General features: G+C 44.7%; 1 protein-coding gene across 1 annotated transcript; it reads right to left on the bottom strand.

Moving 5' to 3' along the window:
- Window positions 1-85,370: 85,370 nt before the first annotated feature.
- ISX (intestine specific homeobox) lies at window positions 85,371-111,975 on the bottom strand. Its single transcript, XM_032996717.2, has 5 exons — window positions 111,804-111,975; window positions 103,754-103,996; window positions 90,994-91,145; window positions 86,285-86,401; window positions 85,371-85,607 (listed from the first exon to the last, which is right to left on the bottom strand). The coding sequence occupies exons 1-5, from the start codon at window positions 111,973-111,975 to the stop codon at window positions 85,371-85,373; spliced, it is 921 nt and encodes a 306-aa protein (XP_032852608.2).
- Between the last annotated feature and the right edge of the window lie 32,204 nt (window positions 111,976-144,179).

Raw genomic sequence — 144,179 nt, 5'->3', positions numbered from 1 at the left:
CTTAATTCTTATTCCTACAGGTGTCCCTATTACAATTTGGTGGTTGAAAGAATCTCCAAAATTGGTGATATTCCACCCATTTTTAAGGCCTTTTTACATGGCCAGAGTTGTGGAAAGGTAGTAAGTAGGAAAGGAGACAAGTTTATGTATTTGCACACCCAGACACTCACACATTTAGGGCTGCAGACTTTCACTTCCTCATTCTCCCTCCTACTTAACTTTCTCCGTGCTGTGCTCCAGCAGGAATTGAAAGTTTGAAATAGACTTAAAGCAAAAATACATGCTCTCTTTTATTATGAGCATATTTCAAGGGGAAAATGGATTATACTTTTATTGGACTGAATGCGTTCAATTGCAGCAACTTTTATTATTTTGAAACAAAGTTCTGTTATTCAAACAAAAGGCTAAGTGTTACCCACCATGCCAACTCTAAGCATTTTCCTATAGCTCATTTTTAAAATAGCCTTTAGGATTTACTTGACTAAATCAAACCTCAGGAAGGAGAAGCTTGTGGAGGGAAAATCACTGCATTAGAGGTGATAAAATGAGAAATGAGAGAGACAAACATCAGTGCAAACTCATCAGCATCAGAATAAACTCAGAAATAGACATTCTACATTTCCATAATGCTGTCAGCTGCCACTACAGAGACAGGGATCTATTACCTCTGTTTATACTGCTGCTAACTTAATTTATAGCAATTTATTCTATGAAAGTAGACAGTAACTTGACTGGCTGGGAAAAAAAATCCCTTTTGTACTGAAAATAAAAATGATAATGCACATAATAGATTTCTGAAAGTAATTTGAATGGCCAGTTAAAACGCAAGGTGAGTTAGATGTATTTTTAGTAAATCTCAGCACGAATTACCTACTTTCATATGCGCATTTGTAGATGGATCGATAAAGGGCAGATATGGGACATTTACTTAGTAAGATTGGATGGGCCCAGGTTAGCTCACCATTTGCAGGCTTCTTTATTTTGCTGGGGTTACATGAGAGGAGGAGGCGAGAGCAGAAGTGGGCACAATGCCCTGAGGGCTGAAATCAGGTGCCTTTTCATGATCAGCATTGTGAGAAAATGATCTGATACAACTTTGTCCCGGCAAAAATGAGCAGCTCATGTCATTTCTGTCCAGATGGCGGAGAAGATAAGAAGCACCAAGCTTTCCACAGCTTTCAGTCTAAGGTGTCCGTGAGATATTTTGCAGGCAGACATCAGTATGTTCTGCTTTTGCTCCAAACCAGCTGACACAAGCCCTAAACTGGGGGTGTGTGCTAATGCCCATCCCTCGGTGCGGTATCTTAGCTCAGTCTCAGCCCTGTGCTCACCACCACTGCTCCATGTTGGCTCTGAAGCTGATTGCATCCTGTTAGATTGGCTCCAGAACAAGTTAGCATTGGTTGGCAAGACACTATGAAGACATAGCTGGAGACGCTGGGATCTCAGCCCTTTGGGTGAGATTGCATCCCAGCTTGTTAAAGCCCATGGCCTGGTTCAATCAGACCTGTTCTGCTCTCAGGCAGTTGTCCTCGCTCTCTTCATTCCCCGAGCAGCAGTCTGGGCCTTCTCCATAGCAAACAAGCCTCTTGGTGACAAGCTTGCTCTCCTTAAGTACCTTTCAGGCCCCTTAGAAGTAGTACATGAGCCTCCAGGGGCCCATAAACCAGAGGCAGAAAAGCATGGCTCTGGAAAGTCTGAAGGATATAATCATCAGCCTACAGGTAAACATGTGCTTAAATGCTTTGCTGATCAGAGATGGACTGCTGAACTGGGGCCTTGGGAGCTGCTGTGTGACCACAGTTATTCCCTTTACAACAAGAAGTTGATCTTCAAATTGAGGTGGAACATTTTTCTGTTGCAACATAACTTGCTTTTGCAGGGGAAAGGAAAAGGAGGAAAGGACAGGCAATAGTTTGTGGCAATCTCTGCTTGGGATTAAAATAGCTGTGAGCAGAGCAAAATTAGAAGTACTGTCGGTGCTGTGTGGGTACCACCAGGTTTGAATGAAGCAGGGGATGAGGTAGCTGAGAACTGAGCTGGATGGACCACGCCAGAAAAGGAGAAGTGTAACATAGAAACAGCAAGGTCTGCCGTATCTGATAGTGACTCTGCATGGAGAGAGGCATAAGAAGTTTGCACAATCCCTGTCCACCAGCTTTCTGGCTCCAGAGAGAAGAATCTCACACCTCCTGACAATTCCGTAAGCAAAAAGAAGCCCCTGTCCCATTTTGCACCACGGTGATCCCGCTGGCTCAGTGGCATCCCTGGTGTTTCCTGGGTGGTTGGGGGAGGTTGCTCTCATGTGGACCATCACTTCAGAACTGTGAGGACTCCCATGATAGCCCATGTTTCTCAGCCCAGCTTTGCCCGTGCCTCCCACCACTTGGAGGCCCCCAATGGCTTTCCCCGAGCAGGTTGTCACCACACCCTTACCTCCCATGGCTGTGGAAATCGCTGAGGTCTACGCTGTTGTGCAGGAGCAGCTCGGGGGAGGACTGACAGCACCCTCAGGCCCACAGGCAGCCTCTGCACGTTCCCCCTGTGGCATGGTAACCTACCAGGCGTACACAGAGCACCCACGCGAGTCCCATCTGAAGGCTCACAGTGTGGATAGTGGGAAAGGCCAATCCTGAGGGCAAGCTCACGGGCTGACATCTCTGAGATGCATCCCCGGCTTTGCCTGTGTCAGTGCCTTGGGATCAAACCAGTGGTTGGACTACTTCGTTGATGCCTGTGCTGCTTCAGATGTGAGCTTAGTAAAAATCGTTGCTGATAAAACAAAGATGGACTGTTCAAAAGCTAAACTAATTCTGCTTCGGGCCCAAAATATAGTCCCATATTTGCTACTATGAAGAAAATTTACTCTATCCAAACCATATCAGCCAAAACCAGCACAACCCCTTACTTTACTGCTATTGGGGGCTTATCCAGCTGCTAGCCACAGTCTTCCTGCTGAGGGACTGTGCTGTGTAATATTCCTGCTCTACTCGGGAAAAGAGGAGACAAGGGAAGAGTTGAATTTAGAAGGACTTTTGATTCAATATTTCAAATCTTTACAAAAGATGCTTGCAGGGGTCTGTGTAGACTCCTCATTCTAACTGAGAGTTTAGATTAAGAAAAGCAAGCTGTTGATTCATTGGCTCAGATCTTCAGTTGTGCAAAACAGCTGGGCATTGATTTGTAATAGGTGAGAGTCTAGGACAGTGTCTGGTAGTCCACATTATGAGTAAGCATGCAAAAGGCTTTATAAGAGTGCAAAAGAATAGTGGTTCTGGTCCATGTTGGTTTTTAGCTGTTTAAATACCACCCATTTCAGTGGGTGTCAGAGGATTAATAACTTTGAGGATCTACCATCTTGCACATCATTTAAAACCTCCTAATGGAGTAAGAGAGCACAGACAAGTTTTATGAGGTTCTGTGTACCTCAGTGCCCGTGACAGTCGTTCCAAATTCATACAGTCAGGCAGACAAAACTGGCATGTGCAACAATGTTGTGGGAAGGAAGGGAAATCTCATTGTGCGTGGTAAGAGATGACAGGTCTAAGCCATAGTGCCTTATGAAACAGGACACCAAACTGGCTGTGGAAAACAAAAACCAAGACTAGGCAGGATAAGGAGTGATGCTGAAGTAGTGAGTGTTGAAATGTGAAGGAGCAACATGCATGGCAGGTTGAAGACTTCTCAGTGTATAGTATGTACCAAAAAATCATTGTCTATGATTTCAAGCCTAATTGCTGCTTCTTGAGGGCCTCAGTATAACAGTTTATTATCAGTGTGAAAGCAAGGGCTTGCTATGAACCACGGTTAAATAAAGTTTTAAACTTTAAAAGCTTTGATCGTAGGTCTGATTTGTGTCTGCTTCAGCCCACTTACTTAATGTATACAATAGCTTGGGACAGCATTTTTGATTGTAATCATATATAAAGCTGGATTTTACTTCATTTGACCATCCATCACTGAGAAACTAAGAGTCAGTTAGCCATGCAATGTAAGGCATTCAAACATACCACGCTAGTCAGCCACGTGGCAGGTTACAGACAACAGCACACATTGCATTCAAATAGCTGCATTGTCAGGTCTGTGGAACTCCACAAGGTTTGCCTTCAAGTGCTGTTCTGCTCTGAATAGCAGGCTCTAAAAAACTCACTGTGTGGTTCCATGTTTATTGCATTGCTCTAGTCCTTATCAGATCACAGTGCTTAGAAGAAGATGCTTTCTTCCTTCTATATGCCAGCTGAAGGTGGGTTCAGAGAAGAAAGATGGATTGTTCTTCCATGTCAACTCAAAGAGGTTAAGTGATACATGAATGATTTCATCCCATTATCCTTTCCACTATGCTTGGGCAGCCCTCATTGCCTCACCCAATAACACTGCTGCTGGAACATTTGCCACAATATTTGCTTTTTATAGAAGCCAGCTTTGCCTTCCCTGCCCAGTGTCATTTAGGTTAAGACAATTAGCCCTGAAATGAATGGCTGCAGTGCTGTAAGCTGTGTTTCAAGGTAAGGCAGCTTGCAGGTCAGTTGGTCAGCTAAGAAGCTGTGGAATGGCCTCCTTCTTTTGATGTCTGTTCTCAAAGGTCTCTCCAGCCTCAGAGTCCCATGGCTGGGTGAAAAACACCAGAAGACACCAAAGGGTGCGCATCTGCTCGTGCTTGCATGAATCAAAATCCCTTGCTAACAGATGAGAGGAGAGACAAATGAAGTGAGACATTGGGTATTGAACACATCTGTCAGAAACATCTGTGAGAAAAGCTGAGTACAGTTTCACTGCAGTGTGATACGATCCTTTTTCCTTTTCAGTAGCTGCCAACTGGGCCTTCTGGGTCTCATCTAGTTTTCCTAAGTAGCTGCCTCCTATCCTTCCTCTTCTCCTTTCTCTCTCCTTCTTTTATGCAGTTTTTTGTCTTGGTTCATCAGGGTGGCGTGGATGGACGTGTGCTGAGATTTTGTCCCTGTGCTCAGAAAAGGGGTCTCCACAAGGCAGGGACAGAAGGGAGCAGGCAGGAGGAAAGGCTCCATGAGGTGCGAGCACTAACACAGCACGGTGTCCTTGGGGTTTGTGCTTTATAGAGTGGTAAGTTCCACCTCAAGGTCTTATGGTTGGGGTGTCCTCAGGTTTCTTCTTCCTTATGGATCCTTTCATCTCTGTGTGATCTAAGCTCAGTCCTGAAAGCTGTTTTTCAGCTGTGCTATTCAAGAATCTCTCCACCACTCAGACAGCTTTTGTTCACTGACTTGTTGGGACATAACAGTCCCTGACCCTCTTTGTCCAACCTGACTGGTATCACAGTCAGCCTGTTCAGAAGTCACTCGTGTGAAGGCAGGGGGACTGGAACTTGATGGTTTTATTAGCCTTTTTTATTATCCTTGTTTCCATGGGAAAGCAAGGTAATAAGTGCAGACCCAATGAGTTTTCCACCAACTAAGGAGATGGCTTATAACACTGGTGCATTTGGTTTCTTCTGACATGCCTGTGGGTCTCTTGATATACTCTGTAGACAGTCTGCTAGGAAATACTGGTAGTGAGCAATCTTTGCTTTTCCCAAGTGGTCTTCCCAACTGCTTGCTTGTTTTCTTCCTAATACACCTTGCAGCGAGGCCATGATCTCATGTGGGGTCCTGTCTACACTATATTAACGGAAACAATTACACTTCCTGCTTTAATTAACAGTGAGCTGGGCCCTCCCTTCCAAAACTGGAGGATGAATTTCTCTCAGCTGTAGCTGCACAGCTCTCGCTGACTTAAAGGTCAGACAGGTGCGTGATAGGAAGCACCCAGCTTCCTTCAGGGTTCCCACATATACCATCATGGGGAAAGAATCTTGCTCGTTTTCTTTTGAGAATGGACTGCTCAAATCCCTCCATAACATCTAAGGGAGAGGAATTAACTCAGAAATAAACACTGCCCTCAGATACAAGCTGCTTATCTGAGTGCTGAGCAGGGGCTTTGTACAGGAACCCCTTAGGAGGTACTCCATCACACGCTTCCCTTCCAAAGCAAGCAGTCAAGTGGTTGAACCCTCCAGCAAGAGACAGTGATACAACTTAAACTAACCTACTTAGCCACCCCAGTAGCCTTAAGCAGGTTTCCCTGGCTGTGGGCACTGCTCTGACACAGAGATTCCCTGCGTTCGCTCTGTTGCCTCACATCTACAACCTTGATGGTCAGGTGGGGTTCAAGGACTGCTGCTTTTGCCAGCATTGCCTGCTGTGTGTGCTCAAGTTTTGGTGGTGATGCTCCCCTGCGCCCGTGCTGGCTGTGCAGTCCATCAATGGCCCTTGATGATCTCCTCTGTCCTTCAGCCTTGACAAGGTCTTGTCCTTGTGAGTGGCAGTGGATTAGCAGATTAGTAGTAACCTAGTAAGAGGCAAGTCACCTGTGAGGTAGTAGTCACAAAGAAAATAATTATCCTCTCCCTTACGGGCAGTTTAGAGGAAGATGGGAGGGAGGGATAGTTTCGTCCTTTTATATAATTACAAAACAGGGAAAACAGAGCCTCCTCTCTGCCTAGGCAGCCAGAGGGGCAAGTGGATGTGGTGGGGCAGAAGTGCCAATTCTCTCCTTCCCCGTCCCCATTCCCTGTTAAGGACAGAAAAGAGGGAGAGGAGTCAGCGCCCAGAGAGGACACTGCTTATGGCCCGAGAGGTAGTGAAAACTTGCTGAGAGTCTGTAAGAGACACAAGAGGAAAGGAGTGAGTAGCCGATCACAAGTGGAACTAATGAGGCCTGGTTTCAATACATTTTTGTCTCACGGTCGATTGTCAGTCCAATTGAAACTTTTCATGTGGTTGGGGCGCTCATAAGGCTTCTCATCCGTGCAGGCTGTCTTGAGTCTAATAAGCTGTGAGTTCAGCCTGCAGACTTTCCATCATTTGGGACATAGGGACTCTGTCCTCTACCCAGACAGCTCCCTTTTTTTAATGAAAACCTTTTATTTATGCCTGTCGTGCCAGTGAAATTCAGCTAAAATTGTACAGTGAGCTCAAGGAAGCGAGAGAAGGAAAGGCAGACAACTGAACGGACAGGCACATGTGCATTAATGCCTCTGCACAAAAAGCATAGTTGTGTGAATCCCATTTCCTTAGAAAATCTGGATCAAAATGTCTGATCTTTCAGCAAGTGAAAAATGGACTAAAACATCCTGAGAGCCTTGGGGAAGTGAAGGACCATGCAAATGGGATGCTTGGGTTTTATTGTCCAACTTCCATCATTGTTCTAGAGAAGGAGAAATGCCACACATGTTGCCTGAAATCTCCTGCCGGCATCTACCTCCAGCTTCTCCCCTGCAATTATCTTTTAAATGGAAGAAAATTGTTTTCTGCTCTCAATCTCTCACTACTGTTTTCTTCTTCATCTTCTCCTTTTTTTTCATAAACATCATGAAATCATCACTCAAAAAGAGGGAGAGAGGGAGAGATTAATTAAGAAGCTTGTATTCCAGTTTGAGGCTTTCACTGATAATCAGAAACTGCTTGAGTTGTGCTTTCAGGGGTTTGTAATACGAACAGAATCTCTGTATAGGGAGACAGGCTGTAATTAATTTCTCTCTCCAGGATGATTACAGATATAAATAGTAAAACAAAGACGGGCAAATATTAGCAGAGGTGCCCACATTGCATGTACTCCATCATAATGTTGCTCAATAGCAGATTATTTTCTGCTCAAGGTCAGTGGTTCTCACAATGAAAAGGATATAACACTGGATTTCCATGAGGTCACTGTTCCTGGCCTTTGCCAGCACAACACCTGATAATCATCACTTTCAGCCACTTTTCTGAGTGTCAGGCATAGCAAAGAAACTTTCTCTTCCCATTCCCTCCCTGGTCTATGAGACACCTGTCCAGTGGAGGGCTGGCAGCAGAAACTAGTTAAGCTGGGTTAGTTTGAGTGTTAGTGCGGTAGTATTTTGGGAAGCAGGAAGCTTTAGCAAGGAGATGAAAGGGAAGGATTGGCAGAAGCCTCTAGCTGCTTTTCAGCATCTCAGGCTTCATGGAAAAACAATAAATGCCTGGCTGCCAGGGCTCTGCAGCAAATTTCAAAAGAAAGAGCAAGTCTAGTGTTTCAGTACTGAGCAAGTTTGCAGACAGCCTGCAAAAGCAACTGTGGTATATGAGTGAGATGATTTTGTTTCAGTAGGTGCCATCTCCACCGCCAGCGCTGACACTTTCATTGTCTTCAACGTGAAATGTTCTGTTGCTGAAAGAAGCCTGAGGGGAAGAGGGAGAAGACTGGGCTTACAAAGGTTCATGTGTTCTTCTCAGACAGACCAATGGCCTGGACAATGCTTTGGGCTACATGCTGTGAGATAGAAGGGGGTAGGGCTGGGGAGAGAACATGTTCTTGCTTTCAAGTCCCATGATGATGGGGAGATGTAATGTTCTGGAAATGTGGCTCTTCTGTATGCCCCTCGATCCAAAGCTAAGGGAAAGCCAGTGAGATAACAGCCAGATCTTCCCTAGAGCTCTTTGTTAGCAGCTATCAATGTTTTTTTCAAAGCAGGTCAACAGCATCATTGACTATTTTATAGAGAGGGACAGTGAGGCATGAGAATAAACAGAGCAATGCACTCACAATCTCTGCTAGCAACAGATACTCTGTTTTCTATGACCCATATTGTGCCTGACCAAAAACTACAGCTTCCTTTGAGGGCAAATAGGCTCAAAAGAGTGAAACTGTGAGCAGTTTCCAAAGCAAGTTGATGCCATAGCAATGAAAACTGCTGCCGTTGCTCTCTCCAGGCTTGTCAACAGCAATATCAGGTTCCAGCTCTGCATGTTTGTTAGTAGTAGGAATGAGGGGATAACTCACTTTGAAAGCTTTCTTCTGGGGTTTATGTAGCGATTTTATCAACATGTTCTCACACTGACAATCTGCCTGAAATAAAGGACTTTGAAAACAGGGAATCCAATGTCTACTTTTAAATAAGCAAAAAGTAAGCAGTAGTCAGAGATTGGCTGAATAATGCATCAGGCTCCCTTTCAGAGGAGGACAGGAAGGATCAAGATGATGGTGGGTCAGAAATCGTTGTTTGTCAGGTGAAGAAAAATGTAGGCAATATTGAAAGGTCCAGAGAAGGTCAATGAAGATAGAAGTGTCATCGAATTTATAGATGATGAGAGATCACAGGGACTCTTTAGCCAGAAATGATGACTAGTTATAGGGATGCTTGTCTGAGACATTCACAATGATTAAAGATGGAACGTGAAATTGATTGCTCCTTCCTTTCTTTCCTTTCTTTTTTTTTAAAAAACTCTGTCCTGCAACATAGGAACAAGGGGTCACTCACTGAAATTAAAGGGCAGCAGCTTTAGAGCTGATAAAAAGAAATCTCTCTTCTTTTAAAAATGCTGCATGTAGTTTATCCGTGGAATTTATTGTCCCTCTCCCTGAGGTCATGAAGGCAAAGGCTGTGGGCAGATTTTAAAGAGGCCAGACTAATTTCACAGCCCTTTACAATATTTGTGGCTATCTCAGGCAAGGCAAAAAGGGAAGGTATTGAATCACATGCTTTGGGGCAAAACCTCAAAAATCCTGCTCCTGAGGCATGGCGGACGCCTTGTCAGAACACAGCAGGCAGCTGGAGTGAGTTTAAACAAGGCCACCCCTGCCCATCACTCTTTTGCGAGGGGTTTCTGCCTTGCTGTGGAGACATTTGAAGGGAACACGAGACTCAACTCAGATTCTCATTCCTGGGATGGGATCTTAACAAAAACTCACCTTCACGGCTGCCCTAAGACATGAATTGTTGCACCCCGTGCCTCAGGGTTGTCAGCTCCAGCTGAGGGGTGAGGGGGATGGCAAGGGACAGCCCTTCTTTTAACCTGATACAACTCCACTAGGCAGAGCTTATTTGTCAGAGTCCACAGTTATCTTGGGTGCTATTATTTATCCGGTGACTTTCTTCTGATGCAGCAGGGACAGGGTGTTACAATAACAATAGAGCCACCAGCCTCACGCTGCAGTGTGCTTCCAGAGCAGAAGATGGCTGCAGAGGCAGTGGAGCTGCGTTTCTGTCAGCCAAGGAGTCAGTCAGGGTGGAAGTGTGGGTGCAGGATGGGAAACACCGCTAAGCTTGGATTGGAACAATGTTAATGATGTACATGCTGGTTTGCAAAGCACTTGTGAGAATCAATTGTTGTCAGACTGACAAGATGAACCCTCTGTCAAAGAAATAAATACATGCCAAGCCCAGCACATGGCTATTGAGTGCTCTCCACAGCAACTGGGATCTGGGTTCAGAGCTGAAAAATGGATTCAGCTCTCACATTTATCTTAACCTTGTCTTTTCTTAAGCAAGGTAGCAACCATCATGTTTTGTTCTTTGGAAAGAGATAGTTTCATTATTCATTGTCCATGAAACTCCATCTGCTTGGGAAAGGAGTGAACAAAGGACAGGTAAAGCTGCCAATCTGCTGTGATGTGAGTCCCAGGGTGAATCTGCCAAGGATGAACTCGCCATTTTGACAGCTGGGCCCTAAAGATAAAATTACAGCCTTCTCATGCACCATAAATACTTCATGCAGAATGAAACGTGGGCTGGGCTTTCACCTTTTGGGGCTGGGATTCAGTTTTGTTTTCAATTCTGTCTTCAAAGGAAGATGGTGATGGGATGTGTATGGTTGTTTGAAAGAGAGCTTGTCCTCTGGAAGAAGATGAATTAGAGGAGTTTATTAGCACTGGAGTCTTCAGTGAAAACACCAGTGGTCACATCCCTGTATCCTGGAGAGCCATTAGCCATTTCCAGTGTTAAAGAGAAACACAGGGCTCTTAATGCTCTTTCCCAGTGTCTTCCGAAGTAGGGATTACGTGTCAGTGCCCCTAACATTTCTTTTCATGCCAATGGTCTTCTCTGGACTTTTTTTTTTGCCAACAGCCATGACTAATAGCTGAAGTTCTTTATTGCTCTGATTTGCCACCAGACATAAGTTTTCCCACCTCACTAGTGAGAAATCATGGGAAAATGTCATCCTATTGACAATGCAGTCAGCTCACTAAAATGCTGCTTGATGTCCTCCCAGTGACCACTTTGGCTGGGAAAGGCTGTTATCTGTCTGGTTTCCTGCAGACTAAAATCACCATTCAACAGCACAATCTTCACATAATGATCTTACCAGGATAGCTTCCTGATAAGTGCCATTTAAATGTGTAACCCTTATTCTCTTCCCTGTTACCTCAACCTTCAACCGTATTGTGCATGGCCAGCTGGAGAGGATGCTTCAGCTAGTGGTGGACTGTTCCTCAAACTGACATAGCAGGGAAGACATCTTGTGAATTTTTCCCAAATCCCCAGACAGTGCCCTCCACTGAGATTGCTGTTGATCAGGTGGAGCTCTTTTCCATCTGGACTACGAATGTACACATACACACATAGAAAGGATTATTAATAATGCAACAGCGACTGTGATGAACCATGATAGGTGGTGACAGAAAGTGGGGGATGAATACATTAAAATCAGCATGCTTGGCAGGTATATGAAATATTATCGTGTTAGAGATGGGACCTTTAGCACTATAATGCTGATACCCCAGGCGAGAGATCCAGCACTGATGCTGTCAGTCAGATTTGATTTTCTCTAGGTTCCTCTCACCCATCACTATGATGTAGGAGCACCTTTTATCAAGCAGTATCACTGGTGTCTCTCACAGGTGTTTCCTTCCTCTTTCCTCCTTTTCTGGCTCCAGGAGAAAGAGAGCAAAATTAAAGCAGGCAAATAGAGAGTGAGAGAGTGGGTACATCTCTGGGAGCTGTGTTACAAAGGGGACTGCACAAAACTGCAGGCCATTTAATAGCTCTACCCAGACCCTGAGTGTTAAAGCAATCAGTAGATGTGAAAGGCAGGGAGAAAGAGATACTCATCACAAAGAGAATCACCCTTATGTATTCAAGTATGATTATTTTTTGAGACTGTGAGGAGAAAATGGGAGGCAAAGTTTTCCAAACAGCCCATTGACCAGGCTTATGCCTTTCTTGATCCATTAGTTAGGAAGGGATGAAAATATTTCTAACTTTGAACCCTTCCTTCCCAGTCTGAGGGCATTTTCTCATGGAAAAGCAAAATGTCCCGTGATCTTTTATGCTTGTCTTCTCCTCTAATCCTTCTTCCTGGGAACGGTTCCCCTTTTTCAGCCTGGAGAAATCAAGGCTGAAGAGAGAGGTGTGGTTGACAGGTCTCTTGGCAGTCTGTGAATGTTGAGCTCTTGAATGAAGTTCACAGCAAATGATTAGTGGATGATCCACGTGCAGTTAAACATGTTTGCACAAAACGCTCATCAAATAATTTTGAATAATGAGTGCAGGTGCTAAAATCTTGATGTGTTTGCAGGCATTTCATGATCAGAAGCAAGAGGTTAAAATTTGCCAGCTTAAGTTATTCCTGACAGAATAATCAGCATGCTCTGCTGTGCCCTGTGGTTGCACCCTCTGTTCTGTGCCTGAATTACGGATACAGGAGATGCACAGTGCAATTACCCCTCCCCATCTGGGAGATTTAACAAGTCATTTTTCTCATTCTGCCAAACAAAAAAATCTCAAAAACAGACTTACTGCAAGACAGGTTGGGTTTGGGGAGTTAAGAATGAAAATGCAAACACTCTCATGGCTCAGATTCAGAGCTTGGTCACTTGAGGTGACCAAGTGCCAGTTGCAGTGATTGGTAAATTTTTCTGAAACGAGACTGTTGTGATGGTAGTCACGCTGGTCAGCCCTTGGGTCCTTGTTTCCTGATTTTACACACAACATTCATGCTACACCCAGCTCTGTTCTGAGAAGAGGTGACTTGGCCTGGGCTGGCTTTATGTGAACCAGTGAGCTGTGCAGGTTCAAATCCCCAAAGGCTGCATCTGAATGTGTGCAAAGGAGGAACCAGTGACCCAAAGTGGGGCCAGCACTGCTGCTCGTCAGTCTGGGCTACATGAAGACAGCCACAGCAAAAAAACCCTGCAATCCACGACCCTGTGTGTTTGGGAATCTGTGCTTTGTGGACTCTTTAGTCATGAAAAGAAACGCTAGCATCTCATGTATGAGCAGTTTGGGCACTTTGGCCAAGAGCTAGGCAGGACTAGTGACCGGGCAGCTCCCTTGCCTCCAAGGGACCTTCTTTAGGAATACTTCCGACCACTTAATACTACCTATGGTATATATCTTTGGCAGCTTTCGTGACCCTACAAATCCATGTTGACATCTTTCTCTGGTCAAGAGTCAGCAGACGACATGTACTTCCTATATCCAAGCCTGAGAGAAATGCTAGGAGAGGTTTACAGGGAGAGACTGACAAATCCTGACCAGGAATCCCGTTTCTCCACAGTGAGAGGGGACTGGTCTATCTGAGGCGTGAAGATGGGGCCATGGTGGTTTAATCCACTTCCCATCACAGATGGGGATGTGGATTACCTGCAGATCCTGCACCGATATGCCTCTTTTGTGGGATAGATCCTGCATTTGATCTGCACTTGAATTGCTTGTGAGTCTTGGCTCAAGAATCAGAGGCTGGTTGCTCCTAATTACAGACCAGAGGTGGTAAAATACAGACATGGGGATAAACATCTTTGCTCAGACTACTCCAGCACCTGTACCAGTGCTGGTCAGTAACTATACAACAATCTAGAGTAGCTGCATCTTTGATGGATTGGATGAGACTCCCTAAGAGGACAGCATCTGTTCCCTGAATTGAATCTGTTTTGTTTAAAAACAGAAGACTGTGGTCTTTAAGGCTGTTGGCTTGGCATATTATGGGGGTCCTATACGCAAATGTAATTATACATATGAAAAACCCCTGAGAAAAATCCAAATAATTCTTAAATTGGCACAAAGACTATACTGCTATTCAGTTTGAGATGGTCAGCCTGCTGGCCATTGCATTTCAATTACCTTTATATTAATTTGGTGCCAATGGAGTGAAGTAATTTTCACTGATTAATGCCAAGAACCAACAGATAAATTCTTCCCTTTTGTTTTCTCCTTTTCAAAATTGAATTTAGTGCTGGTATGCAGTGCCAAAATGACAGCTCTGCAGCCTGCAGTGTTTTATTCAGCCAGGGAACTAGTCCTACCACAATACGAGCAAGGAATGCTTTGCTCAGGAATGGAGGCACTGAGGGAGCAGGAATCAGTCAGTTGCACCTCCTCCTTTAGCAGTGTGGTGCATAGTCCCAATACTGTGGATAGAGAGGCAACTCTGTAAATTTTCACAGCCCTATCTCAGTTACGAGGCACATTTTGACTTTTCTGGTGAAAAGCATAGTTTTTGGACTAGAGGGAGTAGGTGGAAGGGGATCCCACACTTGTGCAGTGTTCAGACACTGTTATCTTGTGCCTGACAGTGGGAATGGGGTGTACATACACTGTGCAGTGGAATGAAGAGAGTCTCTTTTCTTCTCTCAGAGCCAACATTTATTTGAGCTCCCTACATCCATGTAGCACAAGGTGTCTCCAGGGGTTTAGGTCATGGAAAAGTGGTGCAGCCAAGCTAGCAAGGATTTGTGCCTGCCTGCATAAGGGCTGCTCCTTGTGCTTCTGGCTGTATTGCAGATTCACAGAATTTTTTAGGTTGGAAAAGAGCCTTAAGATCATCCAGTTCAGTCATTAACATAACACTACCAAGTCCACCAGTAAACCACGTCCCTATTGCTTTGATGGGAATTGCTGGTGCTGATATCTCCTTGGTGTAATCTCATGGACCATGTAGACGAGCCCTCTTGTGTCCCCTGGCCATGGGACTGGCAGAAATCAGGTTGCACAAAGCACAAACCATCTGGCAGGGTTAACGGTGATCTCCATCCAACTGTCATGGACTTGGGCACACTGATGATGCACAGGACAAGGCTGTGGTCCCTGGTGTACCCCTGAAGGCAGGGGAAAACAGTGACTTCAAGTCTGGACTGGGCTTCTTGGCTCACTTAAAGCACAACTGAGCAATGTGCTGAATGTAGGGTCTTCAGGACAGGCCAAATGGTCCCACGGGGAAAAATGAGTGAACTCCTAATGCTTTTGTACAACAGCACTTCCCATTTCCATGAAGCTGCTCAACACATACTAATGAATGACAAGGGCCAGTTACACCAGTCACCAGGGGCATTGCAAACAGCCTCGCTCCTTGCATCTCAATCCTTTCTCCCCACCCTGCCACCTCTCTTCCTGAAGCCCTAAGAAGGAAGAGGAGGAAGGTGTATATTTACGAGCGCATCAGGGCGATAAAAGAGAAACAAGTAGCAGGTGTGCTAGAAAGCCATTAGAAGACATGATTTTCTTGTGATATTTTGTTATCATAATTATTATTTCAGATGCTTTTGGAGTATAATCAACAGTTGTCTCCCCATGAATGTGCTTAGTAAAAATGTCTCAAATGCACGAGAGAATCCACTTATTGCTCCTGAGTTGCAGGAAGCTGAAATTACTGCTTAAATAACCTCTCAGTTCAAGTGAGGGTAAATCAATGCTGACCACAGCGAACAAACAGTGCAGATTTTACTCTTGTGACCCAAAGCTGCACACCATTGCAATTTATCTGATCTTCTGATATTGTCAAATGAAAATGGAGGTGAATTTCCTCTTTCCAGCTGGTATTCTTATGGTGTGGACAGGAGCTGCATTATTATAGTAGTTTAAGGATTTTTTTTTCTCTTCGATTGCTTGCTTGTACATTAAAAAGGGAGTAAGAAAACCCAAGATGCTGTCCTGTTTATTGTGCTTGTATATATTGTCTCTTGCTTAAGGTTTCCTCCAATCAGTCATTTAAAATCTTACTAAGCATCTGCTTTGTCTGTTAAATATCTCACGTGCTTACGGACTGAATATTGCTTTCAGCTTTGCCTAAGGTGTCTTCCTAAGGGTCATGTGGTGGTAAATGAGGTCAAGCACTCATCTTCTGAGTTTTCATTGTGGTATATTCAACATGTGTGTGTAGCTGGATTTCCCACCAACTGCTTTGGCTTGCTCTAACCCTGACAGAAGCAGGGTAAATATATCATTGCTTGTACTGCAGCTTTATGGCCAACAGAGTGCCGGTGTCTATTCAGATTCATTTTGACAGAGGTGGCAGAAATTGGTCTGGGATGTTGTGTCTTCCGAGTACCACTTTTCTACAGTCACACTGATCTGAGATTTAACATCTCATGCTCTTTGAGGTCCCTGGATTTTACTTACTTTTTGAACCACTTGACCAGCCATGCAGCTTGGCAAATATTAGCCATGAATTTCACTGTTAAGGCTGGAACTGTCAAGAAAGATTTTTCCCCTTTCTGAAAATATCATGAGTAATTGTAAGTTATATCATTCTTGTGTGTTGGACTTTCACCTTGGTTATTTTGCCAGTTTGACTCCTACAGCAGGTCCAGAGGGATGGTGAAGAGCACAATGTAGAGGTCAAGACTTGTGTAGACAAGATGCCTACGTGTTCCAGGGATATTCCAGCACCCTGGGGTTGTCTGTGAATAAATCTAGCTTCCAGCTCTTTGCTCTAGCTTCATAAGGTTTCCAGACCTTCATAAGATCATTCAAAATGCTAAAGAGTCCTTGAAGTTGTTAATGAGATGATCAGCGGAGGAAGCTCATAGTCTTCCAGACAAGACCCTTTTCTAGAAGAGGTATTTTAATCCTATTGTATATTGGTGCGAGAAGTGGAGGGTGAAATTTATGGTCTGCCGTGTGAGATTAGTGAATCTTAATGGCCGCTTTCTCTGGTTTTAAATTCAATTTTCCTTTTATTTTTTGATGAAAGTTGGATTGGAATGATTTTAGTACTCACCTAAGCAAGGAGTTGAAAATGTGGGTTATGATCAGGTGGAGATGGTCTTGGGAAAAGCCCTGGAAAAGCTGTTAAATCAGCAAAAATTTCCTCAATGTGATCTAGATGCTTGGAGCTCACTTGTTTTTGATCAAAGAAGAGCTTACAGAGAGGGTTCCCACTGCTTGTCTTCTGGAACATAGTTTCTTTGGTCACCACCGCTCTGACAGCAGAGCTACAGGCAGAGGAAAATTTACAGGACAGAGAGAACTTTTAACCTCCTCCAATTTAATTTAAAGAAAAATATCAGTCTCCGTGGTTACCATCTACATACTTAGACCCCTCCATGAATCTTGAATTAGTAAAACCTGTCTCCAGGCTGTTGGATGATCTTAATTAAACTAAATTAATTATTTATTCAAATAAAATAAGACATGCCAAGACTCTCCAGGGAGTCTGCAAGGATAATAATGACTCTTAGTAGAAAAACGTGTCAATACCTCACACAAACTGGGGCTATTTTATTTGTATGGGATTCTGTTTTCTTAAAATAATTAGTTTTCTTTTGCATATGGTAGGAGCCTTCCTCCCCTCTGTTACCATCAGCCTTGTGCTGTTTTGTGTTGTGGAACTGCAAATACTTGGCAGACATCTCTATTCCTAAGAAGCTTCTGCCAGTCTTTATCTGAACTTTTAAGATCATTTATACAGACTGGAAACTAGCAATGCCAAGAAGATATTTCTTTTCCATGACACATTGTGAGTGATTCTTGCATGAAATTGTCAAGCACTTGACAAAGTCATAATCACTAACTAATTATCCACAATGCAATTGCTGTAATTAGTAGCATTATTGATATTACCTTACTAGAGTAATTGGACTAACTTAACCTTTGTTTGTAGCAAGAGAAATTGGGATATTGATGCTGACAAGGACTGGCATAAAGTGGGCGATAAACAGTCTGTACAGGAGTTAATTGATAACATACCTGCAGCTTGGTCTGCTACTCCCCACAGCTATGTGGGTGGTTTGGAGCTGCAAGAATTTGGAGCAGTGGAGGCTTGAGTCTGCTCAGACCTGTCAAGCCTGTGCCTTGACTGAAAGGTTAAGCATGCTCCAGGTCCTGTAGCTTAAGCCCAGTGTGTCCATATTCTTCATAGGAAGAGTCAGCTGGAGGTATCTGCTGGTGGGCAGAGCTGGGGTGTGCTTGGTCCTCTCCAGGGCAATGAGTGGGGCAATGAATCCCCGCAGTGGCCTGGACCTAGAGGCACATCTTCAGGGGATGATGGAGTGCTCCCCAAGCTGTCCCATCTTCGGGGATGGCAAAAGCTGGGGAGCCCTGTGGTGAGGCGTGTTTTTTTTTTTTTCCCCCAGCAAGGAACTGGACTGAGACCAACCCCCCGGAGATGGCAACAGCTCTAGCTGCTAAGAGGCTGGGCTGGATTCAGCATGTTGTCATGGAGGAGAAGGCTGGCTCAGATTTCATTGTGAAACCGGCAGCCAGAAAGAGCGGTTTGCTCACACAGGTGTCCTCCAGCGAGGGGGTGAAATGCCAGATGATAGATGATGGCCGTGTGGCATAAGGTTCAAGCTACTTTGGGCTGAAGTCCTGTAGTAAAGCCTTTGGGGAAATCAACATCTTCATTTTTAATGACTGTGACATATTATATTGTCTTCCCTCTATTTGTTTAAACAGGAAATATCTGCCAAATGTGTTCACCTGTGCACAGGCTGTGTGCCTGTAAGCAGTGTCTCTCCTGTCCTCTCTGAAGGCCGGTGACGAGGACAACCACCACCTCTGTTCCCACTGCTCATCGCAGGCATGCTGGATAATCACGATGTTCCTCTTGGCTTTGTGACGTTACACTTCATGGCTTAAAGAAGAATAATAAGAAGAATAAGATCTGGAGAAGGAAACCATGGCTGGATGGAGCTCTTACCTTCCTGCTGAAGCCCCGCTTTGAAGGGTGCAGTGGGGAGAAGGGGCAGAAGTGCTGAGAGCGGTTGCTGTGCAGAGCTGCCTTTCACCTTAGCAAAGCCATCCCTCCCACCAGCTCACCCCAGGGCACGCCAAGGAGCCTCCCAGGCTGCACAGCTGTGTCCAGTCTCTTGGAGCCTCAGCAGGGCTGGGTGAGGGCCAGCCTGACAGCTCTGTCTTCCTCGTTGGGCCAGCTACCTTGGTACCATTCCAAAGCTATCTCCTAATTAACCTTTGGCATAAGCCTTGGCTTTCCAAAAGCCTGCTGGACATCTGAAAAATTCACTTTTTTCTTTGAAGAGGTGCATTCAGATGCGTTTCAGTTTATTGGGGCCAACAAACAATTTCAGTTCCCTTAAGTGCACAGATGGATGCTTAACTGGACTTGTCCTCTTCATCATGGGGAAAACCTGCTACATGCTAAAAAAAAATAATTTGCTGATCTTTATAAAATCTATTTATAACAAAATCTACAAAGGGGAGATCAGATTGAAAACTGACTCCAGACACCACTTAGTAAGAATTATTTCATGCCAGTATGTGTTAAATTCAATATCTATTCCATTCATGCAGTGTAGTTTATTAAAATGAACAGCATCTCAAATATGCATTTCTGCATTTAGTTACGTCAGCCTATTCTTGATGGATCTATTACTGATGAAGGATACAGATTTCTGCCGACTGCAAGAGAGTTCATGGCCATTTGATGGTGAAAAAAAAAAAAAACCAACAAAGAAAAAGGGAAAAGTTGAAGGCATAAAGTGCCTCAGCCTAAAAATAGCAGTGAGAACTAACCAGCAGGAGACCCACATCAGAGCAATATATAGGCTGTCTGTGGCCTTTCCTGTGACAGAGCCTGACTGCCACATCACCACTAACAGATGGTTTATTGTGACAGGGAGGCATTTTTCCGGGGCTATCTGAGGAGATGCTGGAGTTGGGGTGCTCTCATCAGCCTTCAAAAACGCCCCAAATCATGAGGGTTTGGTTTTGTTTGAGCCAACAGATGAGGCTCCTCCCCAAACCCGACCACATCTTTATGCCACCAGCCCCGTACCAGCTCTGCCCCGCAGACCCCCCCACCAGCAGGCGCCTCTCTGCCCCCATCCCTGACAGCATCTCTGGCCAGGTCTGCTCCCTCTCCTCCCAAAACGAAGCTGCCCCCACTTTGCCCTCCCGCAACCAGACCTCCAGGCGCCTGTCCAGCTGCGCACCCAGATTTTTGTTTCCCACACCATCCGGCTGCTTAAAGTGTCTCTGTCCCAGGGACTAAGTGGAGTGTGTAACGGACTCCAAAGGGGAAGCCATTGTAAAAGCTGCAGCAGTAAACACAGTCCAAATTTGGAGTATGAGAAAGCAAACAGAATAACGAGGTGTGTTGGCTGATTTAAATGGGCCGTCTTGGCTTCTCTGTCTGCGCACATTTTCACTTTTCTAAATTTCTTGCCTCCACCTCTGATGTTTTGCTATATTTAGCTTGATAACTAACTGCATTTCCAGTAACCTTGCAAAACATTTTGAGACAAATGAATATGGAAGATCCTACCAGAAATAGTATGATGTTATTTTGTGTTACATGTAGGCTTATTTTTCTGCCATTTTCCCTACCAGAGTGAAAAAGCTTAAAACACACATGTGCCTGGTGGTTTTAGAGTGCTGTCCAAGTGCTAATTACTTGTGTACTTCCATTAGCTTTAAAAAGAGGGGAAAGATGAGACTGATGGAGGAAGAGACTTGCTAAAAAAGTCAGAAGAGAGTCCATGGCCGAGCAAAGGTTGAAACCACAGATGCTGATGTGTGTTAAGCCTCGTAAATCAAAGCTCGCATTAGTACTATATGCCTGCACTGACTTACTTGATTAGAGATTTTGCATCCATCCCTTTCTGGTGCATGCCAAACCCCTGACTTCAGAAAATTAAGTGCTTCTCCATGGGTAATAAAAATGAATGTACTCCAAACCATTAACCATTGTTGGAAAAGTAGGGCAGGGACTGTGCGGGGGTGTGCTGTTTGCAGCGGGGTTGCGATACCTGACATCTGTTTGCTGGTCAGCAACAGCCAGAGATGCGCTGTACGCTGGACCACACCTTTGCGGATTAACTCACTGAGACAGCTGAAGTTTTAGCCCTGTAAATTAGGTCTTCCACAAAACTCTGGGTAAGGAAATAAATCAGTGGGTCAGTCCAGCACCAGAGATGTCTTTAAAAGGCATCTGATTTTATCAGGGTTAAATCTTCCCAATCAGAGGCCTCCCTTTGAAGCCTGGCTTTGTCATACAAGACTAATTGACAAACCCCTGTACTATAATATTATCCCTGTCACCCCACTGAAATGCAATAGTAATGCTGGCTTCTATAAATCAACCCGATCTTAAAAAGGAGAGTTAAATGAGCATCGCATTATAAACCACAAAGCACATTCATCATTCTTCTACAAACCATAAATGTGACAAGTACATCCATCAACTCAGCACCTTTCTTTCAAGTCTGCGTACATGGATGTTAGTAACTTAATGGCTCCAGGAAGCTTTCCCTTCTTAAATACACTGTGGAGTCTGGTCTTCCATTTACTGTGGTTACCAGAAGTGGAGCTTAGGCTTCTACAGCCATGTTCCTTTGCCAAGAGCTCCTGCAAGGTAAAAAAACACTTTTTCAGAGGGCATACCCAGAACCCTTTTGGAAAGGGTTACTCTCGCGCTGCTGCTCCACTGCTAGTGTTTTGACTGTACAAACTGTGGCAACCATAGGATGTCTGTCTACTCTAGACACTGAGCTATGCAAACTAGAAAACAGTCTAGCTGAAAAGGGATAAACAGATCTAAAGATAAGTTTTCAATGATTTGCTGTCAGATGGTAAAGATTTATTGAGTGGGTACTCTGGGTCTCCTGTAATACCATGTTTTTATTACTAACTTGGTGGATGGGCTAGGGAATTATTAAATCTGCAGAGAAGGGTGAGCTGGAAAGGGTTCTACACACATCCAGAAGGCAGGATTTGAAAAGCCTAATGGCAAAAGTGACCCTGGAAAATAGTATATGGTTCAAGAAGAACAACCACCAGTCAGAAGACTTCTAGGTCCTCTTTTGGACATAGTATCACCACACTTCAGGAGAGGTCTAAGACAACTGGTGACAGTCATAGAGAGAGCAGAGAGGGTGGAAAACACAACAGGTGAGGAAAGAGTGAAAGAACTGGGCTTGACGCAGAGAGGAGGTGACTGAAGGCTGACATGACAATGATCTCTAAACACACAAAAAGCCACAATAAGGAGAACAGGAGCACACTTTTTTCCACCTGCCTGTTGTGGTGAGGGAAAGAAATAATGGTCTTAAGTTGTAGAAAGAGAGCTTTAGGTTTGGCATTAGGACAAAACTTCCCGATAGTAATGGCAGATAAAGCAGTGGAGCAGGTTGCCTGGGAAGGCAGTGACATCTCCATAGTGGGAAGCTTTGAAGAGCTGACTAGGTAAACAGTAGACAGTGCTTTGTGGAAATGGGGTGGACAAGATGTTGTTTGAACCCTTCCAGACCTGTTTTCAATAATTCTGTGTTTGTCTAGAGCCAGGGCTGTTAGCCACGTTAGTCCTACAGGACATAACAATCCATATTCTGCCTGCCCAATTTCCCCACATGCAGTTAGATTTTGGATGAAGCATACCTAGCAGTTTCCCACTTGCATCTTTCCTACCTCCTGCTGAAGAACAGGTCCAGACAAACCATTGCACCTTCCCTCATTTCTCTTGATCCTTTGGGGTGAAGAGCCCAGCCCAGCCCTACTATGCTGAGAGGAACAGATGGACTTCAGAAACAGCACATGTGCAAACTCTCATGGAGGCATTGCCACCAGAGCGCTGTGCGCCCCCAGAAACAGCTTTTAAAAGTCAAATTCCAGGCACTGCTTTTAGATAGAGCAGCTGACAACATAAAGACTGGCTGTAAAATATCTAATCCTTCAAAGAGAGTTGCAGTAAAGCTAACAAATGCTATGCTAAGCCCAGTGGACAAGGATCCTGCCATGGCTAGCACTCTGGGGGAAGGGACTGGTGGTTTGGAGTGGATGGAAGGACCACTAGAAGAGGCTTTGGGAGAAAATGTCAGGATTTCATATCTTGTACTTGCTGCCTGTGGTTGTGAGGGTCTGTGCCTGATGCTGTGGGGCTGATGATGTTCCTCCAGCTCATCAGGGCTGAGATCCTATGACACTAGTGCTGTCCCCCAGCTCCCCTCTTCCTATCTGGAGGAGATATTGCTGCCCTTCCATCCCAGCAGCCCCCTCCCACAGGCACCCAGCCATGGTGGCACAGAGCATCAGTGCAGCCGCAGCTCCCCACGCCATGGTGTCAACTGTCCTGTGTCCTGGCATGGATGGGAGCAAGACAGCACCTTTATGGGCCTGCCTGGGAAGGGGAGAAGTGTGGGGTCAACACTGCCTGCCTATGCAACATCCCCTGCTGGCTGGCCCTGCAGCCAGTGGGACATTTTGGTGGGTCTTTTTCTACCTCCCCCATAAAATACCTTTTGTAGTCATCAGGAAATGTGTCAGCCTGAAAAACAAAACAAAACAAAAAGCAGCAGCTTTTCTTTGTGCCCTGCAACAAACCACGGCCATAAGCAGATGCCTGGGGAAGAATAATAACAGGGCAAGTGTGTATGCTGCTTCTTCAAATAAAATTCCCTTGTTAAATAATTTTGGTCAAGTCAATACACAGAAATCACAGCAATGGAATTAAGTGGGTGCTGAAAAAGCTGTAGGTTTATTCTGTTTCATTCAGTGTTGCACCTGAAGCCCAGGTAAATTCATTAGGGAAAATCACAGGTGATGATGCCTATCCAGGTAGTGGGTAGTGCTGCAGATAAGGAGTTGGTGATCACCTGAAGTGGAGCTGACTCCAGGGACAGACAGCACCTCTCCATTGACCTGTTATGTCCTTTAGGTTGCAGGGTGGGTTTGGGTGGGTCTGGAACCTGTGAAAAAGTTGCTATTGGGATATTCATGCTTGTATCCTGTCCCTTTAGCATCCCCTAAGACTACTAGCTATGAAAGTACTTCTGGTGCATGTGTTTCACTTGCATGTGTGCAGCCTTAAAGCAGGTCAGCTCATGCATGGACTCTAGACTACCAAGAGCTTCAGGGATGGTGGACTTGCCTAATAAGATCTCTGTCCCTCTATAAAACAAAGCATACCAAAAATACATTTAGCATGTTAAGACAAACACCCCAAATGCTGAATATATAAGAATTAAAGATCTCCCTCCAAGCTTAATCTTGACCCTTCATGCCGGTTCATTATGATGCACTCATTAATTATGGGATCACATGCTATTTTTTTCAGATGCCCCCGTGCATCATTTCTCATGACTAAGTTTAGTAACCAGCCTCTAGCAAGTTCTACAGAGGAAAAAACAGATGGGAAAGGCTGATATTGGACCGGTTTTAGTAGGCCAAATTTGAGCAGATGCAACTGGAAATAGCAAATGCTGCTGCTTGAACTCCCCTCCTGCAACATTTCCAGGCTGTGATGTACAGCACAGATGTGAAGAAGTTCCTGCAAACCCCAAAGAGGCTTTTTAACAGTGGAGAGAGATGGGAAATTTAAATAAGGAGATTGTAGGGATACGTAGATGAAATGGCTACACAGATTTGGGGAAAGGGAGTGTTGTGCAGCTACTGTTCTTTCCTGTGACCAGGAGTAGCATGTTGCATCAGGCAGTACTTAAAGAGGAAGAAAGAGGCTAAATCATTCCCAGAGATGTAAGATTTTACATTAGACTCAAGCTGAAATCCTTGGCTCAAAACAAATCTGAACACAAGAGAATTTAACCACTAGAATCGAACTTTACAGCTAGCACACAGCTTGGGTTAATAATGATACCAAAGCGTATTATTTTCCTTTTAAGTAAGGTCTAAATAATTATGGAGGCCTGTCTTTGAGAAAAATTGACCAAGTTTAGCATATCTTAATTAGCTTCCATCTTCCCAAAGGGAAAAATTGAAAGAGGTAGTATACTCCTTAACTGACCTTGCCAGAAAGGATCAGCTTTGAATGCCTGAGCTGTTACAGATGTGTCATTTTTTAACATAGCTCAGCCTGGTTTAACATGTCTTGACAAGATATAATAATCTGGTGCAATATGTTAAATAGACATAGTGTTCCTTTTGGACTGGGCTTTAGATCCAATAATGTTGATATAGAAAACATACTGGGGGGAAAATAAAAAGAAACCCTTAGAAGTTGATTGTAGAAATGAGGTGTATTAGATCAGATATTTGTCAGGTGATATAATCTGATGGTCCCAATGGTCAATGATGTGTTTTTCAGTAGGGGTGAAACTTCTGTCAGTCTTCAGTCCTTGCTTTTCCTGAAGTGTGAGAAGTTAGGATGCTTGAATAATTAAACTAGACAAAATTTAGAAACTTTTGTAAGTCTACACAACTAATTCTTTGCTTTTTGCTGGTGCAGTACGCATTTCATAGTGATTATAAAATTATCACATTTTTGGATGGCTACAAAGTTGTGGAAATAACAGTCACGCCAGAGGTCTCAGCTTGATTCAGCCATCTAAAGGTTGCGCGTGTGGTATTTGGTGATTGATGTGGATCAGGTTAGCAGTCTCAGTCCAAGCTACAGTGGTGGCCAAGTGTCCACAGCAGAACAATGAAGGCTTGGAGGAGCACTGAATTTGGGGTGTCCTGTGTCAAGGTTTTGGCTGCAGATCTTCCTGAGCTGGCAGTGAGTAAGCTTGGAAGTCACCTGCACTGCTTTCATGGCCTGCAAAGCCCTGCATCACTCCTGCACATCTCATAGCGGACTGTGACCTGATGGGGATGAAAAAACCCAGTCTCACTGCTAGAAACAGCCCCAGGAGGTGCCTGGGGGGGCTGGGGCAGGCATAGTGGGAGGGCTCCCTCAGACGCTGCTTTCCCTGGGTTTCTTTTCAAGACTCAGCAGAGGGATTGAGTTCTTCAATCGATGCCAACTAGACACGGTCCTCCAGCCTCAGCTGGACTGGAAATATTTTTAGAATTTTTATTGTTCCCTGGAGGAAAATAACGACATGATTTCTTTGGCCTTCTATGGCCCAAATCTTATTGCTACTCGGAGGCCTTCATAATTTCACCTTCATCACGATGCCATGAAATAGGCAGTTTATAACTGGAGGATCTCAGGCAGAAGGCAAGTCAGGTGGCATGGCCAAGGGTCCCTGGGAAGCTGGCGGTGGGATTTGAAGGTGAGGAGGCCGTCCTCACAGCCCGTGCAAAGCAGATAAAGGCCTGTTAGTCATTAACTGGAGCTTATCGCAGCTGACGGCACTGCTCCATCTTCTTCACCGGGAGCCCGCTGCAAAGCCTAGCGGTGCAGCTGGAAAAGCTCCTGCTTGCACGGTGGGCTTTTGGCCAGTTCTTTGTGCTCTGCCGCCAAACGTTAGTTTGCAAATGCAGTTTACGATTGCCTCTCTCTTCACTTACCCTCATCCAGGGCTCGGCTGAATACAGCAATAAGGAAGCAAGGAGGGTCAAGTTTATAAACGACTGTGGGAAGTTTGGTTTCCATGGCTGCCAGCAATTACTGTGCAGAGTCAGATGAGTGGAGATTACAGCCCAGGGCTGCTATTTTGTGCGCTGGCAAGACACAATAACAAATGACAAACTTAATTCACTGCTGCAGCAGGGAGAAGGCATCTCACTCTGTGAACCTGGGGCTTATCTTACAGGAGAAGCAGCTCTAAGTGGATTTCTCCTTTTTCTAGCTGTGCTGATGCCAGCTAATGCATATTCTTCAGTCACTAGCATCATCTCACCTTGGAGATCTTAAGTCTATTAGTCACCCACTCTTTCTATTTCTGGACCTGGGAAATGTTAAGCAAATAAGAAAATCCAGCCCCCAGAGTGGCCTTAGAGGTCAGCCTTAGTTTTATTTTTCTTGCCCAAAGGATCTGATGAACTCTTTACTAATTGAAATACAAAATAAATAGTTGCTTGGCTAAGATGCAGGGTGGCAGCTTGCATTCCACAGGGGCTGGGAGCTCACCTCTCTCCAAAACATTTCCACATGCTGCCTACTGTCAATGCAGATGCCAGGGACTTTATTTATAAGATTACAAGTCCACACTATGGAGCCATTTATTACTGTTTGCAATCAATTAATAATGTACAGCCATCTCTACTAGCTCAACTTGGTATCATGGCTTAAACCAGAGTAAAGGGTATGCACTTAGGCAGTGCATCGTGCACATTAGTATTCCCAGCAGGAAAGTTTTGTGAGAGCATCTCCAGCTATCTCAAGCCCTTCCTGGTGCCTCTGAGGCAAAAGAAGACATTTGGGGCAAAAGGGAAACTTTGCAGTCTCCTCAGTGCTGAGCAGACACGATAATAAAATATATAACTATATAGTGAGTTGGCACTGAGGCAGTGCTTTTCAACTGTTATCTTAGTTGTTGTTACAATGTCCTGACACAGCAGACAAGTAAATGTTCCTTTGCAACAGACACAGGAGATAAATACTGAGAGTAGAGTTATGCATCAAGGGCCAGCTTCAGAGTCAGGTATCACTCATCAAGTAGCTACTCCTCAAATTAACGATGCTTTTCCTATGATGCCTTCTTCTCTGTTGGATGCCAAAAGATGGTGGTCAGATCAGCCACACAGCCATCACTCTGGTAAACCGAGCAGTATTGTTCTTGGAGTCGTGCCTTGGAAAGCAGGTCTGCAAATCTCAGGACCGTTGTTCTGGATCTTCTCTGGAGCATCTCCAACTCATCAAACTGTTTCTTGGTCTGAGCAGTCTGGGTTCCTGGTGTGGTTGCACCAGTTTCAAAAAAAAAAAAAAAAAAAAATTATATCCTTACTGCCCTCAGAGGCGCCCCAATCGGGTGTTTTATCAGATGTTTTGGTGACAGTATCACACTGGACATTTGTGCTTGACTAATTGGGGACCATAACTCATTTTTAAAGACATTCCTGCCTGTTCCCCATCCTGCAGGTATCACCTACATTGTCTGTTCTTAGATATGTTTACTTTACATGTGACTGAACTGAAACACATATAGTTCTGCCATACTTGTTACTGCTAAATTCACCAAGAAATTACAAAGTTGTATCAGTGAGCTCTCCTTACAATTTTCTGCCCTTCCAAGCTTAGTATGACAGATTTCAGGAACAGATTTTAGTAGATCACAGGTATTAATGTGAAATACCATCATGCCACTCACCTAACCTTGTGGGACCCAACCCGTAAGACAACTGCAGGACGACAGCTTTCTGTGTTCAGTCATATTTTCAGAGTCATCAGTCACTTTAATCCATTTACTACGTACTCTGTTGGTTTTGTATTGTTCTAGGACTTAAATCTAGCTGGTGTGTGGTACCAGGTTGAATGCTTTGGAAAATCTTATTGTTTTTTTTCATCAACACCACTGACTTCATCAACTAAACTTGTAATCAAGGCAAAGAAAGATATTAAGTTCATTTGACAGAGTCTGTTTTCCATAAACCCCTGCTGATGGGCATGAATTATATTCCCTCTATTAGCTGCTCCATTTTTTTACCTGGGATCGATGTCAGCCTGACAGGCCTATAATTACCTGGGTCGTCTCCTTTACCCTTTTAAAATATTAGCTCAACACAAGCTTTCTGTCAGTCTTGTGGAAATTCCACGCTGCTCCATGAGTTATGGAAAATTAACGTTCATAGTCCAGAAAGCTATAGCCAAAGCAGCACAGGGCAGAACAAGTCTGTCTTCTCTTGCTCCTCATCACCCGCCATACTCAGAAGGTGTCCCCCAGCATCCTTGGTATCATTAGACGTAGTCAGGAAGGTTGGACTTTGTCCACTTGCCCTGTTTCCATCAGCGCAGTTCCCCCCTTTCCTCCCAGCACCACTACACGATGCCTTTCTTCTCCTCCATACCACGGTCCTGGCTTCCACAGGGTGGGCTTTTGGGACCAGAGCTGGGGTCTCTAGTGGAGCCATGTCCCCTGGGGAGCACATCCCAGCTGTGGGTGGCAGAAGCTAAGGACTTCCCCACTGCAGTGCCTGGGCTGCTGGAGCACTGGGCTGCTGGGACCCCAGAGGTGATGCTGTGTCTGGCAGCTCTGCCTCCTGCCTGGGCAGCAACGCTGAACAAGTAGTTCCCCTTTTGATGCCGAGTCTCCTGGTAGGCAAACCAGAGGTGACTGGTTCTTGACAGGGAGCACTGTGGTCTGTACAGGAGAGGAGGTAAATGTTAATATATTCTTTGTCTCCTTTTTTCTTTCTGTTTGCCCTTCTTCCCACCCCCACTTCCCCACAATCTTTTCTTTGCTTTTGCCTGCTTCTTAACCCTTGCCTTGGGGCTTCTGCTGCTGTTATCATACCCAGGCAAGGTCTGATTAAAACAAATGCATATGCACATAGGCACGAGAATGTTGGACCACAAGATGAGTGCTGTGGCTTTCATGCTCTGGAGCTGTTCTCATATGTGTAGTCTGTGATTTTAACTGATGTCAAGGTCTCCCGGGTGAGAGACAGACATCTTTTAATATATAACTAAAAACTGGCTTGAATAGCTATAACTTCTGTAAGGAGGCAAGCAGACTTACATACAGGAAGGAGTTCATAATCAATAATATCAGTAACATCATAGAGCAATTACACAAGATTCTGGTCTCCCCATTCATGTAAGCACAAACAAGAGTCAGCACACACACACAGAGCATAAGGGTACTGAAAAGGAGTCACCATGTCAAGCCAGGTTAGATGTAATCTATAGTTTAAGAGCTGATTCTTTTTTAGGTGTGTATTTCAGCATCTTCTTTTGGTCTATGCCCTCGGGTGCACTGCACCATTTAATCCCAAAGCCAATAAATTTTTATTGCAAGGTTCTACGTACGCTGATGTCCTTCAACCTTTCTGGCCTTCTGAGAAAAAAGAGATCTGTCATTTTGAGGAAAAATCTCAAAGGGCTACTGGCCTTTGCTTCCAAAAGTGGTCCGAGTTAGCCAGGTAGAAAGGGTGAAAAAAAATATTATAGACCAAGAAATTAGGAAGAAAATATGTCAACGTAGAATTTTTCCTCATGGGCTATTGACAAGGGGCACAGCTAGCACGGTAGCAGGAAGTGATCATCTTGTCAGGTCAATGAGATGGAAGAGACACGGAGAACTCACTGGAATTTATGAGAACCCACATACGATGCTAAGCACGGCTTGCATTTGGATATTAGTTTGCAGGCAAGTGGTGTTTCTCTTCCCAACACAGGCCCCATCATAGAATAGTAATAAGGGAATGTTAAGGACTGGAACCAACTCAGGGTTATTTTATTAGTGTATGTGGTTATCAGGCAAAGCCTAGCACTGGGGATCCTGTTACACACCACTGCTTCCAAGTCATTACTCCAAGCTTATGAGAGGAGCACATTTCCCTCCTGGGGGACTCCAGATAATTGTTGACTTGGAGACTGAAGATGAATGGCAATGCTGAACTGCACACACACACACACGCACGAAATGTCAGACTTCACTCCCCATGTTTTAACATAGATGCTTCAAGAAGAGGCTGAGTCATTGATTTCCCTCTCTGGGATGAACCCTAAAGAATAGGTGGGCACTGACACAGTTTCTCTGTCTTTTTGATAGCAAATAAATGAAGTGGCACTGAGAGTAGCACTGAAGCCACTCATGGACCATAAAGCACCCACCCTAGCATGCAGTGCAGAGCGTTGGGATAATGACACAGTGCACCCTGGGGAAGGTGGTATGGTAGCATTAACTCTTGCTTCCTCAGAGGAAAACAAGCCTGAGCTGAAACTGGACTCAGTAGCTTAACTCCCAGCCTGAGCTGAGGGTGCTGGTATTTACGTGGAGACACTGGCAAGCAGCAAAGTCTTAAAACCTGTCCCTCCTAGCATTGTTTAGAGAGGAAGGAGTCACATTGAAATCTCAACCAAAAACCTGTTGAGCGTCAGACTCCATAAAAAGTTTCCATAGGTGCAGAACTGGTATGAAAAGGCTGAAATCCTTTATATGTGCAGACTCCAGGGGCACAGACAAGTGAATTCGTGTAGCTCAAGTGGATTTATGGAGGTCATCTGAGACAAGAAATTTTATTTCCCTTCTGGACTGAGCCAGGAACACCTGAACTCGGTCAGTTACAGCAGCTTGATCATTGAGCGGTAATTCCATTTCTGGTGGCCACTCTGCCACAGATGTACTGCTCATCCCAGCACTGCTTCAAAGGAGAGGGAATCAGGACATGCAAATGACAGAAGGGAAGAAAAAGCATTTGTTGGTGGCCACAATCCCTGCGGGTGGTGGTGTGCTGGCTCGTCGGTGGGTTTTCACTGGGAGAGGAAGCATCTTCTTCCTTCTCAGATTAGATGAGTACTGCTCAGTCCGAAGAAAATTAGCTGATTCTAAGAAATTTGGAGAAGTAAGCCATTTCCTCCTATGACATTGCTCCATCCCCTGTATTTAATCTCAATTTATGGGCATCAAAGCAGCAATGGCCTTTTTCTGTCACTAGCACACCCCAGCATGTCCAGGGAACTACTTTGGCCCTCAATGAAAGTGAAGTCAGCTGTAAGTACACTCCAGGCAGGCCCCAGGAAACTCACATGTTGCCAAGGCTACACAGCTACTGGTGTCCAAAATAGTCGAAGTCTGTCTGCTAGGTGGTGGTGCCTGCAGCAGAGACATCTCCAGAAGGATAGAGCCCATCTTGCCCACGGAAATTTTATGGCAGGGACTTCTTTAGGTCAGGGTTAACTCCTGTTGGAGTAATATTCACATACGCTGCAGTACCTGCATGCATCACTGTGTGTGACCCGAATCGTACGAGTGGTTCTTGTAAAATGAACTGACGAGGGCCAGTCCTCTGTTTCTCAGGTCTAGACAGGCCATTTGACACTTGCAGAGTGTGTTGAAAGGACAAAGTCCAGCAGGATATTCACTTCTACCACCATGGCCGACAAGGTAGCCCTGCGTGTTGAGGTGTGCAGAGCCCTGGCAGGTCTCGCTGACCTCAGTGTGGGAGAGCAGGGGTGATTCTCACTGGTCCATCACAGCTGGTGCCTCTTTAGTGAATCAGTGGTGATAGGGCAAGGAGGGAGGAAGGATTTCTCACTGCCCTAATACAAACAGCAAAGAAAAACCGAAAAATTGTGAAAAATCCTTTGCCAGCTTGTCTTTAATTACAGAGCATCAGCCCTGTGCATTGACCTGAACTGAGCAGGGTGGTCCCTCTGGGTACCAATGTCTCTTGCTCTCCGTGCTGTTTGTCCAGGAGCTGGGAGGGATGCCAGTAAGTCATCAGGAAATACCATGTTCTCACAGACCCAGAGGTGCTTTAATTTCCATAATAATGTTGTTTTCTTCTCTTAATTATTGATAGTTTTCCTAGATGAATATAGTCTTTAAAAATGTATTAAGCAGAGCTGTTCTACCCTGAAAGAAAGAATAATAGTAAAACTTTGTCTTGTAGCTGCCTGGAGGCTTTATCCCACAGCTGGATGCTTGAAGGAGAAAGAATAACCTAACAAATAAGGTATTGGATAGAGACTTCAGGTGTCTCACTTCTGTTCTTGACTGTGCCATAGGTGTCCACTGTTACCTCTACTCCCTCACTGCCTAACTGTTGTGCAGAACAAGATTTATTTCCCTGGTGTGTGCTCTCTTTTGAGGCTTTAATTTTCTTTCTTCTTCCTCTGCAGAGGAGACAGTGGTCCAGGGGATTGGTCTCACATGTGGTGAATTTAACTGCTGTTGAAATACATATAGTAATGTAGAGAGAGTTGATGCTGATTAGGAGAGGGTCTGGGAAACAGATATAGCTGCATTGTGGGGGTTTTCTAGCCTTTTTTCAAGTGATGCTAGCTGTCACCAGTCTCTAAGGCAATGTTTCAATGCTGTCATAAAAATGAAACCCTAGATCTAAAGGTAAAAAAATCAGTAACTCTTAGCTGTGGTCTCAGACCTGCTCAGGTATGCCCTGAGAGAGAGAGTACCTGAAGGCAGCCTTCTCCCTCGCTATCCTCTACAAGTCCTGTAGTGCCAAGATCCAGGTGAGGTATCAGAGAGCAAGCACAAAGAATATCCTTAAGGGAATTCTGTACCACTAACCTGGTAGTTAGCTCACAGACTCCCCCCAGAACATTATCTGCATGGTTCAGGTAGGGAAAGCGAGGCAAAGAGCGTAAGCAATTTATCCCCGAAAGCACACGGGCCAGGAGCAGAGCAGGAGCATCTCTCAGATGGACCCGTGTGCGTGCACTCCTCTGTGCCCGCTGTTTAGCAGCGCAGTTTGTCCCCTTAAGTAGAGCAGAATCCCCCGCTAGGATTGTTTAAACTTACTTTGAGAAACTCATCTATTCCAAATGACTACCCAAAGTAATAATTTACATGCAACCGAGTACTGTCTCAGATGTAATTTACTGCTGATTACTTTTATAATGTGCATGCTAGTCGTATGCAGCTGCACGGCATTACATGATAATCAGCCCTACACTTTGGAGGGGAAAACTAACTGGCCCAACACAAGCCAGACCGGCAAGAAAATAATATGATTATTCCATAAGATCATCATTCATCCTCTGCAGAAAGCTCGGATCTCCCGTTACACCCAAGGACATCCATCCTCCCAGCTCGCGTGGAGCAGGCCACTAGATGGAAGTGTTGGCTGAGCAAGCTCAGGAGATGACAAGTTAAGTAAAAGAGTAGAAAGTCCTGGGTTCCTGGCTTGCTTCCCCTTCAGGGACGTCTGTGCTAGCAGTCTGGACTCAGACTCAGTCTGTTTGTGGAAGGCACCATTGGAGAAGGCGCTCCACCATTTTGCTGGTGCATAACTTTACAACTTGATGTTGATTAAAATAAATAGAGAAATTACAACTTAAATTGAGGTGGGTAAGCACCTCATTGAGGCAGCCCCATAGTAAGGAAGCCAATTCCAAGAAACGCTGGCAACTGCAGAGTTCCTGCTGAGCTCAGCGGTTCTGAAAAATACTGCTGTTCGTTCAAGTGCCTTAAAATATGTCAAAACAACCAACCCAATCCCCTTGGCTTTAGAGACAAGCCTGGGACAATCCTGGCCTGCTGTATTGCCCTGCTACCTCCTTATGCTCTGTTTTGCTGCAAGTCAAAAATTGCGGGGAAAATGAGCTTTTGCCCAATGATCAGACAGTTTGGGCTGGAGAAGAGCTGGCACAGAGATCGGGAGAGCTGCAGGTGCGCAGTGCCATCCTGACCCACCCCCAGCCTTGCTGGGATGAAGGGGGTGGCTGGGGGGGGGTGTGGGTGCACGCTGCCTTCCGCAGCATGAAGAAGATGGATCGCAACAGGGAGGCTGAGCACCGCAGCGGCAGCCTGCCCATCCCATGGGAGCGATGGGGGCTTGTCGCACGCAGAGACGGGAGCTCGTAGGCACTGGGCAGCTTGGCTGCTCCCCCCTCAGGTACTGGAGAGTGCCACTAAACCTGCGTGCCGTGAAGATTTCCTCCCCAGGATGATGCGGAGGAGTCTGGCTTCTCTTAAAGCGTGAAGGAGGCGGGCAGCAGGAGTTTCTTTGCATCCAGAGCGGGCAGATTTACCAGTGGAGGGAGGTGTTCCTGCATGGGAAGCTGCTGCTTTACTTCTGTATTTACTCTCCCAACAGTTCCCACTTAATTAAAGCGCTCCAGCAACAATAAATACTTTGGTGCAGTCTCGCTCATTAGCTGCCTTACATAGCGGGGTTCACAGGGCTGCTACATTTCTGTGCTCTGCGGTGGCTGCGTGGCACTCACCGTACCCACCGCTTTTCTTTACTGCCTCTTTAGCCTGCCTGAGCATGATGAGTTTGCACCTAAAGGGGGCATAAGTGACTCTCGAAAGGGTGGGGGATTAGTTTGGAGAACGCGGCACATCTCAGCCTGCACAGGTGTGGACACTGCAGTGTGATAGCGGTAAATCCCCCCATGCAACTCAGCCAAGGTGGAGGACTAGATGCTGAGAGTTAAACATTAGTTTTCTGGCCAGAGCACCTCATTGCATGCTTGAGAGAAGATGGGGATGATGAAAATAAGTGAATGCCTTTTAATAGTGCTCTTCTTGGAGCTGTAAGGAGGGACTGTGAGTTAAGGGGACAACTATACAGACTCAGTCATATAAATCTTAGGAAGACTTATGCAAGTACGAGTTTACCAGGTTCCCCTGTAGCAGACAGTGACAACCCCACTGCTTTTATTGCCTTAAGTGTTGTTGTCTTTTGGGGAGCTCTTTCAAGAGGGCCTTTCATGGGACTGGCTGGCCCTGTCACTGTGATGTTCCAGCCTCACAGGCACTGAAGCTAAGCCAGTAGGTCAGAGCAGCCAGTTTTAGGAGATTGCAGCCTCTGTGCTGCTTCTCAAAGCAAATGAATTGTGCTATTTCAAACAGCAGAGAGGTGATGGGTTGGGATGCAGCTAGCCAGCTAATAGTGACACCGCCATGTAGCATTTTGGAGTAGAGCTTTTTTTTTCCTACAAGCTGTGCAACTGTAGGTTAGTGCCTTCAGTATACACATTAGGAGGCACTCATTGTTACATACTAATATATCCCTTTCCAAAAATTTATTTTCCCCACGCCCTTTACATTTTCATAGCATGGTCCTTGGTGGATCTCATAATATATTAATTAATTCTTAGGGGCCATACATAGTAGTCAAAGGGAAATTGCTGGAGAGTACACTAAAGAAATGCCTGTCTCTCCACACTTTCTTCTGTGCTTCTCCATACACTGTCTGTTGAAGCAGAAGTGTCAGGTACCAGACCTACCACTTTCCTTGCATGTTGCAAGATGTTGCTCCTGTGGCTGTGATGATCAGGTTCGTGATGACAGAGAAAAATACCTCTTTTTTTTTCACACTCTGTGTGTCTAGTCCCTAGAAAGAAAGTTGCTGGTGCACCAGAATTGGTGGCCTGCAATACAACCCTAGTGTTGGTTTAATTTTACATGGTGCTGTAGTCACTGAAAAAGTGATAGTTGCTACCAGCAGAGCAGCAACGCTTGTACTGCTGGTCCACTTGTAAGTGGGGAACAGCTTCAGAGCACAATGAAAGACCATCAACTCTCAGACCCCCTGTCTTTCCTTTGCTGTACTGAGAAGTGCCCTGTTTTGACAAATATGCCACTGTGTGAGCAGAGCTAGTGAAAGATTTGCAATGATGAGAGCACGTATCCCTGAGTCTGGACACCCAAACTACGCTTGTGATGCCTCAGACTTCTGCAGAGAAAATGAAATCCCAGATACTGCAATCATTAGGTTAGAGGCTGAGACAATATATTCACATAACATCTATGGAGGTGTAGAAATCCTGGAAGATGGAAGGTACAGAGGCTAAGGTATCCCAACACTTTACATACTAAATAATATAACAGACCATCATGGTAGCAAATAGGTCCTGCTCCTGCATTACCTTCATTAGGGCCTCATCACTGAGGGCCTTGTGAATATAACTATGGTTCAAGAGGAGGGCAAGTCTTCTGTCAAAGGTGTGAAGGTGGCCCAGACAGAGAGCTTGCACTGATTTATTCCAGCTGAAGATGCACCCCAAATGCATGTGTTTGTTTAGTGTGCCTTTTCTTCTCTTCAAAAGTAAATTCCCTTGTTGTCTGAAACAGCAAGATTAATACTTAGCACTTGCTAACCACTTTACATGTTCAGTGTACTATACAAATATTAACTAATGAATCTCATCATGACATAATTAAATCTTATTTTACAGTGATTGAATGTTATCTTACGCTTTGTACAATATTGTAATTATGAAGATAGAAAAAAAAAGCCAAATAAATTAAATGATAGATCTAACAGTGAGAATGATTGACAGTTTTATGGTTTCTTGTTTTCCCCTTCCTTATATCCAAAATGACTGGAGAATCCAGTACAGTTTTCTGAAGTCCAAGGCTTGTGAGCAAATTAGTTCAGAAGATGATCAGATCCAAAACCCAGCGGTGGTCGTTTTTCTGAGAGGGTCCTTTCAATGCTGGCCTTTTTCCATGCACCTGAAACATAAACACCAGTCTCAGCCCATTCCAGCCTGGCTCTCCCATTGGTCTCTGAAGGAGCCAAAACTAAATGCAGACAGCAAAGGGTATGCCTTCCCCTGCGGACAGGGGTTTGCTGAGTAATACCAAGGTGAGCACAGATCCACGCCAGCATACAGACTCCTTGGCTCCCTGTTCATGTTTCTATGCATCAGACAGCCCACCACCCTCCCTCCGGGGCCCCCCCCCGTGGGGTACGCACCTCCACAGCGCCCAGCCCCGCGAGGTGCTGCGTGTGGGGTGGGCTGAGAGCGACCCCGTGCAGTACCCACCCCCGCGAGGTGGCTGAAGCAGTGTGTGTTTGCAGACACCCTCCTGCTTGCTGCTCCCCAGGCTGGGGCAACGAGCAAGCTGTGAGAGAAGGAGTGAAGACGGTGCATGACAGGAAAGGAAGGACTGTTATTTTAACACAGGATCACCCTCCTACGGCCTCTTTCGTGTTATCTGCCGTCATAAAGAGAGAAACATTTGACTCTGAGGGGTTATTTATATGAAACTGCTTTCCAAGGGGAATGCCTTCCTCCCTTATCTCTCCTGTCTTGTTTGCCGGGGATAAAGCTCTTCTGAAGCTCCCCTCAGGACACAAGGATTGCTCTGTTGGCACAGAGCAGGTGGGGCCAAATTGCTGTTACCGGGGCAGGGTATTTGCTCTGAGGTGCCCTGCATTTAAAAAATGGGGATGGGCTGCAAGCTCGTTTCAACAGGGCAGCAAAAATGGGGGCTCTTTGCAAATAAAGCAGTTCCATGACGCCAGTGGGGCCAGGCTCTGTTGAGCGCAGGACGTGAGGACCTGTCTCCAGGCCACCATCTGGATAGCCAGAAAGCTGCTCTGCCGTGCCCACAGTGTCCAGCGCTCCCAGGAGAACCACGGGTTTCTGGGGTGCTGAGGGGTGATGCGATTTCTACTAGGCAGAGCTTTTAGTAACGTGAGACTCTGTGTTGGCAGCTGTTTTGTGGTGGGCAGAAAGGTACAGCAGCAAATCAGGCTGGCAGGTAGGCAGTGTTAGCCACAAAGGTGAGAGAAGGACACAGGCGCTTGTAGAAGGGCAACAAGACTAATTCGACCTATGTCAGGAATGTTGGTAGAGGAAAAGCTCCAGGATGGAAGATGAGGAGGATGCTGGGGGTGATCAAACAGGAGTAGAAGCAACAAAGTAGTGAGGAGCTGACCCAAAAATTTGCTCATGCAAAACCCAATCTAAGATTTCACTGGGAAACAGGTGACAAGTAGCATTCGGGAGAAGCGGGCAGACAAGCGCTGGATGGCTTTCTGCTTCATGGGGGCCCAGCCCTGCTCTGCAGGGTGTACAGACAGCTGTGGTGAGCATGGTCAGCCTTGGTCCCTGGGATATTCCATGCATGGCTGGTGCAGGCAGCAGGACAGAGTGCCCAGTGGATCTGGACCAAAAATGGAAAAGGTCCAGCTGCAACCCAGCATCACCTTTGGAGAAACAGAGGGTGAGCAGCTCAACAAAGAGCCTATGCCAGTGCAGCCTGTTCTGCAGTGTATTAGTTCTGGCAAAGCTTTTGTTATCCCTAGCAGGTTGTTTTTTTGTTGTTTTGTTTTGGTTTTGTTTGTTTGTTTGTTTTTTGTTTGGTTGGTTGGTTGTTTTTTTCATTTGTTTGGTTTGTTTTTGTTTTTGTTTTTGTTTTTTAATTTTTGCTTAACCATTAATATCTGAGTTATATTCATCAATATCTCAGTTGGCTTTTATGTGACTTCCTTTCCAAATGCAAGCCTCTCACACCTCCTGGAGCCCTGGAATTGCTCCCGTTACTTTATAGGAGGTGGTGTGGTCACCAGGGACAGTGGGTGCCCCTCACCAAGTGACCACTCTTTAGCAAAGGCGACAGCAGAGAACAAACCGGCTGGGGTTGTCAGGGAGAGCAGCTGCAGACTATGCCCTGTGAGTTCAGGTGAATTCTTACCCTGGCTTTTTGAAACAGATTATATGCATAAACAATAAAATATCTTGCTCTGGGCAAATGAATGCTGAGGTGCTCCATCAGGCAAAGCGTGGGCACCCCTGAGGAATACAGAAATCTTGAATGATCCTGGCTGGTTTCACAGGAGAGTTTAAAAGGCTGAGTCACACTCAGAGTCACCCATACGTCTCCTGAAAGGATGATAGTTGGAGAAAAGGATGAAGAGCAAAGTGCTGCTCTTCTCCGAAGGGCTGGTGCTGGCTAGTAATCCGCTAGACTGGCTTCTGTGGGCCCCTTCTCTCCTCTCATTTCTCAGGCTTCAGTTTCTAAAGGACTGGCTTCCAGTTGGCAAAAGGGAGCTTTAAGCAACTTTGGTTTCATTCATGGTCTCCCAGGAGGGCTAAAGGGATCTTGTGATGCCGCCACGGCTGCCAACTGCATGGCTGCCCTCTCCCCTGAGCGCAGGGGCTGCCTCTGCCCCCCGGCTTTGCTTCTTTTGGTCTGGGTCCATGCTGGGGTCCTGCTACTGGTGTAAGAGGGCTGCCCAGTGGGGACTGTCCCCATGACCCACGGTGACCTTGCTCTGCACGCTTCTCTCAAGTGGAGGTCAGCAGACAGCCTTTAGGCAAGGTCCAGCTGTCCAGGAGGCAACTGAAACGGCGAGGTCCCTTTCTGCCAGTTTTTAAACCCCACTGGACCACAGTGCTGTAACTGAGAAAGTGTCCTTCTCTTCTGGACCAGGCTGCCCGTGCTGCTCTGATGGTTGTTCCTGCAGCTTGCAGGGCTTCCCCGGGTATGGCCGGGCTGTGCTTTAGCCCCTGCCCCTGCCCTGTCAGGCACATCAGACGTTGTTCCTGGCACGCAGTGGGCTGAGGGGGATGCCATCAGGGCATTTCTGCTCCTGCTCCCCATGGGCGGGTGGGCAGCTGAGGCAAACCCCGTGGCAGGACATTTTCCAGAGGAGGGGTGCACTGGGTATTGTTTGCCTGAACTCTTCAACGGGGACCCAACTGGGAGCCACTGGGGGGGAGGTCTGAGGGCACTGGGCTCTGCAGCAGGCCCCCGAGCTCACAGCGCAGCCTCTGCAGGCCACACAAGGGTAGGTCTGGGCTCCTTGCTGTCCAGCCCAGCGGCAGAGACCTGTGCTCAGCCCTTCCCCTGCACAGCCTGGGTGCCACTGCCTCGCTCTCCTCTCCTCTCCTGCCCACCCAGCCTCCTCACGCGAGCCTCCAGGGGCTCTGCTAACGCCTCTGCGTGTTTTCCTCTTAACCCACACCGTTGCTCGGTGTGGGAGGGAGGGTGTCTGAGCTCAGGCAGCCTCCAGCTACGCGTGGGGCTGTGCTCGCAGGCCGGGCGTGAGCAGTTAAACCGCATGCAACAGTGGCCTGGAGGTGGGCCTCCAGGTGTACCGTAGGCACAGCTGGAGCATCAGCTGGGTAAGCAACCCGTGGTGCAGGCAGAAAGCATGCAAGTCGTGAACTTGTTGCACTTCAGACAATTTAAGTCCATCCCTAATGCTGCAGCACAAGCACAGCGGTTCATACTAATCTCTTGTTAGGAGGTGAATTTCTGTTGTTGCCCTCAGATAATGGGGAAATAATGTTTGTATGGAGAAGAGATGCCACGTAAGTCTGCAGGTATAAGGACATAAAGAAGAGGACTATGTCCTCTGTCTCACCTGGGCTGTGGGCTAACTCCCTAGGTCCCTCTTCCCTCCTCAACAAAAGCTCTTCATGATAATGAAACTGTGACAGCAGACAAAAAGCCCTGACAGAGAGAAGCGTAGTGCGCAGCCACATATTATTGCAATTAATCACTTGCAGTTTTTCTCTGGTGAGAATCTGTGGCTATTAAATAGGGTTAAAAATTGCCACTTCGGTTAGGACTGGCATTGGCTCCCTATTCAGGATCATCCTGTAACGCCTAATGAAGGACATGGCAGTAGCTCCAGCACAGATTAGCTGCAACCCCCTCTGTTAACCTGTGCTATCCCACCGAGATGATACTGCAATAAATAATCAAGCACATCAGTGCATAAACATGCTGCCTGCGCTCTCCCCAGGTCTTATTCCAGCGGAGCGAGCATTGTGTATTCCACACCAGGCTAATCATGGGGAGGAAATTTGCTGCGGACTGGAATCTCATCAAAGCAAACAACAGCAATCTCAATGAATTGCAGCGACCCAAGTGTCTGCTTTAATCACTCACTCATGTGTTTCCTTTAGTAAAATAAAAGAAAACACAACACATGTAAACTTGATTGCTCTTAAATGAACATTTTAATCCTGGCAGGGCTGTTGCTTGTCTACAGAAGGAAGGGGATTGTCTTTACAGACAGCCTTCCAGATGCTGCGGCACTGAAGTGCGTGTTGCATGGTAGAGGGTAAAAAGATAATAAGCAAGGGAGGGCAGTGATGCTAGGTAAAAATCTGCTGAAAGGGAGCTAAAAAAAATGTCATACTGTAAGTAGGATGTACTATACAAGTGCTCTGGAAATCAGGGAGTGTGTTACTGGTGCCACAGTGGATGAGCTCAATGGCTGGAAGCAATTGCAGGCCTGGGTAATGTTGAGGGATCACCAAACTTTTCCTTCTGGAAGGAACTGTTAAGGCTGTTATGGAGAGAGATATTTAGAGACAACAGAAGGGGATGCTCAAGACAACCTTTCACATATGAGTTATCTCCTCAGGCCAAAGACAGGCTGCATCAGAAGTATTTTAAGCTAGCTAGACTTTGAAACCTGCTCCTTCTACTACTGGGGTGAATTGGAGGATTTCTGATGAAACACAGGAGAGTTTAAAAGGCTGGGTCACACTCAGGGTGTGTTGAAACAGAACTTACATTTTTTTGCCCCATGGAGCTTTAGTTGTATTACATGCACTCACGGTGGTGTTGTACTTCAGTTCATTTCAGGAATAAATGAACAGATCCATTCCATCGCCCTCGCCCCTGCCCCCAGCAAAATTCCAGAGCATCTCCATTTTAAGCAAGTGGAAGCCGGACTTTTTCTTTCAACAGTCTGTAATAGACCCCTACATTATTTCATTTGTTATTTTGTCCCACTTAACCATCATTCCTCACTTTCCACAACCCTGAAAATTACTGGGTTTGATTCAGGATTGTGTTAATAGATCTACCCCAGGGCACTGGCACTGACTCCAGTGGTATAATACCTGATTTATGTCCTGTGTGAAATCAGAACCAAGCATGCCACCTCTAACCCTAAATCATTTTCTCACTTTCATATTGTAATATTGATCTGTCCATTTCAAAGCAGTCCAGGCATTCATCTTGTTATCAGATTCTCACTGGGAGCACAAGGCTGTGTTCTGTCAATGATTTCTCAATAAATGCTCTATTTTTAAACAAAAAAAACAAAAAAAAAAAAAACAAAGCAGACAAACAAAAAGAGTCATCCTTAGATTTCACCACAAAACAAAGCTAAGTGAATGAACTGCAAAATAGAGTGGAGCAACGGGGCTAGATTTCCCTATATTCATGTTGTTTTTAATTAGTGATTTACCCTGGGATAAAGCCCCTGAACTCAGCAGAGCTTGCTGCTAAATAAGATGTTATTGAGCAATAAAGAGGCCTGACTTCCCACCGTGAAGCTCTCAGTGCAGATGAGCATACATGTCCCTTGGCTGCTTATATTAAGGAATGAGGAATGTGGATTTAGAGGAGTGAGTGGTATGTCGGTCCATCCAAAGGAATACTCTCCTTTTAAACCTGGAGCCCTCAGGATTCTACTAGCTTCAAAGATCATTAGTCCAGGGCTCCCTCCAAGTAGGGGTCTCTTTCTCCAGAAACTCCAAGTAGCTGAAGCAGCCCGGTGCAGGTGCTGAGAGTCATGTTATAGGCAGCTGGCTGGAAGGAAGGAGCCAAATGGGGTGTGTAGAGACACCCGACACAATGCACCCAGAGAAGTTTGCCACTGACTTCAGGTGGACCGAGATTTCTCCTCCCCCCTGGTGCTCAGCATCCCTTGTGCTATTGGGCAATTTACGTTGAAACATGGGAATGCAGCACCCTCCACCCAACTGTATAATGATTGATGCAGCAATGCCTAGTACACGTCAGGTTTAACGTACTGGTAGGTTCTCTTTCCTCACTTCTGGATTTTCTTGTGTATTTGATCATGCATTATTTCATCTCAGACACACTCCATTATTTTTTTTAAATGTTAATCCTTGCAGGTCTAGCATTCCTCGTAACAGGTGGTGAATTGGCTTGTTTATTGCCAAAGCTTTGTGAGAAGGCAGAAGTATCAGTAAGGATATTTGTGAGGAAATATGGTTTTAGTAGGGTGGGACAGCGTGGCAACATTTACAGTAGTAAACCAAACAGTGCCCAGGAACACTCTTGGATATGAAAATATTATTGTCTATCCTGTTAGAGACTTCTCAGGCACACTGCTGGCCTGCACCAGTTCACATTTGCCTATGGGATTGCTGGGCACGGTTTGGGGACTGGATCATTTCACAGACCATTCCCCAGAGGTGGTTTGTAGACGGTTGGATGTGGGCAGAGCATTAGGCTTGTCATGGTGCTTGGCATAGGGATATTCCCAAACCCTCATTTGCTAGTATAATTGTATCCAGTGACCCTTTCACTCTCCTGGTCTCCCTGTCTCCCTTCTGTTTGGACCGTTGTAGGAAAGCACCATGTTTGTGAGGAGTCTTATTCCAGCCCTGAAAAAAGAGCGGCTTATGTTTCCAACACAACACTTGCCCCTGAGGGCATGGCTCGCTGTAGTCAGGTCATTCACTGACACTGGGCTTGCCTGGGCTCAAATGCCATGAAGGTTAACCTGAACACCAGCATCAGAGAAGAGTTACTACCAGGTTCAACAGAAACAGCAAGAAGAGCCCAGGCAGCTGGTGCACGGTCATTATGTTGGGGAGGAGCTGTTGATACTAGAAGGAAGTACTGCAAGATCATAATTAATATCCTGACCTCACAGACACTAACTCCCATCCAAAAGGCAGCATCTTCCATTAGACAGCACCCTTTAAGAGAGCAGGCAACACTGTGGTGGTGTCTCCAGGGCAGGAATGCATCAGACAATAAAGGACTGTGTGATCCATCAGCCGTAAGTGATACAACAGGCAAGGAAGAGTGTTAAGAAACAAATCTTGGCTATGGCGAAAGGTTGTTATTGCACACCAAGGCACTGATTATTACTTCTTCTCAGCCAGCCCATGCTTGTCCCTCCTGAACTACCAGTCCTGCTCCACCCATGTCACTGTTGAGATGTGCAACTTCCATGACACCATGTTGGTAGCACCTACACAGCTGATAGAAGTACAAACCTAACCCTGAACTGCCGGTTGCACACAGAGCTTCCAGCATAAAGAAACTTGGCTGCCCACAACTATTCATCATGTCTTTTTTCTCAGGAACCCAGGAAGTCCACTAGAGCAGTAAAGAAATGTGCAGAAAGACAAGCAGATTTTTATAAATAACTTAAGAAAATGATCTCATTTGGGTGGTTTAAATTTCATTGAAGTTTGTATGCTACTCACAGGGGAGAGTTAGGTACCTCTGAAGACCTCTAAGAAATTATTCCTTGGGCTTAAATAAAGTGTGGAGTGAGACCATAGTCAGAGCCAGCCAACATGAAGCACTAACCGCAAGGAAGCATGTATCATTTAAGCCATCTGCCTATGGCCCAGCCACCAACTCACACCCTGTCCCAGAGCTCTCAGCTCCACGCCGAGCTCTGAGATGGCCAAGGCAGACACAGCAAGTTATTTAGCATGGGATGCAACACATCCCCTTCTCAAGCAAAAAGGCTGAATGAACACAGAGACCTTCCTTGCACCAGCCTCTGTGTGTCAACACTCATAGCTCATCAAGGCATCATGCAAATCTCAGAGCCAAAACCTGCCTAGAAACGCAGGGACTGTCATTTGCATTGTTTCAGTCTGAGGGAGACCGATTTCATGCCGCATTACCTTTTTACATGATGCAGATGTAATTTTAAATATCTGTGCTATTCATTCTGTGCTACATGCTACACACGTGTTGGGAAGTAGGCTATTTTGCCGGCAGTTTTGAGAACACTATGTTTACAACAATGCTCCCATCTGAGTATCACCTAGTGAATAGGGTACAATATACGATCAAACAGCCTTAGCAATCCCTTTTCATTAGTGGGAGTAAACGCTTGGCACTGCATCAATCTTCTTCTCCCTCTCTTCTTCCTCTAGGAGTGCCAAGTAATTTTAAAGACACATTAAATTGCCAGAAGACTCCCAAACAAAGCCAGTCAGCCTGCTGCTCGTTTGGATAAAGTTAATTACAGCGAAGATTAAAATCTGCGGTGCTTGATTGGTGTTGTTGAGACTTACAGAATCACACTGTCCTCGGGGAGCTGCTTGCCAGCTCTTCTCCCTCCTTCTTTCTGTGTGTGTGCCTTTTCTTTGTTGTTCTCCGTAACTGTTTTATCGCCTTCCTCGCGGTGTGTCCAGCAAGGCTCCCAGGACCAGGGGCTTGAGCTGCCCGGGGTGTGATGTGCTGCTGCCTCGCACTGCTGGCCGCGAGCGGCTGGGGGGTGCCCAGCCTTCGTCACCATTGGCATCGTGTCTTGTCCCGGGTGCTGCCTTGGATCGGGACAGGGGGATTTTCCAAGCATAGAATGTCCTGGCACTGATGGTAGTGCATGGAAGGGGGAGGAAGGGCAGCCTGCATAGCCATCTAGTTCTGCCTGTGAGGTCCTCTTGAGTGGGTGGCTTCTGGCCAGTCCCATGACCGCTCTTGAAGAGTGGTGTAGCTACGGCCTTTAGGGTACTTCTTGTCTTTTTTGTTTACTATGGTACCTAGCACCTGCATTCCCCCAGACAAGGTTTCGCTTCATAAGAACAAAATCAATAACAAAAATAACGGGTAATAAGAAGGATTTGTGATGCTAAATTATGCTAAGGTCTGTTACATGGGCTAGGAGTGTGTGCTCTGTCACTGGATTTTTTGCACCCCTCCTGGGTGGATTTGAAGCATTTTTGGAAAATGCTTGGTGGGGAAGAGAGAGAAGAAGCTTGCCCTGTGCTGATGTGTCATGCTCAACCCTTTCCTGGACTGCTGAGGCCAGGGTGCTTGGCATCAGGGTGCTTTTGGAGATGGCTGGTGGAAGAGGTGTCAGAAAGGTGAAAGTGATAACAGCGCTGCAGAGAGAGATGAAGGGCTCTACATTTGTGTCTAATACTGGACCTTAGTAGTGTCCAGATAGGCCACAGAAAATAACATTCCTCTGTTTTAAAAGAGAAGTAATGCAATACCTCCATAAAAGATCACAAAAAGATGAGTGTTTATCAAGTGGAGAATACTAGAACACAGTGACAAATGCATTTTGGCTTAGTTGGGTAAAAGAGGATTAATTACAGTTTTTGATTGAACAACAAGAATATTTGATTAAAACAAAACAAAACAAAACAAAACAAAACAAAACAAAACCAACCAAACAACAAAACATAAAATATTCAAAACATTTGATCAAAGTTTTCTGGAAAATGAATAACTGGGCATGTCCCTTGAAACCCCTGACCAGAGTTGTTTGGCTTAGAAGCATATGGGATTTGGCATCCCATCTATGAAGTGTAGGATACTGGGTCATAAGGATGCAACATGGATAAGTGTGCTGGCACATATGTTACGTATCTGGTGGCTTTACATATTCTGTGAAAGTTAATTTAAAGTATATTCTTTCCTTAATACAGCCATTGTCCAGAAGTGCTGTTCTTATTTAAGGATATTGCGTCGAGCTTCCATGCACAAATTAGCTGCCTGCAAGCTCGTTATCTCTGCATTTCCCTCAGCCATATTTAAATTGTGACTCCTATGAGGTGACTCCATGCCATGAAGACAAAGTTTGTGCCTCGGTGTGCAGGTGTATGAGTGGAGCTGCTCGGGGTCCAGGCGGTAAGAAGGGGAGAAGGAGGAAACAATACAAAATGCAGAATCAATTTCATGCTGCCTAAAGGCATGCTTGTTCTTTGATGGATAAGAACTCATCGGGGGATACAAGGGGTTTATTTGGCATGTATCTCCAACCAGTAGATAAAGGAAGAGCTGTTCAGGATCACTGTCTTGCAGGTTTTCAAAAGGAAAAGCAATGTCTAAAAGTGCAGGGAGAGAGAGCAACGCAAGATTTCTTTAAAGGGGACTTAAAGAAACCAGCATGAAAGCAAGTACTTAGGCGAAAAGCAGTTTCCTCTGCCAACTGGCTTTCTCTTTTCTCCTTGAAATTCCATTTAGAGACTTAAAAGTTGCCGCTGATATTTCGCAGGACATCTCCACTCCCTTTCTCTCCCGCCCTGGCCCTCCCTTGTGGATTTAAGCATTAAACTGTCACAAAAAAATAGCACCTTGAGCAGTTTCCAGGCGCTTGAGGTGCTGTATCCTGACGTAGTGACTTTAAGCTGTGTGTACCGGAGGGAGGAAACAATGAGGCAGTGATGGAAAGCATTGAAGTAGGGGGTGATTGCTGACTCAGAAATGATTTTGTGCATGCAGTGACAGAGGTGACAGGCAGAAATGCTACACGGGCTCGGCTGAGTGGTCAGTCCACAAAGAGGGTGTTTTTGCTGTTTCTGTCTATCCTCATTCTTGGTATTTGCCTTCAGGCACCTAATTCTATAGGGACTCATACGCTGCTTACTCTAACTGGAAGTCTTGCTGGAATAGAGCCATTTAATGAGCCTCTACCCTGGCTGCTTTGTTCCTTTCTCTCAGAAAATGTCTTCACTGGGCTCACGCCCTGACTGGACCAAGACTGAGCAGCTATCCACTTCACCAAGTCCCTCTGAGAGGCAGTGTATCCTCTGAGGGCAGCATGAGTTACCTTGCTCCTGCTTTGATGGAGCTGACCCAGTATCTGCCCACAGAAGTGATGTAGACTCTCTCTCATCTTCTCCAGGTAGGATAACCCACCTAGGCAGCACTGTGCTGGGCTTTTGGTAAGCCCAGAGTCAAGAGAGTCCTGGGTACCTACAGCTTCCCCTTCATTTCAAGTGTGGACTTAGGGGCTTTAAAATCATCCCGGGCTTATAAAATTGGGGACTCAAAAGAAGCTGTTCCCCAGCCAATGAAGCTAGCTTGTAAATGGGGGCCTTTCACTCTGTGCTTCCTCTCTCCCTGTGCTAGAAGTGAAGATGATAATAAAATGTGAACATCAAACGTTGTTCCGTGGAGTTCTTTGATCCACAGATGGAAGGTTATATAAATGCAAAGCGCTATCGTTATTTATAAGGAACACACAGTCTACAGCTCCTTGCAATCTGGCGCGGTGGAAATAAACAGGAAGGCACAAATTTAGCATGATGACTTCACTGCCGGATCTAACAAGATGCAAAGACAGGCTGGGAAGACATGAGTTTGTTTGAACACATGATGCTGTTTTACCGGTAATTGCCAAATACAGGAATAATTATGAAAAAATTAATGAAGAAAAAATCTGATGTGCTGGATTCACAGGTGATGAAAACTGATCTGATGCCTCTTAGTGCAGCAATCTCTGGGAATTTGCATCACTTTAATTTCCCTTACTATCAAAGCCTTACTTCCAAAGAAATGTATGTTTCAGAAGTTGACTGCTTTCCTTCCAGGTATAAATTAATGTAGCTAAAATGACTCCCTTAAACCAGTGTTGGGCATTTTTTGCAGTTGAAGTGGGAATGCATTTTAAACTGATAGCAGGCTGACAGCCTCAGAAACAGAAATCCAAGAGTTATGCTTAAGAGAAATAGGTGGGAAGACAGCTGCTCCTCTTCTGCTAAAAATGAAAGAGCAAATTCCCTCTCTTCTGCCTGGCTTTAGGGAGCAGCTTTCCCCCTCCTGTCTGGCTGGTGCCGTGGGATCCCTCTTTTCCCTGTTTTGACCTTTTTTTTGTTCCCAGTGAGTAGGTGCAGTATGGGAAGGGAAATACAAGCTCTCTGGCAATGTGGCTCAGCTTTTCCCTGGGGAGATCCCGAGCTGGTGGAGGAGGGGGAGCTTGCCAAAGGCTTGCTTGCCTCTTGGTTCCCCTGGGAATGAGATGCTGCTGAGATTTCTCACACCTGGGGATCGGTAACTCGGTGCAGACACTGAAGGGTGAGGGCTGTGGGCCCCCTCACTGGCTTTGCCTTGGATGCTGCGGGGTCCCTGCCATGCGACAGGGAAGATGCTGGTCCCCACGATTCTCTGCACCCCCCCTTCTCCCCCCAGCTCACCAATCCGGACAGAACCACTCCCAGAAATGCAACCCAGTCCTCTCCAGTCACCTGCCCCAGGGAGGCACCGGCTGAGGGATCCCTCTCCCTGCAGCACTCTTTCTGAGCCCCAAATCAGCTGAGAACATAACCCTGTTTGCTCAGCACTGGTGGGTGGTAGGGAGCTGCGTGGGCTGGGTTTGGAGCTGCAGGTGATTTTTGGTGGCCGCTGCGAGTTGACCTGGTTATGGGGCTGGTTTACAGCGCAATCACACCAAGCCCGTTCGGATCCACCCAGAGAGGTGAGGCGGAACAGAAGCAGGCGTGCTCATGGTGTGGCAGTATTTCACCACCTGGCTCCAGCCCCGCTGCAGAGCCCACCCAGGGATTTTAGGCAACAGTTCAAAGTTCAGGGGGCTAAGGGTCCATGGAGCATGGGCTCGGTTTTCAAAACACCTTTGATTAGGATTGGGAGACAGGTGAAGGGCCTTGGGTAAGAGAGACCCGCTTAGGCTTACTGATTACACAGGCAGGCAGATGAACATTTTTCTATTTAAAAATCTCGTTCCCTCGTGCGGAACTCTGTTTGCCCTCTGGACGTTAGGCAAAGCCCTGCTGTCTGCAGGCTTTTCTGAGTGGCTGCGTTCCTCTGCCAGCACGGGGATTTGCTGATACTGAGCTCCACGGGGCCAGGATGCTGGTGGCACTCACCGCAGCCTCTCTGGGGGCTCTGGCTGGAGCTCAGCCGGGGAGGAGGAGATGTCCCCCCCCCCGCGCCCCATCCACCTCTCCAAATGGAGGTGCAGTTTTCATGCTGGGCTCTCACAGGTGGAAGAAGGAGTAGGAAGTTCAGCGGAATCTGTAACTTTGCCTGCTGTTATCAACACAGGGTACACTAAGATAGGGGATGTGTCCAGAGATAGGCTGAACATTGGATTTGCCCCAGGAATGACATAGATATAGAATGAGACATTTCCCAGACCCTGAGGAGCACTTGGCCTCAGAGTGTTGAATGACTTCTGACCAGTCCCATATGTCTTCTGGATACATACCATGGCCAGTCATGTAGGGGCTATGAAGTGCTATGCTTGATTAATGCTTTTGGACTATGCTTGAGCTGGATGGATACTGTAGGTTTAATGAAGAAATGCTCTTGTCTTTCACAGAAGTGTATGTTCTCTAGATCTTGTGTTGTGCTCTGGAGGGATGAATCTGTCATATATCTGGAGAAGAGATACTTTGCCAAGTGCTTTGATGCACAGTGTTTTGGGGATATATTATATGGAAAAAAAACATAATCTGATCTTTTGATGCTCATTCTTTCTCCCTCTGTGCCTCCTGTTCACTGAATAAGTACTAATACTTTTCCTGAGTATGGGACTAGCTGCTAGTATTCCTCAGAGTCTCTTATACATTATGTGCTTTGTACTGTACCTATGCTGTATTTCCTGTGAAGGTGTTCTTACTTCTTATAGCCCTTTGGATAGATAGATAGATCCAATAATTTCAGTGAAACATGTGCTCTTGCCTCTTATGGCCTTCTGGATGGCTTCCAAAGTTATGGCTGTTCACAGACATTGCTCTGGTTAACTTCTCCACTTTCCTCAGCAGTGAACGGTGCCACAGTGCTTGGGCTGGGAAAGGACATTGCCAGCTACAACAACCTAGAGATGTCTCTGTGAAACAGGAGAGGTCTGCCAAAAGGTCCTTCTGTATCCAGAGCTGGATGTCTGCAGTGGCAGAAACCAGAGCAGGGTGCTGGATGCCTGCTGTGGGTGAGGGATAACCTGGACTCTACCCGTTATATATTGGCCCCAGTATCCATAATCCCCTGTTTCCAGCTCAGTGTTCTCAAACAACCACATGCTTTTTCAAAAGGAGAGAGGATATATAACTCAGTGGGCAAAATCACAAATATCACTTCTGTTCTGTGGGAGCTGTGATATGACTAGAAAGCATGAACGAAGTGAGTATCACAACCCTCTCCTGCTGTTATGTTTTTGTTTGCTGTTCAGCTGGACTGAAATCTGTGAGCATCACCAAGCAGAGGTGGGCGGAGGCATCACAGAAGTGACTTCCACACCCCACTGGGCATCAGCTCGTGGAGAAGCACCTGTAGGTAGTGGTATCCAGCATGCCTTTGCCTGCTTGCTCTTGCCAACAAGCAGCAAGCTGAAATGAGCAGTAGCTGCAGCCTGAATCGCTGCTCATTGCCAGTAAGCAGGCCCAACAATAGAGAGGACTGGGAAAAAATGCAATACATCTCCATGTTCTCTGGCCGATACAACAGTTGAATATGCAGCAGGGTAAGCAAATCCACGGAACAGCATTTGTATTGTTGTTCTTAAACCTGGGAAAACTACTTTATCATATGCTAAGAGCAGGTTCATAGATGTACAGCATCAGCCATAGCACCTTGCACCAGGGCTAGCTAACCCAAGATGCCACGTGCTCCTCCTGAAACATTCTGGGCCATTTCCCCTGGAGTCCAGGAGTCTCAACAAGCCATTTCTGCAGTAGGCTGATAACTGGAAGGTTGCTAGTACTGGCACAGTCAGAAAAGGGATGCATTTTACTGCTGCTACATTATGTTGCTGCCTTCATCATGTAGGCTGAATCCCAGTTCTGGCGATCATGTCAAACCAGAGGCGGAACAACCCTCTTCCTCTGCTGAGAGGTTGCATCCCTGTTTATAGGTGGTGTGGGCAGGGAAGCAAGGCAGCCTGCCCCGACCTGATGGGGATTACAGCGACACATCTGTGTGTCAGGCAGGACCAGCGGTTGCCTTCTCTGGCTTCATAGACATCTCTGGTGGAGATTCTCACTCGGGGTCATTCCCAGACTCCTACTACTAATGCAAGCCTTTTGGTCAGGCAGTGATGCCCCTTCCCCTCCCCAAAAACCTTCCTCTCTACCCGCCCAGATCCCTCTTTGTTGACTACATCCTTCCAGCCTTTTTCAGTTATCTGCTAATCTCCCCATAGTCACTGTTGAGCCAAGCTAAACGTATGGTCTTTTATTTTCCCCTTGTAAATCAACTCCTCTGCCCCTTTCATCATGTTTTACTGCTCTCCTCTGAACTCCGTGCGCTTTGGGCACATGTTTCTGGCTGTTAGATGCTAAAAGTAGAATATAACTCCTCAGCTCTGGGTGTTGCCTGGCTGGAAAGGGCTATTGCCACCTGCAGCACCTCAGAGACAGGAAGAAAGTGACCTATTGCTGCAGGAGCTGTAAACTGCTGCTCCTCAGCTCTGGCTGTGGCAAACCAGGCAGCTACCTTCATCCTCCTGGGCTAGCCGGTGCTCTCATCCTACGCAGTCTCCTTTCACCAGATGAGACAGTTCTGCCACAGACAGAGCAAAACTGCCTCGCCCACTGCTGCTGCACCAGGATTCACCACGGCCTGTCCCAGCCCCGGGGCTCAGCCCCGTCCCGCGGCCGGCGCTGGCGAGGGGGGCTGGAGGAGGGAGAGGACGAGACCGCATTTGCTACCAGTGGCTCATTGCCTTTGCAACAGCCACGACCCGGCTGCGGAGGCAAAGTTCCTCCGGCTTTTGGTCACATCGCGTTTCATGGCCTGCTTGCATATGAATTTATTATCCATCACTGGCAAGCCTCTTTCAGTTTCACTATTTTCCGATTTTTTTCCTTCCTTCCTTTGCATATCTGTTGCAGATCACCATTTTTTTTTTCCCCCTCCACATCTCCTTTGCATTTTTAATCTGAGAAGGAATTAATTTCTTTTTAATTCCAGATCACAGTCTCTTCATGTCCGCTGTTTTTGATTCTCTCTCCCACCTTTCTGCTACTTGCAGCAGCTGTGACTTCAGGACCTAAAGGGCAGAAACATAAGTAAGGGAGAATCCCCAGGACAGCAGTAAGACACGGCCGAAGTAATGAAGCTAAAAGGTTGGCTTTGTTGTATACCGGGCAGCATTAGCACAGTGCGCAGCCTTGGCTCCTGAGGTACCATCACAGTCTGTTGATGATGTAATTGTAATGATGTCTTTTTCTGTGGGGCTGCTCAGCTGTAACTTGTCTGCTTAACCTCTGTGAAATGTTTTTCTTCATAAAATAAATGTTTCTAGTTAAAGGCCATTGTGAAAGGACATACAAAGTCTGCAAGGTCAGGCCTACAGCTGCAGAGTTTGAACCATATCTTTAGAGAAACCCAGCCGCAGAAGCTGGAGATGCTGGGCAGCTCTTTGAAAGCTTAGTTTTCTGACTAAATGCTGCTGATGTTCTGAGAGCTTTCAAAATAAGATGGCATTTGCAAATATCCATGTCTCTTAATCCAAAAGCTTTATGGATGGCTGTATCTCAAGGAAATATTCCCTGCAGGTTATGGTTGCAAATGGTTGTTGATTTGTGAAACTCATGCCCCTGATAAAAAGTGTTGGGTGGGTGGGGCTCTTTCGAATCTTTTTCCCTGGCAATTTGAAATGATTCATTCTGTCGTCCAAACGTTTGTCCTTGAGCCCTCCGCTAAGCTTCCAATCTCGCATTCCAGCTGCATTCCTGCTCGTACCAGCAACCTCCTCCTAGTGCCTCCTGGGCCCAAGGTCTCCCAGCCAACCTGAAGAACATCATGCCCGCTGCCCGAGAGGGTTTCGGTTGCACTGCCTGGCAGGTGACACCGTGCCTGAGACACAGTGGGTGACTGTCCCCAGGAGAGGGGACAGTACAGCCACCTCTGCAACCAGAACGTCTCCAAGCCAGCACCATGGTCAACAGAGTGGTGAAATAAAAAGTGAACAGTGCCTAAAAAGACCAGTGGTATAATGGGGAAAGCAGGAAAAGCTGCTTATTGACTGTTGCAGTGGTTGTCACGTGTCGTACACAGGACTGAGCTGCATGGACCAGGATACTGTTGAAGTAAGGTGAGGTGGTTTATCCTTCTAACTGGCCTCTTCTTGTGGGGCTCTCAATCCCCTGATGGGCTCTCACTGGCACTGTAAATGCACACGTGTGGACAGATATGCACGCATGCAAAATTACACATGTGCAAAATTATGAGCTGTATACGCTCACATGTGAGGCAGGCTGACTAATCAGTTTGTTCATGGAAAGTAGAGGTCTCTGTTCCTCTATTTCCACAATACAGCAAAGAGGTGTCTGAAATACTTGGGTGGCCTGATACTCCTCTGTGACCTCAAGGATTCGTGTCACGTAAGTCACTTGCCTCAGTGAGTGACAGAGTGCAGGGCAGGCTTTGTGGGAAGACAGATCTGGGCTGCAGAGCCTGTGCATGATGACATATGTTGCAGCTTCTGGTGGTCCAAGTTTTTGGTGCATATTTAAAAAGATTAAATGAGACTTTAAGATTTAATCAAAGCAATTATTAGTGCTTTATAAAGAATCAAGACAAAGGCACATTCGATGTTTTGCGGGTATACACAAATTATTTGCTATTTATTTGCAATGCTGGCTGTAGTCATGTTTGCTATTGTCCCAGGTATTCTTCAGACAGCATCAAAGATGGGATCCAGCCATCGAAACACCAGCACATCCTTAAAATGGCCCTGAGGATTCTCCCATTTCTCTGATAATGCTTTTGCATATTAGATTATGTGCTGTACCTACAGTCCTGTTAGCAGAATGGGGCTGAATTTGTTTCTTTTTGCAATAAATCAGAGTTACCTTAAGAGCGCCAGAGTTAATGCTAAGTTAATGCTAAATTCTCCCCTCTGCCTGTGACAGAGCACCCTGTTGCCAATGAGTTTCCAGACAAAGATGAAAAAGAAGGGGAGGGAAAAAAGAAAAGACCAAGAGAATAGGAAATGTAGCTCGTATTACTGCATGACAGTTCAGATCACTGCACTTGGAAAAATAAATCTAGCTGCTACAAAAATGTGCAATCCCCTGAGAAATGCAGGGGGGAGGGTGGGGGGGTGAGTGTTGTGTGGCTCCACATTCCTGGGTTGCTTTGAGAGATTTCTCTTTAGCAGCAGTGCTTAGCACAGGTTGGTAGCAGGTTAGGCATGTCCTTTACTTTCAGAACTGGAGCTGTCTGGGGAAGACTGAATGGAAGAATTGATTTTTTTTATCAGACAGAATAATTGAGGAATAATGGAAAAGGAGAGCCCAGAGGAAGAAGGGCCTGGGAATTGTGGTAATACAAAGGGGAAGAATCCCTTGAGGGCAGATCATATCAACTGAAGTGGAAGGAATATATAGACTTTTCTGTCCTTCTGGCCTCTTGTAATACTGAAATGAAGAAGAGAGCAGGAAATACGGAGGGAAGAATGAAGCCAGCTTCTGCTTTCATTCACTCCACTTTCAGATTAACCCTCTGCTGTCTTGTGTAACGGAGTAAAATGGGATGTCCTTCCTCTCTTCCTCTAATTTATGGGCCAGAAAACTGTAATGCTGCTGAATAAAAGAGCAGTTCAGCAGGAGCAAGGCTGATGGTGAAGAGGCAGGCCTAGGGGGGCTGGGTTTGGGGTCTGGAAGAAGCCACTTGCATCATGGCTGACAAAATAAGCTCACGCCTCCTTCTCAGAAGCCTTTGAAGAAAGTGTGGATGGTCTGTGTCAAGCAAAAACCCACAAACCTAGAGAAATGTCTGCAAAACCTCAAGAAAACTTAGCAAAAGCAACTGTCATTTTCCCTACTATCTGTTCCCTACAGAACATTTTTGGTGGTTTCTGGCACCTTTCAATATCCCAGGTGACAAAGATGCACTGCCTTCCCATGGGGAAACCTATTACACAAAGTAACACCCTAACATTGCCTAGTAAACTTTTCTGAGACTTTAGAAATTAATTTATTTCTTTATCCCTTGTTATACTTCTCTTCCTTCCAGTCTGCCTACTTGTCAGCAATTATCCTACTTATTTTTAATCATTGCATAGTGAACTGATACAAACTTTGCCCTTTCCACCTCTTCTTGTAATTAGATGTCTCTATTCTGGTAATCAGTGTATCTTGTTCTGTCAATAGCTTTTGGGTATTGAAGTGCCCAGATGAGAGAAAAGAAAAAACAGTTTAGGTGTGGCATCTGTAGAGAAAGAAGAGCAGGGCTTGCTGCTGCATAATGTATACAGTGCTTCTGTGCACGGACAATGATGTTTCATTGCCTTACCAAAGTCATATGCAATTTGCTCTCTATTATAACCCTTAGTGTTGCAGTGTTGCAGCTCTCTTTCCCATTAAGCACCTGTGGTTTGGGTTATTTTCATCTTCCCTCGCTGAACTCTTCAGATATGTTTTTTTTTGCCAAGATTAATGTTTCATTTGGATAATTTATTCTTCCTGTTGTTTCAATTTCTCCAGCTCCCCATTTGTTATTTCTCCTCCTTGGCTGCCTTTGAAAGCAGGCTCTCACATCCTCTTTCTCATTCCTCCAAACTGGTCCAGATCTTTAATGAGGATATTAATGAAACCAGAATAAACAGTGGAACAATAACAGGCTTGCTGCAACACCCCTCCCGACACTCCCCTTACTGAGCACGTACTACCAGTCATGGACTGCAGCCAGCATCCATGCTCTATCATGCCCACATCTATGCCCTCGTGAATTTGTTTTGCCACTGTAAGAATCCACAAGTTTCTCTACAAAATGCCCTCCTTACCAGGTGGGCAGAACTGCATCTGCTACATTTCCTTTCTCCATCATCATCATTTTAACAAGGGTGTCAGGAAAGCAAGCCAGCGTGCCCTGATGTGCTTAAACGTTTCCCGTCGCTCCTAACTACAGTGCTCCTCTGTATTCCTTCCTTGGCAGCCCAGCTGCTTTGCCTGTGCTCCTCAGCTTCTCTTCGCAGCACTGATCTCCAAAACCTTTCCCAATTCTCCACGCACCAATATACAACCTTAACCTGTGGTGTAGGCAACCCTTCCAGGATCCCCTCCAAACTCCCTGCAATTTATAGGACCAGAGCCTCAGCTGCTATAAATTGTCATACCTCCACAGAAATCAACTGAGCTATGCGATTTGTTCACCAGCTGGGCATCTGGCTTGGATTTTATGAAATACCATTTGCCTGGACTGCAAATAAGACACTAAACATCCCTAGGGCCAAGTGAGTTTGGGGAATGAAGGAGAAGAAATAAATAAGTAAATAAATAAAGATATTGCAGAATAAGCCAGATCAACAGCCAAAGGACCTGGAGGAGGGCCAGACAAGACTAGAGAAAACTGTCAGCATGGACTTCTGTACTCTGAAGATGCCACTAATGCCCTCCCTGTGGAGGTCTCTACTTCTTATTCTGATAGTCCACCTAGTCCTTACACAAGCTCTTTTTCTTAGTATTGGGTCAGATCCCATTAATTTGTATTACAGCAGTATCTCTGTTCAGGTAGCAAGACTCTTACTGTGCAAGGTACTGTACATGCACAAAAAGACCAAAAAATTATCCTAGAGACCTGCACACCACTTGCCACAGGTGGATGTAGGCTGGGAGCGGAATACTGTCAAAAAAGAGCATCAGCAGCTTCATAGGCTGTGATCCCGGCCCCTAAATGCTGGGAAACTTGCCTCTGTGGGCTCCTCCTTCCTCTACCTCCTTCCCTCCCTTCCTCAGGTCCCGTATTTTCATGCTGCCCCTTTTCTTTTAGTGAATCTTATCCTGAAAACAGCAAATCTGCTGGGATTTATCATTCAGAATGATACGGTAAAAATAATAGTGTGATGCTCATCTGACATCTGCTGACACTACCTTGTTGCCTGTCTCTGTGTGTGTTCCTCCTGACTTGCCATGCCCTTCGCCTGTCTGCTCTGCTGGGATCTGTAGGCAGAATTGGTACCTACAGAGGCTCTGGGTGAACCATGTGCAGCATGAATTATCTGCTGCTTTGGATTTGTACAGCACCTACCAAGAGAGCAACTCACTTCTCAACTGTCTCAGAGGTGCTGCTGGAATATATATAAGCCATAATTAAACAAGCCCCAAACTGAATAAGCAAGTAAAAAGGAGTGGGCATATTTTAACACCTCTGGAAGGCAAGGCTGTGTGGCAATGGCACTCTTCCATGATTTGTCATCACCTTTAATCGAGGTGTTTCCAAAGGGCTGACCAGACTTCATTTATTCTTTTGAGTTTAGTTACCACAAAGGAAGACGGCAGCAAGCCTGCTTTGTGTCTGCGGCTATCCCTTTGTGTCCTCTTTTTTGGGGGGAGGAAAATGGGAAGCAGGAAAGCACACCAAAGGGAAAATACTCTGAGAAGATGTTGGGACTCCCTGGTGGGTAACCTAGCTGCTGTTTGTGAAATCCCATGGCCACTCTCCTAGAGATCCAGGAATGATGCAGTTTGTCCTGGCTGAGCCGCAGTAACTTGCTGCAGGCCTTCCCTCAGCTCGAGACAAAGTGCCCTTGCTGAGCCCTTGCACACAGAGGTCTGAGCAGAGCTCGCTGCTCTCTGGCTTGCCACCAGCCTCGTGCACCGACGGGCAGCTGCTAGTGACCCTGAGCAGAAGCTCTTGCCCTGGGAAGGGGCCTTTGCTGCTCACCTCTAAGAGATAGTTTGGACTTGAGATGGAGAAAAGCTGAGGCTGCTAGCAATCATTAGGAAAGCACTGAGGCATATAAGCTGTTGGGTTGTTGGTCATTTGGGCAGTCCCCAAGAGGCATTTGTGTGGATGGGAGGGTGAGAAATGTGCCTTACACAACACATGTAAATGGCAAACAATTTTTTTTTTTTTTTTTTTTTTTTCCTGAGTGCAAAAGGCCTATAAAACAATTAGAGCTTAAAATTGGACTCCTGGCAGAGAATGAGAGAGGGAGTTTATGCCTTGTTAAGTGTAATCAGTCTGGTGATAAGGGGACAATTTCAGCTGTGTGAGATGTAATTACATCATAAACTCCACATTACAAACAGGGCAAGCAGAGGTGAAAAGGTAAAGAGGGAATAAATGATGACGCCCTTTGGGGGACGTGGCAGAGGAGACTTTTCTGTACTCCATTTCCCAGAGAAACTTCTCCAGCTGGAATGGGAGCTGTGAGCGTGCAGGAAAGGCGTGCTGGCACCACAGTGCTAGCAAGTGTCCTCCCTTCTGCTGGGAGGCTGGACGGGGTGCCTTGCCACGGCCACACCTGAGGTCTCACATCTGCCAGCTGGAGTGGGATGTTACTTTGGGCAAGTTAAACATGAATCATGTTTCAGAAAATAGACAAACATTGCGTTGCGGCCTGAAGCTGGAGGAGAGTGTCTGCATCCGTGCTGCCAGCTGAACGTGGGATGACAGCCAGCCGCAAAGGAAAAGGAGGCACAAATAACCCTCCCGGTTGGTAGTGGCACACCTAGGGCTGAGGACTCACAGCTTGTCTGCAGGGACAGGGGCTGCAACGTAGCCCAACACCCCACTGCAGAGGACATGCCTGCCTGAGAACTGGTGGGCACGCTGGTCTGGAGCCAGCTGCACACTGGTCCTAAACCTCAAACAGGAACCTCAGGATGTCCCACCAAAGGGGTGGTGGTGCAGAGCTAAGCACCAGCTTGTCCCTCTCCCAGGCTACCTGTGGCAGCAGTGAGAAAGGGTCGGTCTCCTTCCTCCATGCAGGACACCCCACCAGGCACAGGGAAGGGGCCAGGCACGTGCGTGGGGCTGGCTTGCCCTGGGGACCGGCTCTGGCTGGCCCCATCTGGGGACACATCTCAGAAAAGCTGCTTAGAGCACACATGGCTGCTTGGGCCTTACCAGGAAAAATGAGAAACAAGTATCTGGGGGGGTTTAACTTTTGCTACTTTAGGTAAATATTTTTATATGTGATGTTTTGAAATGAGGAGTAAAAGAGAAGCAGCACACTGGGGGGGACATGGGTTTATTTGAGAACAGTTTTTGGAAATCCAAGATTTCTCAGCTCAGGAACTTGAATTATTGACAGATTAAAATCATTTTATGAAATTATTTTTTTTATAGTTTTCTGTCTCAAAAATAGATGGGCATTTTTTAAACAGCTGTTTCAGAAACTCTGGTTCCCATTTCTGGTTTTGCTGCTAAAGACCTGCCTTATAGACTAGAGAACTGTGTCTGGTTCTCGGATCAAGAGTTCTAGTCTTTTCTTGCCACTGACTTGCTGCATGGTATTAGATAAATCATTTAACCTTTCTGTGACATACTTTCCCATCTGTAAAATGAGGTTGATAATCATATTTGCTTACTTCACAAAAGTGTTAGAAGAATGAATTATCACTGTTTTTATAACCATTTATATCTCTCTCTGGGGCAAAGACTGCTTTTTTTCTTCTATGCTCATGCAACAGCACAGGAGTCCTGCTCTGTAATGGATGTTCTTAAGTGCTATTATGATACAGAACGATAAAAATTAAATATAGCTTTTGACAATGCAGCAAACACAGTTTGCAAGTATAGCAAATACAGTGGATTAGATTAAAAGAGCAGGGACTCCTTTTTTTCTTTGGTGCTGAAGAAATGATCAATTAAGTATAGTGATAGCATCCTGAAATATAACCCTACCTCAGAGTGGGCAGTGTAACCCTCCTCTGGCAGCCACTCTTCTGTAAAGGACAGAGAAAAATGATCAATGTTTATACAGCTCCGTGAATAGATTATTATTATTATTACTTAGAGTGCTTGAAGGCTTTGGGCAAGATTAAGTTGCGTTAAGAGCTTTACAAGGCTGAAGCTGGAGATAGTCCTCACTCTAAAGATCTTGAGGTTAAAAGAGACAAAACATGAAGTTGAGGTTGAAAGGGACAAACCATGTCAAGGGAAGTAGAGACACATATGTCCAAGGACACACAACAGGTCACTGACAGAAATGGGGATTCCCAGTGTGACATTATTTAAAGTCATTCATGTCACTGCCTCCGCACGACTACTGTTCATGTGCTGTTCTTGTACTGCAGGTCCCCTTCATTCACACAGGCTTGGTGTTTTGCTGGGAACAGGATGAAAATGCAGACCGGACAATCTGGAGGCTTAGTGACCACGCAGGCAATGGAGGGAAGAAGGAATCAGTGAGGCTCAAACTGGCTTGTGGAGTGGGGACCATCACCGGCAATAGTCAGTGCAGCCTCAGGTAGTGCCTGATGCTGCTCTCATGGGAGACACTTCCATGCATCTCTCAGGACCAATTCAGTCATGAGTAAGGAGCTCAGCTCTCAGCAACATGTTACATTTAAAAAGACTAATTAGTCCCTGGCACTCTCTACAAGAAAAGACTTAAGCTGCAAGTAACTTAACACAGTTTCACAGGATGGCAATGAAGCAGCCTGGACTGAACCCTGCTGTGAATCATTACTACCACAACTGCAGCATCATATAGAACTGATCACAAATACTCTGTGTGAAGTCTGGGGCTGACATCATTAGGCCTATCCCTTATGGCTGGCTCAGTCCTTCAATACTTAGGCATGTCTTTTTGGTCTAGCACAGAGGGAGGGAGCAAGGGTCCCTAATTTATGGACAGAGAACTGCAGCAGGGGGTAGCTTAAGCCTATGTCTGTGCTTTGGGACTCAGAAATGCTTCCCAGCTTCTAGCTTTAATTTGGGGTGAGACCCTAAATGTATATATAGCTTCCCCACTGCAGTTGGTTTCCAGTCATGGGGAGCCCTGGACCGGAGAGGAGCCCTGGTGTGCTTTGGTATGGCTTCTGACTGGACACCTTCAGGGCCATGGCTCTAAGGAAGAGCACCCACCCCCACATCTGAATGTGACCTTAGTGGCTTCCCCAAACACATACCGGGAACACCCAGCTGTGCCAAGAGGAGAACTTGCACAGATTTGATGCTCTCACGTCTAGGCCACCTTCTCACCCTCCCTTGCCTTAGGGAGGATAGTTTTTTTTCAGTTTCCTGAAAGGGCAGGGCCATGGTTTTCAGGAGCTTTAGGGACTCTTTTCAGTTTGGCTTTCCAGAGTGTTTAAGGAAGATTCACACCTTGCCTTCCCTGCCAAAGTCACCAGGGGTGATAGGGGAGGGATGGAGGTGAACAGCAGGGGTTGTGAGGAGAAACACTAACCAGGCAGGAACTCAGGGAGCACTGGCTTGTCCAGTCTGAATGCGATCACCTCTGGACTGTGAGCCGTAATGAGACCTGTAGGAAAATCCTTGGTGCTTTCTTGATAGACAGCCAAAGCCCCATCAGCCAGCCTCACAGTAATATGCTGCGTACCATCAGCATTTCACGGCTAGAGAAATCAAAGCAGAGAGGAGGCTCAGAGGGCAATAACCAGCACCATTAGGGCTGCCTGGTGTGGGATGCATGGTCTGTGAAGGAGAGCGGGCAGTCCTCAGCATCACAGTCACATCCCCCCCCCGCCTCAGCCCCCGACGCAGCCTGCGGGATCTTCTCCTCGATGGGGTCACTGCGATGGGGTCACCTGGTGACCGCAGGAGGATGTGGCCTCGACGGGAGCATGATGAACCCGGTCCATGTCTTTCACTGTCAGCAGGAGGGCGTGGGGGTGAAAGCGAAGCACGAGGCTGCGAAGGGGAGAAGTGGAGATGGTGAGCAGCAATTGTGCAGGTTCCCCGCAGTGCTGCCTGACCCTGAGGCAGGCTCCAGCTGCCAGACGAGGAGGAGTGGGTGCTGCAGGACTGCCCAGGCTCTTCAGTCGTGCCACCCATGTACAAAGTATGCCCGTATGCAGAAAATGTAGAGGGAAATATTTTCGGTTATGTGCTTGCAAAAAACCACCCAAACGCAAAGCCAATGGAAACGCACTGTATTTTTGTCACTGATAGCCCTTGCCCAGGCTGAAGACATCTCAGCTTGGCAATGTGGTGATGTCCCTGGGACACTGCTTGCATCAGGACTGGAGGCCCCTGCTGCCTACACTCCTTGCGTTGTCCTTTTCCGCAGGTGAAAAAACAGAGAGATCTGCTTAAAAACCAAAGAAATCTGACAGCAGCTGGAGAAGAGCCCAGAAAGTTGAAATCCACCATCAGTGTGGAAAAGGAACAAAGAGAGAAATTATGGCACGCAGGTCTGACACAGTTATTTCTTGGCAGGAAATGGTTGCCTGTGCACCTCAGGTAACTTCCCGGAGAAAATACGTGTTATCAGAGCTCAGTGGAGAGGAGCGAGGCGCTTGGAGACAAAGGCCCCATCCTCCCACTGACCCCTGAGGGAAAACTGATGTCCTCGCTGCCCAGACTGGCATGCCTGACCAGTTTGCCTCCCCATGCCTTCCAAACCTCCCCAGTGGCAGATGGGGAGCTCTGTCTCTCCACCCTGCTGTCTCAGACACAAGCGGTGGCTGCAGGAGGCAATGCCTCCAGGAGCAAAAACTGAATCTGACAGTGATGCCATGGCTTTGCTCCTTGCACTGCTATCTGGTGGCAAGAAATCATGGGCTGGTACAATCCATCCCAGCTGAACACACAGCCCTAAAGTTGGCTTTTCCTGATTTCTAAGTACTTAGTCACCTTATCTGAGCATGCTTGATGCTCACCTGATGTGTGTGTATCCAGGCCTTTTTCATCCTTGGGCAAAGAAAACGGTTGACATATTGCTTTGACTGTAACTGTTAAAAGGAGTCTGCCTTTGGGCTGAAAAAAAATGCCAAGAAATCCTTAAAAAAACTCCCAGCAGTGTCAGAAAAGTGACAAGAGACTGAAGCAAGGGCTTTATAATGGACTGACTCTCCCAATCAATTGGTGTGAGTTAATTAATTAATTGGTGCAGTTGCAATGACATTCCCTCTGGCTGAGTAATCAGGAAATCAGCCACCTGAGGCTCTTAGGGAGTTAATTGCCTTAAACTTTGTTAAAGTAGAGTGATAATACCATTTTAAAAATGCCATCAATGCACATTTATTGTCTTTTGGGACCTTGCAAACCAATTCTTCATTTTATAGAGCAAAACCTTTAGAGTTTTACTTGGAACAACTGAGTAATGGAGACAGATGAGGTGGAAAAACAGGGAGCAAACTGAAATACAAGTTCTGTATCATCTGAAACAGGAGCTGTGCTGGTGAGTTTGAAATACCCTGAAGCACTCTCCAAACTTTCAGTGTCCATCCAGACTCCTGTCCTTTCTTAAGTGTCTGTTATCCAGCAGGAAGTGGAGTTTCCTTACTATCTTGGAGTTGCTCTTCTTTTTTAAGCCTCATATGGAAACCCCTTTTTTTTTTTTTTTTTTTTTTTTTTTTGTTCAACATGATTTTATCTTAAAGAAATGGTGGCAGAAATGAGAGACCTATTCTGGGAAGAGCAGAATCCCTCTTCCCTCCCCTTTCACAGCTACCTATTTCTCAGGCTGAACTTGAGCTGCTCCGTGCTTTAGACCTCCCTCCCAAGTGAGCTCTTTGAGACCTTCGGAGGATGGTTGGTCTTCAGTCAGTGGAAGTGGGTATTTTTGGCTAAAGCCCCTGCAGGTGTCCTTTTAAGGAGGTGAAGTGGAGGCCTTTGAAAGATGCCAAGCTGTCCTGAGGCAAAGCTAGCCCTGTCGTAGCAGTGGCAAAATCACTGTCAGATGTGCAAAGGCTAAACCCTGTTGTGTATCTGGCTGGCTGCCTCTCAGGCTGTCTGTCTCTTGTGCTTTCCCCTCACACCCTGCTTGTTTGTTTGAGCATGCAACACCGCAGTTTGCTCCAGGCATCTGATTTTGCTTCTCCTGCCAGGGCCTCCCATCTATAACCCTGTGAGGTTTTGACTCCTTGCCAAGTGAGGAGTGGGGGGCAAAGAAAATTCTTGCTTGGACTTCAGCACTCTGAGGACTCCCTAGCCAGAGCCTGCTAGAAAAAAATCACCTTGTCTTGTTATTTCTAATTGGAAACAACCCACAAAAAAAAAAAAAAATGAGATGGAATAAAGAAACCAAAGGAAGGAAACAGCTTTGTCCCTCTAAAGTTCATCATATGGAGAACAATGAGTGCATATAGAAGAAACAGTCATTGAGGACCTAATGATATTGATTCCTGTAATTTTTATCACAGTTGTTTTACATTTTTTTTTTTTCCCTCATAAAGCCCTAGCCCTTTGAGTCCTGATATTATAGCATTATCTCAGGGTTTGTTAAAAATGAAAAGAGAGCCCAGAACTTCAGATGATGGAGAAAAGCCTGAAATTGTTAGCCCTACAGCCTCAGAAAAGAGAACAAAGCCTAAAGAAACCCATGTTTTAAATGATACTTCTAAACATTTCAGAGATTATATAGGGCCAGATTAATGATTTTTTTACTGCTTGAGGCTGGCAAAGCTGATATTTCCTTCCTTTACCAGCACGAAGTGTTCCTGGTCTCCAGGGGCCTTTGGGGGAGAGGACTAGGGGTTGGGTGTCTCAGATGTCCCCGCTGCAGCCCTGACATGGGCTCCCAGCAAGGGACACTGCAGTTCTCAGATGCAAACTGCCGTTTGTCCCTTCTATCTTATCTATCAGTCACTTCGTGTGTGAGTGCATGCACATATTATTAAATATAAATACAAACCCCAGGCACACATTTTTATCCTTAAGTAATAAAATCTAATGGAAGAATTTACAGTCATGGGTTATAAAGCAATAACAGTTGTAAAATCATTTAGCAGGGTTCAAATACAGGTGAAAGGAGAAGTTCAGAAGTTCAGCATCTAAATACGTTTCCTGGCAGTTTCCTATGACAAGCAGCAAATCCCCTGTTGACATGGTACCCGTAATGAAAGCCCAGAACTGTATTCAGCTGCTCCGCTTGTATTTTCAAGTTCATGGCTTGTTCAGTTTTATTACTTTTTAAGCACAGTTTCTACAGGTGAGGTTATTCAGAGGGGTAGTAGTGAGGGTCACTGCATAGACAACAAGAATCCAAATTTCTGTATGGTGCCCCTCTAGCTCCATGAAGAGCTTTCTACTTGAAACATAGCACACAGAGTACCTCACAGATGGAGACCACTGGCATTACCTGGAGGGAAATGGCTGGTGCAAACAGACATAGACACTATTTTTATTGGCACCTAGTGCCCCTTCAAGTAGACTTAGATGATGTTACCATTAAATTGCTCATGCGTATATTGCTTATATTGTAGCTTCTGCCATTTCTAGCAAGTAACACTTTCTAGCAACTACAGCTTACCACATGTAGCCATTCTAAGTTGGGAAACAGCTTTGCTAAATGTCTTCACCATGCCAAAACATAAAATACTTGCTCTGTCCTTAAGAGATTGATCATGGCTTCTTGTGCCTCTGTTGCTTACTGGTTTAAGAATAAAAGCAACTAAAATCAGAAATCCTATGAAGCACGACTTCATATGGGGCTGACTCTAAACTCCAGGTTCCGTTTGCCATGTGGTGTCAGCCCAAGGCACTGAGACAGGCACCATGTAGGAACCCCACAGCCGTTGTTAGCTCTGCTTCTGCTGCATTACTTAACATTCCACCTGAACTTTGTCCTAATGATGGAGGAATATAATATGTTATAAGGTTGCTCACTGGATAAGAAGATAACTTTGCCCTATGCTTCATTTCATAATTATTTTTTTAAAAATAAATGATTAGAAGGTGTGAGAGGTACTCATAAACAGAGTGTACTTTCTCTCAATAAAAAAGGACTCAATTTCTTTAGGGAGCATTTCTCAGCGGGCTAGCAGAAGGGAGCTACCTACAATATGTGCAACACAAGAACTTTAGCATTTCTTGGTCCGTGACACTTTTTAACTTAATTAACCTTGGCAATCTAAACTACTTACAGAGAATCAAGGCTGTGCTCCCAAACAAGACCCAGTCACTGGCATATCTGAAGAAATATTGCCACTTCCTCAGGACCAATCAAACACTCATGTTTTTCCCGAGGATTTAAGAGGTTCCCTGTCACAATAGTGTGCATAAAACTTATCTAAACGGCCTATGCTGTTGCTGAAACAGGCTGCCATTTTGTTGTTGTGACATTTCCACACCCCAGGACGCCTGCTGCGCTGAAGCAGGCAAAGAGCTAATCCGCCAGCAAACATCCAATTAGTCCTTCTGTGCATACAAATGTGTTATTGGTTCCCCGTGTCGTCCTCCGCACCAACATGGCAGTGGGGAGTGAGCTGCCCAGAGCAGCTTTCAGATGGGCTGCCAGGGGGGTTTAGAGGATGCCATGGCCAGGCAGTGGCTCAGAAAGGCGTTGAAACCTTTCATTGGCAACAGTGGGGACAGCATCCCTGTGCTGCTCGGGGCGGGGGGGAGGGATGGAAGCAGGCTGGGGTGGCCAGACTCCTTTTGGGGTTTGTTTGGAAACTATCAGAGAAAGCTTTAGTTCTGGAGGCAGCTAACACATCAGCAGTTTTACTTTCTCCTGCCTGCTTTTCTCCTTCTGCCCTTCTTATTTCTTTCTTATGCTCTGTGCTGTTTCTTTCTTCCTTTAGTCCTAATTCCTGGTGTGAGTTGTTTTCCCTCTGCCCAGCCCTTTCTTCCAGGACAGGTCACAGAAAGTAAGCACAGGGTCACTGGCTGGAGAAAAAGGGCATCTCTGATTTGGTCCCATGCTACCCCCAACAGAGAGCTCTTTTGGGAGTTTATGCAGTCTTGCCTGCAGAGAAATGGTGCTAGACACAGACTAAGCTTACAAGGCTAGTTCTTTGGAAGGCAGGGGAAAGTCAGCATTTTGCATGCCTGGAGGGCCTTGGTCCCTCCCTCTGTGTGCTGCCCTCCGTCACACGCCAGTGCTTCTGGCTGCAGCATCTATGAGCTTTGCCTGGTGATGATTATTGGTGAGAAACACACAAAGTAAAAATCAGTGCCTGCTTGGGATGGGAGGTAGATGAGTTGGGCTTCTGGTGCAGCAGGGTAAATCTAGAGAAGAGTTTCCCGGAAAAAGATCCTGAGCCCAGTTTTCAGGGGCACAAGCAGACTGAACCGTGCTGGTGCCGACAGAACTGTGCCCTTGCAGAGCAACAGAGAGCCTAGCCCTGCATTCATCAGGGATCTGATTAACCCCATAACTACTTGCTTCCTGACGTTAATTATCTACCTGTGGTGTTGCCCTCTTTTTCTCATATATGCCTTTAACCTCCTTCAGTAAAATCTGCCAGCTGGCTATAAGATTTCTCAGTGCAGTCAGATACCCTGAGACTGTACCCTGGGAGAGGAAGACAAGCAAAGACATCCACAATTCGCGTCCCCCCCCCTTGGGATCTCCAGGTAGCCTCCTTTGCCCAGGAAAACAGCTCTTCTCTCTAAGCACTACTGCATGAGGCAACTGGGACAAAACAGCTCCTGCAGCTTCATAAACAGCCAAGAAGCAGCACCACATGCACGATGGCTCATGAACTCAGGGCAAATGTTTATAGAACAAATTTAGCACCGACTCAAGCAGATTAACAATTGGTTGCAGCATTTTATCCACATCCCTGTTGTCCCCCAGGACATTATGAGCCAGTAAGGGAGCTGTTGACAGCGCAAGAGATCAGACTTTACCAGCTCAGCAGTAGCTCTTATCACCGTGGAAGTCAGAACCTGCAAGCAGAGATTGGAGGAGCACACCGAGGCTACCAATGTTGTAGTAAAGGCTTTAATTCCTAGCCTGGGAGATGTCAGATACAGGGGGATGACACACTGGCGAGCAGAAAGCATTATGGGTGGGAGAGCAGATATCTAATCCCTTCATCTGCAAGGCTCTTTGTGGTGGATTCCCAAGGGAGCAATTTTCGATGGGTCAGTTTTGCCTGCAAAAATGAGCTCCCCCTGCAATTAGGCAAGACTCTGTATGCGGTTGTTTAGAGCAACTGAAATGGAACCCATGCTTTTGCAAGACCTGTTGAGAGAGCCTGAAGTTGTAGCTAATAAATGAGGCTAAGTGCCAGCCACAGTATCTCCAGGGGTCCTGGTGTCCCAATATTTAAAAAATACCAGGTAGATGAGTGCAAATAGCATCACACTTGCAGCAAACGCTGAGAATGCACTATACAGTGCTGCTTCTTAGGGAACTGAAAAAATTACCCCTGTCTTCATTAAGACACGAAAACTTTTCCTATTGTATAGACACAGAAGCAGGAGTTGGAAAAGTTGGTCAGCTGCTCATGCTATATTCTTAGGTCTGGAAAGGGCGGTAGTGTTTCCCACTTATCCCACTTATCACACGCTGAAATGGTATAGTAGTGGTTCCCATTGAGACACTTGAGGGTTAAACCTTTTTATGGGCCACCTTATTTTTCCTTATTTAGCTCTATGCTCCATTTCAGCCCTGCCAACACCCCCACTGGTTTACGACCTCCCTCAAAGGAACTCCAGAGCTGTTAGGAGCTGTTGTATAATTGTAAATGAGTTAAGCTGGTCGGGAGCCTAATTGCTGCTAAATGACTCGATTGTCTTGTACAGATAGCAGGAAGGTCTCTCTGCTCCCATCCCACATGTACAGTGCAGGACTGGGGTTACGTAGCAGGTGGCTGATTAAAATAAAAATAAAATGCAAAGGCCACTGGCCTGCCTAGTTTGTCAGATAGCTGTTTCCAGTCTGTGGAGCTAACTGGTCTTCTTGAGCTTTTTAACAGGTTGGTGCTGCTCAGTGGGTTTGGGAGGCACTTGCCCTCAGGAGCAGGGCATGGATGCCAAGCACTCCCTCTGGCTCAGCCATGCTTCCCAGCCTCTGTGGAAATCCACATTATTTGTATTGTGCAACCTTTCTTTTCTGGTACCCTGGCACTGCCAAGGAGCTTTAAGTGCAGCTCCACACAGAGTGTGTGGCACGTGCAGGTCATTTCTAAATTGCACTTTCTAATTAGCACGTGCTCTGCTGGCTGGGCTGAGAAGGAGCTGGGATCCTCCAGAGCTGGTCTTAGGGAGTAAAGCCTGTGCAGTGAGCAATTTGATGAAATGAGCTCCTTGTTGCCCAAGCTACAGGAGCAGACACCTCCTGGGGAAGCAATGGGGCAACTAGCTGTCGAACTCCATGCACTGACCTGTCTATCTACCCTTTTCAGTACAGAGAAAAGGTAAAAAATTGCAGGATTGAAGCCAGGCTCTAAGGAAGGGTCACAGCCTGTGAGCAGTGCTGCTCAGAGAACGTAAAAGCAGGGACTGGTGGGGTGGATATCATGCATAATGCTGTTCCTGGCAGTGCTCAGGGTGTGTGACATCGCACCAAACTTGCCCAATAACTGCCAGTCCCCTCTAAGTGTTCTGCTTCACCAACTGAGATATTTAGGAACAGCATCTGTGGAGAGGTAGGATCACTCCAGGCCAGGCTGTGTTTGGCATGTGTTTCTTGGTCTGTGAGGAGATACAGGTGTATTGCATACAATTTCTGCTTCCACTGAGGGGCAAATACCAGAGTGAATGGCCTTTCAGATGGCAGGAAGCTCAAGATGTGGGGCAACACATAATAAAATATGTCACAGTGGAAAATTCCAACACTCAGAAGACCATAGTTTTGTTTTACTGTCATTTGCATTTGAGCATTACCACTGTGATGAGCAGTGCAACAATTGCTTAGAGCAAGTGTTAAAGTTGTCAGGTTTTTTCATTGAATTTTGTCACAAAGGGAAAAAAAAAAAAAGTGATGCAAAAAGTAAGATAAAACTTTAGTCTATAATAGAATAAATGGGGCAACGCTTATATTAAACCATATTACTGAAGCATCATTGCTTCTGGGTGGGATAACTGCATGCACTTGCAGGGCTCAGCAATAGGAAGGCAGCTGTGATGCCTTCGGTTAATGAACACATTCCTGCTGTCATCAGCCCAGGCACTGCCTCTACACTACCCAACTAATAAAGGAGAACAAGGTTGCTTTGAGTTTTTAATATAGTTCCTACCTAATGTGTTGCTCCTGTCTGAGTTTGGCTTTGAGCATCAGGTATTTTTGTAGCCTCAGAAGAAAACTCAGGGGTTTTGAAGCCATTCCTGCTTGGGGAAAAGAAGCCATTAGCGGAGCCTTGTGCGGCAGCTAGCATTCATGCAGGGTGGTGGCATTCTGCTCATTGTGATGCTGCAAGATGTGGCAAGATAAATCATTTTAATCACAGAGCCAGTGGAGAATGTTGCTTTCTCCCCTCAGATTTCCAGATGACCCAGGTGTAACAATGAAAGAAATAATCCCTTGAAAGGATTTGTAGCTGCTTCATCAGCAAGCTTTAATACACCATAGGATGGAAATATATGGGAAACATCTGTCAATGTGTTGGCGTTTTAAAACAAGGAGAAGAAAAAAATAAAAAACAGCAAACAAGGGAACCTCCAAGTAGACAAAATGGAGTCTAGCTGGGAAAGACCATCCAGAAAGAACACTGTTTTGCTTTTGCTTACAGTTCTCAAGACATAAACTTGCTTTGTTGTTCTGTGCTAAATCCTCAGTGCTCTGCCTGAAATGTCAGAGGTCAGTTTACAGCAGGGCAATTCCAGGAGGCTTTGTAAGAAATCCCAAGAGCATCCTGGTGGGTTTCAGGTGCTTCGATTATTTTCCGAGGTGGGGCAGCTCTCGGTGGTGAAAAGCTGAGCTGAAGCAGTGCTGTGTAAGAAGGCACAGAGAGGTGGGTGGTAGTCCACAGCCGATGTGCTGTGAACCTCTGGGGAGCCCAGGCGCTTGGCAAATGCTGTTCCCCGTTTTCGAGGATCCTCACCCATGTAGTGATGCCAGAATGAGATCACCAGGAAGGGAACCCAGCATTGAAATTGTGTAAAATGCTTCCAAGTTTGTGTAGGTGATTGACTTTCTTGGTGAATGATGACTGCCTTTGTGTAGGAAAGAGCTGACTGGGGGGGAAACTCTTCCCAATAAGTCCACCACTCCCTCTCCCCGCCTGGTGCTTGGCTGTCTGGTGAAAGACTTCCTGGAACAGGGGGATGGTGTCCCATGAAAGTGAATACAAACCCATTAAAAAGAAGTTAATAGACCAGAGTACAGCCAGTTACTTCTTGGAGTACATGCAGAGTGACTTATAACCCTGTAATGTCTATATACCAGCTACTCACCTCTTGGTCATGGTGGCTGCTGGCATTTCTGGAACAACTTTCTTTTTCCTAAGCTTATCTAGATGGTTTCCTCTGAATCTTCATCCGTGAGCAGAAGGCAGGTGACCAGGCTGGGGGCTGAGAAGCAAGATTATGTGGGGATCAGCCAAAGAGAAGGACTTCGGTTTCTGTTGAGAAGTTAGTGTGGTCTGGACACCACCAGAAAGTTTTCTATTTGCATTGTATTTAGACAGCAAAACTCATCATTGTCAACAGAGAAACTCGGAGGCCTGTCTGACCTTCCCAGAGATTTTTCAATTTGGTCTTTATTGGCACATAGATCTCAAAATTGATGGCCTGTGCAGGAAGAGATTTTATTCAGTTCAAATGCAGACAGGAGGGGATGTACGTGTGACATAGCCACGCACAGGCAGTGTCCAGGGAGCCGTCTGCGAGCCACCTGAGCCAAGGGCAGGATACCTTTGCTCCTGGGAGAGTATGCCTAAGTGGCTTGCAGGCTGAACCTGGCTGGTGTCTCATCAAGTTATTGCTCTGCATTGGCCAAAACTAAGCATACTTTGACTGTCACACCAACGTACTGTGAGGTGACATTTAGCACAACTGGTGCCTGAGCTCCGTGCCACGTAAAAATGTTGGCGTACCATTTGGCTATTTCGGAGCTGGAGGTACAGGTCCTATCCCTGGGAGATGTAATCTGTTTGATTTATTTAGCAGCTGTGCTCCTGCTTTTAATTTCTTTACACTGGGAACTTGTAATGAGTTTAGTGAGTTAAAATCAGATTTTCAAGGGTGGCTCTTCACTGCCAGCAAGAGAGAAAAAAATTCATCAAGAGTTTCTTGTCTACTGCTAGAAAATACTTTCCATCACCCCTAGGGAACTGTGCCTACTGGAGACTGTGAGTGATTCTGGAAGCAGCAGGCAGGCAAATCACTTATTTTATTAGCTATATTTTGCAGCCCAGTATGTTTGTACAGTAAATAATATTTTGCATAAAGTCAATGGCTGATCCTGTGCTTTTTATCATGGACTGCTATTTTTTACAGCTGCTCTTTTAAGTGTCAGCACTGAGCATTTGTTGGTGTCATCATCTGCACTTCACATTGCTATGTGCAGCAATACAACTGTTCCAAAGCTTTCTATTGTGACAGGGGTGTCACAGTTATTTGGGAGAAATGGAACCACACTTTGAACATTTTTCACTCTTTGCATGGCCACATTTATGGTGTTTGTAAAATTCTGTGCAATTTTATGGCATTTGTAAAATAGTGTAATTTTATGGCAGTTGAGAGGTGCTGTGATTCCAATGAAAAAATGACTACACTGGTTTCAGTGGGAGAGTTTTCCAGTGCCACCGAGGGATAAAAAACACACCCAAACTTTCCAAGCATAGCAGAAAACTCTTCTGAGGACAGCAGCAATTAAAGTGTTTTCTGCCTTTGGCATGTAAGTGATTATTCTTTTTATGGTAAACAGTATTTTCTGCTTTGCATGATATGTATGAGAAAAAAGTGAAGCAAGAAAACCTCTGTAGTTAAGAATTTTAATAAAGTAGAACCTCAAGGAAATTATATATTTATAGTCACACATATATGTAAAGGGGTAATCATGTTCAAAGGCTGCTAAATCCCTTATGTCGATAATTGTAAAATTTAGCTCTGTGCAAAGGGCCAGAGAAGGGGCTTTGGGGCTTGTCTCTGCTTAGTATCCACCACATTAATTTGTCCCTATCTGCAGGATGTTAATGCTCCTGTTTGTCAGAATTAAACAGGAGTGTCATTAAATACCGCAGTCATTTTTATTCTTTGCGGCTGTGTAACCTTCAATAACTATGGACAGCTCTCTCCACCTCACCTCTCCTTCTCGGAGGCTTCACTCTTAGCCATAATTGGAGGAAAATCCAGAGAGGGGCTGGAGGTGAGGTTTGTTATTGCTGCTAATTAGCTGATGCCATCACATCAGAATTACAATCTAATTCCTTGGAGGACTCCAGAGCCTCTTCTCCCCAGCTCTGAGACACATGACGAATTTACCCTGAGAAAACGGGGGCAGATGATTAGTGCTGACATCCTCCAGTTCCCTCACTTAACAGTCTGGCACAGGGTGGTTGGTTTAAGGGCCTTGGCTGAGAGAGTTTTCTTTCAAAGGTTTATTTTGTGGTTTGGTTTGGGGTTTTTAATTTTTTTTTTTTTTTTATTATTATTATGAAGAATATTCCTAGACTAATTCAACTGAATGTGAAATTTGATGAGGGAAATTTCCTCTCCAGAAGGGAAAAACAACAGCAGCTCTGATGATGATAAAATTCAATTAGAGTTGAACTTCCATTGATCGTTTTGATTTCATTTGTGTTTATCTTTTAATTAAGCTATCCTCATCTGATTTTTCATTTTTTAAAAAAGATTATTTTTGTCCTCTTTCTTTATGTGTGATTCAGGAGCAGGTGTTCTGTGAGCCTGAATGAAAAGGTATAGGGCTGCATCCCTTATTTACCATGCTGGATGGTGAAGACAGCCTTCTAAGAAGATAAGTATTGTTAAGGTGTATATGTGACATTGGGGACAGTATCCGGACCATGCCTGATATAGGCATTGTGGAGCTGTAGTTTTATGGCCACATCTGGGCTGCCTGCATCAGGTAGTTTCCCTGTAGGCTCCATGGAGAGATTTAGGCATGCTTGAAGTCCAAAAGCCCCTGACATTTAGACATAGCACATAATCCATCTCGGGGGTGGGAACAGCCAGCATCCCTGAGGGTATCTGCCACCACCAGTGCCGCGGGTGTGATCTTTGCCACTGCTGCAATTCCCAGGCAAAAAGCCACAGCTGCACCTCAGACCTACTGATTACAGCTTTTATTCACCAGGATGTGCGTCCTAAGTTTTCTCTGCCTGGAAGAAGATGGGATGCACAGCTCTGGTATGGGGGAAGAGGGGGATAATCCCTTTTCAGGCTGGGTCACGGTGCAGGCAGAAATGCAAAGGCTGTGGGGCCAGGAGAGCAAACACCAAAGAGCTGGTAGTCTGCCGAGAGAAGCAGGGCTGGGGTTTGTCTCCCTGATCGGCGTCCTCCCCATGGAAAATGAAGGCACAAAATTAATTTTGTTTCTAATAATTACTTACACTGAGTAAGAACCAGTAATTGCATACATCATGATACAGCATTTCCTGGGCTAGTGCTGGGTGCTGCAACAGATCCTACAAGACCTGAGACGACTTGGCTTCTCAAAAGAGGAGGAACTAGTTTTCACAGCTCCTTCAGCACTATTGTTCATTGTAACATGAGTACAAATGTAACTTTATTAAAGCAGCATTTCTAAGGTAGCTCATCTAAACACAGAAAATAGGAGATGCCACCATGTAGTTGTTTTCATGCAGCAGCTTTAACATTGGAAAACAATAAATTGCCTGGAATAGCAGTAAGTCCTGTAATGCTGTGCTAATGCTGCTCTGCACTTGAGTAACTCCCAGTGCAACATGTACAGGCTTCCTGCTGTAGTTTTGCTTAGTGAGTAGGTGTTTTGTTTTGTTTTGTTTTGTTTTGTTTTTTTCCCAGCAGACACCAATTTCTAGTTCTGCCAAAGACAATGGATGTTTTCCAGTTTTCCTGTTGATAACAACAGGGGCTGGACCAGAGTCCCACAGCCAGACTCACCATCCTTCCTGCAGCCTTCCCTAGCACCCAGTTACAAAGAGCTGAACAGCAGATTTTTACAAGGTATGGATCAGAAGGCAGTGTTTGCCACATAGCACCCTGTCTTTTTAGTGAGTGGTCATAGGTTATTACTTGTTTTATTTGTAGTTTGTGGGTTTCAAGAGTTAGGAAGGGCTCATGACACCTGGGGACCATTTTGGATATTTGGGTGTTGAAAATAGATCTGCTTTTTGCATAAGACACCTTGCATCCACATCAGACTTCCATCAGTCCTCAGAGAGTCTGGGTGAAGTGTGTGGACTGTGAGTACCCGGGGAGGCATGTCCTTGTGCAGGGTGAGGAAATACTCTGATTTTTTGTTCTGAAATAGGCATAGGGAAGAGGCTGTGACTGAGTGTTTTACACAGCGGAGGAAAAGGATAGTCTCAGTCATGGAGGGTTGCTGGTGGCTGGGGAGACAGCACAACTGTCTCGACACAACTCTCACATCTTGATATCGCAAGATGATGCCAAGAACAGAGAGGTTGCCATCAAGAAATGACAGCATGTTGGGTTGTTTGCCTGAGCTGGATGAATGCACAGGAATAACCTGATGCACACAACATAACGTGGAATTAGCACATGCCAAAATCATCCAGTGCTGATCACCTGAGCAACTCTCTGGTACTGGGCTGGGTATTCATTTGGAGTTTGATCCAGTGTGGCTGTTTTTGTGTCCTTTGGCTCCAAGTTTCTATAAAATAAGCAGTTTTATCAGTGGAATTTATCTTTTGGCCCAGTAGATTCTAAACTGTTTCATTCAATAAATGAACACATACATTTACACCTGCATTTAAAAACACAGATACACTCATAATATCTATCTATCTATCTATCTATCTATCTATCTATCTATCTATCTATCTATCTATCTATCTATCTATCTATCTATCTATCTATCTATCTATCTATCTTATTCTATTGCTGCCTCTTAGTAACGTATGATATTATTAGATAATAAAAGTACCTCCTAGTCTGGTCAAGTTTTTTCCATCAGTCAACGAGAGTTTATAGCTCTGCTCTGTATGGCACAAAGGATTCTTACCCTCCTCGCCATTCACCCCTCTCCAGTGATGCTCCACACAACACCACAGGCAAAAGCTAAGTGAAGAAAAAACTATCCAGGTAGATAAATTGGGCACTGATAAGTATAGGAAACCCCAAGAGGGTGGAGTGAGTCCTCAGCTCTGCCCCTTTTAGTGCTTCCATTGTGGCAGAGTCCTTAATTAAACAGTTGCACAACTCTATTTTCTTTGTGGGATCAGACTTCATTGAATGCACAACATGGAAGGACTTACTGAAAAACAGGCCTTAGTTAGGACTTGTTTTATTCTCTTTTTTTTTTTATTAACTGTGAGCTCTCAGGCCTTAGCTGCTGCCTGCTCTGGTGTTAGAAATATGCCCAGCCCACTGGGCTCTCCACAGTGCCCCACCTTGGGGGTGTTTGAGCCCCACAGACTGATGTCTTGCAAGGGTATGCAATCCCTATGTTGCAGACAGGAGCTAGGGCACAGGCTGACAAAGGCCGGGAGCGCTCCTGAGCTTGACACACCACTGTCAGATTTGGGGGATCTTATTTTTGCAGGCAAGCAGTGCCAAACAGTGCTGTAGTGTGATCCAGCCAAGCCAGGCATGTGGGAAAGGAGCCTTGCGTGAGTGAAAGCTGCAGTCTGAGCCACCAGCTGAGTATCCCATAGGAACAGGTAGCGCCAAGCCTTCCCCCCACCCCGCCTCAGATCAGCTCTTTGTCCCTGTGCAGTCCCCTGCTACCTCCTTGCTCTGTGCACCCACTGGCATCACCCCCAGTCACACCAACCTGGCTCCCCAGCAGAGTCTCCTTGCCCAGCCAGCCTCTTCTGCATATGCCAGCCCTTGTCCTGCTTTCCCTCTCCAGCTCCAACCCCTGCCTGCCATCTCACCTTCCCTGGGGAATGTGCTCCCACTATTAGGCTTGAGGAGGTTGCTCCACCACCCTGATCCTGTGATTGATGTGGTGGGGCATTCAGAAACCAGTGGAAAAGGACTCACGAGAGTCAGGGCCACGTGTTGTTCACAGCAAGCCAGGCACTGAGCTTGTGAGGGAAGTTGTGCTGACCCATCAGAATAAGCAATGCTAGGGAGCATGGACTCCCCAAGGAATGTAATTGCTATAATCTGAAGGACACAGAATAAACCTGTGCAAACTGATACTTTTCAAGGACTGATAATTTTTCCAGAGGACATTAGTTGGTGACAGTGATGACAAAGAGCACAATTAACAAAAAAGGCCACCTCCATGCCAGATTTCAAGCTTCTGCTCCAAGTGCTGTTCTCAAAAGGGTACCAGAATTTTGTCACCATGTGCAAAAGAGCACACTTTCCCCAGCCCCAAGGACTGAATTGCTTAGATTTAAGACATCAGCCGGAAGCAGACAGATAACACAGAAAAACGTTAAATTTTGAAAGTTAGAACTTTGTAAAATTCAAAGTGTCTGAGAGTAGGGGAATTGCACTGAGGAGTGCTGTAAAATGCCATGAATAAAAGATTGCTCAAACACCTGCAATGCAGGAAGAGACGTAAGACCCCTCAGTGAGGACCCGCTTTTCCTTAACTATAAGAAGGATAACCCTGGGAGTCATAGGGTAGACCCTGAACACCAGACACCTGTCTACTCCTCCTCCAGGCAAATGAAGGAGAAAGCCTCTCCTGAGTATCTCCCTACACCAGCAACAATTTCATGGCAGTGAGGAGGTGCTCCACACTGCCTGGTGCCCCCTAAAAGAGCGCACACCTATTCCTGCCTGGGAAATCCTGCTAGCATTGTATGGGTGTCCTGGGTTGAGTGAATGGTGGAGGTTTTTTTGGTGGCAGGGGAGGGGACTATCGGGGCGGCCCCCTGTGAGAAGCTTCTCGAAGCTCCCCCAGCTCCACGTCAGCTCCACTTCTGCACCAAAACTGAGCCCATCAGCTGCGCCTCTGCGATAACGTATTTAAGAAGGGATGTGGTGAGGAGCAGTGGGACTGGTGAGGAGGAGTTGCTGCAGCTGCGTGAACACCAAGGTCAGTGGAGGAACGGAGGAAGAAAGGAGGGGGAAGGTGTGCCGGAGCAGAGACCCCCCTGCATCCTGTGGTGAGACAGCAGGGCACACCCCCGCCCTCCCCCCCCCGCCACCCATGGAGATCTACGGTGGAGCAGACATTGATTTATGGCCTGTGGCTCCTGTTTGTATGATCAAGGTGCTGTGCCCGAAGAAGGCCAGGGTCTCATGGGAAAAGGCAGCCCCGCTGCTGTAATTCAGCACTGGGAGGATTGCAGCATGCGGGGGAGTCCCATGCCGGAGCAGCTCGGGAAGGGCTGCAGCTGTGGGAGAGAATCCAGTCGGAGAAAGTTGGTGACCCATGATGGAGCAGTGTGGGGAACGCTGCGGCCCATGGGAGGAATTCATGTCGGAGAAAGTTTGTGGAGGACTGTCTCCTGTGAGAGGGGGACCACGATGGAGCAAGGGGGAACAAGTTTTGGACACTCCCCTCACCGAACATGAAGGAAGTGGCAGCACTGACTGCACCCCCCATTCCCTGCCCCTGCGCCCCTGGGGGAGGAGGTAGAGATATCGGGAGCAGAGCTGAGCCCGGGAAGAAGGGAGGGGTGGGGGGAAGGTGTTCTCAAGCTGTGGCAATGCTTCTCACTGTCCTACTCTGTTATGTGTTGTTAGTGTCTGTAATAAATGTATGTTCTTTTTTTCTTCCCCTAACGAGTCTGCCTCTTGCTCGTGATCATAAAGGGGGATTTTTTTCCCCATCCCAGTCCTATCTCGAACCCCAAGCCTGGCTCTCTGTCCCTTCTCATTGCCGGAGGGGAAGGGAGAGAGAGGTGCTGCATTGTGGTTGGCTGCCAACCAGGCCTAAACCACGACAATGGGACAGCCCTAAGTTCAGAGCAGCAAAAAGAGATTAGATGGGAGAATAAAGTAAAAGTAGTAGTGGCATTTGTTCTCTGAATGCATGGCAGAGACAAAAGAAAGGAGAGGGGGAATAGCAAGGCTCCAGAGAGTGGAAAATTAGTGACAGGCAAGGTTTATATTGTTGAGAGCCCTAAGCATTTTCCTAGCTTCAGCAGTCACAAACAAAGCAAAGGGTACCGTCCCAGAGTCAGGAACGTGCTTCCTGCAGAGAAAGAAAGAGAAGCGTTAAATTGGCTTTTCGTATTGTTGAGGAGCAGATGAAATGGCTCTTTTCTGCTATTGGAAGCGTTCGAAACCATTAAAAGCTGACAAGGCCCGGGGTCTGTTAGGCTGTAAATAGCAGCATCTATATTTAATCGAAGATGATGAAGGATTCAGTGAATTTCTGTCCTGTAAGCTTGACATCAGCCGTGTGACAAAGACGAGGAATGCAATGGCAAAGAATGTGACTATAAAAGTTTTGAAATGCGGAAGAAGGGGGCAGCTGCTATGAATTCCTGGCACGCAGTTGCTGGCTGGTACTCTTTAATTCTTTAACAGGCTGCAGATCCTTCAGGTGTCCAACACGTACCGCTTGATATGCTGGTCCCAGAAAGGGTCACAGTGCCAATGCAAGATACCCCATGAGGGGACATCCTCTCCTTGAAATGCCTATGAAAACGGCTGTTGGAGTAATGAATCATTTTTTACTTTGAGACACACTTGTGTTTTTTTTTTTCCTTTGAGCTGATAAAAAAAAAAAATCTGTTTGGGTTTCCTTTTACAGCATTTAATCTAAACCCACCTTGCAGCTTTGGCACCAGGTTCATTTTTGATCAAAATCTGGAGTCCATTCAGAGGGTCCAGCTCTGAAGAGCTGGAATGAAAGGCATTTTCCCTTCCGTCCCTCTCCATTCTGGTGGAGTTCAGGTCAGTTTTTATTGCTAGACACTTGAAAATAAAATTAGTCTGTGCAGGTATATTTGAATGGACGCTGCAAATGATGGATTTCAGCAAAAGCAAGAACATGCCATGAAAGTGGGGTAAAAACTGGCCCCGGAACAGAACAGGTTTGCATGAAGACACAAGCAAAGAGGAATTGCCACAAGAGGCCTTCTTGGAAGAACTGAGCTCTCCTGGTTGGATAAAAGCCCACCTGAATTATTTTACTGACCATTATATTTTGAATTAAGCCCTTATTTACACCCAGTCAATCTGCCTGGAATGCACAGATGTGGGCTCATTTGGTCCCTGAGCTAGATATGATAGCATTTTCTCATATCACAAAAATACAACAAACTACCAAGGAACAAAAAAGAAGCAGGAGCAAGAAAATAGAACTAGGCGCTTAGGCAAGACCTGTAGTCCAGGCTAAGAGGGGACATGAGGTAACAGAGGAAGGATACTTTGCAGTCACTTAGCAAAGTCAGGTCAGAGCACGGAGAGGGAAAAGGATGGAGAACTTGGTCAACAAGCATGAAGAACCAGATGTTTGGCTGCTTTAAATCACAGCTTTTTCTGACCCCAGGTCTAGTGTATACCTGTTTGGAATTGCAGAGCAGGCAGCACCGTCTCTGCACGCTCTCTTTGTGACTGTGATCAGAGCACGTGGTAATCACAGGGAAGACAAAAATAAAAAAATAAACCTTTAAAAGTAAACAACCCCCCTCCAAACCCCAGTTCTCTTTTCTAGCCACCCCCACAAAACAACAGCAGCAACAATAACAGAAAAGCTTTCTAGAGGCCCCTGGGATCTCTTACTGTGATACAGTTACAAGCCATCCAATCTGGAAATTCCAGTTAAGTGTAAAAATTACCCCCAGAATGACCATTTGATAAGAATAGCAATCATTGCACACGTGTCTTCTTGCTCTGCCCACTGGTATACATTTCAGTCAGATATGCAGCAAGTCTTCCACATTAAATTGTCTAAATAAGAATCAGGTAGTCTCAACATCCCTTCTTTATCCTTTTTAAGCCCAGATTTCCTCCTGTACAGTTATGCCCTCTTCCACTTCAGCAGCACAGGGCCCCTTCTCCCAGGTAGATGATATGCGGGCAAAACTGGTACCAACCCTGCCAACTTGCTGTGCTCCTCATCCCCTTCTCCCCGATGCATATTTACTATCCCCCCTTTGGACTTTGTCCCAGTTGCTGCCCTCTTGATTGGTGCTAATATTTGTCGGTTCTTGGACCTTGGTCATCCATCCAATTGTTTTTAATCCAATTGAGAATTTTGCCCTCAATATCTATGTCCCAGAGGGATTTGCAAGGAATGATTAAGCATAACAGATAGCTAGATGAGCTAAAGAACAAGCCAGGGCAGTCTGAGGGCTCAGAGCTGTCTGCAGTGTGCGAACACCATTGGCAGGATTCTGTCTTCCTTGTGCTGAAGGGGACTAATTTCCCTGAAACTGGTGGCCTGGCTCACTGAGAAAAGTCAGTGTGAAAATGGAAATCAGGGCCATAAGCCAGGGGGAAGGAATTGTTCAGGTTACAAGGGGTTTTATGGGGGATTAAAGGATGAAATTGTCATACGGAAAATGTGAGCAGAGTGTCATGGAGAGCTGTGAGACTGCAGAGGGGTGTCCTCTGAGAGGGCTGTAAGCCCTGTCATTTGAGTCAATTGAAATCAGGTGAGGCAAAACCTCTGAGCATCTACCATAAATAATGGCCCTTCATTTTCATCAGAGACTAGGACAAGACAGGGCTCTCCTGCCACTTGTTTCCAAGATGTTATTAAGCGAATGTGTCCTGATCCAGTGGACTGTGGCAACAGCCTTCCAGGATGTCCATCGGCCGGGAGCGTGTAGCTCCACACTGTCACCACCCATCACCGTTGTCTCAGAGAAGAGATTCAGATCTGCTGAGGGAACAAAACGTTGTCATGACTGGATTCGAGCCCGAGCTTCCTGCCAGACCCTTTGGATAGAGATGACAACCACACTTTTTTGTCTGAGAAGTGGGATGAGTCTGCTGAGAGGAAGTCAGGGTGTTTCTGGCCGGGACAAGGGTAGCACATGTGCTGGGAGGTCAGATGGACCAGTTCACTCCGAGGCAGCACAGCTGGAGCCATACACCGGCGGTGAGAAATCTGATCCCTTTTCTTCCCAGCCACCTTCTCGGGGAATACCACAGACTATTGCTTTGAAGTTAGAGTGAAACTATGACTGCACTTCTATACACAGGTTTTGCTAGTGAATGGTCATCTTCCTCAAATGACTTGTTCCTCTAGCAACATTTTGACAGGCTTAAGACACATTTATGCCCAAACCAATCCTATATGTCTGAAGGACTGTGGAGTTTAGGGTGTCTCAAAGACTGCTGTGCCCAACCTGGCATTTTCTGGAAACTGATATCAGAGTATAAAACGATGTAAAAATAGCAACCTGAGGACCAGCATAGCCATGAAACACAAGGACTTTCTTCCTTTTTGCTTTGAAGATAGGTGGGGGTTGCAGAGGAAGTGAAAGATGTCACTATTAGATGGGATGGGATGAAAACTGGAAGACTAGGAGTTGTAGGGATTTAACAAGACACCAACGTCAGAAACTGCCCCACTCTGTGCTAATTTGTTCTGGCTGCACCTCAAAATAAAATGATGAAATTGTTGAAAAACAAGGCAGTAGTATGAAATCTCTCTGGGATTTGACCAGCTGTGTATGAATGGAGATGTGACATATATCCTGAAACCTTTATTTGCCGTTCAGTGAGAAATTCTGAAACTTCATAAATAAACAAAAAAGCCCAAGCAAAATTGTCCTACATCAAAACCAACCCTCCAAGTATTGAAACCTGCTAGCAAAAAAGGAATTCTAAGGCTTTGATTTTTCAAGATGAAGTTGATGAAGTTTGTTGAGCAGCTCTGCTTCTCACATCTTTGGTCCAAACCAGGGCTTCTAGAGGACTTGACAATCGTGAAGCAGAACTTCCAGATTCTAGGCAGGCATCATGATGTGTAGGAACCCTGACCATGGAATTATCACACAGACATGTGGAGTGGACAGAAAGGAAGCAATAATCCTGGAAAGCTGCTTGGTTTCTATTAAAAGATGTGAAATTCAAACACTCCATATCCCGACCAAGAAAAAATTGTCACGTTATGATCGTCCCAGAATCCCCCTCTATGCTACACAAATATTCCAGCAGGATAAGCTGTCCCAATGCAGGCGCTGGCTTGCAGCCCTCGTCTACTTGCACAGAGTCATGCTTCCTTAGCTTTGGATGTTTACAATGCCAGTGTTTGTATTCAAGCTAATCATTGCATCGGGACAATTCACACCTGGAAACTGCACTAATGCATGGACTTCATCTAACCTAGAAACCTTAGTGAGTGATCACCTTTTTTTCTTTAAAGTGAGCCCAGGGACCTTAATTCAGGTGTGTGTGGCTACAGTGCAGTCACCTGAAGATGCATGAGGTAAACACCATAGCTAATTCCTGTCAATTTTAACCAGTTAGGTGCTTAAACCCCGTTGTTGGAGCTGAAGTTTAGTCCTGTATCTGACTGGACTGTCCTTCAGATGACAGATAAGATGACAGGGATGAAGAGGGTATGTAATAAAGATCCCAGCAGGTGTGGAAAATAGGTCTTGTGTAAGACCTATAGAAGAAAGGTCACAGTATACCAGACTTCTGCTGCATAGCTGTGGCCTGGAGAAATGAAACCCATATAGGGTAGGATTTATCTTTTCCTCTGCAACAATCAGCTACTCCCTAGCTTACAGGCTTCCCAGACCTGAAGTACATGGAAAGTTGGTACCAGCCAGACAACAAGAAAGCTATTGACTCAGTGTGATCCACTATGTAACTAACAATTAGTGTCTAAAAGAAGGCTGAAGACATGACAACTACAGTCTGGCCAGAGGCATTTCTTAAGTAAGCAACCTATTCAGAGTCATTAACCTACCTGCACTCCCATGTGCACAGGACAGTATCCCCAGCAAGCCTCTGGGTCGTGATTTGCTTTGCTTTGGGACTTTGTCATGAATAGCCACCCTTACAAGTGTTATGTCTGGGAGGAAGACCACATTTTAATGGCTTTTCTCAGTAGTTTCCCCTGTCAGTGTGCAATATATGCTGTGGCTTCAAGACAGAAGCTGGTGCAACCCTTTATACAGTGCTTTCCAGCAGTGCTTCCTGTGAAAATCAGTGGAAGCAGGATTGGATCCTGAAAAAGCAGGGGGAAAAAAAGCACTGTATGTCAGAAGGAAATGAATATTATGTAAATAATAAGGCATACAGACATTTTGTAAGTGGGCAGGCCGATCTCATTATTGATGTACAATTAAACCAAACTGTGGGGTCATACCATCTTATTATGTCTAGCAAATTAAACTCAGACTGTCTCTTTTTGTTATTGTTTCTTATGGAGTTTTGGAGCTTTCTTAATTCAGGTCAAAAAAAGAGAGGCTTCCTCATAAGCATTTTAATTAACCAGCTGAAGAATTCTCTTGCCCCCAGAGACTCATGGTACCAAATCCAGAGCTCAGCACTGCTACTCCTCTCAGACTGCCATATTTTAGCTCAAATTGTATTCGTGTCCCTTTATTCAAGTCAAAACACAGACAGCAAATCAAACCCACCTCCCTCACTCATTGACTATTTGGAAAAAAGTATATTGAAAATTTGATTTTTGACCTAAACACGTTCTTTGTACCCCGCAGTGCACAAGGACCAGAAAGGATGAGGGAAGCGACCTAAACCTGTAGAGGAAAGCCCTTCTGGCTGGACCCTGGGCCTATGCACACCTCTTCGCAGACATCTTGGCTGCCCCAAGCCACCAGCACAATAGGGTCATCCAGTGTTGTCTCAGGGCCGAGTAAAATCCCCCATTCCTTTTGCAGGGCTGCTCGGTGCATCGTTCCCCCCAGGGAGAGACTCTCAGCTGAGCGGCTGGGTCTCTACAGAGCATGGCTGCTCCCCGGGGAGCTCCTTCCCGGTCCATGGTGGCTCTCGCCCACGTTCGCTAGGCTGCGGTGACTTGTGGTGGCAACTCCCGCCGCCGGCTGACCCTGCACCACAGGCCACCCACTGTCCCGGCAGGCTTGTTTGTGGAAAGGACCCCGCACACCCCCAGAATGGTCATGGGTGAGAAAAGCAGGCCCCCAAAGTCACCCACTCCCCCGTATCCTTCTCTATGTGGAACTGGCGCAGATACTGCTCCTTTCCAACTTGTGGGGTAGCGGCATGCCGTAAGGGGGGAGGACATTGACGAGCAAGTGCGTTTTTGGGAAGGGCAGCAGCTCCAGGCGGTGGGGGACGAAGGAGAGCGTGCTGGGCAGCCAGGCAGTTGTCAGCTGCCCTTGTAGCGGTGAGTAGTATCCCACAGCAGGGATGGTAGCAGCGAGCTTTCTTGGCATCAAGCTAGGAGCCTTTCAAGAATAAAAATGCAGTCTCAGGTGAATCAATACAGACTTAGTTAGATATAATTTGCGATCAACCTAATTTGTTTCCCTGGTGCTCAGTAATTAAGAAGAAAAGCTTAGAAGAATAGACTCCCTAAAACCCAGTGGTGTGCTGTCACCCAGGGAGCAAGGCAAAATGCCCTTTGTTCTAGCTGTGGAAAAACTCCTGACAGGGAAAGAACCTGTGTGCCAACCTTGATAATATTAACTGTCCTGGACTTGGCAAGGACGTGGGTCAAGGGCAAAAAGCACTGGTCAGCCTAACAAGGCTAGGCATTGTAAAGAGAAACCGTCTATAAAGAAACATGGCTTTGTGGCTGCAAATGTCGTATTTCTTCCTGTTCAGAAAATTTCTGATGGTAAAGATACTTTGAGTCAAAATATGATTTACAGGGAAGTGATTTAGAAGTAAAATGGGGAAGGATCATCCTGCAAGAGACACTTCATGGCATATTTACAAAACAGGTTTAATTTAATGAAAAAATGTGTTATTTGTCCATATTTTCTGGGATTTCTTTTCATCATATTGCCATTTTTGTCTTGTCCAGTCCTCCTTATCTGGGATAGTCCCATGTGAAGAGGTGACCTGGTGAAAGACAGCTATCTCTCCCTCAGTGGCTTTATACATAGTCTCTGATACTCACTGTAATATCTGACTTGGGAGCAGGAATGAAATCAACTTCTGTCAGATGCTGAAGGCCACCAAAGTTGCCAAATTTTTCATGTTTCCTCCACTTTGCTCGCTGATTCTGGAACCAGATCTGGATACAGGCAAAAAAGAAAAGGCACAGAAATGAACAGAAGATGAAGGAGGAACTGCTCACATCCAACTACTTTCCCTTCTCTTGAAGTGAGCATCAGAAAACATTGACCTCCAGCTCAGCAGAACCTAAAATCTAAATTCAGAACCTGAATCTAAATGAAAACACTGGGTTCGACACAGCACCTTTCACACTTTGCATAGCATGTGGGATCTCTGGACTATCGTGATAGCCTCTTTTCTCTCTCAGCTCACAGAAGAGCTAGGATCTCCCTGTTCAAGGAAAGACAGTGCCACAAGGTGCAGCAGGTCTCCCAGGGCTTTCCTGGGAAGTCAGATCCTTTTGCGGTCAAAGCTTTGCAGCAGTCAAGGCACACGGCATTCTGTTTTCCCTAGGAGGTATGATTTGTTGCATGACACATTTTGCATGACATTTGTTGCTCCTTCACCCTGTTTCCAAGTGAATAGAATGGGAAAAGGCCCACCTAGATGTTTTGCTGGGCTGCAATAAAAATGTGCCACCAGTGGAGATGTAGTAACAGGGTTCTTCCCACATTTAGTGGGTAACATTTTGAAATTCATATAAGGGACCTCAGAAAAAGACCCAAGGGGATGAAAGCTTCTAAATCACTCAGCAGCCTGTGTATGTTATCTACTATCCCTTCCACACTGGAAAAAAGACAACTAATTTTCTCAGGAGAATTTCTTCCATCTATCAGGTGATTTGGCCAATCTGGCTTCTGGCTGAGGCACACAAGTATTTATTGTGCAGCCACAGTAGTGTATCTTGCTGCAATGTTGTGAAAAGTTGAATCCCCCTTCCATTGTAGTTTCTAACTGGCTTAGGAACTTGCTGTTTGAATGTAAGCAAGAGGTTCACATGAACACAAGGTGTTGATGCTACTGGATGTAAATATGTATGTATTTTAAACCAAATAATGAACAGCTTAATTATTTCTGCATCTCTTGCCCAGGAACTATTGGGAATATCAGGAGCCCTCTGCTATATCGCTCATAGTTAGCAGTATCTGAGGTTACTGAAAGGACAGTTTCATTTATCTGGGTTTGCATGGGTTTGAGAACTGCTTAGTCTGTATGAACTGATCCATTCCCTTTCCACCATGCAGGACTTGTATGGTGAAACAGCACCATAAAAGTCACTCCTCTTTAACACTGACAAAATGATTAAGGGCAGAGAGGAAACTGAAGCCAAAATTCAACCTCTGAAGTGCTCCTTCCAAAGTCTGCACATGGGATAAAGTCCTCCCTTCAGGGATTATATATATATATTTTTTTTTTAATAAAGGGAAAGCTGTGTTCACAGACTGAACTGCTCTTTTTTTGCTCAATCAGCTCTCCAACACCTTTACCCCTAAAATGATTTCTCAGTGCCCACCCTGAATTTCTTTTACTGGGATTTAAGTCTCTTCATCCATGCTCTGTCTACCACAGATATCAAGCTACTGATATAATTTATTCTCTGCACGCTACTAACCTTCATTTTTCCAGTGTTCCTGAGCTACGGTACTGAGACAGACACAGTGTTCCCATGTCTGTTTACGAAAGTCACACCGGTGCTAAAGCCAGTGATGAGTGCCTCCTTAATCCTGCCTGAGATTTCACAAATGACTCATTTGCCCTCTCAGTGGTCAGCAAGCTTTCCAATGAAACAAGGGCTAAAACAGAGGCCAGAGGGAGGGTGATGTGCCACATATTGTAGGAATGGCCTCCATCTGTAGCTCTGTAAGATTGCCTGTCGTACTCTTGCAGACACATGACCAATGATCCAGAGCTTGCTGTACTAAAGAATCAGCCTTTTCATTATTTTCCACTCCCCTAACCTTCTTACCATTTCATAGCATTATCATTAAAGATTCTACTGATTGTGTAGTTCAAATTCACCTTCGTGTCAGTAAATGGTTCCAACGAGAAACTGCCTTTGAAATGTCCTCATTTGCAAGTGGACACCTGTTGCAGACCTAGGTTTTTGTCTGCTTGCACATGCCATTTGATCTGCTCTGTTTTCTTAATCCAAGCAGGGTGTAGGACCAAGGCAAGGTCCTTGCAGTGACATGCCATCAATATTATTACCTTTATCAACCAAATGAATCATAAAACCATAGAACAACAGAACCATAGATTGGTTTGGGTTGGAAGGGACCTTTTAAAGATGATCTAATCCAACTTTCCTGCTGTGGGAAGGGACACCTTTCACTAGATCAGCTTGCTCAAAACCCTGTCCAACCTGACTTTGAACACTTCCAGTGACGGGACATCCACAACTTCTCTGGGTAAGCTGCTCCAGTGTCTTGCCACCTTCATCGTAAAGAACTTCTTCCTTAAATCCAATCTAAATCTACCCTCTTTCAGTTTAAAATTGTCACCAATAAACTCATCATAAAAAGATGAGAGTGACAACATCTATTTTCCATAAACTAGTGTTGATAAGCATTAAATATATTACCCTTTCTTTAATTCTTCATTAACAGAAACTCATATCATCTTTATCACTGTTTTGCCAACATGTTTGGCTGACAGGCCAGTCATTATCTGATTGTCCTGTTTACCCTTTAAATACTGACACAACATTAGATTTCTTCAAGGCCCCTGGAATGTTTCTTGTGCTCCAGGACTGATTAAATACCTACACTGATGACCCAAAGTGCTTCTCAAGCAGCTTTTTAAGAACTCCTGGAGGTAAGTCACCTAGAATTCTGGATTTAAAAATATCTGTCTGCAGCAGCAGCTGTTCAACATTGTCTTTATGGAAGGTGTTTCATCATCATTGTGTGACACTACCACCTTACCTGACATTGCCAAGGATAGAGCAGAAATTATGACCGAACATCTTTGCCATTTCTGCATTATCCTTGACAGTCCCACTGTTTCTATAAAGTAACAGATCAATATAATTGTTCACTTTTTTTGTTTGTTTGTTCTTAATGGACTTTTATTGAGTTTCTGATGATCCTTAATTTTTCTGACCAAAGTTTTGGCCTGTATCCATTTGCTTTGCTTATCCATTTTTTATAATTTATGGTTTCTAATGTTTACTCACCCAGCACTCTTCATTTTGCATTGCATGTAAGCATGCACATGTGCAGGGATATAATTCATCTATCCACTTAGACTGCTTCACAGAAATCGTACCTTTGTTTCTTGTTTGGAGGACACAAGTTTTTCACAGTTACGAAATGTTTCATTTGGTTACACAATTGTTGCTCACTTTTTTTTTTTTTTCCCAGTTAAATTATCCCTCTGAGGTGATTTGACTTATACTGCTTTTAGCTTTGTCAAAACTATTATTTCAAAGTACCAAAAGTATATATGAATTCTCCGCACTCTGTTTATGTGACAAATGCAATCAATCAAAATTACAAAAACTTGTAACTTGTACCTACGTTACTGATAATTTTTAGTTTTGTGCCCAGTTTACCTTTATCAGCCAAGATGAGATCAAATGCAGAATTTCCTGTGTCATGTGTAACTCTCTCTGAATTGGGAATTTGCCATATGCAATATATACACAAGGGGCTTTTTACTTCCTTTGTGTATATCTCAGGTTGATGTTTCCCATGATAACTCTTCTTTATTTTTACCCCTACAGACTATAAATATTTTTTTTAATATCAGATCATCCCATTCTTTCATGTGATTTGTTGTTCTGTTGGGAACACTGACTAGTATCCCAGCTTGTGCTTTCTACCATTGGAAATGCATTGTGAGTGCACTGATGTCGCTAATGGGCATATTATGGCTGTGCTGTTCCAATTCTCCCTGTCACCTATGAAGCAGTATCATCATGGCTAGTCGATAGTCCCGGGCATGTCATAGTCAATAAACTGCTCTGTGTTGAACTTTGATTGTTAGAGTGGGATATGTGCATAGAAGTACACTGAGGACTCTAGCATTATAGCAAGTACAGAAAGTGCCTTGTGAAAAAATCATCACAACAGCGTCTGGTAAACAACACCAAATTCCAATACACAGTGGTATGTATATTTTAATGTAGCAGATTTCATATGCAGCAAACATTTGGGGTCAATTTTGAGCTCAGTCAGCGAGACTACATTACAGCTGGGGGAAACTGGATTGGTTTCCATGCACTGAAATTACATCCAGAGCATTTATAGCCTGTGATATCAAAATACAGAAAGCATTTTCATTTGGGCAGTTACTTTCACTTTTTTTGAGACCCTGTAGAAGACGGATGTGGATGACAGTTTGTACTGGATGTACACTAGTCTATAAAAGGTTGATAAAAGATTAATAAATATTTTAATAAATGGCCGCTCTGTTGCTACAGAGTCCAACAGGTTGCTCATAACCATCTGTAACTCCTATTTGTTATGCATCTAGTATGCTTAGATCTCCTGTTAACTCTTTGATTAATCCTATTTGGCTAGTCCCAGCTGGGTGACAAATACTTTTTTCTTTATTTGTAAAAGGAGAAGAGTGATACTGGCCTCCTCTGTAAGGTAACAGAGAGGTCACATATTTCATTAGCATTGTCACCCAGTCATAAACTATTAGGAATGTACTCTGAATAAAGAATTGGTGCAGTGAGCATAGCCTTTTGGAGACACAATGTACCTGAACTCTGGCTTCTGGGAGGTTTATCTTTGCTGCCAGTTGATTGCGAATATGGACATCCGGGTAGTGAGTGATTTGGAAAATCTTCTCCAGCTCCTGCAGCTGCTCAGCTGTGAACGTTGTCCGGATTCTCCGTTTCCCTTTCCTCTCAACTGTGCAAACAAGGAAAGGTGTATCGCATTTTATAGGAAAAGGCCACAGGGCCACAAGAAAATTCATATATCCAGCAATTTCTGGAGTAAAGTACAGTAAATTGTTATGCAGCTAGGATGGCACCTCCAACACCTTCTAGAGATGTACTTACCATAGGTGACTATCTCCTGACCCAGCAGTGAATATGAATGAACTCTTTTATTGTTCAAGCAGCGAGTCAAAAGTGACCATTCGCAGTGCTAATTCCATGGATCCACTGCATGTCAACAGCTACAAAGAACCTATATATTTTAACCATGCCAGCCCTGCAGTGGGTTTGTCATCAAAGTCCTTTCGTGTTGGAACAACCTTTGACCCCTTTTTGCTCCTTGTCTGTCACATGCACACATCTGTTGCTAATTTATAATCCCTTATTAGCTACTTGTGAAGAAATCCTTAAAGTAAGTGGAATGAAAGAGTAGATACTCCGTTTTGCCTTGGTGCTGTTCTCATGCTGTAACGAATCACCATCTTCCTTTCAGCTCATAAATTTTACATCCCTATCTTTTCCTGTCATACTGGTCTTACTAATCTTTCCTCAAGCTCTCAGGTATTTTTTTATTCCATTGTCACTCTACCAATTTTGATGAATTTCTGCTCCTGTATGCCATCAAGATCAAAGAGTACCCAAAATGCATGAATGCTGTGGATGGAAGTCAGCTATTCCAGACTGACTGACTGCTGCTCTCTTCCCATACCATTCCTTTGGCAGTATTTAGGGATAGCCATCAGTTTTACTGCAGTGTGACAGTGGCATAGAAAATGTTACCTTACAAGGAAAAGTCATGGTATTCTCTTGATGTCACCATTGTGGTGTGGGGACTTTATAAACAAGCTTAACCTTAAGAACTACAAGGCCTTAAAACCCATGGAGCAGCATATGGGTAACTCTGGGTGCTGCAAATTCCGAAGGGGACTCTTAGAGTGCCCCATTCCTTCACCTGATGTGGTGTGACCACACTAAAGACTTCCCTCGGTGCTCCTACACTGTTTTGAAAATGACTTCCTACACCAGGGTATTTTATTCAGATCTTGAACTCTGTGCTGCTTGGTGTAGATTAGAATAAGGTCTAGGTTGCTCTGAAATGATGCTGAAGGGATGATGTCTTGCAAGGAGGAGGAGAGAGGAGCAGCAGAAGTGAGGTCTAAGGCAACTGATCTGCAGAATGTGGAGTTCAGCCTCGTCGCAGGGCTTGAATCCTCCCTGCTGCACAGATGGAATATCTTCCAGTTGACATTGAATGACCAGCACAGAAAGCCATGTCCCAGGCATTGTGAGGCACAGGGATTTTTCTACTGAGCTTGGAAAACTGCAGCCTGATAAGAACATAAAAATTCTAATATCACTAGTGACTCTGATGAGTTTGCTACTCAGTGATCTGAAGTAATTGGCAATGACACCATGTTGCTTAAGAAAATGAAAAATGACCTTTTTGAATAACTGCTTTTGGTCTTCCATGGTCTGATGACAACTACCAGTTCATACAATTCATACTATGTAACTAGATACACACACTTCCTAATGGGAATAGTTAACCAGGGAAGGATAGCTTAGTCCCTCAAAGAATCTTTATACTTTTTTTTTTTTTTTTTCCCTTTTGTACAACCATTAGCATAAACTTTTCCTTTTGGGGGCTAAAGCAGTGAAAAAGGTAACTAAATGCCTTGTCCAATATAAACTGGGCTCCGTGCCAATTAGAAAATAACTTTTCATTCTGTAATCAAAACTTCATTGTAACTCTCTTGACACGGAAAATAAGGAATAAAAAATTCTGTCCATTGACTTAGTAGGAAGGTGACTAGGACATGATACCTGGGGACCAGTAAGTGAATATATTCCATTGTAAATATTTAATCTTTTCTAAACCTTTCAGGTATTTTGAAAGGAAACCGGTCATGCAAGAATAACTGAGGAACATCATTTATCATAAACACTGTCAATACTCCTGTATCTCAGAAACAGCCTAATAAAGCTGATGTCCAACACAGTTAAATCCATATTATTAGACTTTTCACTGGCCTATTGAAGTACTACCACTCATTAGACTGCAGTGCTGGCTTCAGCCCCTAGAGAAAAATGTTATTTACATTGAATCTTGCTGGCACTACTGGGGCAGAGATCTGAAATGAGAAATATTTTTGTGCATTTATGCTGAAGATAGCAATGGGCACCCTCTCCTAAGAAACCCTGATTACAAAGTTGCATCTACTGGAACCTTCACAAAAGTTATCTGTAAGGGGGATTTATTGCTATATGTATTAAAAGAGAAATATCAGTGCTGAGAATATGAATCTCAGGACATTACATCCTCTGTAGATATGATAGAGCTAACAGTTTATGCTGGTGTCTTTTGTCTGGAAGATTTTCACCTCACAGTCTGTGGGGACTGGCCTCCATATCCTCCTGGGAGATACTGCAGACAGGTAAGATTGAGTATCAAGCTGATATTTTGTCAAGAACATCATGTTCTGTCACACAGTAATGAATGTCTCTGCTGTATTTGTATCATTACAATGTATGGTATTTATATTTCTCTAGCACATGGCAATTAATATAGCAGATCTTGACAACAAGTGAAGTTTGCCTTGACCTTGTTATGGTCTCAGGAATTTGAGGCCTTCCTGAGATGTCCTGTACGTCTCCTTGAACAATGACCTAAGCTCCTGCCCCTGTCCAGGGTAGAAGGCTGGTTCCACAAACCTGGGAGAAGCTGCAGTCTACCTCCAGCACTTTCAGAGTGGAGCAAGAGATCCAAGCTCAAACTGCGACCACCTCCTTGTTCCTGTGGTCCCAACTGTACATAAACAACTGGGATGCTGGCAGGGTTCTTGTCCTGCCAGGTTTTGTATGCCCAGGCAGTCTATGTACCTTCTAGCAATCAGAAAACCTTCAGGAGTAAGAGGACAGACCTTCCTACCTCCTGGAAGATTTCTGAATTAGCAAAAAATCCCAGTGTACTTTTTAAAAAAAGAAAGTATTAGATTAATGAACTGAAATATAATTTCATGACTATACAAAGCAAGAAAGAAACTGTCTAAATTTTAAAACCAAAATGTCACACCAAATAATAAAAATAAGGGTGTTCTTTAGTATTCTCTCAGAATAGAGCAAATAATGATTTAGTCCAGTATATACCCTTCTGTCTCATACATTAACCAGACTGCAGAATTGGGATGACTGGATGGGATCATGATGGGATTGAAGTGAATGCCAAAGACCAGCTGGATCACAGTGGGCATCATACAAACACACAGTCATTAGTTACTGCCTGTAAGCACATATGATGACAGCTATCATCTCCTCTTTGTAATGGGGAATCAAAGATAAGTCAAGAATTTTAGTGCCCAAACCAGAGAATACTGCCTGAGCTAGAAAGATATGGTTTACATTATCAGACCATGCTAGTTGCAGGACTTCCTCATAGACAGTAGTTCATACACACCAGAGACAGAGATGATAATGTGGGTATCTATCCCTGGTTACCATCTTAAAAATTTGTGGGTGCTGGCAGGACACTTGGTACAGAGTTCATTGGATTGATCAACCTCGATAGACTCACAAAATCAGCTGTTACAAGCAATGCAATACCAGCTCTACAGGGTTGAGATATGGAACAAACTCAGTAGTGGAGAATATAAGTCTAGAAGGAGCTGCAAAGTCTACCCTACAAAGAAGATATGAGAATAAAGAGACACACACAGCTGTGCATACCTGGTGTAAGTTTGGGAAGAAACTTTTAGTTGAGCTGGGATGTCGTATGGTGCCTGAGAGCCAGATCCATTGCCTTGAACCACACAGTCTTTTGAACTGTGCTGGAGATGGAATGCAGAATGGATATGTCAGATATCTTGTACTGTATTCTCTCCCACTGGCAGCTAAGAAGTGTCCAGGACTAGAGAGCATGGCTTCAGAGAGAATAGGCTCATGAGTTGCTGGTGTCTCATATCAGCTTCTTTGGTATGAAAATGACTCAGATAACTTGGTGATGAGCAAAAGAAACTCCCTACCAGTTCACTCGTGCCTCCTCCACATTTTTCTTTCTTGAAAGATGAACTGTTTTACAGATGAGACTCTTACATAAGGGAAGGGTCTACACAGTGCTCAGAAGTGTCAATCCTACTGAAACCATATTTTTCAAAGCTGAAACTCATCATATTAAACAAATACAATAGCATGAGGTCAGCTATTGGCCAGTAGAGACTGAAGGACAAGCTTTGATTTCAAATGGAAATGAAATTAAATTGCTAACAAAATGGACTCCTGCGAACTAATCAAGGCTTTTGCCAGTAGTAAATCTAGAAGAGTGCATTTTTTTCTTTAAGTAATCAGTCATTCTATTTTTTTTTTTTTTTAAAAAAAACCCAACTATTAAAAAATATAAAAAATCTGGGACTCCATGTTAACATTTTCTCTTGCAAGATGAAACGTTCTCTGACTGTAGCTTTGATACTTCCTTTTGCCTTGGGACCTTAGCTTAGAGATCCCACAGCAAACAACAGCATTCAGAATTACAGTCTAATAAAGAATGTGGGTGGAAGATATAAGACTAGAAAGTGTTGGAAGTGTAACATTGGCTTTACAAACGTGGCTCTAGAGTCTCTGGGGAAATAAGACTCTGTCTAAGTTTCCTGAGCTATTTTCTATGTAAAAGCTGAGGATATTCAAGTGTGCTTTCATGCTCTGTGAAAGTCATTTGCAGGTTAGCTGACTGCTGAAACCAAGCCTGAAAATACCAGGTAGCTAAATATGTCAGCCTCTGAAGATGCTTAGAGATACAGCTGTCTATACATTGCCTTACTTTTGACATTGGAAGGGCCAGATTCTCCACATTGATAAAGCGGTATAGCTCCTTTAAGTTCAGTAACAGGGTCCATTTGTCCTCTGCAGAACTGGCTTTATTACTAGGTCAGACTTGGGGTAAGTTGAAACATCTGAACTTTGTAGAAATACAGATTTTTCTTGAAAGTGAGAAGTGAAAGGACTAGGTCAATGGGTACAAGTTGCAGCAAGGAAAATTCTGATTACATAATAGGAAAAAGTGTTTTCACCATGAAGGTAGTCTGATGTGAGCCTGGAGAAGCTGAGAAGTCTCAGTCCGTGGAGATATTCTAAACTTGACTGGACAAAGGCCTAAGCAACCTGATTTCAGCTGGCCTTGCTTAGAGTTGGGATTGGACAAGATGGTCTCCAGAGGTCCTTCCCAACTTACTTTACTACGTGGTCTCTGACCTCCAATATCCATATGGACTGAAGCCCCCCCATCATTCCTTCCTAAAAACTAAGGAAATCTAAGGCTTTAATACTATGCACAGCTCAAAGAGTCTGATTTGCAATTGATACTTACACAGTTTTAGCGTAGTGTATTACAGCTTATTTCCATTATCCAGTATAACACAGTTAGAAGAGATGAGCAAATCAATACCAAAGACTACTGCTGTCTCTCAGTTTGTTAAGTAAATATGTGCAGCTGCAGCAATGCCATACTTGGGCAATTTCATTCTGGACTGTAGTCTGTAGTAGGCAAATAGCTTATGGTACATCTTGCACTGCTGTTTCTCAGCTGCCCTGCATACCTGAACCACCTAGATAAATGTTACCTCAGGAAGATCCCTGCAATTGCATTTCCCATTTGCACTTAATGCATGAGCAGGGGCTAAGACTGCGTCCAGCCTACTTGGTCTCATTGCAAGGGTGCATACACTGGATGGGTAAGGAGCTGTAAACCCAAGGGAAGGGCTGGAAGTTAGTGCTGGCACATATTTGCTTTGGAGTATGAAATCTAGGTAGATGGAAACTGGTGGGATCAATTTATCTTGCTGCAAACGTCTTTATTGTTTCTGGACGGACACACTCTTATGGTATGTGATAACTACATCCAAAGATTTTGCTACTTCTTTGACAAGAAGAGAGAAGGCAGTTACATAAGCAATCAAGTGGTTTTAGCTACATATCCTCAGAAATATATTTTTCTCTGTGTAACAAAGTGGACTGTATAATTTGTTTTTCAGAAAGAAACTCAGAAGCATTGAAAAAGAGCCTTATTATATCTGATTAAGTTCTGTTTTTTCCCTTTTAGCCTCTTTAAAAGAATTTCCTCTCTCTCTTCTTTTTAACTCAACCAATTACAGATATGTGGGTCTCCCAGTCGGTTCCTTCTTGTGGCTTTTCTGAACGCTGCTCTCTAGTGATGCCATTCTGCTCATGGCAGCCAAGCCCATAGCAAAAAAAAAAAAAAAGCCAATTGCAACTCTATCAAAGAGTTATTACAGAGTCATGATGGCATCAGGACAAAACGTGCTTGTCTGTGTACAGAGATGTGCCTGTGGCAGTCCCTCTCCTAGTTAAAAAGGTGGCTTGCAGCTTTCAAAAGAGCTTGTGCTGCAATATTTAGGTGTGAGCATGGCACTGTGGCTAATTTTTATTAAAGTGGGTTTTCAGCCTTTGTTAAGAAGGACTGGCATAGCCAGCGAGACAGATCCTAATTGGATAGGTACAATGTGCTCTGGATAGAGCCTCCCGTTAGCAAAATGCAGCATTTAGCATCCAGCTGCTGGTCGTTCAGGCACTGCCGAAGTTAAGACAGAGCAGCATGACTTGAACTTTTAAAGGCTTGACTTCCTCCCTTCAGTCCACAACTCCTTGACAGAGAGTTGTTTCCACCCTGGTGCAGAGTACAGTGCCTAATCACCCGACAGCAAGGCTGAAATGCCGAGAGGTACAGACTTGAGACGCTGTGAACAGGAATGCTAAAAATACCAGGCTAGAAACCTGTTTAAGCAAGCTGTATGGTGGTGGTCAGGGGAGTTTCTTAGTCTGCCTGTCAGAGGAGTTGTTAAGGAGTAGATGGCACGTATGAAACCATTCATGTGGACAGTTCGTTGCAGAGGATGGTGCTCACCATCAACCTGAGCCCCTGGTGAATTTAACCCTTCCTTTCTGCCAGCAAAATGATGACAGTGTTTACAAATGCTGCTGCCCTGAAATGGTGGTGTGCATAACTGGCGCAGGCAGTGGTTGGTAAAATACCTGGAGGAAGAAGGATGCAGGCCATGGTTTGAGGGCTCCCAACTGACTGAGGTGTGGGTTAGTTTCCATCACCTGCTATCAGTTCTGTACCTAGGCTAAATGACCTGCACCTTCATGAATGCCTTCGGGTCAAAGTGGATTTGGGGTAGGCATATGTGTAATTTCCCCATTTAGCTAAATCTCAAGCTTGAAACGTACTTTCTGTGATTGTTCAGCTGTTGTCAAACTTCACCTTAAAAGCAGTGGCCAGCCTCATCCAGTAACAGTTTTTACCAAGGAAAACAGATTCCCCACAGCTTTTCCTACACTCTCTGGTCAAGCACCTTTGTCAGAAACCAGTCATTTGCCCATGGAGAAAGCTGAGCTGATTGCAGATTTCACAGACAGCCTGTTTTCTACTTTCTTTCTGCTCTTTGTGGTTATTTGTACCTTCAAGCCTTCTGATGTCAATCAGGCGTGCTGTTTACATCCCTGTCTCAGAGTCTGCGCCCCCTCCAAGAAAGCATAATTCCATCATTATTTTAGTATGTAGTCTCTGCTGTTTCCCATTTCAGCATAAAGCAGTGGCTAATGCAGTAGGTAAGCAGCCTGCCTTCAATTTCAAAGAACAGTAATTAAAAGTGTCGAGTCCCAGGGTTGTAATGAAAAGTTCTCAGACAATTTAGGAGAATCCAGTAAGTACTTGTAAGACCTTTGAAATAAACTTATCAAGATGTGCCATCAACTTTACAAGCGGTCACATTACACAGATTTGACTAGCAGGAGCAAATTAACCTCTGGGTCCTGTGTAATGTAGCCTTTGGATCCAAAATTCCCAGGAAAGAAGGGGCTGCTCGAGGAAAGCATTGAATGCTAACATTTGCTTTAACTAAAAAAAACCCCAAACCCTAAAACCACAAAGAAATAACAGTAACAGAATTTATGTAGTCCCCTAACTGCTGACAGCTTTGCTTTCTTCGGTTCTTGCTTATATCAGTGAGATTTCCATGTGAACAGTCTGAAGGGTGGGAGTAAAGAATTCAGGTTTCATGCCTTTAATTTAATATCCAGGGTGTGATTATAAACAGTCAGTCTTCAAAGAGGGAAAAAAACAAAGAACCAGCCTTCAACAGTGCCTCAGATAATCCCAGAAAAACAAGGTCAGTGGTCTGCTGCATTTCTAAATGTATATAGGAATACTGCACTTCAGAGACAGAGGGCTGCAGGGACTATTCACACTGATAAACAGAAGACTGGTGAGACAGCTAATGGCAGCCAAATCATATATATAGGCTTTTTTATTTTTTTTTTTCCCTCCTGCTTTTCCTTTTAATTTAGAATTGTTTCCTTTTGTTTCACAGGACAATGGGATGTTTGTGCCCTTCCTCACAATCCCACTGGTATATTCTGGGCAGCCGATATTTATCTGGGATTGTGATTATACAGTGCTTCATTGTCTCTTGGGTGTTTTATAAATGTATCAAGATAAATCAGCGTATTGGGGAAAAAACTGTTCTGTGAGAGATAAACCATGCTGTTTCACAGGGGTACATGGATTTGGCCATATTGTCCACAAATGAACAGTACAAATGAATTTATGGCTTCAGAGAAAACATAAACACTAAGCTAAAGATGCCTGCAACTGGCATCAGTACAGAAGGGACACGACTTGTACTGGAAGTTCTCCAGAACTGAGATCATCTCTATATTTCCTGTTGTCTTTATGATAATTACTGCCAGAGTTTGTCAATATGCTTTGGGATCAAAGATGCTATCATAATAATAAAACAATTAGATTAATAAAAAGATCCCTGAGCTCCCAGTCAGCAATGTACAGAGGATTTCTGCTACGGAAATATTTGGGTGATGTTGAGTCATTCTGGCAGCCTCCTCTACAGCGAATAATGAAAACATGAGCTTCGGGAAATTACATGGTCCAGTTTTTCCCATGGCCTGAACCCCCCAGTTTCTGGTGGAATTAGGAGCCAGTTCCATTTACTGAAGCCTGATCTACCTTGTACTTGAATTATTGCCCACAGAAGAAATGTCACAAGACTGGGCATCCACCAGTGTCTTAAGGTGATGCTGCTATCTGGCTTCTCCAAGGCACTGCCTACTCCCTCGCTGGAGCAGAGGACTGGAACTATTACCCATGTGCGACACTGGGCACACTCATCCACTGCCTTTGTATGTAAATAGTTACAGCGCACACACACAAATGTATACAATCAGACCCAGCATGTGTAAAAGACACTGCAAAAAAATTGCCCATGAGGATCTGATCTAGGATGGGATCTTGTATGTGGCAGCCTCCAGCAAGAGCTGTTGTAGGTCAGGCAGGCTCATGGGGGCATGTAATCCTCTGAAGCTCCAGTGCTCAGCTGCTATGAACTGGTCTAGTCCCAAGGGTGTCACACAGAGCAGAGAGAAGGAATTAAAAGGAAAGTTGAAGCTTAGGATTTAATTTGAGTGTTTACATGGACATGTTGCTGTGATGCTGATCAACAGCCACAAGAGTTTGCCCTGATTGTTCTTAAGTTTTGAAGACCCTGACAGCAATGATGGTTGCACATAGCAAAATGGCAGCAATTAATCAGTTCACAGAGAGCTGGCCCAGAGTCTGTACCCACAGCTCCAACCTAAGTCCTCTCTCAGAATGGTCTCCTTCTAAAATGGGTTTTACCAGTGCTGCTTCCCAAGGACCAGGTTTTCTGAAAAAGTTCTGCTGAGCTTTGTGTGCAGGAGGCCACAGGTGAAAGCACCCAACATTCAGAACGAAGGCTTCCAAATTAAATGGGGGCTTAGCAAAACTAAATGCCACTGTCAGCATGTCTCTAGCACATGAGGGCTTTTCTCTTTTTTTTTTTTTTTTGCTTACAGTGCAGCCTCTAAGTGCAAAGTGCAAGAGGCATTGCTTCCTGTAAACGGTTTGTGATAAGGGCATAAATCTATTTAGTTTAAATGACACTGCATTTCTAAACCGCTTAGATGCAGAAGCCATTTTGTGGGAAAAGCAAATTTTTTGGAACACTACAGTGTTACAGGGTTTCCTGGAAATATGCTCCAAATTCACAGTCAGGGTGCTCTTGCTATCTCAGACCACTTGCCCATGAGGAGCATATTGTCATAGCCTCATCATCTTTCTGATCTTATCCAAAAAAGCACCAGACACACCCCACATCTCCAGCCTGTAAGGTGATTGTATAACATGCTTGATTTCTTCTGCTCCCTGACTACTATGCAGGTGTGTATGCTTAATCAGAGCCTAGTGCTATTCCTCCCAAATTATGCAGGTGTTTTATATGGATAGAGGTGGGCTGTGAGAAAGAGGTGAGGGAACGCCCAGCCAATGACTTATGTCTTTCACAGCAGAAAGTTCTCCCTCTGCTCAGGTTGGTGATGTTCCCCTTGGTGCTTGTAGGCACCTTTGGTGTGGTTGTGAGGGAGGTCCTGGGGACACCTCCATGGCATATGCTATGGGCATTTGGAACAGCCTATAACTGCCATGCCAAAAGCACGTCTGAAGCACTGCAAAGTCGATAGGCATTGAAACAGAAAGTAATTTGCCATCAGCTCGAGCTGTAAGAGTTACAGACTGCTTCCAGGGATGGTGCAGTCTACCTCTCCTGCAGGTGCTGCTGCCAACCTCATCTGGGAAAGGTGACTCCTGTCACAGCCAGAGGCAGGAAAAAAAGAGCTGCCAGCTCTTCCAGCCTAACATAAAGTGGAGGAAGGAGGCTGAAGCTTATGTTGCTGGAAAGGATTTTAAACCCAGGCCTCCGGATCTCTGCGAAGAATGACACAGTGCGTGAACAGGATCCGAAATATCATTGTTTGTGCACCACGGGGAAAATGCCAGTCCAGTGCTTTAGGAACCTCCCCTCTCCTTCAGCCAGTTTCTATCAAAGGCTCAACAACTGCAGGAACCAGTAGCCTAGAAAATGGCAGATCATTAAACCTCTGCTTGGTTTCAAAACCCCACTGCCACCGGGGAACGGAGGGATTTTGTTTAAATCGCCTTTAAAATATAACTTGTCATTCAAAGGGCCTGCTCAGCTTGGCTCATTTTTGTGCAGATAATTACATGCTTCCCCCCCTGCTTTGCTGATGAGGCTGGTACCGACCACTGCGCTGGTCAATGAGGCTAAGTGCTGAGTTGGGACAGCCACCTCCACCTTCTGTCAGCCTGGGAAAGCCATCTCCCACTTCTGGTGTGATCCCCATGGCTGGGGACTCCCTCCTGCATGAAATGTACTCCTTTTTAGCACTCACAGGCAACTCCAAGTACCAGATACACAGAGCCCTGGCTATTCTGCAAGGAGGCAGTGTGATTTTGCCCTCCTGCTGTCAGCTGTGTGCAGCCTACAGGGCAGAGGTAAGCTAAAATATATGGTTATCTTACAAGGTTTCTCTCTGCATCAAGACAGATGCTGTCTTGTGCAGGAGGAGGTGACAGCAGCTTGTCACAAGACTCATGTATACTATAGCAGCAGCAGCAGGAACAAGGCTTTTCTTTTAAATGTATTTCAGAGAAAGAAATGTTTCCTCTGCCAACTTGCAGAACATGAGCTGAGGAAGATGTGTGGATCTCAGTGAAGTCAGCTGAGTAACCCTGCATCTGCGGTCACACGAGCTCATTAGGAGTCTTCAATGGACTTAATTGAAATAGCAGGTTTTTTTCTTTTCAGAAAGGAGTGAATAATAGTAAACTATGCAGGAAATGCCTTACTCTTGCTATCGAGAGCCTGTTTTATGGAGTGTAGTGTGATCGTCTGTATTAACCTTTCCTAAAGCTCAAAGATCTTAAATTTATTAGTAATTATTAGTAGCATGTGACAAAAACATGCTACTAATAAATTGCAGTCTCTCTGTTAGGATCTTGTCTTGTTCACGTAGCATGCACCCTGCTTAGCTTAAAGTCTCTGGGCAACATATTGGTAAAGTATATTTGTATTGTCCTTTGCTTTGGCGAAGAGATAGACTGCTGTTTACCAGTACTCACAACTAATGAAATTAGCAGACCTACTGACATGGCCAGGCTTGAAAACTGTGCCTGGCACATCCTGCAAGCCAGACCTATTGCACATTGACAGTTTGCCTGTGCACACGCTGATGACCTCTTCATCACCTGTACAGTGGGTCCAAGGTGTACAGAACACACGGAACTGATTCGGCATGTTCAGCAGCCTGGTTCCCCACATTGTGCAACGCCCATTTATCAGGAAACGGGCGTTGCACAACCCGGGGTGCAAGGCTGATGAACATGGTAACTCTGTAGATTGCCACCCCAAGTAGGACGGCAATAAACACCCAAAGCAGTCCCTATCACTAAAATTGGTAAGGTTGGCAGGCCTGAGCTAGATCTTTAGCTCAAAGGGTGGGTCTCCATGTCTCCATGTTTTCAAAGGTGAGATTGAAGAACCATCCCTGTGACTCAGCCAGGACTTTAGCAGTAGAAATCTTCGTGATGTCTGTTGCTAGGTATTGCCATATATATCACTGTAAGATAACAGCTGTGGTTTTGGGTACTCTGGGAGAAAGTCTGGATATAGAGGCACTCACCATGAAGTGGATGGTCCACCGTGAAATCGCATAGCTGATCTTCCTCTTTCTGGTGTTTTCTTTTGCCTTCCAGGTGTTCACGTCCTGTGTCCTCACCCACGAGGGACACTGGGCTGTCAGTAGGTCTCCTGCAGTGAGCTGCCTGCGCTTTCTTCGCCCTGACCATGGGTGTAACACATGTGGCAGGAAGAAGGATTTTGGCTGAAGATAAGTCACAGTCTAACTGACTCCTGCTGCTGGAATCTGTGAAGGACACAGCACAAGACAGCTTTGAATAAAGCAACCATCGTTCCACACACCTTCCAGTTTGTGTGGAAAAAAAAGCATGGGTGTGTTCTAGATATTTTACCACTCAAACCTGATCATATTTAAAAGGCCTTAATCCTTCTGTGCTGTGTATCAATGGCAAGATGACCCCATGTTGCAGGGGCATGATCCTGGTGAATTTGACCCCAAAATCTAGCCTGTTCTCTGCTTCCTTCCACCTTAAAACTTTCAATGGTTCTTGTAGAAGATTTTCATAAAAGGAATGTAGAAGTAAGGAAACACAAACAAATGATCAAGAAAGCTCAGCTTCCCTGTCAGTATCCAAACTGGTGGCTGTCTTTTCTGAAGAACTCAGAAATACAGCTGATGTAGAGCTGCCCTGAAAATCTGTCGGCGAGATCACCATAGAATTTGCTGGATGCCAAATGCTTTTAAAAATTTGGTCCTTTCTTAAACGTCTCTGTAGGGAGATCTGCTCTATTGGACAGTGGGCCAGAGATTAGGCTAAAGGTCAGTGTCTTTCCTGATTCAGGTCCGTTTGTCCTTTCTTCTATATCCGGGCTGCCTGCCGCTTAGATTTAGGCACTGGATAATTCTAAAGGCAGCCTTTGCCTAGGCTGTCAACATTTCCCATCTGCCTTTGTGACAGGCAACACTGTTGGTATCTAGGAAGGTATTGACTGCCAACTCATCTTCATGAAATCACCGCCACACTCTTGTTGACAGGACAAACATAACATAAGTGCGTATTAGCCCATTTTCATGAAGAGCAGCCATAAAGTTAGCTTAGGTTTGAGCATGGGTGTTATAAACAATCCCAGTGAGAGCTGAAGGTAACCTCAGCAGTAACCAGTGGTGATGTGCTAGGACACCTGACCCCGAGTGGTGATGAAATTGGTCACAGAAGGCGCAATCTTTCTTCTGCCATGGTGCTGCCTTATTACTAACACCATCATCTCTGTCTGTAGCAGGGGCACTGCAAAGGTCTTTCAGATTAGTTTTCTGCCCTCGTGAGTGGAGAACGAGTCCTTACTCTTCCTTATAAAAGGCAAGAGGACCTTGCAAAGCCATGCACTGAAATATAACATGCTGGGAAGCCTCGTGGTTCAAGGAAGTGGGCTGTCTGTGGCTGTTAGCACTCTAGGAGAGGTATGCCAAATACTCCCATTCTCTTACCCGCTTTTTTTCCACGTTAAAGCCTCACCATAAGCCCCAATTTTGAGCGCTTCGTGCGCTGCCTTTGGTAGATGCAATCAAGGCTCAGGCTTGACTCTTCAGAGACAAGATAACTGGGTCTGTGCTGCTTTAATGGCAAACCTGGAGTATGTTCTAGTTTTCCTCCGTGCCTGGATTTCTTGGCTTGGAAAGGCAGAGTAGGAGATAACACATAAGCATAATGGACCCTTCGGGGAATTTAGGTTCCATGGTTAGTATGACCCTGAAGTGAACGTGACAGCACAGGTTTATCTGCTATTACCACTAAAGAACATTAAAATCTTAATGCAACAATGGACTGCACTCCTGAGCAGTCGCACACATCTAGGCCCTGGGGTTTGCAGCACCTGTGGTTGTTCCCCTCTATGCTCTCATATCTAAATAACAGCAGGTGTGAACCCTAGTAGTTGTACTGGTAGAAACTCCATATTTTACTTCTGCTGCAGTAGCTAGCACTGACAAACATCTAACTTTTTAGACTTGTTAGGGTTTTATTTTCTGACCAAATAACAAGTTCCACTTGTAACTAGCCTTGGAGCAACGGTAATTATAACATCTGGAGACAAAGTGCCCAATTCTGCCCTCAGTAAAAAGCTCACACAACAGGAATTTTACAGAGGGCTGACACTGACATGAAGAAAATGCAGTTACAAGAGCTCTGGAAATTAGCCAAAGCCTCATGTCAATAAAGGATGATTGTTCAAATTATCACCAATCTTTGGGTAAACTTCTAAACGCAATTGTATGTGTCCAACCATGCTGACCTTAAAAATCTTGTATGAGGTCCACCTCTGTGTTTGAGGCATATTGTGCAAAATGGGTCTCATTTAATTCCTTTAGGGTCAACTAGGTTTGAGTTTTCTGGTGAGAAAACAGGTGGGGTTTTGAACAATATTTGTGGGATGAAGGAGAAAGATAGATCTGGGAATGATCACTACAGCATGGGGCTGGGGTTAAATGATTTGCTCAAAAACTCAGAGGACATCAGTGTTGGCACAAGTTTTAGCCCAGGATTTCTATCTCAATCTACCATCCCTAAATTAAGGACTAGTTGCATTCGCTTGCTAGATATGATGCTGCGAAAATGAGTATGTTACAGAATTGATGGCGCTTATATCTTACAGTAATGTAGAACTTAAGGGTACCTGAGCAAGATGCTCTTATAGGATGTGATTAAAGCTTTCTAAGAATGACAGTGGCATTTTCTAAATTATAGGATTTCACATGTCTTCATCCTTCGTACACAACTTTTCCCTCTCCAGATTTTAATCTGAGGTACTCGTGTCCCCTAGTGATGAGCACACCTTATGTATGAACATGGATAGAATTATTATAGGCTGAAGAAGAGAAAACAGGGAGGGAATGGAAGACTGTCCTAAGTAGATGGGAAAATACTAATGTCTCTGTGAACTGGTAAGAAGGAGTGGAAGGATCTGTTGTCTGAGATCAAAAAAGCAAACTAGAGTGGCATGAACCTTAAAGAGAGTCTGGAAAAATCAGTGATGTTTTCTGGAGGCTAAGATTGAAAGTAGATAATACTGAGTTTAAAGCACATATCTGAGAGTTAGGAGCCACAAGGTCTAGTCCTGTTTGCATTGCAACCTCCTCTGGTTCTTGTTGTCCTGAACAAGCAAGGGGACTGTCTGAAGTGGTGGTTCTTTAGGTCACCTGGTACTTTTTGGTGCATATTCATGTGAGTCCAGCAGAGAGTTCTGAAAAATACCTATGAATTGGCATGGGGTAAGATTCCTCCAGGGAATGCAGGTGTTTTTTTTTTTTTTTTTTTTTTTTTTTTTTTTTTTTTTCCCCTTCAGTGTTGGCAATGACATTTCAGCCTGGCACAAACATGAGATATTTGTTATTGTCATGCACAGAAATTACTTTGATTTGTGGCTCAAAATGGTCATGGTCTTTTTGGCTTGACTTTTAATTGCATAAGAAAGGATGGAAAATTTCAGGCAAGATAGTGAGACTTCTTTTTGTAAGCAGAAGGTTATTTCAGATGGCCTAAGTTCCAGTTAAACCTTTTTGTGTAATCGCTGGAGAGAGATAGACCTGTTGTAGGCATAAGGCTTATGATTTTAGGGTCTTACTAAGGCTGTGAACATGAAAGAGTCTACCACTGAGAAGTGCAAGCAGCTTTTTATTGTGCCGTTTTCCTCTTGCTTCTATACTTTTTTTACTTTTTTTCTTTTTTTCTTTTTTACTTTTTTTTTTAGGTGGACTGTTTTCCCTTGTAATAGGTGAGGTGAATTGGTGATATTGGCCAGGTGGTATCTATTCAGTTATATTCCTTCAGCTGTTTCCTCTTTTACCATAAAGCTGGGTGGAGTGTTGCTAAGGGTGAAGTAAACAATCACCATATTGACATTTGTGTGTGAAGCGGCAGTTGTATTCCTATTAATTTGCATATCTTTAACATAATGAAGCCTAACACAGGCTGACAAAATTACTGTATCTGTTACTGCTTTTACTATGGGTTTCCCAAGTGTAATGTCCTCATCCCAAGCTCTCCTTGACTTGATACTGGTTCCTGTTGGTGGAACCTCACTGGCAGAAACTGGGGGAGTAATGAACAGTTATTGCAGATGTGCTTTCAGGCACATTGAAATCAAGTTCCCAGGGATTTCAGAAGAAGGATTTGGTGCCTTTGGTAGGTGCCTTTCGAAGGATCTCTCCTGAATTAGGCCTTCTAGTCTTCTCTGTTTAAAATGAAAGAGTTGGCACTAGGGAAGAGATCAGCATTTGCTGGATGTTTATTTGTGTCCTTTGCAAAGGCCATGGCTACCCTTTCTAGGCACTGTGACAAAAAAGAGAGGGAAAGCATAGACTGAAGACAAAATTGTCTTCTTGTTCACTCTTCCTTTTATAACTTGGTAAGAGTCTTTCAAAAATTCAAAAATTCGAGTAGGCTTCAGATCAACAGCTGCAGTTCCAGGTCATTTAGTAGTTGTGTTTGTGCACTAAACTCACAAATGGCTAATACTGCAGCTGGGAAGTTACACATTCCTGGGAAGACTCCACACTCATTATTCCAAGTCCCACTGGAATTACACTCACAAAAACCTGTGAACTTAGGAGTCAGACCCACAGATCTTCTCCTACATGATCAAGTTCTGACCCAGCTTTCCATGAGAGGCTGGCACTGCACATCACAACATCCTTTTTGTGAAAGCATCATAGGATAATTTAGGTTAGAAGCAATTCTAGAAGTTATCTGGTCCAGCGCCCCTGGGTTTTCTTGGGAAAAGACTCCAGGGTAAGCTTTGTCTATGTCCCTCATTTGTGACATTTTTTCATCTTCTGGTCCTCTGGTCCCACTTGTCTTCTCAGCTCTTAATGGCTAGATTTAGACTTCAGGACAAGTATGCCTGGATCAGCAGATGAGCTGGACGATAATTTCTGGCTGGATATTTACCTTATGGTAGCCATGAGTATGTGTGTGGTGGCAGTTCTTGCTCTTATATGGATCATGGCTTGGCTCAGCTACATACCATATGGGATGTGGGAAATGTTCTTTAAATCCATAATAAGATATAACTCAGCCCTGACCTGCAGTATTTCCTTCTTTGCTGCTGCTGAACTTCTGGGAAAGCAGCTGGTTTTGTGACCCATCCTGGAATTTCAAACAAGTTACCTAGCTCATCTCAGTTCCCTGACCTTGGCCAGTGCTGAGCCAAATTAGATACGGTTGACTATTTACACAACTTGTTTAATGCCAGTGTTATATAGCATGAAGTTGAATGACTTTGATGAAATACAGTAATTACCCCAAGATGAACAGCATAGGGTATTGTACTTCTGAAATAAATAAACCTTATCTGCAAAAATCGACAGTTCTACTGGGAAAGCAAAAAGTAGTGAGCTTAGGTATCTCTTTGGTGTTAGTAAGAGACCAACAGTGAAAAAGCTTTGTTTTCATTGTCCTTTTTAAACATCCTTGATCAAATGGAAAAGCAACGTACAATAAGATTTTGGAATATCTACCACTTTCCTATTTTCCCAGCTCCGGTGACTGCTAAGTGAATCTTCATGTGTATTATACTATTTTCATTAGTTAACATTTCACATTGCCTTAAGTATATTAATCCAACCTTGCTCTCTAGCAGTGGAGAGATGAGTCACTATATTCCTTTGCTAGAGCTACGGTCTCTCTCTGGCTAGGTGATGAAGTGAAGTCAAAGGCAAGGCCTGGCTGTTCTGCCTGCATTGCTTTCAAGGTGAAAAACTGACTGTACTCTCAGGTGGAGCAATTTGGGATGAGACAGTACTGGCAGTGCAGTAATGCAATCCAAGGAACCCACCACATCCTACATGCAGATTTGTCAGACCTTGTGCTTGGAGTGGCACGCTTAGCCGAGACACGCAGTGAAACAGGGCTTCAACATATTGATCGTGAAACAGACTTAATATAAAAAGGTCCTCTCTCTGCCACACTTCTCTGTTCCCAGAGAAGAGTCTCACGGTGTTAAAATGCAGATCCGTGGTCCGTGTTATGAACAGCACTGACTTAACTTTCAGCGGTGTTATCTGTCTCGCTCTGGATCCAGCGGCACACAGGGACTGCCACGGGCCCGGTGGAAGGCTCGCAAAAGCTCACTCCCACAGAGCTCGCACCAGCGTTTCCCCCCTTCGCAAGCTGGCACCTGGGCTCCTTCGGCACACGGGCCCCGTGACGCTTGCACCAGCACCAGCTGTGTCCCTGCCCACCCCTACAGACCATCAAGCTCTCCCTTGTTTCAGGACCACATTTAAAACGCGGCCTGGGTCCGCTGTTGTTCAGGTCCAATCTGTACTGGCAGCTTTAGGAAACCTCTAAATGCTGCAGTCCTCTGACAGTACCAGTGGTGAAACAGCCAAGCAACACTCGCCATGGCCTCCAGCAACCTCGTCTGTCTTGGAAGCTGCCCTTTCTTTGAGCAGCAGGCTGGACTTCCAGATAACCTTGAGAGGTCCCATCCAACCCCAATTACCCTGTGGTTCTGTGAAAATTCAGCAGCATGCTATCCCTCTTCCCCATACGCAGGTTTCTGCGGAAAGTCACAGGTACTGGCACAAAGGCAGCGGTTGTAGACTCAGCCCCAATGCCTGGGGCTCCCAGAACGGTGAGGTGTGTTGTGGGCTGGCTCTGCCCCTGGTCAGGAAACAAGCCCTGTACAGAGTGAGTGAAGTTACCCTGTGTCAGAGGTGAACAAGAAAGTGCAAATCTCCAGCAAAGCATGGCTGAGATGCAGCGTTAGTGGGACTTGGCTTGAGTCCAGCTGGTGACTAAAATTACACTAGTGAGTGTGGTGCTCACTGCACTGTAGTTTCCTTCCCAATTTAGGTCTCATTTGCTTTCCAGTCCAGGTCAGTATCCAGTCTGGTCATAAAAAGTGCTGAAACTATGTCAATAAGCAATGGTTACTTGCACTGCTAGGTTTTTGAAAAGACTCTCTCCCTTACTACTGGGTGGTTCATCCAGTGTCCTGGGAAATGGGGTCTTGATCCATGAAAGGATCTCTCTGTTACAAAAAATAGAGTGTTGCATTAAGCTTTGCTGAAAGCAGCTGAAGGAGAGGTGAGTGAAAATCTTCTGTCAAAACTACAGGTCACTTTTCAGTTAAGTGGATATGTCTGTATACATAAAACATGTCCTTTTCATGGAGGATGTAGATTAAAAAAGAAGAAATAGTACATCCAGAAAATGTTGGTCATTGGTCTTTGTTTAAGGAAAAAAAAAAAAAAAAAAGACAATTTATGTGGGGGTAAAAGTTCACTCAAGGCCAAAGTAACTAAAGTGAGGAAACTGAAGTCAAAAAGGCTAATGCACTTGCTGGTTTGCTAAAAGTGAAGTCATGTTAGTTTTCCACTAGCTGGTTCATGAAAGGACCTAGTGTCCATGATGATAAGGAAAAATGATTAAACACAAATGCTTTTTCTTTTCTTGTTCCAGCAATTGAGTTCTAACACTCCTTAGCTACCATTACCCTTACAGACCATTTCTTCTGCCTGAGGACGAGTGGTTGGATTTATCAGAAAATGGTACTGATATGAGATTTGGCTGTAATTCCAGACAACAGCCAGCTCTTGATATAAGTGAAACTTCAACAGCTTTATTAAGTTGCAGCAGTTTTAGGCTAGTTTCCCGAGTCTGAATGCCTGTCCTTCCTTATGACAGGCAGTTATTATTTTTTTTTTTTTTTTTAAATAACGAGAGTATTGTTTTTTCAAGGGAAAGACACCAGGATGTTGTATTTGTTTACAATAAGCACATCCCACTGTTACTGAGGAGAGCTACCTGCAGTAAATGTTCAGGTTGCATACCCACCTCTCCAATGACACTGGGGCTTCCTAATGTACAAAATCCCACAAAAGGCTAGCAGCAGAGCCCAGTCTACTGTGAGGTTGAAAGCAATTATTTTTTAAAGATTATTTCTGTATATATAATGAATGATTTGTACCTGAGTAGGAAAATCCCAGATTCCTACAAAAGCTAAAGAATAAAAATTTTACATAACCAAAAAAGACAGCTTTGGGGGTTAAAAAGAAAGGAGTATTTTCATTAAGTGTAATAACTGGTACTTACCAAAGGCTAGGGGTGACCCTGCTTTTAGGGCTGCAGGTCTCTCAGTGTAGTTACTCCTGTTCCTGGTTTCACTGCTTAGGGCGGTGCTGGCAGAAGGTTTCTTTAAGATTTCCTCAATGGAAAAGGACAGGCTGGGCTTCCCCTGGCCGGCACACACCCGGGGGTCCGTCATCTTCCTGCCAAAGCGGCCAAGGGGCAGAGAGTCCTCTCCTGCTCTCCCGGCTGTCGGTGCTCTCCAAGAAACATGCAGCTGGGAAGGTGCGTGTCTCTCCCCACCCGTGCCCGCCTGACCCGCAGGAGCGCTGGGAGGAGAAACAAAGGCGAACCCACGAGTGAGCACACGCGCCTGCTCCTCTCTGCTGATCAGCCTGGGACCAAGACCTGCGCTCCCGTGTCTGGGGAAGGCAGCATTAGAAGTGGGGGTGAAAAGTCCTACCAACCCCACCCACTGCCAAACATCCCCCGGCCGGCCCAGATTTACGGAGCAATCCCAGGAGGAGGTGTGCTCCTCACAGACCGAGGTGAAAAATGCCCTGGGAAGGGTTGCTTCTTGATGGTAAATCCTGTTTGTGGGGTACTTATCCTTCTTTTCTGTTTTCAGGCCGAAATCTGTGACAAGCCCACTGGATTTGTACTATTATGGAGTTAAGAAAATAATCGTCAGGATGAATATTCGTCCCTCGTGCCATTCACTAGCAAGAGAGACACCTTGTAAACTTCTCTTGCATACAAAGAGGTGTCACACATGGAAACCTCCCTCACCAGCAATTCCTAGGTCACCCTTCAGCCATCCCTCACCAGCCATTAGCTTTGGTTCAGATTCTTTCTTCTGCTACTTTGGAAACCCTTTGAACTTTCCAAACAGGTGCTTTTCAACATCATCCCATCTTATCAGTCACAAGAGAAAAAGAGATGGCCCTTGCAACATGCTTAGGAATAGGAATTAGTGCCCTCTACCCCCCACCTATACTAAAGATAAAACATTATTTTCTTTCTCCCCTGAGCTATGAGGCAAGCTAGTTTGATAATCATCCCACCAGTCGCTTGTGCCTCCCAGTCAGGCATCCGCCACAAGGGGACAAGATTTCCAGGATAATGTGGATGAATACCTGCGACTCCTCTCCTGAGCTTCTTCTATCTTCTCGTTAATTTTTATTTGGGGAAGAATGTGTGGTAAAATGCACTCCAGTTCCTTCCCTCTCCCTGTCCCCAGTGGCATTTCTTGCCTTCTTCTGGGATTGCCCCTCACCTTTTAAATTGCTATGGTTGTGTCTCCCTCTCCTGCTGGTTCTCCTCTATGCCTTCCTTATCGGGCTCTTATAATTGTATTGGCAGGCCCTGCCTTATTTGTCCAATGAACTGACAATTCTTGAGCTGATATCCCATCATATGACCTCTTCATGGAGCGGAGACCAAAATTACTGTGTAACCAGGGGACAATAAACCACACCTGATAAGATGAAAGGCTTTCGGCTTTTTCCAGATTTGAGATACTGGAAAAGCAGTGGGGGTGGTGGGGAAAAGAACAATGAAAGAGGTAAAAAAAATGGTGCAGCCAGTCGTGATGAAGAATATTTAATTATCTGATTTTATTAATCAAGCTTCTCTCCAGGTGACAGGGTGGACAAGTGAGTGCCTTTCACACTGATGAAACGCATGGGGTAGAGAGTGGGAAGGGCTTTCCTTTGTTCCCTTTGCATCCCTCTGGCCGGTGGCTCAGTTTGTGTAAAGGAGGATCTCACACCTTCCTGGCTGAGTGAGGAGGTGGCAGCTGCTGCGTGGGTGCAAAAGGTCTCGTGGGCCTCTCTGTAAGCAGAGAACACGTTGCTGTTTTGATGAATGCACGCAGGGGGGATGCCACTCTGGCCAGGCCATCCTCTCCTGCTTTGCTGCCAGAGCCTGTAATTCTGTCTGGGCACACAAAGAGGGATGTCTCCTCCTTCTCTGCTTAGGCAGAATGAGGGAGTGGGTAATTTATGGGCTGAGAAGAGGTGAGCGTGTCATCTGTATGCAGAGGGAAAAAAAGATGCTCTGAATCTACACCCTGGGTGAAAACTGCCTATTTAGTAACAGGGTTCCCCCTTTTCCTTGTGATTCTTGATTCAAACCCCATGAAAAAGCACAAGGAGAAACCTGGTGCATTCTTTTGCAAATGCCTTACTTTCCCTATTAAGCTTGCCTAAGGCACTAAAAAGGGGAAATTCTTCTGGCTTTTAATGGCTTCCTCTAGAGCAACGGCTTTAAATCTTCCTTACTTCCCAGATGTCATAAGCTGAATGTCCTTGACCCAGCCTTCCCTGTATTAATTTAGCATATATGACAGTGTCTGGACTCTGATGTTTACTGTGCTACCTTTTGTCTAAAAGCTTTCAGGCACAGGGCGACCAGCTCTAGTGACCAGGAGCCTCTGTTTTTTAAGCCTCCCCTGCTGTCCATTCTTCCAAAGTCTCTAGGTAGCTGCAGGAGTGAAGCCCATAGATTTGTCTGCTTCAGTTGTCAAGTGAAACCCAGGAAGGGACACATTTTCTTTTGCTGTGGAAAGCCTTGGCTTTGGTTTGTTATGAAAGCCTCTTTGTGTTCAAGGGGCTAATTTCTTGCTGCAGGGGTAGGAGGAGGATTTCACGGGAAAGTCTGATAGGTCCCAACATTCCTTATGAGAGGACTCATATCTTTGGAGATCACTGACTGGGTAAATTAGCCTAGAGACTCTGAGGACAAAAAAAAAAAATAATACACCTTCTATCCCTCCTCTTCGCTACAGCTCCCTTTCGCTGAGTTAAATACACACCGTTTTGAAAGGAAGAAACGTAGACTTCTGGCAGTTATGTCTCTATGAACGCTCGCACCAGCTCCCAAAGAAATACATGTGCCTCTGTGTTAAAAATTTTCTGAAGAAAAGAGAGCTGAGGCAGGCACGCTCCAAGTTTTCACCTCAGTGAAATACCTTTATTCAATGATCACACTGACAACACGTACCAAGTGAAACCAGAGTATCTCCGTATTCAGAGTATGTGCTGCCTGTCTCCGCCACCACCAACTTGCTCTGGGTAGGCACCTGCTGAGACAACGCTGTAGTCCCGTGTCACAAAATCAAACGGTGCATGTTTGTTCTGTCTTAGTCTGCGACTTTAAACCTCCCTGCTGCTCACAGGGACAAGCTGATTTTCTGTGTGTTTAAATGAGATGCGCACATGCAAATTTACAACTTGAAAGCTTCCTTGTGAAGGCTTTATTTTTGTTCTGTCTTATTGTATTGTTCTTTTTATTAAAACTGAAGTCAATGCCAACTGAGAAATATATTTTTGTTCTTCTATACAGAAAAACACAACAAGCACTAAAGTTGGAAATAGGATGAATAAGTGACAACTCTTGAAAGGGGATTAGAAAGCAGCAGTGTAATGATGCATAAATCCAATGTTTTGCGTACAAAAGTTTCTTCAGAAAAAAATGCAAATGTGATATCAAAATGTTTATGTAATACCAAAAGACTTGAACATTTTAATTTTTTTTTAATACAAAAATGGAAAAAATGGTGATAAATACTATTTCATTAACTAAAAAAATTAAATACTTTGTTTGGAATGACTGCTAGTTTGGAATATCATTGCTTTGTATTATGTTAAAATAAAGATGAGTGGCAAAAAAAAGAAGCTTGAAATGCAAATGAACATTTTGCAAATTAAAATAGTTCAGTTGACCCCCTTTTTGAAATGATGGAGTTGCTGAAATGTAACAAATTATTTATGTTCAAAACAAGAAATTATTTACTTTTAAATTACCAAAGAATGAATAAGTTATTTTTCTGCCAAGTTCTAATATGATGGCTTTTGTAGAGTAGTTTGGGGATATTTTTACATTTCTGCTTGACCTGAAAATGCAGATGACTCTCATTTGTTACAATTATTGTGCTACCTGTCTAATTTAGTCTATAAATTCCTCGAGGCAGGAAACACATCTTCCCCTGGGGATGCTGAGCTCTGAAGGCAACCCTTTACACCAGAAGGCAGCTGTCCAGAACAAAATCATGCCATGTGGATTTTCTCAACTCATCCTGCCTGTGCCAGGCAAATCTAGAGGTCCACAAGGCCTGTGAGGTTTTTAAAATATGGTGTGCTTTCCGAAAGTGAAAAATCCTGGATGTGTGGACTCGAAATCAACCTGGGATCAATACTTGGGAGTTTTTTATCCTATATTGCCTGTCTTGAAGAGGAATAAGAATTGTATTTATGCTGTCAGTCAGGAAGCATGACCACTCCTGCCCCACTGGTTTATTCTGGATAAAGACGCTAACGGGATGCTATTCCACCCAATGCCTTTGAAACATCTCCTTTAAGCTCCAATTTTTGTATGTGATTCATAGTCAGAGCTATCCAGTGTTTATTAACAGCATGGATGCTGCAGCTCACAATACCTCATCTCCAAGGGCTTTCAGAGCAAGTCTATGAGCTCAGGCACTCAGAAACACCCGTGCACCAGCAGTTGCAGCTGCAAACTGCCCACATCACCTCTGGAGACTCACGTCTTTGTAGGTTGCTTTCCATCCTTTATGCCTTACTGGACTCTGACAATCTCCCCAGTGACAGCTGAGCTGCTCTGATCTTCTCAAAGTTCAACAGCTGGCAATGATCTAGCAGAAAGCCCATGCAGTGTGCCTTCTGGAGTCCTTTTAACCTCAGATTTATTAGCCCTGTTGTCTCCGTAGATTTCTCAACAAGCTCATAAATTAGAAATATTAATAAAAGGGACACTGTAGGTTTAAACTGATAACATTTATTATGGGTTTTTTATGGCACAATTATTATCAATTGACATTTAAAATGGCATCATAATCCGTCAAGGTGAAACGGACTCAGAAAGATATTTCTCCCAGGCCAAAAATAATAACAACAGCAGCAGCAGCACTGCAAGAGAGGACACACACAAACAGTTTGAGTCCAGGTCACTGATTACATAGTTTGGAGGTGGTTTTTAGGAACTTCACCCTCTGTTTAATCCATTCTTGTATTTCATAATGCTTCTTCTCCCCTGCCAGGCCCCTCAGCCGCTTGTTGAGGTTTTTCTATCAAAAATCTTTAGTTAATCCATGATGGGGAGCCTAGCTCTTTGCTCTGAATGGAGCAGGAGCTGTTACATGTGGGAAGGGCTGAGAGATCAAAGGTTGTCCTTTTCATAGCAATTCAGGCCTCTGCGCAGCAATTGCCATGGAGAACTGTCCGGCGTGGCTGTAAACTGGCTTTGATCCGTCTGCTGTTTGGCTGATGGAAAGTTAAAAATAAAGAAAGAATGTGCTTAATGTAGCCCATCTTTGCAAAACATGGGAAGCACAACAATTCTCTCCCCACCTACTGAAGAAGGCTACAGAAGCTACATGTACAGAAATAAAAACAATTCTCCAGGAGAAGAAAAAAAAAAAAAAAAAAAAGCTCCAGGAATTGATAATAGAGTAAAACAGAAAGTCCATGACCTCTAGCTCATTATTTCATATTAGTAGTAGTTTGGTAGGTAATAAATGTCTGTAGTGATGCACAAAAATGAACTTCCCGTGTCCCAGAATGGTTCTTCATCACCCAGCTGTGGAGAAGGCACTGAATCCTCCCGTGAATCACTGGCGCTATGCTGGATGGCTGTTGTTTTGTAGTGGTATCTGCAATTAAAGAATTAGGCCTTCACTGCATTTTCCATCACGGAGACGCCCAGCAGAAGATAATCTTTTAAACTGTGCCATGGCAAACTGTCTCGTTTGCCGATGGGGAGGAGACTGGCACTTCCAAATGGTCAATTCAAACTATCCTCCGGTAAATGCCAGAAAGAGGTGTTCCTAACCTCCCTCAGGAGGCACTTGTCTCTCTACATTTTCAAGAGAGAAAGCCTCAAGAAGTAGATTATATTTGTATTTGTGTCAAGAAATCAATAGATTTGTATCATCTAAAAGTTAGGTGCCTAGAGTATGGTAACTGCCTTCCTCCCCCCGCTTCTAATGGGCCGTGCAATGCACAGGTTGGGAGTGTGAGACTGACCTTTTTTGTCCTGTGTTCTTAACCACGGGTGCACCGGACTGTTTTGTGTTGGTAGGCAGCTTTTTTCAATGTGCTGACATGAAAAAAAGCGCACATGTAACCCAAGTGAGCCTAGCAGTAGGCAGAAGTCCGTGGGGCTGAGATGACCATCAGTGTCTTGGCTGTATGGGAAATGTTTATTTTATACTAACTGGGTGGAGCTGTCAGCTATTGTCTCATTCCTGAGAAGACTGGTCTAGAGCAATTCACCTTCTGTGTACAGTTTAATGGGAAGTAGCCTTCTTGTGCTGGGCATATTTTGAGATTTCAAAAGATGCTCCTACATCAGATCAGAACAAAAAGTCAAACTCTCAAAGACTCAAAAAAAAAAAAGTTATTTTTTTCCCTGTTCATTATCCTCACCTCAATAAAACCATTTCATTTTGATCATAATAAAATGTTTTGTTTTGCTGTTGAACTTGCAATTATTTTTTCACCATAATTAATTTATTTTTAAATAGAAAATTACACTCAAAGAAGGAAAGACAACCTTTTAAAAACTGTTTGAATAACATGTTTCAAGAATTCAAAGAATTTTCAGAATATTTTTTTTTAAATGAAGAGTGAATCCAAACAGCACCAGCCTGGTGGTGTAGTGCTCTGTGTTTGCTGCTGACCCAGTTTCCTGGTCTCCTAGATGCAACTGGAAAATCAGCTGTTTGCCAAAAAACATTGAGGAAGTTATATTATGTATGTTTATTTCTTAAGGCTGCTGTCTGACCCGATTAACAGGAGGTATAGTTAACTACCTAGTCATATTATATTGTTAAACCCACTTTTTTCAAAGGATTTTGCTCTATTTCTATAGCTATTTTTCTCAAATTCAGCAAGTCCAGTCTGTGAGGTATCCTGGAAAGCAGTTATGGCACAGATAATTTATGTGGGTATAAAGAAATTCTATATTTCATGCATAGCAGGGCTTTTATCTGTCTGGGATGGTCACAGATTTCAGTGTGTACAAGTTTGCCAGCCTTACCTTTCTCTAAAATTGATTTCATTTCCACAAGAAAAAAGCATTACTGTGTCATAAAGTTCCCAACTGTCTCTGACACCCTACATGGATCATAATCAGTTAACACTTTTCACGTGATAGGCTTTGCAAACAGTATTGTGAAACAGTGCTTTATTTACCAGTAGTTAATTCAATGTTCAGGCTGACAGAGCTGGTGTTAGGTGATCACGGCTTGAACCACTTCTGTCTCCTAAAGCCAAGCAGGAGAGGGTAGCACACGGGGACTGCAGGAGCCCAGGGGGGGGAAGTGAAAATTCTGACATCCTTGTCTTCTACCTAGAGTCGAGTCATCTACACGGTGAAAAGATGCCACAGGATGTGAAGTGATACTCTTATCCACCTGATTTCCAGGCAAAGATTCTCCTGCAGTTACTTGACACAGTAAACCCTATGATTTACAAGCCAAGAACAACCTTGATTTTTTGCATATATGGGCTTCTGCAGCCTTGCAGGGTGGGAAAGAATTACACAGATAGAATAGAATAGAATAGAATAGAATAGAATAGAATAGAATAGAATAGAATAGAATAGAATAGAATAGAATAGAATAGAATAGAATAGAATAGAATAGAATAGAATAGAATAGAATAGAATAGAATAGAATAATTTCAGTTGGAAAGGACCTACAATGATCATCTAATCCAACTGCCTGACCAATTCAGGGCTGACCAAGTTAAAGCATGTTATTAAGGGCATTGTCCAAATGCCTCTTAAGCACTGGCAGGGTTGGGGCATCAACCACCTCTCTAGGAAGCCTGCTCCAGTGTTTGACCATCCTCTTGGTAAAGAAATGCTTCCTAATATGCAGTCTAAATATCCCCTGGCTCAGCTTTGAACCACTCCCATGTGTTCTACCACTGGATACCAGGGAGAAGAGATCAGCACCTCCCTCTCCACTTCCCTTCCTCAGGAAGCTCTAGAGAGCATACAATATCTATAAAGAAATACAGTAAATTAAAATCAATGAAAGGCTGGTCACTAAAGCCCCTTTTTTCAGGTGACTTATTCTAGAAAGCACAAGAGAAGCTGAAAGATGTCCCGTCTTCTTCAAACTTCATATTCCCAGCACCTAGATAGGCGGTTTTAAAGAAATTAATAATGGGAAAAGTCACAATCATTCATGCTTTTCCCTGTCAAATACCTCAAACCCTACTTATCCCACAAACTGTAGGGAGTGAACTAATCCTGATCCAGGCCCTGTTGGGCTAAACAGCTTCTTGCCTGATGAGACCTTAAGTATTATTTCAGGATGAGCTGGGAGCTGGGATGGTTTGTATTACTGAACTTCTCTGTAGGTCCTGAACAGGAATGGCAGGAGGGTATGAAGATGTGTCCCCAGGGCCATACAAGGGGAGTCCCAAGATGAGAATAAGCTCTTCGCTGACAAAAGAGTGAGAGCAGTAGACAAAAAATCTTGATAGCAGAAGAAGATACTGAGCAGAAGCAAGATACATCAGCAGAGCAAACTGGGAGATATTGTTCTTGCAACCTGTCTTGTCAACACATCAACTCTGTCAGTGCTAAAATTCAGGTCAAACTCCATGAAGAGAGAGTAAAAGAGATTGCACTGTAGTGATTCATTAGTTCTGCTTATGAAACCTGGGGAAAATGTCACTTCCAAATTTAGACAATACATCAACATTTCAACCTCTGTCAGGGACAGTCATGTCACGCTGGCCAGATGGCAGAATGGCAAAATAAGCAAACGGTCCACTGAGGCCCTGCTAAATCTTGGGAGAACACAAGCTATCTCTGTACAGACTAGAGAAGGAAAAATATCACCTGCAGGCACACAAAGGAGATGTTCATCCACTTACTGAGGAGATAAGAACCCCTCTCCCGTGGCAGTGCTCTCCCCTCCCGAGCCAGCCTTCTCCCAGGCTCCTTCCCTCCACTTTTGCAGCATTGCAACTTTCTCTGTCCTCTCCCTGGGGATCTTGAGAAAATGATGAAGTGCACAATATTCCTAGGCTTTCAGCATTTTGTTTTGTTTAATGGGCTCCAGTGGGAGCTCCTATTAATTCACTCTAGGGAGAAGAGCTTTTTTGCTGTTGCTGCTGCTGTTGTTGTTTGCCCCCTTCTGCCTGAGGCAGGTCATGAATTATGTGCCTGATGTTCTTCCTCACTCCTGGACTTCCCTGTGATGTCCCATGGGGGCCCATTAAGAGCTTCCTGGCTGCATCCCTCCAGAGAAAGGCCAAGTGCTGAAGTGGCAGAGCAGGGGAAGAGAGAGGCTCTTGCAGCTCAGGGAATTACAGGATCTTTGGAGGGTTTGGATAAGGGCAGAACATGTCCAAAGCTATACAGGCACGTGGGGGTCTGATGGGGGGGGTGGGTTGAGTTGCAGACTGGAATAAATTGTCTGATTACAGGGCAGAAGTATGGTTTGAGTGTTTTATCTCCTTAAGTTGCTCTCTGAGTCATGGTATTTCCATTCGTGTAGTGGCACAAGAACTCAGACTTCAGGGAAATAGTCGCTTCTGACCTGCAGCTGACTGCAGGTCCTTCTGTGGTCTGTCCCAGAAATTACACACACTTAAGCCAAAGTTTAGCTCCAGCTGCTGAAAGTGCCTATGTTTTTGGGGCAGAAATGCCCTAGTTAATTTCCCCTGCGTGACACATAACATACCTGTTTTCATGCATTTCAAATAAATTTCCTGCAAGAAGCCATCCCATGTTTTTACAACCACAGATATTTTAAATATATTTCTGTATTTTCTGATGTTCCACTGCTACAGGATATGAAAACTGCTTGGGCTATATAGTTGTTATTTTTTCCTTTTTCCCTTGCTGTTCATAGTAGGAAAGCAACCTTTCTGTAGTTGTATGCCAACCTGGCCTCTCTTTAAGTGCACTCTCTGCTTTTTATCCATGAAATCACATACCTGAAAGTGTCTAAAGAACATTATTAGTTGAGGCTGCAGAGTCAAGAACTGGAAAACTAAGGCAATGCCAGACTTGAGATTGCTTCTGCTCATACACTAAGAGACATCCTAAAAGCTTTTGTAGATGGCTAGACTCCTGCAGAAGGTGAGAGAATCTGTCCTCTTTCTTCCTCAGCGGTGGTCCCCAACCCCGTTCCCTCTGCTCATTTTGGTCCATTGTCTGTGTCCTCCACAACTCCCAGTAGATGCTAAACCCACGGTGGCTGTGGCACACACCACGGCACTCTGCCAGAGACGTGGGACGAGGAAGAGGAAGCAGCAGATGAGGATCGCCTTGTTCAGACAGCCTCTGAGAGGGACAAAAGGGCATTTTTTGCCTTCCCTCCAAGGGACAGGAGCTGCTACATAGATCTTCCCTCTCTGGTTTGTTCCTGGCTCGTTCAGCTTCCTTTGGTGATGAGCTGCCAGTCACTGGTGAGGCACTGAAAAGGGCTTCAAAAGTAGTGTTATTTCCTGATCCAGTAAATGTTTCCACAGCCCATTCTGAGGAGAAAATGAAAATTTACCCCCACCGCATGTCAACAGAGCACAGAGCAGCTGAGCTGTGCATGGCCAAAGCAAGGCACTAAGAAGCCCCCTTACACAGCCAAAGAGGAATCTGGTCAGGGATGGGTGAGGGCTGTTAGGGGCAGCTGGTGCTGGGTCTCTCCCTCTCCCCCCACCCCTGCCTACACTACTGGTAAAGTAGCAGAGCAGCAAGTTTCCTTTCTGACTGAATACTGAAGCTTATTTGCAGTTTAGTTTGCCAAAAATAAAACTAATTGGCTGAAATGTTCCATTTAGTTGTATTATTATGGGAGTAAGTTTTGAAAATTAAAACATTTTCAGATTGTCAGTGCTCTTTCTATGAAATTCACGAAAACAGCATTTTTAAAAATGAAAAATCTTTTCTATCTTCTTTATATATTTAGGGGAAAAAAAAAAAAAAAAAACAAACCCTGTAATTTTGCTTTAGCTTTAGGTACAGCCCTTCCCTCTGCTGGATGCTGGCAGCAGATTCAAGCAGATGTTACCCTATCCGTGACATGCAGGTTGCCACTTCCAGCTTTCCCTCACAGCCGGGAGGGCTAAAAGCATTTCTCAATAATGAAAACAGAGATGTTGTTGTCATCAGAGCAGAGCTGGAGCCCCAGGCACGTGCCTGTGCATTAATCTGTTCCTGGGCATCATGTAGATTTGTTCCTCTAGCTTTCCAAAAGCAGGTACAGCCTTGTATGTGCTTTATCCATAGGAACTTCCCTGCAGACACCACATACTAATTGCCATCCCTATACTGTTGACATGACTAAGGTGAATGTGCAAGACAGTCACTCTCAGCTTTGGTGGGTTTTTTTTGTAAATATTCTTCTAAATTTCATTTACATGCTAGTACACTAATGGTAGAGGTGAGATGAGGTTAAGAATCAGTTTATAATTACCCATCAGTCCTTATTTTAAATAATGTTTCTTTTACTCCTCTGAGGAACTATGAAGCATATAGAGCACAAACTCACATTATTTTTACATCTCCAAACCTGTCACCTTTAAATCAGTGCTCAGCTAACAATACAGGTAATCTGTCACTTGACTAACAATAATGACACAGGCAGTATGTCTAGATCCCATCTCACATTCTGGCATTGGTTATTTAGAAACTGTACCAAATAAACAGAACTTTACTGCCAAGGAATTTGAATGCTGCATTCAAGCATCCTCCTGATTATACCTGAAGATCTATAGTTTCACTTAAACATTGAAAAAAGTTGAAACATTGTGTGTTCAGTGCTCAACTTGGCTCCCATAAAAGTCAAATAAAAAGTCCCTTTGATTGAAATGGTGTCTGGATCAAGCTTGCAGCATGTCAACTAATACCCAAGTGTTAGAACTACCAAATACATCTGAAATATTAATTTTCTGAGGCTGTATTTTGAATTCAAGAGTTCTGAAGATGCACATTTTGGACTCAGGGCTTATCGTTTATAATAGAGATATCACATTACAATAAAAATCCACCTCAGGCATAACAAGCTAAAAGGCTAAATATTCATTTGGCTCCACCTTAATACATCACAGCTACACAGCAGTAAAAAAATTGCACACACACACATAAACACAGAGTCATACATAGCCAAGTACTGTTTTCTCTTGATAATGCAAGGTAATAGCGATACAGATGGCATAACACAATTCACAAAAAGCAGTGAGACAGCTGGCACTGAATGCATTTGAAATAAGGTAGAGAGCATACAGGGAGGATCCGATAAAACAGAGGATGCGTTAAGAGACCGTGTTAGTGCAGACACGTTCAAGCCATTGTCCAGCAGAGACAATGTCCCATTTGGGACTGTGCAGCACCATGCATATGTACTCTTTGGATGTGGAAATGATGTAGCTGTTCATGTGGAGCATCCACAGGTGACTCTGCACAGTTAATATCCAGCCTGGATAATGGGCATACAGAGAATCAAGGAGAGCTCCAGCATAATCTTTTTATTTCCCGCTTCACCCTCAAAAAGGACAGTCTCTGCCTTCCAGAAAAATCTTTCCATTAAGAAGTTCACCATGTTTAACTGAGCTAACCAAATGCAGGATACTTCAGTCCAAAGGGAGTGCAAAGGTCCTTAGTCTGTGGACCCTGCCAGATCCCATTTTTTTTTTTTTATGAAAAGGATTAATCCAGCTTGGATATCTTTTATATTTGCAGCTGGAGCAGGGAGAAAGATGGGTAAACAACATCTTAAACCTGATGTACAAGCTGGTTGCTTAACCTGACTCATGACTGCCCAGTTCCAGTTGCTCTTTATTGTTAGTGGTCAGCTTCTCCTCCCCCTTTTCTCTCTGCAGTGAATTGTTGACAAATCTCCCTGGTGACCTTTTAGAAGATCAAATACATAGAGAGTGTTTTAAAAAAAGAGAGAGGGAGAGAGAGAGAGTTTGCACGGGCTTGGGTCTGTGATAAGGAAGCTGTGATGATTGCAGTATTTTTATTTGCTTCCTGAGAGAGAAAGAGAATGACAACAAGAATTTGTTTAGCTACCTTCTGCATGGCAAAAGTATGACCAACAAATGATCTGTGTGCCTTTACAATCCATGAAGTCAAGATTCCTGCCTGGGGTGGTGGCCGAGTATCCCTGGACCACAACTCAACTACTGGCCTTCATGTGCACTAGAGAACTTCAGTGTGGAGGAAATAAGGTTAATGCACTTTCTGCATTGCTCATACAGGCTTAGTTCATGGCTGAGAAAAGCACTAGGGTTTGGCTCACACTAAATACAGTGCAGTGGGAGCATTTGGAGGAACACAGACAAAAGGAGTGAAGCCGTTTGCAATTTGTGCAAGGTACCTGATTCATGTGTAGACTGGGCTGGAATACGGATGAGGTGAGGTTTTGGTTTTTGGCTTACAGTTACCACTGTTACAGAGCTTTCTGATCAGGGATGACTTAATGCTTCATTTGGCACCTAAAGTTTCACCCAGGCCAAACAGCACATGTTCTAGGTCAGAGAAAAGGGAATGTCTATGCTTCTTCACCGGCCTTCCTTTGCACCATGGCTGCGTTCAACCTTGCAGTGGGTCCTCTCTATGCAGAGTCCAAGCACGTAGCCTTCAGACCAAAGATCTGCAGTCACAAATAAAGGTTGAAAGCTGTGGGCTTGGAAACATGCTCCAAAGTGATGCAATTTTCTACTAATGTGGGAACTGCTGTCATATTATCCACCAAGTTTGCAGTCTGCGTTTGTTTAATTCTCTGAAAAGCTTCCACCTGGACTTCTCAAGGCACTAGATTGAGTTTACAGCTCACCTCTCCTTCAGCACCTAAGGATCACCTTGTGCTAGGTGCTGTAAAAGTATAGAACAAGGAGACACTTATGCGTGTAAGATGAGAGGTGCCAAATTAATGCAGAGATCTTATGAAAACAAAAATATTACAAAAATCCTGTTTGTCTTCATGCTGCACTTGGAATAGGCTGTACTGAGATGACCTAAACCATGACTGTAGTTTCAGCATTTGTATTTGAACTTCCTTCTACGTGCATCAGGGCACGTCAACACCATGCAAGGCAAAGATGTACAGTCTAGTTTCAAACATGCTGGTTCCTCCAGGTAGGATTGGGTTCCTCCAGGTAGGAGGTGCTGTTTCCAAGACCCATGGAACTATCTCAGTTAACACAGAGTCCCAAAGAGGCTACTTAGTCCTGCTTCATGGTGTGAGTCCGATGAAGTAGCTCTCTTTTACACCGCTGCCTTGTGCATCAACACGAAGTGCTGCCCAGAGTGAGGGAGATGAACCCTTCATTCGCAGCGCCCTCCCCCTGAGCAAGTGAAGAATTAACTAGAAAGCTACTTCTTTCTCAGCTTTTCTCAGTCTGCACTGTGCCACACAGACAGCTAGCGTGCCAGCGGTTAGCAGCACGCTAACAAAAGCTCTGAGCTCTGAGTTATGGCAGGTAAGTTCCCAGGTGAAAAGCACTACCCTGGCAGGGTCCTGGGCTCCCTGTTCATTAGCTATTCCCCTTCAAGAGCTTCAGTTTAATTTTCTTCTCCCACCTTCCTTCGGGAAGGCAAACGGGATTTATGGTTTTTTTTTTTTTTTTTTTTTTTTCCTGTAAAAGCATTCATCTCCCACTGTTGCTGGGACCCACATAAATTCTAAAGCGCTGTGACAGTGCCGTGGCTGGGGCAGGACTGCGGCAGCGAGCGCAGCAGGGAGCACGGGCTGGTAGCACCCACAAACTCCTCTCCCGAACCCTCCAACTTCAAGCTCCGGAGCGCTCCCTGCACGGCCCGGGCAATCCCGGCGGTTTCCCACGCAGCCATCGACTGCAGGCCCGGCAGCCTCCCCGCTCCCTCCCCGCCGGGTAGGCCCGTTCCTCCCCGCCCGCTCCCCGGGCCCCCGGCGCCGCGGCCGCGCCCGGGCCGGCCCGGCTGAGGGGACGCCATGGCGGCCGGCCGCCGGCAGAGGGGGCCGTGCCTACGGCCGGGCCCTGCGCTCCGCCCCGGGGCTGGGCCGCGCCGACCGAGGGCAGCGGGGGCCCGGCGGGCGCCGGGGGGGACGTTCCTCAGAGGGTTTGGGCGGGAAGCGGGCGGTGAGCGGGCTCCTCGCCTCCCCGCGGTGGCTGGGAGGGGGAGGCCTGGCCCGGGGAACGGGCAAAGGGAGCCTGGGTGCGGGAAGAAGTTGTGGGTGAGCACGGGTCTCTAGAAGGACCGGGGGAAAGCCATGCCGCCCGGGCCCCCCCCCCGAGAACCAGGGGTGCTTGGAGACGGTTTGGAGACCTTAGGAGGCTGGGGGCAATTTCACAGAGGAGGGGAGGTTGTTGGTTGGTGCGGTCCCCCAGGCACAGCGTGCCTGTAAATACTCTCTTTGGAAAAGAGGTGAGTAGTGAACTGGCACAGCCAGCTGCTGACATCACATTATTTACCGCAGTCAAAGCTAAAACTGTTTGTGAAGGCTTGCAGAAGGAGCTCGAGAAACTGAGTGATTGGGTAATAAAATGGCAGATGAAATTCAGTGTCAATAAATGCAAAGTAATGCACATGGAGGAAAACAACCTCAACTATGCGTTCACAGTGATGGACTCTAAATGAGCTATTACCACTCAGAAAACAGATTGGGAATCATTACACATAATTCTTCAAAAGCATCACCTCAAAGCTAGCAGTGGTCAAAAAGACAAATGGAATATTAGAAATTACTAGGAAAGAAATAGAGAACATGATAAAGGACATAATTTTGTTGCCATGCAAACCTGTGCTGTGCTCACATCTTGAATGCTATCTGCAGTTCAGGTCTCCTGACAGAATTAAAAAAAGTATGAGGTAGGTGCGGAAAATACGGAACTAGAAACTTCATGAAGAAGATGACAAGGTTCACTGAAGGGGAAGGAACAGTTTATGAGATAACATGGTTAAAAGAAGCACCGTAGCTATTTGAGACAACAGCACTATGGAACTCATTGCCACAGGAAATTTTGAAAGCCAGAATGTAATTAAATTTAAAATAACAACAATTAAATAAAGCTGTTGGCACTAAGCCAAACAAAGGTGGTATTTTTTGAGTGATGTAAACACAACCAGGAGCTCAGGAAATAGCATAGTTTCTAGCTGCTGGAAAGACATATGGGGATGGGGATAATCACTCTATCCCAGCCTTGCTTCTAACACTTTTTTTAATCTGTTGGGCTGCACAGACCTTTGCTTTTAACCAGCAATGCCATACTTACATCATTATGCTAAAGATAAATAAATATTTTGGTCCTAAGGAAAATCAATGGTGGAATCTATTGATTTAAAGAACAGGGAAATCAGTTCTGCCTCTAGCTGGGTCATGTCTCACTGTGCGAGGTGTTGTATTGATTGAAGTGAGACTGCTGGCACAGCATGAGCAGCTTATAACAGGTAGCTTATAGCTACCCAGACAGCAGCAGTGCCTATGAGTGGGATTCATTTCAGCTAACTTTAGCTGCTGTCGAGAACTAGGTGCTTATTCTTTAGGCAACCGAGGTACTTCTTCCTGTCACAGTGTTTCCACGGTACCAGGTTTGCCAGAGGAAACAAGGACAAAATACATACCATGTTCCCAGGGAAAAAAAGCAACTGAAACATCAGGCGCAGAAGTCACCTTGCCTGCTCTTCAGCACCTGAAATAGGAAATGAAGATGATGGTGTTTGAATACCTTGGCGTAAAGACGTGAGCTGAGAACTTAATTTCCCTGAGGAGAATAAATGTGATACTGTTTGCCTTTGGGATGTAACAGAGTACCCATGCTTTTCAGGTGTCTCAGCGACAAGAACGAGTAAGCAAAACTCAGAAATGGTATTTGCATTAGCAGCATAAATATTTCTGTTTGATGCAGGATTACTGAATAGGGATCCCACTTTAGGTCATTCGTGAACTTCTGCAGAGCCATAACTGCTTTGTTTAGCCAGGGTTTCATCCCCTTCTCTCGGACAAAGAAAGACCTTCTGTCAGCGAGGGAGTGTCTCTCCTCAGAACTGGGTCCTGAGTAGTGGAGCAAGTGTGTTTTAGATTAATAGTAGGCAAATCCAAAGCAGAACATTGCAGGAGGCAATACGAATGAAAGAACACGTTAAGCAGTGTGCTTTAGGAAGGAGGGGACTAGGTTTGGGGGAATTTGTTCCAGGGATGTAGATTCTTCTCTCTTTTTTTTTTTTTAATTACTTATGTAGCAGCTAGTCTCCAGTTCTTTCCCTTGCACTGAATCTTTTTCTGTTTTCAAGAGAAAAGTTTAATAGATCAGAGACTTAAGCAGTAATTAAAACCTAGTATGTTTGTTCCAGAAATAATTTAAAAAATGGAAGACACCATTTTAAAATCCTGAAAATTTCATGGTTTAGGAACATTCCTCTCATTCTCTTCAGATATCAAGCTTCATATACCTTATTTTTTAATGGTCAATCACTGAAATTCTTCTGTGGGAAAGAAATCTGTATATGCATTTACGTATGTATTTATAAGCGGAGAGAAAAATAAAGGACTAATCATCTTTTCAGAAGTGGGTACATAGGGCCTGCCAGTCAGCTGTTTTTTTTTGGTATACACAATTAATTTGTATTAATTATAATGCATTGAAGTGGTGCTTAGCAGCTGCCACTCAAATTGAAGCTCCCTTGTGCGTTATCTGCACAAACACTAAGGAAGAGTCATAGCCTTGAAGCCATCAGTGCTTAACTAGACAAGAGCAGCCATGGCAAGTAAGACGAGATGTCTCCCCTGTTTAATTTCTCTGACTAGCTTCATCATTTCTAAAGGAACATTTACCCAAAGCAGTGCTTGGTTAGAGATCCCTGACCAAGCTAGTGCCTTGAAATGTCACAGGGCAGTACTGTGCAGAGACCTTAGAACAAGCCCTGGATCCAGAACAGCCTCAGAGATGGGGTGCTGTGCCTGAATCAGAGTCCCTGCTCTGACCCAGGCTGGTGTGGCAGAGCTGACAGGTTGGTGTGGCTTCCACCTCCACAGCAAGTCTGTGGAGCATTGGCAGAAGAGCCATCACTCATCTTGCTTTCAGTGACAAACGCACCTAAAGTGGCTCAGTTGAGGGCACACAAAGGGGGAGCACTAGAATAAACTGCAGACCTGCCTAAATATTCCAAATGAAGAGCTCCCAGTCCAGCAAACCTTATCCACAAGTGTGGTCACATCTGATTCCATGGTCTTTACTATACTGTGCGTGGCATCTCTAGGAGGAAATTATATGTTTATACATCAGTTTTGACTACACCTACTGTTTCAATATAGTTTCTGGGTACTGCCTTTTATTTGTTCAAAAAAAAAGAGTTGCCATTAGTGCTCAATGTTATTTCAATATGATGGTAACACGTGCGTTAAAAATGCATAGGTAGATTAGATATTTAACATTCACTTGGAGTTCTGGCACAGTCTGAGGGCATGAACTGTAGCCAAGAATATATGGATTCTTAAAACTGTTTCCTGTGCTAAATCTCAGAATCAGCCTGTCCATAAGTAATGAGAAGGATGATGTAAAAAAATGGTATTGTTAAAATACTGCCACCTCTCCCTCCCGTACATTTTTTAAGGAAACATATTGCAAAAAATTCATAATGCACCTGGCCATCTTTCTCATGTCTTTCTTTCTTCCTCATCCTGATGGAATCAGTGCTTTATATTACTCCTTAGATTCAAGAGATTATGGCAATATTCTCTGTTTTTTCATTAGTTGAGCTGATTCTGTGCAAAAGCTGTCTAAGATTCGCGAGTGATTTTGTCTCTGCAAAGAATAGGAATGCAGCTGAGGGAAAAAAAAAAGAGAGGTTTCCTATATTCTAGTCTGACCATGGGATACTGATGAGAAATACGCACACAATTAACTTGAAATAAAACACAATTTCTTCCTTCAGTACTGTCTCCACTAACTGAGGTGTGCCTAGCTTACTGCATCCAGACCATTTGCATCTTCCTTCTTGTGCAGACTGATGTTGCACAGGCATGCTCCTGCTTTACTGGCTCTCTGCAGATCCCTAAGGTCCCCACAATTGTCACAGATTTTCCTCAGTCTGATAACTTTGTGGTTTCTGTGGACAGCCCCCATTGCTTCAGGCCAAAGTTCTGTATTTTCTCACACCAGAAGGCTTGCAGACAGGGCATATCAGATTCCGTTGGTCACAGATCCTGAGAAGCTGGAGAGAGATGAATGCCCTCTCTGCCCACAGATAGCTACATACGCCACTGTGCCTGGGCCATGCTGTAGGGGTGCCTGAACAACCCGCCAGACCCTGACAAAGGGTGAGCTTGGGCTTAGATACTTCCTAGGCTCCTCATCTGTCTGTAGTCCCCATTTCACACGCCTAGGTGGGTGCAGGGATCATTTTAACCGAGTAGTTTTAGGCTGATTGTCATAGATCTCACGGGAAGAAAAGCAGAACTAGCGACAGGATCCCTGCTCCAGGAGGCTTACCGTGCTTAGAAGTGTCAGTTACAACAGTCCAGTGTAGTGCCGTTCAGTGCAAAGGCTTTGTGCCTCCTGATCCTCCAGACAATTAAGGAGACTGTTGTGAATGATTTGCATACCCTGGATCTGCTCAGGAGACCGCCCCTCTAGGTGCTGCTTAATGTCAGTTCTTCCGCACTGGGATCTGTTTGTCAAAAGTATTTGCAAATAAAACCCATCTCCCTTCCCTCCCGGCTTTCTCATCCTGTTTCTGCAAGATACTTAGAGCAGGAGCATGACATTGAACACAAGATAGTCTGAAGAACTACCTTCAGTGTTACATTTAGGCACATGTTCCTCATTACTTTCTTGGATTCAGGGCCCTAGCACCCTGCAGTCATCAGGTGAACAACCCTAATGTGAAGCCAGAGCCAACTTTGAGTGGCTAAGCAACAGAACTGGCACATTGTATTGTTGCTATCTTCTTCATTAAGAAAGATGACTCAAATATCATTATTTCTTGAAAAGCATCCAGCCTGTGAAAAGATTCAGACACATTGATCAAGTTACCATGGATTTCTTTTGAGATATTCAAGCTATTAAGACCAGAAATGTTTTGTCTGAAATACTATACAGAAACCTGCTGATAGAAATAATCACTTGCTAGCTGTTACCTTTCATCTTTTGTACATGAGTAGAAGTTTACCATGTTTCTAATTACAGTGGATTAGATGAATTTGTCTTAGAAAATCAGACCATTCAGACTGTGAGTATTTTCTGGAAAGGGAGGAGGAGAAAAAGACTTCAAACAATGAGTCCAGAAGAAAAGGTTGTGAAGATGGGCAGACATGAATTGTAGAAGAGGGATACTGTAGGTGTTCTTCATACCTCTGTTTAATGTTTTTTCTTCTTGTACAAAGGAAATTAGTAATATTGTATACAGCCAGCAGAACATCTTCATTTGAGGACATAATTTATTGGGGCTTCTTAGAGAACCACTCATGATTTCATATTATGGGGACAGAAGACTTTGAGGTACCCTGGAGCATGCAGGTTCTGTCGACCACAAGATCACTTCTACTCTCTAATCCCACCCTAGAAAAGTTGCCAAGATGAACTCTAACATAACTCTGACTATAGAAATATTTTTTTTCACTACCAGTTGCAAAACAAAGCAAAAGAGGGACTGATCTAAAAAAATGCACATGTCCTTTTATTCTCATTTACAGAAAGGTTTCTGTACAAATTTTGGTAGCGTAGAGTTAAGTGGGATGTGACCACAGTCTATGAAAGTGGGGAAAGAGGAACAGCTGCTTCCCAACCTGCAGCTCAGAGTATGCATGGCATCCAGTACATGCTGTAAGCAGAACTATAGTTCCATCAACCCTTCTCCCTATAGGCCTATCCTTGATGTAACAGCAAGGAGAAATTGTGCAAAAGTAACATTTACTTTCACCTTAAATTCCCATGCCATTGTAAGGGTAGCGGAAATAAGAATCAGCATCTTTATACATAAAAGTGCTACTTGTTACTGTAAGACTTTGCCCTGTCTTCCTCAGGGTTATGAGGAGTAACTGTGCCTGGTAGCACAACTGCAGAATCTCTCTCTGAAGCTGTCTGGGGTTTCAAATTGTTTAAATCCTTCCCCAGGTTATGAGAAAAGTTAACACAAATATATCCTCTTTAATTTTTAATCCAGAGGACACTGAAACAGAGAAGCCCAGATTTTTCTCACCTCTCTGAATGCAGCTAGCTCTGGGGCAGAATACAGTCACTTTTAACAGTCTCTATCACAACTGCATAATTGGCTGGAGCAGCACAGGAGGTGACTGAAAATGTAAGAATAGCTCCTTGGTGGATGCCCCCTCCCTCTCCGTGTACTAGGGAAGAATCTGTAAGTTCATTGCAATTCCTTGGGAGTCAGACAGCTGCAGAGGACAAGCTGAGGAGGAGAAAGAGGTGTCACATTACTGTACCTCACAAAGGAGACTTTGAGATTCATTATTTAAGCTCTTTTGTTCCTGCTGGGACTCGGGGAGGATTATGACCTGTCCTCACTGAGAGCAAGGTGACTTTAGTTAATATTTTCTTGATTCACTTTCTCACGAGCTGCTCTCCCTCCCGCACCCCAGCTCTCCAGCCTGCTCTGCTGATTTGGATGGGGATTCCCAGCTTCCCTGCAGCTGAGCTTCACTTGAGAAACTTGCTGGTGTGTTTCATGCATCATTGGCCTATCTTCCCACAGGTGGGGGATGAGGAGATATGCACGGGTGTTACTGTTTTGTCATGTCACCATTTTGACATGTTAGTTTTATTAACAAACGCTGCATGGCAGCACCTTCCGACAGCTGGGGTTGGGCAAAGGAGAGAGAGGAGAAAGTCAGCCCGAATAATCTCCTAAATGAGAAGGGCTACGGGATTTGCTGCTCAGAACCACTGACCGAAAGAGAACGTGTTGCAGGTGCAAGTGCTGCATCCCCAAGCATAGTACAACCAGTGATTTTGGGACCAGTCAGGTATTTGGGGTTCTGTGTGCCATCCAGGTAATGCTGCCACATTTCTGAGTGGGGTTTCGTAGACGGGAACGCACCACACATGAGGAGCTAGACACTCCTTGGTTGCATCACAGCTGCTAAGTGTGTATTTTGGAGGCAGCAAACCCACTTTTTTCTGGAGTGATTATGCTAAGCAGTGATACTTGATTAGCAATGTTTGTCTGAATCCCTGAAAAATACCAAATAAACATGGATCTCAGAGGTCACTGCTACAGCATTTACAGACAGAGGAATAGAGGATGCACTCCAGGTACTGTGGATGGATGGCAGGCATACCTGAACAGTATATTTCCATTCTGGATGGATGTGAGCCCTGCTTGAACAGCGTATTTCCATTCATGGCAGGTGAGATACCTCAGATCATGGGAGAAGCTGGAAAACCAGACATACAGGATGGCATGAGATGAGCAGGTCAGACCTATGGGAGGGACCAGTGCAGATAATCCTGCCTTTTTTTTTTTTTTTTTTTTTCCCAGCACCACAAAAGAATTAACTAGCTCTGAACTGGTACTTTACCTTTGTTCTGCTCCTGACCTTCTTAGTTCTCTTCAGCAGCAGCCAGGCTGCTGCCATTCATCCTTGCCTTGCTGCCCAAAGCCTGGTGCCTCTTAGGGCTACAGTCACTACTGCCACCTCCTATTTAATTCTGTTAATCTAACCTGAATGAATTTACTTGGCACAAATGAAGGAATGCTGACACAAACTGCTGTGTGGGCTGGTTCCAAAGGGTGCCTAACACTAGGGGAGGGAAGGGATGGGAAGAGGAGGACAGGGGACCCAACAGATGAGCAGCTGCTGTGGTAACATCAAGAAGCACAGCTGGATCTGAAGGAGGATGTTTGTTCACAGCATCTGAGAGCAATTAAACTGGAACCTGGGGTGGTCTGGCACATTTGAGAATAAGTGCTATTTATTTTGTTAAGTAAATAGAGATTTGGATGTTTGTCTGTATTTCCAGACTGTGACATTCATGGGACTGTGTGTGCTGTGTAAGCATTGAAGATCTGGCTCCTTTGATTACTGGTACCAGTTCCTCCATTAAATGGTGTGTATCACATGGGATGATGATGATGATTGCTAAGGCAAAGTAGGGGGAAGGGTAGTTTTGCTGTGTCTTCCATCAATTCATGAGGTGCCTTTTGTTCCAAGTCAGGCTGTCTAAACTCAAAATGACACAAAATTTCTGAAGAATTCAGCTTTGGAACCTGCTTTTTTTTTCCTGGGTTCTGCATTATCCTTCCTCTTCTCAGGTGCCCTGTGTCTGCTGCATTCAAGAGTACTCATGTCAGGGCACCCTGGGACTGTGTGAAGTACATCAACCTAAGACAGTGGTCCTTCAAACACTTCTATACACATTGAACTGTAGTATGAAGAATTGTTTCTTCACTATCTGTGATATCTAAGAGCATAGTCCCTTTTCCAGGCTTGTGAATTTCTCATGATTTCCTTTTTATATTATTTCCTTCAGGGAAATGCAAAAGTTTGAAAAATACTGCTTAGGACTAGAGAATATTATTTCAGTTGTCTTTTAGAAAATAATAATTTACCAAAATCAAAATATTGTTTTAGTATGTATCCATCTCATCTACATCACCTTGTGTGAAATTATCTCAGTCAGCATGATGAAAATGTTTTGGTTAAACATTATCAAAATAACCTCTAGCTGTAGTCTCGTAGCTAAGCTACACCATTTTGCCTTTTAGTACTGAAAGTTCATCTCAGCCTGCCATACAAAATTGAAATGATACGGCCAAAATGACACTATTTATATATAAATATAATCCTCTTCCAGTTTACCTGCACCGGTGGTTACACTGTCCAAGATGGATCTGGACACACTTTTCCCGGAAGGGACAACATAAAATAACTGCACTGGCTGAATGCCTTGCCACTGGTTTGAACTTTGATGTCAGACTGTTGCATTAAAGGTGCCGAATTAATTAATTTGGTAGGAGATGAATCCCCTTGAGTTCTAGCCGGTCCTCGGAGATTAGGGGGGCTAGGGGTGGCTGGACTTATCTCGTAATAGGCACGTCAGTTATTGCTGTGACTATGGGCCTGACACCAGGTGCCCGAACAGCCCATATGCTGTAGGTCCATTTGCATTCAAGAGAAGCAGTCAGGTGCACGAATAGTATGGTTTATTCTTATGCAACATTTACAGATTCTTTGAGATTGCCTATGATAAATGCACGAGCTGCAGTTGGCTATACAGCACTACACACAAAAACAATTGCAATCACGCTCTTGATTCCCAGGTAATCACTCAGCACGGCTGAGGGCATAAATCTCACCAAAAGGCATCCCTTCTGGGGAGGGGCAAGGAGCACAAACCCGTTGACGTGCCCCTCTGATTTGGTGTCTGATTATCGTCCCTCTGAGTTGAATATAAACTTGGGGTAGTATTTATCTAAATGTGTATGCGTGAGTGGGTGGGACTGTGGTCAAACCATTGTTTCTTGAGTAATGACACAGCACATTTCTTGGTGCAATGTGCACACAGTTGTTGTGGGAAAAGCAGGCAGTTGTTGTGGGAAAAGCAGGCAGTTGTTGTGGGAAGAGAGGAAGCATGCAAGATAGTGTCTGCGGAGTGGTGCAAAACATCCCTCGGGAAAAGGGGAAGAGCAGGAGATTAATCTATATGGTTGTGTCAAAGCATTCCTTGAGAAAAGTAGAAGAACGGGACCACGTGGCTTCCACCTTGCTTCGTATTCCTCCTTGGTGCCATGACAACACAAATCACTGGATCTCCATCCTGTCCTGTCTTTGTTCTGGGCACCATGGGTTAAGGAAATGTGTATCTTGCAATTTCTTTGCTGTTTTGCTTTTCCCACACTTCCGACACAGACCCTGACCAATGAACCACATCTAAAATATGCCAAACCAATATATGCAAGACAATTACTTGCAGGTTCCTTAATACCCTTGAAGAGGGGATATTAATTTCCTGCAGGGCAATGCAGACATCTCTGCTGTTTCTTTGAAGTTGCTGTCCATGATATTTTGAGCGTGGTGTCTGGTCCCACCAAGACCCGGTTCTTCCGCACTTCAGGCATGGTGAAGTGGTAGCCTTTACCCAGCCCTGCAGGCACCCATGGGAAGCTTTGCTGGAAGGTGGTTAAGCAGTCTCCTTACGGCACGTAACAAAACTTGCTAGAGGCCTGTAGAGAGCGTGACCATGCACAGAAAACTATCCTCCCACTGCCTCCAATCCCTGCGGCCATTTCTGTCTTCCCCCAAGCACGAGGCCAAAGACCCAGTGATGTACATCCTTTTTAAAATTAAAGACGGGCCATGTTATCTGTAATTACAACATTCTAGGCCATTTTTATAATTTACAATGCATCTATTGTAAATGATTTAATTGTGTGGCACCTCTTTGCCCCTCACAGCAAGCACATAACACTTATTAGCTTCAGTAGGAGTTCTGTGCACATAACTATGCAAGAAATGACTGTACCCCTTTGATTACAATAAGGTTATAAGCAGCAGGAGTCCATTATGATTAGCAGTAAAATGAAGAATTTTTTATAAATCATAAATGTTACTTTATAATTTCCATTTCTCCTTATCCTTTTTCTCTGTGTGCATCTATAGATTTGTATTTTGTCCTAATTCAGGCACTTCACAATAGTCCCAAAAGCTGTTATTCATTATAACCTAAAATGAATTTCCTGAATATTTCTTTTTTAATTTCCAAAGGATCAATTATACCAAAAAGAAAGTTAAAAAAAAAAAAAATACTAAGAACAACAAATGTATTAAAATCACTCAATATTTTCTTGAATTGACTCTCTGCTTCTCTACCCTAGGGCTAGATCTGACTTGAATGTCACTTTGCATCCTTGCAAAGTCTGCTGCATCCTAAAGTCCTCATACTCCCAAATGGCAACAGAGGCACCGTTAGTATCTCCTTAGCCACTCCAAAGCCATGCAAGGTCTATCAGGGAGGAAGAAAATGCTACTGGCAGCTTTAGTGTTACAGCTGCTACCACTGTATATGCCTATATGTATATATGCATATATGTATATGTATATAGGTGGTACAATGTGGCATTTTTTCTTTTGGTTGTGAACCTGAAGACGTTCTGAAGAGGTATTTTCCCTGCCATACTGTCACGTAGCAGTGATTCTGGGAGGCCACGCTCTGTGTGACGTGAGTGGGGGATGCAGCTCTCGCACAGGCAGGTTGTCAGATCCCCGGTGCCCATGAAAGCTTGGGGGCAGCACTGGAAGGAGGGTGCAATGGTTCTGAGGTGAGGGTGGGACTGGGGCCGCCTCTTTAGATGTAACTCTGCATCCGTGGCTGTCGGAGTTAGGGCAGTGGACTAAGCAGACTGCAACTCCACTGTGTCAGCTCCTGCATTTGACACATATCTGCATGAAATTGCAATTCAGGCCAGTGCATATGCTGTGCAAATGCACAAGAATGACACCCTTCTTTGACATTACTGAAGACATTTATGCTGGGAGAACAGGGAATCAAAAATCAACAATCTTTGGCATGTTAGGTGGGGTTACGTATCTCAAGAAAGAAGGTAGCATTTCTCGCCTGACATACAAAGCAAATGGAGGCGAGTTGTGTTTCCCAGGAACAGATTTAGAATTATGTCCTCTGGTACTGTGTACTGACCAGTTACTAGAAGGGACTGTTAAGACTGTTGCCATTTCTGTTGTTTTTCCATAGATGCTTTGGTCCTGGCTGAGAAATTGTATCTGGCTGAAGCTGAAGTTTGTGTGTGATTCTGGAAAGTGGCCATCCTATGTTTCCAAGCCTTCCAATGGAGCAGATCTGCTGTCACAAGAAATAACACTGTGCCTTCCATTAAAAATTAAAAAATAATTCCTGCCAAATGCTGTATGGGTTCATAGCAAGTAGCAGGCAAAACAGAAACTTGAAATAGGAGAGCTATCATGACCAGAGGGCTAAAAGGCGTGTTATTCTACCTGTATACAGACATACAGATATAACCTCAGGATACCACAGTGAGCCAAATCCTACTGTGATTAACTGTGTCTGTGACATGTAACCACCATATCTGTCCACATATTGCTGCCATTTTGCACTACTTACCCTATCACCACAAGCATCTGTAAAATTGATCACTTCCCATTCAGTTGGTAGGATGTTTACCACTGACTTCAGCAGGTGTTAATTAAGTCTTGAAATAATTGAATAAGAAAATAATTTAGCTGGAACACTGCAGCATAAGAGAGCACTAATGAGATGCAGTTCGTTTTGAGGATGAATATTTACTTTCTGTGGTGGGCAGTGCTTATTTCAAACAGGTGGAATGGTAGCTTTCCTTCTGGAGTTTAAGGCACTGGCTTTTTGCTTTGCTCTTAGCGTTGATGTTCCAAAGAAGCTTTTGTGACACAGCAGAGATCTGTGCCCAAGTTGAAGAATATGGTTTGTGATGATGGGGTCTCTTGTTTAGTGTAGGAAAAGGCATGAGAAATTCCTATACATTTGTAACTTTAAAATTCTTGCAAGATTAGGGTAGAATGATCCCACTGTAAAACTTAGTAAGCCAATGCCTTATTGGTTGTTCCAACACCTGCAAACACTAATACATTTATGCTTTGCGTTCTTCAAAAGTGAATGGAAAAAAGCCCTGAATTTTTAACATGTTCCTTCATATTTGTTTACTCTTCTATTTCTAGAAGTCTTAAAGCCTAGAATCAAGGTACTAGATGCAAAATGATATGTTATTTGTGCATTTATAAAACCATATTACCAGGTATTAAAGTAAGTGACAACTAGCTCTATATTTAAGATGGCAAAATGGTTTTTATTATAAAACTGTATTTTCCAAAAGTTGTAGCTTGTGAAACATCCACCTTCTAGGCTAAAATTTGCCATGCTTGGCAAAATATTGAAAAGTTTACATATAAAGTATTCAGACCATTTTCAGTTGAGAATGTGAAGCAGAATATATTTCTCTGATTGTATCTTGTGACCATTTTCAACAACTTTTATGGGCAAAATGGCTGACGGTTGAAAACTGTGATTTTCCATGGAAATAGCTATGCCTAAGTCACAGTGCCAAGCCTTGTTGTGAAGGAAATATAATTTTATTTAACTGAGATATGAATGTTTGAAAATCCCATACCAACCATACACTCTAAAGGCTTTTTTTTTTTTTTTTTTTTTTTTTTTTCCCTAATTTTGCCTTATTACCCTGATCTTGGAGAGACTTACACAAATGCTTAACTCTGCATGCGCTGAGCTTTGTCTCCAAGAGAACGACCACAACTCATACAGCCTGTGTGGGGAGCAGGTCTTTATAAAATAGGGTTACACACTTAATTTTTTTATTACTGACATACCCTGTAACTAATCTCAATACATAATGACCTGACTACATTTCAAATGCTTTAACAACTTAAAATAGGTTTGAGGGACCCAGACTCCCAGTAAAATCAGCACTCTTAGGGTGTACACACTTCGCTCCTACTGCTGTCATCTATAGGAAACATACATGGTGTAGGGAAGAAAAATACTCCTGAATTTTATTCTGATCTTTTTTTTTTTTTTTTTTTGTGATTGGACTTCACAGCTTTCTGTAATTTATGGCCTCTGTTTGCTGCACTCTGAACAGGAGTGCAATCTAAAATGCAGGAGCTGGAAAGCTGTAGTTCAGGATGCAGGCTGGCTTCACTAAGCAGCCATCCCTCGTTCCTGAAGAAGCATTTGGCAGTTGACCAAAAGATGAACATTTGCAATTCCTACGCTGAAGCTGGAACAGCGAGCTTTTGGCAAGCCTTGTTAAAACACTAACAAAAAGGGGTCCAATCCCACAGCTATTAAAGGTGATAGGGAAGCTGCCTACTGCAGGAAAAAGGCTGGGAAACTCTTTCTACTGGGCATTGCCTTCGACCCTCTGAGCAGTTCTGGCAGACATCTGCAAAAGGAGGTGGAGACAAGAGGCAATACATTAGCAACAGACGTTGAAAGGTGGGTAGTAGGCAAGGATTTGCTTAACAGCACAGTTGAAGAGCTTATGAATGACATTAGTACATATTTTTTAGAAGAGCTCTAGAAGCACGTATCAGAGGGTCTGTTGGAGCACTGCCACTCACTCGGAGAATCTGAGCAAAGGAGAAGCATGTATGGTCTCCATACACGTTCTGTCCTCTGCTGTTGTATGGCACTTCCCGTAAGGATGATGGACTTCTCTAGAGGCATCAGGGCCAGCTGTTTGCCATCTGGGCATCTACAGAATGCAGCAGCACACTGTGATGCAAGCTCCGGTTTGAAAGCATTCAAGTCACATTAATGTGACCAAGCTAATAAGATCTGCCTCAGGAAACTGTTACCTAATGTTTCAACAACTGTTTAGGGTAAAATGCCAAACCCAGATACTCTCCCCACCCAGGCACATGCTCTGATCAGTGGAGTAGAGAGCAGTAGTCCCTTGTACTTTCTTGCTGTCTGACCTGATGACTGACTATTCCCATCTGTCTCATCGCCCATGTTGGCTAAGGTTTGGGAAAGCCTAAGAGATAGGCAGGTTGTTAAGCAACTCAAATGAATGCTGAGAGAGATAGATATGAGTCTGTCTTTACTAGACAGGGAAACGAGCTCTGTTTTTTTTCACTAGGAAGAGAATGCCCCAAACGCACCACTGGGTAGGGGCAAACCTTCTACTCTCCATCCTTGGGAAGAGTGAATGGGAACATCTCCCTGTACTGCTGGGGTGAGCACTGCTACTCTCAAAAGACGGGGAACCCCAAGTGCTAAACCCTGCTCGGTACCATGTTCAGGCTGTTTTGACAGACCAACCCCCTCTTCCCACGAGCCCTAGGGTCTGTGAAGACTTAGCACGGGTTTTGGATGCCAGTCTGAGGACACCAGCGCAGAAGTTCGGTGCTGCAGCTTCTATGACCTCTCTGGGTTCTGGCCTGTAGGGACACCAGAGCCACGTGGCAGAGCTGAGCATGGAGAACCACGTGTGAGCTCTCCCATTCCTGACTCACATCACAGCTCCTGGGAAAGGAGGGAGGGAGATGGGCGGGGGTCTGTGGGGATGGAGGAGGTGCATGATAAGAGTGTGCCAGGCACAAGTAAGGCATATTGTTCAGGATTTGCAAATGGCCATTTGTGACCCATCTCTCAGCACTTAAGTTGAAGGAAAAGAGAGTGCATTACAGCATGTTGGCTCTCAGCTTGGAGTGGGGCAAGTATCAAACTGATTCCTCCTTATTACAGGCAGTCAGAGGGCTCACGGGTAATAAAGCCAGCTGATCTAAACAAAGAGGCAGTTGTGTATTGCACACATAATTTTATCCAGGGGCTATGATGACTCAAGCTTCCTTTCTTGCAGCTGATGGCATCATTAGAAGGTTTCTGCTCTGAATTAGAACAGGAACCCTTGAAGGAATAATAGCCTCATGATTCATAGCCTCCTGTATTTATTTGCTCTATAAATTAATCTCTTTGGAGAGAGGTTAGGGTGAGGCTGGGTGTAATGCAGGGGCCACCAGCAAGCTTTAAGGCCTGGGATGGTGGACTGGCAGGGGCTCAGGCATGAACACATGTGTGACTACCTCTTTGGGGCAAACTGTAAGCAGGGTGGCAGCTTTGTTTAGTGATGAGGAACTTACTACCTGCACCTCTTACTGGTGTGCATCTTCCACCAGCTTTGAAGAATGATGGGTTGGCTTCACCCCAGTTGAACTGAGCCACTCATAGATCCCCTAGTATTTCCTAGGCTCAGTGGGTTCTAGAAGATTGTCACTAAACATGAAAAGGAACACTGATGTTTACTCTGCAAGGAGGGAGAGAACATATGGAGTAAGCCCACACTTTGTTCACTGCAGCACTTCAGAGACTGGATTAGCATCTCTTTTTTCAGTTGCTAGTCTGGCCTGGAAGGTTTGTTAATTGACTAGAGTTGTTATGGTGAAAACATCAGTGTGTTTTCCTGAATGCAACTGCAAGCATGATCCTAATGTAATTTTGTACCTTCTGATGCTTGATTTCTAGTAACTTTCAGTAGATTATCAGCAATATTTAGCTGCTGTGAGGTCACACCTGTTACCAAGATGGTTCTTTTGGTTTTGTGGCCTTACTCCATTCCCTATAGCTGGGGTTAAAAGATAAATATCACTTACAAAGGCTCCAGAAAGAATAGATTTTTTCACTGAAGATTCAGTGAAAATTTAAAATACAATTCACAGCTTTTACGTGGCAATAAATGCTTCTAGGAATGCCATTCTGAGGAAATTGGGAGTACCATTCTTTAACCCCAGTTCTTCTATGTTTGCAGCTTGATATTTCCTATTTGAAGTGAGAACGCAAGCAGTAAATAATGATTCTCTGCTAGAGGAAATTACTGCAATGAGTACTTTGGAACTGGAGTTTAAGGCTCATTTTGCACCATAAATGGAAAAAGATGGAAGGGGAAAAAAAAGTCAGCTGTAATTGGCTCATGGATTTTGCCGTTTTTTAACTCTTTTTCTCTCTCTCTTTATAAATATATACATACATACATGTATATTTAATGTACTGAATTATTGCTCCTTCGTGGCTCCCCCTACCCCTTCCAACACTAGAAGGGAAACAAACAGTTGTAAGCTCAGTCATCTTGATGTTAGGAGCACCACAGGAGGATCCCAGGCTTGCACCTAAACTCCTCAGTTGCAACGTCTTGCTAGCTCCTCCTGGGGCGATGGAAACGATGCAGGTATAGTAACAGTACTTTCAGAGTAAGCTCTGGAACTATATTTGATGTTAGAATTAAGTTGGAGTTGCCTAGGTTAGACTTTGTCTGCATCTACAAGCCGCAATACTCATCTGTACAATTCAGCACTCGTTTACAGAGTGCAAGAAATTAGGGTTATTTCTTTGACAGCTGACCTAGAAGCTCAGGGTCACGTTCTCCTGGTTCTTTGTAGAGCTTCATATTGCATCCATTACTGCAGCCTCCAAGCACTTTTTCGTGGCAAAAAAAAACCCCAAACACAAACCTGAATCCCACAGAGAGTTCGTGGGGCCTCTGGCAGTTTCCTTTCATGGGGTCAGCACTGTGCATGGATGGCTGTTCTCTTTGGAGGAAATGAGGGAGATTGGGAGAATAAAGGTTTTTGTATTGTTAATGTCAGTGATGGCAATAAAGTTGCCTCCAAGGAAAGCCCAGTAACATCCCTTAGAGACCCCTAGGCTTCGGAGTGCACTTGCTTCCCACTTGAATAATTGCCATGGACACATCCCTTTGACCAGAGCTGGTTTGTTAACAGTTCTCAGAGGCACTGGCTCAGAGGAGCCCAGTTGTAAACAGGGGTCACAGATTGAAATTTGGTCCTTCGTGGAGCAGGGATTCAATCCATCAGCTTCTTTGAAAAATGAGACTTTGAATTGATGTCAGAGGCTATCTGCAAGCGAGGGAAGGGACTACAGCAGAAGCTCTGCTGCT

The sequence above is a fragment of the Tyto alba genome, unplaced genomic scaffold (genome assembly GCF_018691265.1).
Source record: "Tyto alba isolate M040663 unplaced genomic scaffold, T.alba_DEE_v4.0 Super-Scaffold_2, whole genome shotgun sequence".
NCBI lineage: Eukaryota > Metazoa > Chordata > Aves > Strigiformes > Tytonidae > Tyto > Tyto alba.
Note: the sequence above shows the minus strand (reverse complement) of the source record. Positions and strands in the feature narration are given on the sequence as shown.

What these genes read in the sequence shown, in the direction of transcription:
- ISX (XM_032996717.2), bottom strand. Translation starts at nt 111,975, where the DNA reads ATGACGGACCCCCGGGTGTGTGCCGGCCAGGGGAAGCCCAGCCTGTCC. An exon ending in AGGGTCACCCCTAGCCTTTG is followed by an intron (nt 103,997 to 111,803) that starts GTAAGTACCAGT and finishes TGTCCTTCACAG; the next exon opens with ATTCCAGCAGCAGGAGTCAG. An exon ending in CTCCCAAGTCAGATATTACA is followed by an intron (nt 85,608 to 86,284) that starts GTGAGTATCAGA and finishes TATTCTTGAAAG; the next exon opens with GCTCCTAGCTTGATGCCAAG.